The 144179-nt window shown below is 38.3% G+C and overlaps 3 protein-coding genes and 1 long non-coding RNA gene across 6 annotated transcripts in view; 3 read left to right on the plus strand and 1 right to left on the minus strand.

Annotated features, from left to right (window-relative positions):
- The first annotated feature begins 41335 nt into the window (after positions 1 to 41335).
- On the plus strand, positions 41336 to 108790 carry LOC118487950 (protein DETOXIFICATION 25-like). The gene is made up of 8 exons (XM_035984880.1): positions 41336 to 41584; positions 106796 to 107337; positions 107410 to 107496; positions 107579 to 107635; positions 107812 to 108050; positions 108243 to 108361; positions 108440 to 108526; positions 108630 to 108790. The coding sequence occupies exons 1-8, from the start codon at positions 41336 to 41338 to the stop codon at positions 108690 to 108692; spliced, it is 1443 nt and encodes a 480-aa protein (XP_035840773.1). The 3' UTR covers positions 108693 to 108790.
- Positions 108791 to 123212: 14422 nt separating this feature from the next.
- On the minus strand, positions 123213 to 126443 carry LOC110898054. 2 transcript variants are annotated; one of them, XR_002569206.2, is made up of 3 exons: positions 126298 to 126443; positions 124763 to 124847; positions 123213 to 123627 (listed from the first exon to the last, which is right to left on the minus strand). It is a non-coding gene; the product is annotated as an uncharacterized LOC110898054 (long non-coding RNA). The 2 variants fall into 2 exon arrangements; XR_004882963.1 differs by having other exon boundaries at positions 123213 to 124847.
- Positions 126444 to 129884: 3441 nt separating this feature from the next.
- LOC110898053 (protein DETOXIFICATION 24) lies at positions 129885 to 136449 on the plus strand. Of its 2 annotated transcripts, none has more exons than XM_022144791.2 (9): positions 129885 to 130071; positions 133612 to 133858; positions 133990 to 134531; positions 135076 to 135162; positions 135240 to 135296; positions 135471 to 135709; positions 135804 to 135922; positions 135991 to 136077; positions 136163 to 136449. In XM_022144791.2, the coding sequence occupies exons 2-9, from the start codon at positions 133613 to 133615 to the stop codon at positions 136226 to 136228; spliced, it is 1443 nt and encodes a 480-aa protein (XP_022000483.1). In that variant the 5' UTR covers positions 129885 to 130071; position 133612; the 3' UTR covers positions 136229 to 136449. The 2 variants fall into 2 exon arrangements, with proteins under 2 accessions (XP_022000483.1, XP_022000484.1); XM_022144792.2 differs by having other exon boundaries at positions 129885 to 130026.
- A 7499-nt stretch (positions 136450 to 143948) lies between these two features.
- The window catches only part of LOC110900999, a 2078-nt gene continuing 1847 nt past the window's right edge, over positions 143949 to 144179 (plus strand). Inside the window, exon 1 of the mRNA XM_022147854.1 lies at positions 143949 to 144179. This exon is cut by the window's right edge and continues 327 nt beyond it. Coding sequence (XP_022003546.1) covers positions 143949 to 144179 — 231 coding nt within the window.

Genomic DNA, 144179 nt, shown 5'->3' on the forward strand with positions numbered 1-144179 from the left:
TTATTAAATTCGTAAGTAGGTTACCATGTGTAGTTAAATGAAATACAATAACTAAGTTATTAAACTTTGTTAAATAACTAAGAAATAAGTGAAGGAATGAAATTTGTGGCAACTATGATGGTGTGTTAAACTTGAGGGACTTAGATTGGCAAAAAGGAAAGTGAAATTAATAAAAAGAAAAATAAAAACACACACTGTGTGTCTGGTCGATCGTTCAAGGCAGAGGAGAAAAAGGGTAAACCCTAATTCACCATAAATCTCTAAATTGATAAGGAAATTGAAGACTTTTAGCATGCATGTATCAAGATTATCGATCTCCTAAGTGTTCTTCACAATCAACGTAGGAGCCATGTCAACATGGACACGAGCATGGAAGGGAAATGGGTCAAAGGTAAATACGGAAGCTATGCACGAACTCGGACGCACGAGGTAAATGATTCCGATTCACTTCTTAGTATGTATGTAGAATTTGATATTTAGGAATGTGGAAAATTATGCAAGGACTATGTAATGAATGAGAGTATTAAGGTAAGCGTTATTTTAGTATATCGAAAGAGTTGTTTGTAACGAAGGTAAACTAGGAGGACTAAACGGGTCGAATAATGGTATAAAAGGGATTTATAAGTCGTTTGCTTATAAATTAGCTCTTGATGCGACCCGACGTGATAAATGGATTTACTAAGATAGGAATGAATATTTAGACTGAAAGTGGCTGGTTATGTTAGAAATAAAATGGTGAAATCAAACGGGTCGAATAATGGCTTGAAGGATGTATTAGCACGTATCTTATAATTCAGCTTTTGATGTGAGTTAGGATGGTAAACGGATCCGTAAATAAATTACGGACGCGTAGGAACAAGAATTACACAAAACGGATGTCTAGAACAAAAGTTATGCAAGTTATTAGTTTTAATAAGTGAGAAGGTTGGAGCTGGGAATCTGCAGCTCAAAATAACAAACTGTTTGTCGAAAACAGGGCTTGGCATCGCGCGACAGCCAAGGGGTATACCCGTCGTGCCGCGCGATGGGGTTAAATGCTGCAACTTTGTTGTTTGTTCAATGTTTGGCCTTAAGAACTTGAAGTTGTATATTATGAAACTATCAAAATTTATGTTTATGATGGTTTTTAAAACGTACTCGATGTTGTGAATGATTTTCATGTCTTTAAACTTATTTTTGAGCCAGTTTAGTATATAAGTAATGTTATGAGCCTCCGTATAGTGAAAGTATGAATTTTTGCCTTCGTGTTAGTGAAGTGAATCTATATGCAATCGAACTTAGGAACGAATGGGTATGCAAGATGTGAGTATAAAATTCTATGTTATGGAAAGTTGTGATTATAACAAGATGTATCGGTTTACGTGAATAAAAATGGTAAGCGCGAGAGCTTGTATGTATGTGTGCATGTATGAATGTATGCGTATATGTGTAGAGGTATATGATTGTATGCATGTGGGAATTTAGGAATGTGAACATGTGTGAATGCGAGATGTCATTTATGTATGAAGGAATGGTTCATTTTGTTTGGTTATTGACGAATACTAATGATTTGTCTTGAGATTGGAATGTAATATAGGTATGAGAACATCAGGTTCAAGAAGTATTGAGTCAAACACGGAACAAGAGATATGAAATGGATTAAGTTTATATTGTTGAATGTTATACGGATTTTTAATTGTATGATAATAATGTTATATGATGTTGACGATGATTAATGGTTAATTTGTGAATGATGTCCACAGGTTTTATACGGATTTCTTCTACCACGAATGAAGAGAAGCGGACATGGATCGAGTTGATAGCGAGGATTGTATGGGAAAGAACGGTCACCTAGCTTGGATTATGTAACACTTGTAGAATTATTTTACCATGAATGTTGTTGAATCAGTTAGTAAATGTTAAACGTTTTGTGACTGAGTCTATACGTAAGCAATGTATTTAGTAAAGTAAGAAAAATTTTAAGACTCGTTTTTTCGCTGCGTCGTTTTTTTAAGTTGTTACGTGTTAGGGTGTTTCAAGTTGGTATCAGAGCCCTGGTTTGAGGGAAATCAAGTGTGGGAAGGTAAATACTTGAACTCAAACCTGTGTGCTCTTGTGACAAGGAACCCGTACAGTCCGAGACTCGATCAAGATCTCAGGGTTGAAGCAAAGGTAAGTATGTATTTGAAGAAAACTAACAGTATGTTATGTGTAAGGTAAGCATAATTGCTTGGAGAGGATGATCCGTGAATGCGGTCTAGAACCGACACCAAGGCATGTGATAAGACAAATCGACCCCAGGTACGTAAATTTAACCTGTGGGTGCATGTAATGGTAAAATCCATCAAGTGAAGGAAAATTTTAAATGGAATATAATAATAGAATGGTAATGAAGTTTTGAAAATGTTACACGTGCCGAAACCTAATACTTCAGACATAAGGTGACGATTACACGAATACACGAAACTAGTATGTGGATTGTGTACCTGGCCAGTACACAAGAAACATATGACGTTCGTGAGACCGTGATAATTGTTACAGGTGTGTCCATTAGAATTAGGTAGTAGGTGGACGTGAGGGTGAAGGGAAATGTAAGACTTTCAGGGATTTGAAAGTACCAAATACACAATGAAAGATATGAATGATATGTTAGAATCCGCGAGACGGATTCGAAACATGAAAGGAATGAAAGATATGAATGATATGTTAGAACCCGCGAGACAGATTCGAAACATAGAAGGGAATGATTGATAGAATGAAAAAGTTTGAAATTCGTAAACTGGTACGAATCAAATAAGTAAGAATGAATGACAAGAATGAAAGGCTCAAAATTGTAAGTAGTTACAGATCAAACGAATAAATATTCTTTAAGAAGTGGATATTTTTCAAGTTATATTTTGAACTTATATATATATATATATATATATATGAATATAATTATGCTCATGTAATGTATGCAAGAATGGTTAAAAGGATAAATGGGTTATACGGGTCAGATGGTGATCGCCCTTTTGAACCCGAAATTTAATGTTTTCATTTGTTAAGTTTTATACTTATAGGTGAGCATAATGTATGGGCATGCGATGTCACAATTGGAAAGAAATAACCATCATAAATTGGATAACGAGTCAAAGGTTTTGATTCGCGCAAGGTATGTACAAAGGTTATGTTTTCTTTTAAGTAGGGGCTTATAGCGACTAGAGGGTGATATGCCAGAAATGGGTAGTTGGTAGACATATGGTCAGAATGTATTATACAATTGGATTCTGAACAGTTAAACAAAGTAAGTGATAGTTATTAAGCAAGTAATAGTAAAATTAGCATGAAGTATTTGATTTACTAAGGTAAAACCGATGAAAGCTATTGTAGTAGTAAGAAACCTTAGTTGAAAGAAATAAGCTTTGACGTGATAGATATATTACTAAATGACTCTTGCGGGTCAAAATGAATGACGGGCTACGACCCGAGCAATAACTTAAGTATGGACGGGAAAGGTAAGTTTTGCAAAAAAGTACTGAAAGGATGTATTAAAGTCTTTGTATGTAAGCATGAATGGAAAGGAGTACAATCGTGTACTTAATTACATCCGTGATAATTAAGAAACGGCAGTTTGACCTTGAAAAGTCAACTGCAAAGGGTCGGTGAAATAATTAACAAAATGAAAGAATCGTGGGTGTTTAAAACACTAAACAGAATAAATTGGAAAGGATGTACTAATGACAAGTACCGATGGAAAATTCTAACTTTGATGCTAGGCATGTTGGCTGTGTTTATTTAAACAAGATATTGTTGGAATGATGCCCATGAGCGGAAGCCCATTCATGAAAGGAAGGGATCGAACCGGCCTTGTCACGGACTCTTTCAGAAGCGGGCCAATCCGGTTTGCAGATCGTTAATCTACGCAATGAAATCGAGGTTAGTAAAATGATTAACCCTATGTTGGATAGGTAGGATATAGTAAGGAATGTTAATTTTAACAGTCGACATAGGAAGGAAAATTTTGTCGCTAAAAAGAAGTTTCGGGTAATGATTAAATTTTAGTATGATAAGCTTGCACAACACGTGTACTTATGTAGAATAAGTAATGCATGAAGTTAGAGAACTATAATAAAGTGATATGAATGAGCCTAATGTAAAGGTATATCTGGTAAAAGTAACTATAGAAAACGTAGAATAATGCTTAACCATGGAATTTAATACAAATGAGTGAGTATGAAGTAGTAGTTTCATTACATTTACGAGAAAGAACTGGTTATTGAATGTCTTTGGTAGAGTATGATGTTAACGACCCCCTCCCCCTATATGTAACTACGAAAGTAATTAGAATAAATGTCGATGAAAGAATGTTGTAATGAGATCAAAGCGAGATTTGAGAGTGACTAATGAAAGAGTAGAATGATATGTTTGATTCTTGAGTAAAAGAATAAATAATTCAGTAGTTATTACTAATAAAGGTATAAACTAAAGGAATGAATTTTAGGGGGTGTGCCCTAATGTGCCTACGGAAGAGTTAATAATAATAACCGAAAGGTGAAGGTGGACATTACCTAGTGGGAATGAACAAGGTTTCGAGGACAAAACCTTCTTTAAGGGGGGTAGATTTGTAACACCCCAAAACTCGAATTATTAAATTCGTTAGTAGGTTACCGTGTGTAGTTAAATGAAATACAATAACTAAGTTATTAAACTTAGTTAAATGACTAAGAAATAAGTGAAGGATGAAATTTGTGGCAACTATGATGGTGTGTTAAACTTGAGGGACTTAGATTGCCAAAAAGGAAACTGAAATTAATAAAAAGAAAAATAAAAACACACACTGGGTGTCTGGTCGATCGTTCAAGGCAGAGGAAAAAAAGGGTAAACCCTAATTCACCATAAATCTCTAAATTGATAAGGAAATTGAAGACTTTTAGCATGCATGTATCAAGATTATTGATCTCCTAAGTGTTCTTCACAATCAACGTAGGAGCCATGTCAACATGGACACGAGCATGGAAGGGCAATGGGTCAAAGGTAAATACGGAAGCTATGAACGAACTCGGACGCACGAGGTAAGTGATTCTGATTCACTTCTTAGTATGTATGTAGAATTTGATATTTAGGAATGTGGAAAATTATGCAAGGACTATGTAATGAATGAGAGTATTAAAGTAAGCGTTATTTTAGTATATCGAAAGAGTTGTTTATAACGAAGGTAAACTAGGAGGACTAAACGGGTCGAATAATGGTATAAAAGGGATTTATAAGCCGTTTGCTTATAAATTAGCTCTTGATGCGACCCGAGGTGATAAATGGATTTACTAAGATAGGAATGAATATTTAGACAGAAAGTGGCTGGTTATGTTAGAAATAAAATGGTGAAATCAAACGGGTCGAATAATGGCTTGAAGGATGTATAAGCCCGAATCTTATAATTCAGCTTTTGATGTGAGTTAGGATGGTAAACGGATCCGTAAATAAATTACGGACGCGTAGGAACAAGAATTACACAAAACAGATGTCTAGAACAAAAGTTATGCAAGTTATAAGTTTTAATAAGTGAGAAGGTTGGAGCTGGGAATCTGCAGCTCAAATTAACAAACTGTCTGTCGAAAACAGGGCTTGGCGTCCCGCGACAGCCAAGGGGTATACCCGTCGCGCCGCGCGACGGGGTTAAATGCTGCAACTTTGTTGTTTGTTCAATTTTTGGCCTTAAGAACTTGAAGTTGTATATTATGAAACCATCAAAATTTATGTTTATGATGGTTTTTAAAACGTACTCGATGTCGTGAATGATTTTCATGTCTTTAAACTTATTTTTGAGCCGGTTTAGTATATAAGTAATGTTATGAGCCTCCGGATAGTGAAAGTATGAATTTTTACCTTCGTGTTAGTGAAGGGAATCTATATGCAACCGAACTTAGGAACGAATGGGTATGCAAGATGTGAGTATAAAATTCTATGTTATGGAAAGTTGTGATTATAACAAGATACGTGAATAAAAATGCTAAGCGCGAGAGATTGTATGTATGTGTGCATGTATGATGTATGCGTATATGTGTAGAGGTATATGATTGTATGCATGTGGGAATTTAAGAATGTGAACATGTGTGAATGCGAGATGTCATTTATGTATGAAGGAATGGTTAATTATGTTTGGTTATTGACGAATACTAATGATTTGTCTTGAGATTGGAATGTAATACAGGTATGAGAACATCAGGTTCAAGAAGTATTGAAGTCAAATACGGAACAAGAGATATGAAATGGATTAAGCTTATATTGTTGAATGTTATACGGATTTTTAATTGTATGATAATAATGTTATATGATGTTGACGATGATTAATGGTTAAGTTGTGAATGATGTCCACAGGTTTTATACGAATTTCTTCTACCACGAATGAAGAGAAGCGGACATGGATCGAGTTGATAGCGAGGATTGTACGGGAAAGAACGGTCACCTAGCTTGGATTATATAACACTTGTAGAATTATTTTACCATGAATGTTGTTAAATCAGTTAGTAAATGTTAAACGTTTTGTGACTGAGTCTATACGTAAGCAAAGTATTTAGTAAAGTAAGAAAAATTTTAAGACTTGTTTTTCCGTTGCGTCGTTTTTTTAAGTTATTACGTGTTAGGGTGTTTCAGTATAATCTCAGAGGGTTATACTAACATGTAATATGGTCCTAAAGGAACCCTAAGGCATATCTAAACTAAGCTAAATCGGGTCAGAACTGAAAGTCAAAGCAAAAGTCTACTTTTGCGACTTTCGGTTGCGAACCAAGCCTAAACTCAGAATTGTCGGGTTGAACATGCCTAGACATGTTCTTTTATTATTTACCAAGTTATTTAAGTGTTAAAACATGTTCCATAACCTTTGCATTATCAGTTATAAATTATTTTGTAAAAACCTGACCCGTTTGACTTTTTGTTCATAACTTTGACCCGACAATTGACTGAGATAATGTGATAATTAGAAGGTGCCCTTTTAAGGGTTTAACACCTACATAATTACCAACACATAGCCACTTATAATTCGAATAATGGCTGGACCGTTAGTGATTAATCACAAAGTCAAAGCTTAATCACAATATCTTTGACTTTCGGTCATTAAGCTAATTAAACCTTAACTAAAGAAGCTAAGAACACTTACTATAGTCCTTAGCATGAATATTGAACTAGGGAAAGCTTCCTTGATCAGCAGGAGGCTTCAGAGAGTTGTTTGAGTGAAAATTTTGAAGTGTGAGTTCAAATGAAGCAAAAGAAGGCCCCTTATATAGTTTCTTGGATTGATTAAGATCAATGCAGGTGTCCCCCAGGTATAATCTGATGCATACAGGCATCTAGAGGTTTTACAAAACCGTTAACGTGCAGCTGGTTTCGAGAAAAGGGGTGTAGAAGGAGACAACCCGCAGCTGTCCATTTTCACAGCCCAGTTCTAGTCCTTACGGACCGTAAGCTTAGGCATTACGATCCGTAACCCCTTTTCAAATTTTATCGCCCAGTTAAGCTGCCTTACGGTCCGTAAGGAAGATGCTTTGTGGTCCGTAAGCCTCTGATCAGAAAACAAAATTTTGAGAACTTTAACATTTGACCATGCAACCTTTCATAACTCGAATCTAGGGTCACTTTCAGCAGATGGGTCCTCTTGTTCAGTTCTGAATTGCTATAGAAAGCATTGCTATGCATTGGTGTTGTCTTGGAGTTTTTTGAAAAGGCCATTGAATGAAGAATTGTCGTTTTAGCACATGTGATCCTAAGTTCTTAAATTTGAATTATTCCTCACAAGCTTGAGTTGGAATTTATAAATCTATTATCAGATATATAAGAGGGTTTAATAATGCATTACAAAGCTTTGGGCACGTTAAAAGGCCACTCAGAGGTAAAAATTAACATGTTGACACTTTTAACCCCTATGATTCATAACTTTTTATTTTTAAGCATAATGGCTTCCGGTGTCCGTCAATTTATTCAACCATGAATACGAACATCTTATGAGGTCATTTAGAGGCACGAGTTTGGCATGTTGACACTTTTAGTCCTTCCACACACGCATACTTTCTTCCTTTGACAACTTTAATCCCTCAAGTTATCAATTTAACATAATCGGGGTTATGACGCGTGTCTTTGTTATATTGGACATGATTTTGCGAGGTGTTACATCTTTCTTCATTAAATGCAGTTTGTTTGCATAAGTTGACCACGCCCCTGTGTCCGCTGGGCACGGCCCCGTGTGCAGAAGCGTATCTGTACTATCAAGATTTGATTGGATTCTGCGAATCTTAGCGTTGACCCCGACCGTGTGGAGCTGGGCACGCCCCCGTGTTGGGGAATAGAAGCTTCTACGCTTTTGTCTTTTCTGCAGATCACTTGGGCACGCCCCATGTCCGCTGGGAACGGGGCGTATTCAGCCTTCTGATATCTTGTTTTTTCTTGGGAAGATGTTGTCGAGGGGTGGGGCAAGCCACATTTATTCCTTTTCTTGTATTTATGTTAAATTTAGTTGTATTGTTGCTTCTTTTATTCATTTGCGCTCATTTAATCCTGAAAATACAAAAGGAAGACAAAAGCACACTTTTTCCAAGATTAGTACTAAAAAAGGGTTAGTTTTATGCCTCATTTGATGTAATTTATATGTTGCATTTTACACACATCAGCCTCTTAATGTTCCTTTCAAATTGTGTTTTCATAAATTTATAAAAAACTTATCAGACACCAACTTGCAGCACTTTTATTTTTGAGGAGAAAAACCCAAACCGTCCTACTATAATCATCTACTATTGTATGGAAATATCTAGCACGTGAAAGTGAGGGAGTATGATAAGGGACCCAAATGTCGCAATGCAATAATTCAAAACAAGCATGAGTTTTAATAAAACCAACGGGAAAAGGTGATCTCGTGTGCTTAGCTTTAGCACAAGAGTCACAAAACTAATCCTTATTCTTAATTGAATTGTTCTAAAGGAAATCAATATGAGAAATTTTTGTACTTGAAGCATGTCCCAAACGGTTATGCTAAATGTCGATACTTGCCATCACGGCTTTTCTTCTCTCTTCAACTATCCCCATTTGGTAGAGACCCTCTACAAATCTACATGCTCTGGTCGAAGTCCTCAAGCTCAAGCCCTACATAACAAAGAAATACGGGAAGAATGTTACAGCACAGTTAAGATCTTTCGATATTTTGCTAACGGACAACAAATTCAATTAAACTCAGAACATGTAAAACCCTTTTTATTTTCATTCCACCCTCCAAAGTATACCCTCCTCTTCATTCCACAGCTATTTTTTCGCCATTTGGTATGAAAACCGAGAGCTCATGAGCACTTTTAGTTTGGTTTTTAAGGATGGAAGTCATGTTTGTTATATGGTCTGTGGCTCCAGTATCCACCATCCAATTTTTCTCTCTACCAAGATTAGCTGTCATGTTTGTTGTGGGGGTACCTAACGCCACATTGGCTACGGGTGAGGCATCGACTTTTGCTTCTTTGTCTATAAAAAGATTAAGGAACTGTTGGTATTGTTCGCTGGTTAAACCCAGTATAGGGATGGTTTCGGTGTCCACCCATGCAGCCCTAAGCCTTGTCTTTTCGCATTTTTCTTCCTTTCCAAGCCACCATTCCGGATATCTAATGCACTTAAAACATCTATCTCGGTTATGACCCTCCTTGCCGCAAAATGTGCAGTGCTTGGTTTGATCTCCAAGGTTTAGTTTGCCTTCCCTTCGGTTGTTTTTATTGGTTTTCTGGTTGAAGTCCCATTTTGAGGGAACAAAGGCTTGAAAGGCAGCAACGTCAACACTTGTCTGTTTCCCTATTTTCGGATTTCTTTGTTGTTTATCTTCTAACACAAGGTGATAAGCCGTTCCAAGAGTCGGCATGGGGTTCATGGCCAGAATTTGAGTTCTTATGGTCGAGAACTCACCATCTAAACCGAGTAGAAACTCGTATAGTTTCTCTTTTTTCCTTCAGTTCTATCAGCTTCTTTCTGATCCAGCAAGAACAACCATCACACGAGCAATTATGGTTGAGCAAGACGGACTGCAATTCATCCCATAAAACACGAGCTTCGTGTAATATGTTGACATTGATCTTTCGTCTTGCCGTGTGGTTGTAAGAGTTTCTTGAGCTTGTACGCCCTAATGGCACTTTGTTTCCAGAATCTTTCTTTCTTTGAGGTCATTCCAAGTTTCTTCCACCGTGCTAGGGCTATTTTGTATCTTCTTCTCCCTGGTTGTGGTTAGCCAACCTTTATTCATCGCATCACATGTCATCCACCCCATGTATTCCGCAAGGGTCTGGTCCGGTTTCTTAATGGTCCTATCATTGAAAACCCATCATGTTCTTAGCATAAAGAAAATTGATCATCTGTTGACTCCAGTCAACATAATTGCCATCATTTAGTGCTTCGCTTACGTGCATTTTCCTAGGTAATCAGAGGGATAAACGTAATAAGGTGAATCATGGTCAAAGGTGGTTCCAGTTTTCTTATTGGTTTCGATAGATTTGTCGCCCATGACGAGGTGTCGAAGAAGGAGGCGGTAAGGAAAGGTTTTGGCTATTAGGGTTTCTTGGATAGCTATCTCTCTAATATCATGAACAAACTTGTAATCAAATGCATTCTATTCAACTGATTTACAAAGAAACAATACAAGGCTTTAAACAGCTAAAGTTTTACAACAAAAGCGGCGTAATTTACTCTACTAAATTAGGCTAACATCACAGAAGAAAAAAAAAGAAAGAATATGGTCAAAGGTCAAAACATATGAGATATGCTGCTCTATAGAGCAGAGCATCTTTTATCTTTTTAGGATAGTAGACAATCTTTTATATGCGCTTTAGCTGATCCTTCAATTCAAGGTCGATTGAACAAGGGGCTGAAATTCGACGAGGAATCAAGTGATTAGCCAGTTAAATCTTGAAACACGAGTAAATGTTGGTTTCCTACTTTCTTTTTGTTGGATAATCTTGATGGGCCAAAACTGGGTCAGCAGACATGGGTCAGAAAGTTAACGGGCCAGGCATCATGGGCCAGCATCTAGTTTATTTTAGCATGTTTATTTTATGTTTAATTGAGTCAAAGTAGTGGGCCTTAGTTGTGGGTTGTATTTATTTCCTGCAAGTTCTTGATTGTAATTAGCGTTTTTTTAATCGAAGAAAGAGTCATAACAATTGTTTGTTCAAATCTGCAGTGTTTTGTGTTTGTTTAATCTGGTATTGTGAGGGTTTCTTCCAACAGTTGGTATCAGAGCAAGGTGAGATTGGAGGGCCGTTTTGAGAGTCGGCGGCGAGAAAGAGAGCAGCTCTTTTGCTACAGGGTTGAAGAGGCAGTAGTAGCTGAAGACTGAAGAAAGAAAGACCGTCACTAGAAAAGAGATTCCAGCGAAGACCGAAGTCGGGGAAGCACCAGCAAGAAGAGAGAAGACCGATGCTACTGCAAGAAAGAAAGATTACCGGTGATGGTGGTGTTTTTTTGTCAACATGGAAAGAGGTGGTGATCAAAGACAGTTGTCTGGGATGTTGTTGATTAAGAATGTTCGACCGATTACATCCATAAAAGTAGAGCAAGTATCTGATTCCAGTTAGAAGCAAGAGCAAGATTCTAGTCGGATCTGTGTGAACCGATTAAAGCAAGAATAGCAAGATGATGAAGTTGAACCGAGCAAGAATGAAGGTTCGAAAGCAAGAAAAAATAGGTAGCAAGTAGCCTGTTCAGTAAAGCAAGTCAGCAAGCAACACGATTCGAAGTAAGAAAGCAAGAGTGGGTTCGAATCAAGCAAGAACGTAGCAAGATTAACAAGGACAGTAAGTAAGACGCAAGATCAGCAAGATTCAACGAAAGCACGTTGATTAGAAGCAAGAAGTAAGAAAGAACGCAAGCAAGTAGCAAAGAACCGACATCAAGATTATGGGGGTGAGTGTTGGATAATCTTGATGGGTCAAAACTGGGTCAGCAGATATGGGTCAGAAAGTTAACGGGTCAGGCATCATGGGCCAGCATCTAGTTTATTTTAGCATGTTTATTTTATGTTTAATTGAGTCAAAGTAGTGGGCCTTAGTTGTGGGTGGTGATTTCCTAATTGTAGGGCTAGTTTGCGTCAGTTTCTAATCACGTTCAAGTAGTGGATAACAGGTCTAGGGTGGTCTTTATTTCCTGCAAGTTCTTGATTGTAATTTGCGTTTTTTAATTGAAGAAAGAGTCAGAACAATTGTTTGTTCAAATCTGCAATGTATTATGTTTGTTTAATCTCAGATGGGGGGGGGGGGGAGTGTATGGCTGATTTATATAAAACCAGTAAAAGCTTTGGGGGAGGATAGGCTGACAAACATAAAAGAAAGGTGTAGAAGATAAAAGACTCAAGGGTTTGGACTCAGAAGGACTAGACTCAGATGAACTAAGAAGGACTCAAGACTCTGAACAAGACTCGATATTAAAAGTGAGAAGAGAAGATAGAGAGAATTATAGAAGAAGATTTTATTTCTTTCCAAGGATGATTTACAACTGAGGGGGAGCCTTCCTTATAGACCAAGGAGAGGCTTGATTACATCATCCATGATATCACACTTAATAATACATAGAGAAATCTAGAAAAACATGACATAAGCGCTTACGTCACTTTAAGAGTGACTAAAGCTTTTCCTAAGCACACCGTTTACCACTTTAAGAGTGATAAAACTTTATTTAGTCCTAAGCACACCATTAGCATAATTAATAGTATCCATAGCCCGTTTAATTTGGTCTTGCTGAGTCGCGAATCTCAATAGTAAACGGGAGCGTATCTTTGTTGTACGGTTTGTTGTCTTTGGCAGGATTTGGCACTGGGTCAGTTGGCTGAACGATCATGGGAGGATGCATAAATTCACGAATATTATTGAAATATTCTATGACCGTTTTTTCCCATTCAACTGTCTGAGGGTCTTCTTCTTTCCACGGGTATTCTCCATTCAGTATTTCTGGTGGCAGATCTTCAGTCTTTATCTGGTTCGTCTTTGCAAGATTGATGCGGGTTTCCATCCAAGCATCCTAGTAGTTAATCTTGTAGTAATATCCTGCAGGATTTATATCATACCACCCTGCCGGATTCATATCCCACTTGAGCCTGGGAGGTTCTCCAGGGTTTAGACCATAACTCTTCTTTTTGAAATGGCTTGGTTTGTGGAACAGAATCATGCAATGTTTTTTGCGAGAGTCCCTCATGAGTTGGTCCCATACATGGATTGGGAGGAACCATTCAAGGAACTTGGCAAAGTTCTCCTTTTCTCCTGATAAGCAGCCCAACTGATAGTCTAAAAGATAGGCTAACAGTTTGTTGGAGTTAAAGGCCATGGCTATGGCGAATGACTCTGTTAGGTACCACAGGAAGACAAGGCCTTCTTTTGATAACCTGTGCAAGTTTTTGAGCCTGAAAACATTCAGGAAGGGATAGTCTGGGAAGAACTTATCTCCATCCATTAATGGGCCTTGCGTTTTGAAAGTGAGAGTGAGGAGGTTTTTGTAGTTCAGGAGGGATTCATCGGTGATGGCGTGTTTATTGACCACCTCGATGATTTCTTCAGGGACCTCTTTCTTTTGGAGCTTCTGGATGAGAGGATTCATGACTGCTTCTTTTAGAATGGAGGTGTTTGGGTTGTGGGAGTTCTTAAATTTGCTTGCCTTTAAATAGGCAGTATCATCTGGGAGAGAATCTTTAAGGATCCTTTCTTCATCTTCTTGATCTGCTGTGCAGGATTCTTGAAGATTGGGTATCCCCTGTAATGATGATCTTCTGGGTTGCTTCTTCTGTTTACTCCCTGTTGCTGGCTTCGTGTGATTGGCTTCACGCCTTTCATGCCCTGATGGTTTTCCTGTTTCCTTTTTGACCCATATGACCTCTTTTGTCTTTTTGCCTTTCTTCCTTAGTAAGATTCCTTTGTGACCACTCGTTATTTCTTCACGTGGGCCTGACTCTTCACCTTTGCTTTTCTGACTGATTCCTTTTTCTGCGACAGGAATCTGCTTTTGCTTTTGCCTTGTAGCCTCTTTTGCTTTTTTGAGCTGAGCTGGAAGATTCCTTTTGGGTGATAGAGTACACTTTTCTTTGAACTGTTCGGACAGAGAATCTTCCACGTGATCCTTCAGGCTGGGGTACTGTTTGTTGTTTTGTGATTTTTGGATTTTCTGAAACATTGCCGCCGTTAGTGACTGGCCGCAGGGGTCACCGTAATCTTCTTGAGGACCTTCTTCCATCATGTAGATCTGTAGTGGCTCTTCTTCAGATTCAGATGTTTCACTTGTTTCTGATTCTTCATAGGAGCTATAGGAAATGGTGCATATCATCCTTTTCCCTGGCTCGTCATCTAAAGAGTATAAGGATTCGATATCAGAAACGTCTACCGGTTCTACTTTGTTGATGGCTTCAAGAAGGGCTTGGGTCTTTCTTGTGTTTTTGCAGTCCTTTGCAAAGTGACCTTCTTTGTTACAGACATAGCACCGATTAGTGTTCCGACCTCTTTTTGATTTTTTGTTGAGGAACTTCCATCTCCTTTGAGAGTTGTGTTTGCCTGACCTTGAATAGTAATCACCGGACTTCTTAAAATGGACAATCCTGGAATTCTTGTGAGGCTTTGAACAACTGCATGATGAATCATCTTTGCATTTTATCTTTAAGTGTTTATCATTGCACGCGGACCCGAGTCTTCTTCCGGTTTTTTCAAATTCAACCAAAAACTGTTTCTGGTTGCATAACTTTGTCAGAGCATTCTTGATGAGCTGGTAAAGGCCATCAAGGGAGGCTTGAGCAACTGTCATGCTCTTGGCTTCTAAGGCTCTGTAAGCTTCATTTGCGAGAGACTCTGGGAAGGAATTTAGAAACGGTTGTTTAAGATTTACATCATCAATGCCTTGGAGACAATAAAATCTCTCAGACATTCTGTTGTAATGCCTTTCGAGGTCTTTTGGACGGAAGGAACAACATTTCATTTTTAAGAACTCTTCTCGGGCTCGAATCGTATGATCTACAGGATTTCCAATGAATTCATAATAGATGTTGTTTATGAATTCTTCTGGAATTTTGTTGTTTAGAATATTCGTCTGTCTGTATTCACCAAGACTTACGTACCAATCCCGAAGTCGTCCTTGACATCTTGCCAAGAATCGTTTGATGACCATGTCGATGCTATAGTACTGGAGCTCTGTTGTGCACCAGGTCAGCATCTCAATGCTTCGGTCTCGCCATTTTGCTGGGAGGACGTCATCAAAGGTGAACTGTTGCTTTGAGTCTGTGTTTGGAGGAGCCTTTTCGTTTGTCTGAGGCGACGTTTGGGAGACTTCATCTTCAACGTCAGAAACATAGACCCTTTCAGTGGTGTCCTCATTCATGAACAGATGCTCAAATCCATCTGTTGGAGGTACCTCTTCATAGGATTGAGGGATGGAGCTTTCCTCAGAGACCGATGATGTGTCATCATGTGTTAGAGGAGCTATCACCGGAGCTACCATCGGTACGCTTTCTTTGCTTGTCTTGGTCAAGGCTTGCAAGAACGAGGTGATGCCATTTTCTCTGTTAGGCAATTTCTCCGGAGCTTTTGTGGAGGTCATCATCATGACATTATCACTCATGTCATGTTTGCTTCCTGATGGCTCTTTTCCTCTGCCTGAGGATGCTGCTTTGCTAGTACTTTCAGAGGATGTGCTTCGTGTTGACGAAGCTTTTCTAGCCTTGATCTTTGCTTGTTCCTTTGCCCAGAGGTTTAAGGATGGGGAGTTATGCAGGAATGAAGACGCTGGCAACGGTTGAGGATCAAAGAATGTTCGCACAAATGGCGTTGTTGGTAGTCTCCATGGATCATCAGCATAGGTGGAAACCCTTTGCTGCTTGTGTTGTCTCTCAAGATCTGCAAGTTGAGCCTTGAGAAATTTCATTTCGGCTTCCTTTTGCTGGAGACCTTGTGGAAGTTGTGGTCCTGAGGAGTTTTGAACTAGCTGGAGGAGTTCATGATGTAGCTCAAGTATTTTGGCTTTGACCTCATAGATGATCCCTTCTAGCTCTTGAACTCTGCTTGTTAGATTTTCAAGAGCCTTTGTGATATTGCTTTGTTGAGCTAAGATGGCGTTGAGAGCCTTGTTTTGGGCAACAGCATTTTCACTTTGCCAATTCAGAGTGGCTTCAGCAGCTGTTATTGACTCAGGAACACCAGTTGCACCAACGGTTGTTGGGTTCTTGATTTTCCAGCTATGTTTGGTTTTTTGTTGGGTGTCCTCGAAAGAGGTTAAGGGTGGAAACTCAACTTGGTACCCTGGGGAGGAAGGAAACGGAGGTGTTGTCCCGAGCATACAACACTCATCTACCTGGGTAGGTGGATGTCTCGGTCTGGAGGGTTGTTTCTGTTTGGGGTTTGGTTTTGAATCACCATACAGGACATAGTAGTCAAACTTTCCTGATGGTTCTCCAAGCAGACCAACATTTGGATCTCCAGCCTCGTATCTTTTCTTCAGGGCATTTTGGGATCCCTTTTTCTTTTTCCTTTTGGTTTCCTCTTTGTACTCAAGTTCGTATGCTTCATCCAGGCATTCCTGGCAGTCACATACATCGAACGGGAAGTGTGGTTCCTCTGCCGGTTGCAACATGCTTATCGTAGAGAAAATTTCTCTTCGATCTTGTCTTGCAAATCTGACCTCAACTTGTCCATCCTGGTGGCGGACAAAGTCAGGAGTTGTGGTTGTCTGAACCGGTGCTTGGTGGATCTGTTCATAATTAGTTATCCATTTTTCAGGTAGAAGCTTTGTGAGTTCTTCTCTGGATAACTGTTTTGGAACATATGTGCAGGTTGGTGTGGCATTGGAGTCGATGTCTATGAGTAGAGCATCGCCAGAGTTTTCCTGCGATCCGGGAACCATGATGTCCAAAGAGTGGTTTTGGACACGATATGCCATCTGGTAATGAAACGTGGCCTGAAAGGTATTGACCTGTAGCGTACCACCGATCCGGATCTGGGCTTTCAAGGCTGTGAGTAATGAAGGATCATTAAGTGGCATATTAAAATTGGGATAGAAGGTGACGAAGACTGTTCCGGCGTTTAACGTGGTCTGGATGGTACCTATGCAGGCATGCTGGTACTCCACGAATCTAGTATCTACTAGGGCGATACGAGAGAACGCAGGTAGTCCTTTCCTTCCGTGGAAAGTTAGGGCTAGTCTTATAGCACCAAAGTGGATATGTGTATATCCCTGGGATACACAGATCCTTGGAAGATCTGACGGGAGAGAGAGAGGGACGAGGTGTTCAGAGGTTGTTGCTGGGAGTTGGTGTGAATCAAACTTGGAAGTTTGCACGAACTCTTTTACAACTGGGTTTGACACAGAACCGAATAATTGTTTTACTTTTTTGGAGAGGGAATTTTGGGGTTTTTTGAACACACTATAAGGGTTGACTAAAGGTAGACTCGTAATAGGGACTTTAGATTCATCAGAGATATAAGAGATCTCATATAACTGATCAATCTTTGACGCAGACGACCGACGGAAACAGGAATTTGACAAGGAAAGACCCTGATCTGGATTCATATCTGGGTTTAGACTTCTAACACTTCTTATCTTTATCCTCAAGCCCGTACTTTGAGGAAATTACCGCGGACGCTTCCGACTTACGACTCACCTAACTAGCTTCTTTTGGACTCAAGATAAGAACTACAGCGTGTCGGACCAGGCTGACAAGACCTTGTAAGGTTAGTGTTCAGTTGTTGAGAGATCAGCGCAAAGTCTGCAGTCAACAGAGCTTACTAATCAAACCTTAGAAAGGGATGGCAGGAGCGCTATGGCTCTAATACCAGATGTGGGGGGAGTGTATGGCTGATTTATATAAAACCAGTAAAGCTTTGGGGGAGGATAGGCTGACAAACATAAAAGAAAGGTGTAGAAGATAAAAGACTCAAGGGTTTGGACTCAGAAGGACTAGACTCAGATGAACTAAGAAGAAGACTCAAGACTCTGAAAAGACTCGATATTAAAATGAGAAAGAGAAAAGAGAAGAGAGAAGATAGAGAGAATTATAGAAGAAGATTTTATTTCTTTCCAAGGATGATTTACAACTGAGGGGGAGCCTTCCTTTTATAGACCAAGGAGAGGCTTGATTACATCATCCATGACATCACACTTAATAATACATAGAGAAATCTAGAAAAACATGACATAAGCGCTTACGTCACTTTAAGAGTGACTAAAGCTTTTCCTAAGCACACCGTTTACCACTTTAAGAGTGATAAAACTTTATTTAGTCCTAAGCACACCATTAGCACACTTAATAGTATCCGTAGCCCGTTTAACTTGGTTTTGCGGAGTCGTGAATCTCGATAGTAAACGGGAGCGTATCTTTGTTGAACGGTTTGTTGTCTTGGGCAGGATCTGGCACTGGGTCAGTTGGTTGAACGATCATGGGAGGGTGCGTAAATGCACGAATATTATTGAAATATTCTATGACTGTTTTTTCCCATTCATCTGTCTGAGGGTCTTCTTCTTTCCATGGGTATTCTCCATTTAGTATTTCTGGTGGCAGATATTCAGTCTTTACCTGGTTCATCTTTGCAAGATTAATGCGGGTTTCCATCCAAGCATCCTGGTAGTTGATCTTGTAGTAATATCCTGCATGATTTATATCATACCATCCTGCAGGATTCATATCCCACTTGAACTTGGGAGGTTCTGCAGGGTTTAGACCATAACTCTTCTTTTTGAAATGACTCGGTTTGTGGAACAGAATCATGCAATGTTTTTTGGGAGAGTCCCTCATGAGTTGGTCCCATACATGGATTGGGAGGAACCATTCAAGGAACTTGGCAAAGTTCTCCTTTTCCCCTGATAAGCAGCCCAACTGATAGTCTAAAAGATAGGCTAACAGTTTGTTGGAGTTAAAGGCCATGGCTATGGCGAATGACTCTGTTAGGTACCACAGGAAGGCAAGGCCTTCTTTTGATATCCTGTGCAAGTTTTTGAGCCTGAAAACATTTAGGAAGGGATAGTCTTGGAAGAACTTATCTCCATCCATTAATGGGCCATGCGTTTTGAAACTGAGAGTGAGGAGGATTTTATAGTTCAGGAGGGATTCATCGGTGATGGCGTGTTTATTGACCACCTCGATGATTTCTTCAGGGACCTCTTCCTTTTGGAGCTTTTGGATGAGTGGATCCATGACTGCTTCTTTTGAGATGGAGGTGTTTGGGTTGTGGGAGTTATCTTTCTTGCTTGCCATTAAATAGGCAACATCATCTGGGGGAGAATCCTTAAGGATCTTTTCTTTATTTTCTTGAACTGTTGTGCAGGATTCTTGAAGACTGGGTATCTCCTGTGATGATAAGTTTCTGGTTGCTTCTTCTGTTTACTCCCTGTTGCTGGCCTCGTGTGATTGGTTTCACGTTTTTCACGCCCTGATGGTTTTCCTGTTTCCTTTTTGACCCATATGACCTCCTTTTTCTTTTTGCCTTTCTTCCTTAGTAAGCTTCCTTTGTGACCACTCGTTATTTCTTCACGTGGGCCTGATTCTTCATTTTTGCTTTTCTGACTGATTCCTTTGTCTGCGACAGGAATCTGCTTTTGCTTTTGCCTTGTAGCCTCTTTTGCTTTTTTGAGCTGAGCTGGAAGATTCTTTTTGGGTCATAGAGTACACTTTTCTTTGAACTGTTCGGACAGAGAATCTTCCACGTGATCCTTCAGGCTGGGGTACTGTTTGTTGTTTTGTGATTTTTGGATTTTCTGAAACATTGCCGCCGTTAGTGACTGGTCGCAGGGGTCACCGTAATCATCTTGAGGACCTTCTTCCATCATGTAGATCTGTAGTGGTTCTTCTTCAGATTCAGATGTTTCACTTGTTTCTGATTCTTCACAGGAGCTATAGGAAATGGTGCATATCATCCTTTTCCTGGCTCGTCATCTAAAGAGTATAAGGATTCGATATCAGAAACGTCTACCGGTTCTACTTTGTTGATGGCTTCAAGAAGGGCTTGGGTCTTTCTTGTGTTTTTGCAGTCCTTTGCAAAGTGACCTTCTTTGTTACAGACATAGCACCGATTAGTGTTCCGACCTCTTTTTGATTTTTTGTTGAGGAACTTCCATCTTCTTTGAGAGTTGTGTTTGCCTGACCTTGAATAGTAATTACCGGACTTCTTGAAATGGACAATCCTGGATTTCCTGTGAGGCTTCGAACAACTGCATGATGAATCATCTTTGCATTTTATCTTCAAGTGTTTATCATTGCACGCGGACCCGAGTCTTCTTCCGGTTTTTTCAAATTCAACCAAAAACTGTTTCTGGTTGCATAACTTTGTCAGAGCATTCTTGATGAGCTGGTAAAGGCCACCAAGGGAGGCTTGAGCAACCGTCATGCTCTTGGCTTCTAAGGCTCTGTAAGCTTCATTTGCGAGAGACTCTGGGAAGGAATTTAGAAACACTTGTTTAAGATTTACATCATCAATGCCTTGGAGACAGTAAAATCTCTCAGACATTCTGTTGTAATGCTTTTCGAGGTCTTTTGGACGGAAGGAACAACATTTCATTTTTAAGAACTCTTCTCGGGCTCGAATTGTATGATCAACAGGATTTCCAATGAATTCATAATAGATGTTGTTTATGAATTCTTCTGGAGTTTTGCTGTTTAGAATATTCGTCTGTCTGTATTCACCAAGGCTTGCGTACCAATCCCGAAGTCGTCCTTGACATCTTGCCAAGAACCTTTTGATGACCATGTCGATGCTATAGTACTGGAGCTCTGCTGTGCACCAGGTCAGCATCTCAATGCTTCGGTCTCGCCATTTTGCTGGGAGGACGTCATCAAAGGTGAACTGTTGCTTTGAGTCTGTGTTTTGAGGAGCCCTTTCGGTTGTTTGAGGCGACGTTTGGGAGGCTTCATCGTCAACGTCAGAAACATAGACTCTTTCAGTGTTGTCCTCATTCATGAACAGATGCTCAAATTCATCTGTTGGAGGTACCTCTTCATAGGATTGGGGGGTGGAGCTTTCCTCAGAGACTGATGATGCATCATCACGTGTCAGAGGAGCTATCACCGGAGCTACCATCGGTGCGCTTTCTTTGCTTGTCTTGGTCAAGGCTTGCAAGAACGAGGAGATGCCATTTTCTCTGTTAGGTAATTTCTCTAGAGCTTTTGTGGAGGTCATCATCATGACATTATCACTCATGTCATGTTTGCTTCCTGATGGCTCTTTTCCTCTGCCTGAGGATGTTGCTTTGCTAGTACTTTCAGAGGATGTGCTTCGTGTTGAGGAAGCTTTTCTAGCCTTGATCTTTGCTTGTTCCTTTGCCCAAAGGTTTAAGGATGGGGAGTTATGCAGGAATGAGGACGCTGGCAACGGTTGAGGATCAAAGGATGTTCGCACAAATGGCGTTGTTGGTAGTCTCCATGGATCATCAGCATAGGTGGAAACCCTTTGCTGCTTGTGTTGTCTTTCAAGATCTGCAAGTTGAGCCTTGAGGAATTTCATTTCGGCTTCCTTTTGCTGGAGACCTTGTGGAAGTTGTGGTCCTGAGGAGTTTTGAACTAGCTGGAGGAGTTCATGATGTAGCTCAAGTATTTTGGCTTTGACCTCATAGATGATACCTTCTAGCTCTTGAACTCTGCTTGTCAGATTTTCATGAGCCTTTGTGATATTGTTTTGTTGAGCTAAGATGGCGTTGAGAGCCTTGTTTTGGGCAACAGCATTTTCACTTTGCCAATTCAGAGTGGCTTCAGCAGCTGTTATTGACTCAGGAACTCCAGTTGCACCAACGGTTGTTGGGTTCTTGATTTTCCAGCTATGTTTGGTTTTTTGTTGGGTGTCCTCGAAAGAGGTTAAGGGTTGAAACTCAACTTGGTACTCTGGGGAGGAAGGAAACGGAGGTGTTGTCCCGAGCATACAACACTCATCTACCTGGGTAGGTGGATGTCTCGGTCTGGAGGGTTGTGTCTGTTTGGGTTTTGGTTTTGAATCACCATACAGGACATAGTAGTCAAACTTTCCTGATGGTTCTCCAAGCAGACCAACATTTGGATCTCCAGCCTCATATCCTTTCTTCAGGGCATTTTGGGATCCCTTTTTTCTTTTTCCTTTTGGTTTCCTCCTTGTACTCAAGTTCGTATGTTTCGTCCAGGCATTCCTGGCAGTCTCATACATCGAACGGGAAGTGTGGTTCCTCTGCCGGTTGCAACATGCTTATCGTAGAGAAAATTTCTCTTCGATCTTGTCTTGCAAATCTGACCTCAACTTGTCCATCCTGGTGGCGGACAAAGTCAGGGGTTGTGGTTGTCTGAACCGGTGCTTGGTGGATCTGTTCATAATTAGTTATCCATTTTTCAGGTAGAAGCTTTGTAAGTTCTTCTCTGGATAACTGTTTAGGAACATATGTGCAGGTTGGTGTGGCGTTGGAGTCGATGTCTATGAGTAGAGCATCGCCAGAGTTATCCTGCGATCCGGGAACCATGATGTCCAAAGAGTGGTTTTGGACACGATATGCCATCTGGTAATGAAACGTGGCCTGAAAGGTATTGACCTGTGGCGTACCACCGATCTGGATCTGGGCTTTCAAGGCTGTGAGTAAAGAAGGATCATTAAGTGGCATATTGAAGTTGGGATAGAAGGTGACGAAGACGGTTCCGGCGTTTAACGTGGTCTGGATGGTACCTATGCAGGCATGCTGGTACTCCACGAATCTAGTATCGACTAGGGCGATACGAGAGAACGCAGGTAGTCCTTTCCTTCCGTGGAAAGTTAGGGCTAGTCTTATAGCACCAAAGTGGATATGTGTATATCCCTGGGATACACAGATCCTTGGAAGATCTGAGGGGAGAGTGAGAGGGACGAGGTGTTCAGAGCTTGTTGCTGGGAGTTGGTGTGAATCAAACTTGGAGGTTTGCACAAACTCTTTTACAACTGGGTTTGACACAGAACCGACTAGTTGTTTTACTTTTTTGGAGAGGGAATTTTGGGGTTTTTTGAAGACACTATAAGGGTTAACTAAAGGTAGACTAGTGATAGGGATTTTAGATTCATCAGAGATATAAGAGATCTCATATAACTGATCAATCTTTGACGCAGACGACCGACGGAAACTGGAATTTGACCGGGAAAGACCCTGATCTGGATTCATATCTGGGTTTAGACTTCTAACACTTCTTATCTTTATCCTCAAGCCCGTACTTTGAGGAAATTACCGCGGACCCTTCCGACTTACGACTCACCTAACTAGCTTCTTTTGGACTCAAGATAAGAACTACAGCGTGTCGGACCAGACTGACAAGACCTTGTAAGGTTAGTGTTCAGTTGTTGAGAGATCAGCGCAAAGTCTGCAGTCAACAGAGCTTACTAATCAAACCTTAGAAAGGGATGGCAGGAGCGCTATGGCTCTGATACCAGATGTGGGGAGAGTGTATGGCTGATTTATATAAAACCGATGTGGCGGTAATTTCCTCAAAGTACGGGCTTGAGGATAAAGATAAGAAGTGTTAGAAGTCTAAACCCAGATATGAATCCAGATCAGGGTCTTTCCCGGTCAAATTCCAGTTTCCGTCGGTCGTCTGCGTCAAAGATTGATCAGTTATATGAGATCTCTTATATCTCTGATGAATCTAAAGTCCCTATCACTAGTCTACCCTTAGTTAACCCTTATAGTGTCTTTAAAAAACCCCAAAATTCCCTCTCCAAAAAAGTAAAACAACTAGTCGGTTCTGTGTCAAACCCAGTTGTAAAAGAGTTTGTGCAAACTTCCAAGTTTGATTCACACCAACTCCCAGCAACAACCTCTAAACACCTCGTCCCTCTCACTCTCCCCTCAGATCTTCCAAGGATCTGTGTATCCCAGGGATATACACATATCCACTTTGGTGCTATAAGACTAGCCCTAACTTTCCACGGAAGGAAAGGACTACCTGCGTTCTCTCGTATCGCCCTAGTCGATACTAGATTCGTGGAGTACCAGCATGCCTGCATAGGTACCATCCAGACCACGTTAAACGCCGGAACCGTCTTCGTCACCTTCTATCCCAACTTCAATATGCCACTTAATGATCCTTCTTTACTCACAGCCTTGAAAGCCCAGATCCAGATCGGTGGTACGCCACAGGTCAATACCTTTCAGGCCACGTTTCATTACCAGATGGCATATCGTGTCCAAAACCACTCTTTGGACATCATGGTTCCCGGATCGCAGGATAACTCTGGCGATGCTCTACTTATAGACATCGACTCCAACGCCACACCAACCTGCACATACGTTCCTAAACAGTTATCCAGAGAAGAACTTACAAAGCTTCTACCTGAAAAATGGATAACTAATTATGAACAGATCCACCAAGCACCGGTTCAGACAACCACAACACCTGACTTTGTCCGCCACCAGGATGGACAAGTTGAGGTCAGATTTGCAAGACAAGATCGAAGAGAAATTTTCTCTACGATAAGCATGTTGCAACCGGCAGAGGAACCACACTTCCCGTTCGATGTATGTGACTGCCAGGAATGCCTGGACGAAGCATATGAACTTGAGTACAAGGAGGAAACCAAAAGGAAAAAGAAAAAGGGATCCCAAAATGCCCTGAAGAAAAGATACGAGGCTGGAGATCCAAATGTTGGTATGCTTGGAGAACCATCAGGAAAGTTTGACTACTATGTCCTGTATGGTGATTCAAAACCAAAACCCAAACAGACACAACCCTCCAGACCGAGACATCCACCTACCCAGGTAAATGAGTGTTGTATGCTCGGGACAACACCTCCGTTTCCTTCCTCCCCAGGGTACCAAGTCGAATTTCCACCCTTAACCTCTTTCGAGGACACCCAACAAAAAACCAAACATAGCTGGAAAATCAAGAACCCAACAACCGTTGGTGCAACTGGTGTTCCTGAGTCAATAACAGCTGCTGAAGCCACCCTGAATTGGCAAAGTGAAAATGCTGTTGCCCAAAACAAGGCTCTCAACGCCATCTTAGCTCAACAAAACAATATCATAAAGGCTCATGAAAATCTGACAAGCAGAGTTCAAGAGCTAGAAGGTATCATCTATGAGGTCAAAGCCAAAATACTTGAGCTACATCATGAACTCCTCCAGCTAGTTCAAAACTCCTCAGGACCACAACTTCCACAAGGTCTCCAGCAAAAGGAAGCCGAAATGAAATTTCTCAAGGCTCAACTTGCAGATCTTGAGAGACAACACAAGCAGCAAAGGGTTTCCACCTATGCTGATGATCCATGGAGACTGCCAACAACGCCATTTGTGCGAACATCCTTTGATCCTCAACCACTGCCAACATCCTCATTCCTGCATAGCTCCCCATCCTTAAACCTGTAGGATCGTTTGCTGACCCGATGAGTCGATCAGAAGAGCACTTAGACTAGTTCAGAGGCGGAATTCATTGAATTAGTCTTCGTAAAGCTTGATTTCACACTTTAACGTCTCCTTTATTGATTCTATAACAGTTTACAAGCACATATACAATACGATCAACCCTGTCCTAAGACTCGAACTAAGATGTAGTCGACAGACAACTGCACCAACAGACTCCCCCTTGAATGTTGACGGAATCTTCAGTGAGAGTCTTCAATCATTTCCAGCTCTTCACTCTTGTTCGGTCTTCTTCAGGAACTCAGCCTGGAATCAAATCTTCTTCAAGAATTTCTTCTTGGTATCACATGCCTGGATCATTCTCTGGCTCTAACTTTCATCAGACTCCCCCTATCATCATGCTGGGATCTCTTGTCTGGAAATCGTTATAACCATTGAAATCAACTCCTGGCTTTCTCTGTTTAAGCTCTCCTCTGGTTCTGATGTATCTCCTGGCTATTCGTAGCAACAGGATCAGAAACCTGCAAAACTCAACCATACTATTACAAACTAATACAATTTGCAATTCAACTTAATGAATCAGCAAATCATATAAGAAAAATTATGAAGATCAAACTGTAGGTTACCATTCAACTTATTCATCAAGTTAATGAACCAAATTTGCATTTCAAATCTTCACAATTTAACACTCTCTCTCAAACCACAAGTTCAACATGTTTTACACTTAAAATGACAAAAATCAGTTCTTCACACTCTGTTGTCGAAAATCTTTTTGTAGTTTTCAAATATCAAACAAAAATACAATATTTTTTGGATTTTTGAATTTTGAACAATACAGAAATGAACACTATTTTTGAGAGATTGTGCAAGAGGATCATATCGGTTTTTGAGACATATCACCAACACCGTTGATCTTGATTAATCAGCAAATGTTAAAAACAAATTTACTTCTGATTGTCAGTATTGTTGTCCACTTAAACCTCTACACAAATTTTCAATTGATTCAAGATACGTATTTAATGTTTTAGAACTTAAACTTATTTGAGTGTCCCACCTCTTGAATATACTCCCGTATCCAGATCCCAATATTCTGATCTACAGGTAAGTATAACTACAAATGATATCTGTATATAAATTAGGGGAAAAATGCGAGAACTGAGGGATCTCAGGTCAGAACTTCCGTTCAGCAGAGAGATATCAGCTTCGACTTAGCAGTGGGTCCCCTTTAGAGGATCTTTTCAGCTACAACAACTGATCATCAATTTTATTGTCTAATCAGCTGAGGGCTTTATGCTATGTTTCAAGCATATGAAGAAAGTATTAGCCAGGGACTAGGTCAGAACTACCGTTCAGCAGAAGTCCCGGAATAATACCCCAGACATCAATTGAGTACAAGAACCTAGTATTCCAGAATAAGAAACCTTTCAAACGAGATTTCAGGGGTTACCTATATATCCAAGTAGTGTTCCCCACAAAATAAGTAAGTTTTGATTTTATGTTTATATCTCGAATACAATTTACTAACTGTGTAAAGCCTACTGACACATCATTAGTAAGACTTGTTTAAAAACAATTTTGTCTTTACAAATCTCTAGCATGTTGTGATAGTCCACCGATGTACTATCATCTCCTCTTTTTGCAACAAAACTCATTTTCATTTTTCAATTTTTTTAAATTTTTCAAAATTTTAATACTCCCCCTAAAATCAAAATATGTTTCAATTTTGATTTTCTGAAGAAAAAATTGAAAACAAACTATACAAGAAACTTGACAACATAATGTGAATTACCTCAATTCACCATTCTCGTGCAAAAACAATCAGAACTCCCCCTCACAACAAACTATTTTCCCATAATGATTTCAAAACACTTAAGTTTGTTTCAATTAAAATGGTTTTTCTGGAAAAATTAGTTTGTGTTCAAACCATTTGTAGATTTGGGGTTATCTCATCATCTTGTTTTCTTCAAACATTTCAAAGATATATCATTTCCAGTTTGATCATAAACCATCAGTAGAAAATCAAGTACAAATTAATGTCCCTGATTTACCACGTACGAGGCGAAAAATCACCAAAGTGAAATTTCTCAAGAAATGTGCCGATTCATGATCCACGATACCATCTTGGGATCTCCGGCAAGTCAGGTTTTTCTATTTAAACAATTTCACCCAAGCCTGACTGACCTTGGGTGATTTTGAATTCTTGCTCAACAATGGTGGAAAATTTGCATCATCCATTGCTAAACTAGAATTCTCAACTTTTACCTTAACCAATGGCTCCTCTGGTTTTACCATACCAGAATCATTGCCTGAAGGTGGCTTGTCCGACTTTGATCTGTCAGATTCATCGCCGACCTTCTCCTTTTTCTTCTCTCTCTGTTCTGTCCTCAGATTTGTATCTGATGAATTCGTCTTGCTTGCTTTTGCAACTGAAGGAGTTGATTCATCAGAACTTTTAATCTTTTTGTCCGGTGAACCCGAGGACAAAATCTTCTCGAGATATTCTCTCGCTTTCTTTCTCTTCTTCCTCAGTCGGTCTTTCTGCCCCTGAGAAAGTTTAACTTTCGTCTCTAGAACTTTCGGTTGTTGAACTTTTGGTTCTCGAACTTTTAGTTCTTCGGGCTTGACCTTGACTGGAATTCTTGCCACTTTCTGAGACATAACCCTTGATCTTCCCATAGATCTCCTCGGGCAATCTCGGGCAATATGACCTATGATGTTGCAGTTATAGCACCTCCTTGTCTCATATCTCCAGTACTGGCAATTAACAGCAATGTGTCCATGATAGCCGCAGCTGTAACACATTCTGTTATCGTACCAGTTATCACCGTTGTACCAAACACTCAAGTCGTAACACTGTTTGGCCTGGTGATATTCCTTCCTCAACTTTGCTGGATTTGACGCTTTAGCACTGTGGTCTGACCTGCACCACTTATTACCAACATTTTTTGAGTTTTCATTTTTTATTTTTTGTAAATTTTGTTTTTGATTGGATGATCGATCCGATGAACTTTTATTATCTTTTTGTTTCTGTTCTGCTTTCTTCTTCAAAGGCTTTTGCTTAGAACATTCACCTTTTTCGGTCGATTGCAAAATAGTTTTCTGAAATTTTTCTTTTAAAAACAATTTTTGTTTTTCTTTTTTAACATTTTCATCATCGGATGCATCATCACAATCTTCAACTTTGACGGAATCAAAGTTTGTGACACAGTCACTTATTGGAACTGAATTGATCGGTTTTGGACAAGGAATATTCAACTTGTCAGATTTAGTCGCAAAACTGATCAATTTCTTTTCAAGTTCATCAATCTTGATCCTTGAACTCTTAGCTTCGTCTTCAAGCTTAGATATTCTTTCAAGATGAGACTTGATTGAATTTTCATTTTCATTTTTCAAATTTTCAAGAACAGTCTTTTCATTTTCCAAAATTTTTATCTGTTCTTGAAATTTTGATTCACTGGCTTTCAGGTTTTTGTTTTCAAGCTTGATCCAGAAATCCTCATCTTCTGACGATTTCTGTTTGTTTTCAAAAACCTTTATATTTTCTTTCAACTTCCTGTTTTCAAATGTCAAACTGTCCAAACCACCCAACAGTTTGTCATTTTCTGCCTTCAACTTCTCACAACTTTCTTGAATCATAAGAATCTGTTTTTCATCAGCCTGCTTCTCTTCTCTCAACTTCTTGATTTCCAATGCCAAACTTTCCGCATCTTTGACAAGTTTGTCATTATCGGTCTTCAAGTTGTCACATTTTGAACATGCTGATGCTGAATTTGAAGATCCAAACTCTACAGATTCTTCATTCTTTGGAGTATCCTTTGTTTCCTTCTTGTATGTACCTGCACAAACAATTTTTACAAAATCAAGAGGTTTTAAATTTTCATCAATATAACATCCTCTTTTATAATCATATCTCATGTTATGTTTTGCACCATAACATATACAGATTCTCTTATCAATCTCAGTAATCACATCCAAATTGATTTCATCTAAATTTCCCAGATTCAGTTTTTCTAGATTCTCTTTTACTCTATTCATCAATATCTTCTTTTCATCGAGATTTTTATAATAACGTTTTTGAAGTTTATTGATGAACTCAGATGGATGCAATTTCGAGAATTTAGGTTTTTGTTTTAACTCCTTTAAAACATCATCCCATTCAGCAGGTAAAGCAGCCTCCAACTTCAATATCTGCTCAGTATCTGTCAAATTTATATCAAATGATTTTAACTTCTCTATCATGTAATCGAATCTTTTTTCCATCTCTTTCAAACTCTCATTCTGTTGACAAGAAAAATTTTCAAGTCGAAGAGTCCAAACATGTTTATCATCTTGATTGAAAATCCTCGTACGATATCTCCCAAAATCATTTATCTTTCCAACAAACTCATTCTCCTTTTCGTCAAATATCATCGTCATTTTTCAAAATATCCAACACGTATTAGTTGACTAATAAGCGAAACAACTGTTGATCAGATAAGCGGTTCAAATCACTAAACCAAATCAGCGGTCCAGCTACTATTCGTTCGAGCGAGTCAAAGATTATCCGTTCGGATTAACGATCCAAGACCTTGTTCCTGATTTGTACGAATAAGCGGTCCAGCAGTGTCCGAAAGAGCGGTTCAACTCCTGTTCGAACGAGCGGTTCCAACAGTTGATTTTGGAGCGATTCAAGAGTAATCCGACCGAATGAGCGGTTCTCAATTCGTCCGAATGAGCGGTTCAAGAGTAATCCGACCGAATGAGCGGTTCTCAATTCGTCCGGATGAGCGGTTCAAGTCAATTGATCGAAAAAGCGGTTCAAGCAATGTCCGTTCGAGCGGTTCCAGACCAAAATTTCGAGCGGTTCCAGACCAAATTTTCGAGCGGTTCCAACAATGTTCAGAAACGCGGTCCACTTTCAAACATCATTTTGACCCCTAAAAACTTTGAATTTTGATCTGAAACTTTCCAGGGTTTGTCACGGTACTATTTCGCACAATCCCTGAGATTTTGATCAAATTCCGACCGTGAAATCTTTCCGAATCAGAAAAAGAAGGTGTAGAAGTGAGAATTTCGAGCGAAAATCGAGCTAAACAGCAAGAACTCTTCCTCCTGAGCTCTGATACCACATGTAGGATCATTTGCTGACCCGATGAGTCGATCAGAAGAGCACTTAGACTAGTTCAGAGGTGGAATTCATTGAATTAGTCTTCGTAAAGCTTGATTTCACACTTTAACGTCTCCTTTATTGATTCTATAACAGTTTACAAGCACATATACAATACGATCAACCCTGTCCTAAGACTCGAACTAAGATGTAGTCGACAGACAACTGCACCAACAAAACCTCTGGGCAAAGGAACAAGCAAAGATCAAGGCTAGAAAAGCTTCGTTAACAAGAAGCACATCCTCTGAAAGTACTAGCAAAGCAGCATCCTCAGGCAGAGGAAAAGAGCCATCAGGAAGCAAACATGACATGAGGGATAATGTCATGATGATGACCTCCACAAAAGCTCCGGAGAAATTGCCTAACAGAGAAAATGGCATCTCCTCCTTCTTGCAAGCCTTGACCAAGACAAGCAAAGAAAGCGTACCGATGGTAGCTCCGGTTATAGCTCCTTTGACACGTGATGATGCATCATCAGTCTCTGAGGAAAGCTCCACCCCCCAATCCTATGAAGAGGTACCTCCAACAGATGAATTTGAGCATCTGTTCATGAATGAGGACAACACTGAAAGAGTCTATGTTTCTGACGTTGACGATGAAGCCTCCCAAACGTCGCCTCAAACAACCGAAAGGGCTCCTCAAAACACAGACTCAAAGCAACAGTTCACCTTTGATGACGTCCTCCCAGCAAAATGGCGAGACCGAAGCATTGAGATGCTGACCTGGTGCACAGCAGAGCTCTAGTACTATAGCATCGACATGGTCATCAAACGGTTCTTGGCAAGATGTCAAGGACGACTTCGGGATTGGTACGTAAGCCTTGGTGAATACAGACAGACGAATATTCTAAACAGCAAAACTCCAGAAGAATTCATAAACAATATCTATTATGAATTCATTGGAAATCCTGTTGATCATACAATTCGAGCCCGAGAAGAGTTCTTAAAAATGAAATGTTGTTCCTTCCGTCCAAAAGACCTCGAAAGGCATTACAACAGAATGTCTGAGAGATTTTACTGTCTCCAAGGCATTGATGATGTAAATCTTAAACAAGTGTTTCTAAATTCCTTCCCAGAGTCTCTCGCAAATGAAGCTTACAGAGCCTTAGAAGCCAAGAGCATGACGGTTGCTCAAGCCTCCCTTGGTGGCCTTTACCAGCTCATCAAGAATGCTCTGACAAAGTTATGCAACCAGAAACAATTTTTGGTTGAGTTTGAAAAAACCGGAAGAAGACTCGGGTCCGCGTGCAATGATAAACACTTAAAGATAAAATGCAAAGAGGATTCATCATGCAGTTGTTCGAAGCCTCACAAGAAATCCAGGATTGTCCCTTTCAAGAAGTCCGGTGATTACTATTCAAGGTCAGGCAAACACAACTCTCAAAGAAGATGGAAGTTCCTCAACAAAAAATCAAAAAGAGGTCGGAACACTAATCGGTGCTATGTCTGTAACAAAGAAGGTCACTTTGCAAAGGACTGCAAAAACACAAGAAAGACCCAAGCCCTTCTTGAAGCCATCAACAAAGTAGAACCGGTGGATGTTTCTGATATCGAATCCTTATACTCTTTAGATGACGAGCCAGGGAAAAGGATGATATGCACCATTTCCTATAGCTCCTGTGAAGAATCAGAAATAAGTGAAACCTCGGAATCTGAAGAAGAGCCACTACAGATCTACATGATGGAAGAAGGTCCTCAAGAAGATTACGGTGACCCCTGCGGCCAGTCACTAACGGCGGCAATGTTTCAGAAAATCCAAAAATCACAAAACAACAAACAGTACCCTAGCCTGAAAGATCACGTGGAAGATTCTCTGTCTGAACAGTTCAAAGAAAAGTGTACTCTATCACCCAAAAGGAATCTTCCAGCTCAGCTCAAAAAAGCAAAAGAGGCTACAAGGCAAAAGCAAAAGCAGATTCCTGTCGCAGACAAAGGAATCAGTCAGAAAAGCAAAGATGAAGAGTCAGGCTCACGTGAAGAAATAACGAGTGGTCACAAAGGAAGCTTACTAAGGAAGAAAGGCAAAACGACAAAAGAGGTCATATGGGTCAAAAAGGAAACAGGAAAACCATCAGGGCGTGAAAGGCGTGGAGCCAATCACACGAAGCCAGCAACAGGGAGTAAACAGAAGAAGCAACCCAGAAGTTCATCATCACAGGAGATACCCAGTCTTCAAGAATCCTGCACAGCAGTTCAAGAAGATAAAGAAAAGATCCTTAAAGATTCTCTCCCAGATGATGTTGCCTATTTAAAGGCAAGCAAATTTAAGAACTCCCACAACCCAAACACCTCCATTCCAAAAGAAACAGTCATGGATCCACTCATCCAAAAGCTCCAAAAGGAAGAGGTCCCTGAAGAAATCATCGAGGTGGTCAATAAATACGCCATCACCGATGAATCCCTCCTGAACTACAAAAACCTCCTCACTCTCACCTTTAAAACACAAGGCCCATTAATGGATGGAGATAAGTTCTTCCCAGACTATCCCTTCTTGAATGTTTTCAGGCTCAAAAACATGCACAGGTTATCAAAAGAAGGTCTTGCCTTCCTGTGGTACCTAACGGAGTCATTCGCCATAGCCATGGCCTTTAACTCTAACAAACTGTTAGCCTATCTTTTAGACTATCAGTTGGGCTGCTTATCAGGAGAAAAGGAGAACTTTGCCAAGTTCCTAGAATGGTTCCTCCCAATCCATGTATGGGACCAACTCATGAGGGACTCTCCCAAAAAACATTGCATGATTCTGTTCCACAAACCGAGCCATTTCAAAAAGAAGAGTTATGGTCTAAACCCTGCAGAACCTCCCAGGTTCAAGTGGGATATGAATCCTGCAGGGTGGTATGATATAAATCCTGCAGGATACTACTACAAGATCAACTACCAGGATGCTTGGATGGAAACCCGCATCAATCTTGCAAAGACGAACCAGATAAAGACTGAAGATCTGCCACCAGAAATACTGAATGGAGAATACCCATGGAAAGAAGAAGACCCTCAGACGATTGAATGGGAAAAAACGGTCATAGAATATTTCAATAATATTCGTGCATTTACGCATCCTCCCATGATCGTTCAGCCAACTGACCCAGTGCCAAATCCTGCCAAAGACAACAAACCGTACAACAAAGATACGCTCCCGTTTACTATTGAGATTCGCGACTCAGCAAGACCAAATTAAACGGGCTATGGATACTATTAATTATGCTAATGGTGTGCTTAGGATTAAATAAAGTTTTATCACTCTTAAAGTGGTAAACGGTGTGCTTAGGAAAAGCTTTAGTCACTCTTAAAGTGACGTAAGCGCTTATGTCATGTTTTTCTAGATTTCTCTATGTATTATTAAGAGTGATGTATGTATGATGTCATGGATGATGTAATCAAGCCTCTCCTTGGTCTATAAAAGGAAGGCTCCCCCTCAGTTGTAAATCATCCTTGGAAAGAAATAAAATCTTCTTCTATAATTCTCTCTATCTTCTCTCTTCTCTTTTCTCTTTCTCATTTTAATATCGAGTCTTGTTCAGAGTCTTGAGTCTTCTTCTTAGTTCATCTAAGTCTAGTCTTTCTGAGTCCAAACCCTTGAGTCTTTTATCTTCTACACCTTTCTTTTATGTTTGTCAGCCTATCCCCCCCCCAAAGCTTTTACTGGTTTTATATAAATCAGCCATACACTCCCCCCACATCTAATTTCATGAGTTCAAACATGGTTCAGCATCATCACTCCCACCACAAAGACGTCCTACCAGCAATCTTCATGATGGAAGCCGCAAACACTTGCACCCCAGAAGGAACCATTCCACTGGACCATGAATTCAAAGAAAGGGAGGTTCCAGAAGAAATCGTTGAGATAATAGCAGACCAAGCCCAGAAAGACCGGTCAGTCTTAAACTACAAGACTTTCCTCACTATCACTCTAAAACATCATGGCTTGTTTATGAAAGGTTTAGTTTTCCATCCAAATTATCCTTTCATGAATGTCTTCCACATACGAGACTTGTACAAGCTACCAAAAGAAGCACTATGTTTCTTCTGGTACTTATTTGAAGCCTTTACTATTGCCATGTCCTTCAACACTACCAAGCTTCTACAGTACCTGATTGACTGCCAGTTCGGTCAATTATCAAAGGAGCAAAAGCATACTCTCACCCTCCTTCAATGGTTTCTCCCGGCCCATCAATGGACGGGACAAATGGCTGCAGCTGCAGGAAGCAAAAGGTATTGCGTCGTTGTGTTCAGAAGACCCAGGTGTTATCTCACACCCACATCAATTCCCCAAGACGGAAAGGCGGCCATTTACCATTCCCCTTTGTCTTTTATCTATGCATGGGTCAAACATAAACCTGCAACCTTCTCATTCAAGCTCTTTCATGAACAAGAATGGATGAGCATCCGGAAATGCTTAGCTGCCGCAAACGGTTTCAAAATAGAAGAGATGCCTAAAGAAGTTGTTGAAGGTGTAAATGCATGGAAAAATAAAGATCCACACTCGGAAATATGGAATGATGCTCACAGGGAATATATCCGAACGCATATTACCAAAGGGATCACCATGCTCACAAGTGATGAATTAGCTGTGTGGGACTATGATAAGGAATCAAGCTTAGATCCAGCAGAAGATCCGGACGAAGAAGAAGAAGATTAATTAAGCTTTATAAATTATATGCTTAGGACTAAATAAAGTTTTATCACTCGTAAAGTGGTAAACGGTGTGCTTAGGAAAAACTTTAGTCACTCTTAAAGTGACGTAAGCGCTTATGTCATGTTTTTCTAGATTTCTCTATGTATTATTAAGTGTGATGTATGTATGATGTCATGGATGATGTAATCAAGCCTCTCCTTGGTCTATAAAAGGAAGGCTCCCCCTCAGTTGTAGATTATCCTTGGAAAGAAATAAAATCTTCTTCTATAATTCTCTCTATCTTCTCTCTTCTCTCTTCTCTCTTCTCTCCCTCATTTTAATATCGAGTCTTGTTCAGAGTTTTGAGTCTTCTTCTTAGTTCATCTGAGTCTAGTCCTTCTGAGTCCAAACCCCTTGAGTCTTTTACATTCAATACCTTTCTTTTATGTTTGTCAGCCTATCCTCCCCCAAAGCTTTTACTGGTTTTATATAAATCAGCCATACACTCCCCCACATCTGGTATCAGAGCCATAGCGCTCCTGCCATCCCTTTCTAAGGTTTGTTTAGTAAGCTCTGTTGTCTGCGGACTTTGCGCTGATCTCTCAACAACTGAAATTGAAATTAGATTTATTTATGTTTGAACTCATGTTTGTGAGGGTTTCTTCCAACACTTTTATTATTTTTTATTGTTCTTGAAGCTTGAAATTGAAATTAGATTTATTTATGTGATTGTACACTTAGTTGTAATTAGATATCTTTATGTGATTATTGTTGACTTGATTCAAATTATTGATTTTTCTTATTGTTGATGATTTAGATAATTGATTTTAATAAATTTTGATTTTGGTATTTAGCCTTTTATTGTATGACCTGATCTGAGACTGAGCACCGAAAAAAACCAATACCAATGAAAAAATTTATGATGCCACAACTAATTGATACTAATGTATGAATTTTTTAATTAAACCATGAGACTCGGTAGTTGAAACCACACTGCAGCCGAGAGAGGGACATGACAAATCTGACAACTCAAAACAGTGTGCCACTTCCATTTTTTTTAAAGGTGAACTGGTCACCATTTTCAGGGTATACGGGCACCATACGGGGAGTGGGGCGGTGACCCAAGTCCCCGAGCGGGAACATCGCCGCCATCCTTGCGGTGAGACAAATCGGGGAGGGGGATCGGGGAGGGTTCACCGATGAAGAATGAAGAGAGAGAGGGAGTTTGCATATGGGGTCCATTCATTCCCACCAATCAAATTATTTTCTTTTTTTTTCTTTTTAAATAAAAAAACAAGTCCCTTAAGAGAGGAGTGCCACCATCAAATTGAGGGTGTGAGGGGAGTTTAAGAGGGGAGTTGACGTGGCATAATCTGATTGGGTGTGTGTAAGAGAGGGGACTTCCCTAAGAGGGGAGTGCCCCTCTCACCCTCACATCCGGATCCTCTCCAAGAACGTGGGCCCAGATAATGGGGCCAGTGCTGGGTTAACCAGTCTTGGGTCGAAGGCTTTCCTCCGGAAACCGTACTGCCTCCACATGATTTTACTCGCTGGATTAACAGCCAGGGGCGATGCTTTGAAGGGGCGGGGAGGGGCGCCCGACCCCCCGAACTTTTCGGCCAGTAGTGTTATATATGTAGTTTTCATATAGAAATTTTTGGGTATATATGTTTTCGACCCCCCGGTTCTATAGAAATTTTTGGATATATACGTTTTCGACCCCCCGTAAAAAGTTTCAAGTTTCGCCACTGTTAACAGCTGGATGAAAACGGAGGGACGCTCAGGATCAAACCCTCCTCAGTGGGTTTTTCACCATCATAGCGCACATGTCACACCCATATGCCTTTGTCGGGAATCGAACCTAAGTCTCACAAGGAAACAACCTGGTCAAACTATAAATAAAATTAACTCTTTTGGTACAAAATATATTGTTTCATGCTCATTTCCAAAAAAATAAAGAGTTCCATGTTGCATATGATTTTATTTAACGGTTAAGGATTGTATATCTTTGTATTTATAGGTGAAATTAGAGTAGGGTTGAAAAATTAGTAAGGGTGGGCGGGGCGCCCACCGAAAACCCACGCGGGGACCCCTCTTGCCGATTAGGAGAGACACCGCCATCAAGGCGGTGAGGTAGAGAGAGGGAGGAAAGCGGTGGGGCTTTACCGAAGAGAGGGGGAGGAGAGAGGGAGGAGAGAGGATGAGTGGACCAATCAAAACTTTTCTTTTTTTTAAAAAAAAAAAAAAACCAAGTCACCTAAGAGGGGAGTGCCGCCATCAATTTAGGGTGTTAGAAGAGTTTAAGAGAGGAGTTGACGTGGCACACGAGGATTGTTTGGGCGTAAGAGAGGGGACTCACCTCTTAGGTGAGCACCCCTTACACCCTAACAATCATATTTCCTTTTTAGTGTGTATAAGTAGTTTGGAATGTCTATGGTAAATTGTGTAAAGTACGAGAGGATGTATATTAAGGGTGAATAGTATATTAATTAGCACTTTTCTTGGTTCTCAACAGGGTCGTTTTTGAAAATCTTTGAAAATATATAGGCTCTGTGCGAAGATAAAATACGGGCCCCTAAAATTTAAAATTCTTAAAATAAATATACAAAAAAGTTTTAAATATGTGAAAATGAATTAAAAATTTGTGGAATCACCTGCATGTTAAGGGGGGCTGCTTTTTTACGTAGAAACGTAGATAAGAAACACATCGCACGCGCATTTGGACAACGAAACATAGAAAGAAAACACGTTGCGAGGGTAAATTAAGAAAATGTGGAATAGTTACATGTAAAACCATCGTAACCTATCCAAATTTATTTAAAAAATACAAAGAGGTGAAAGAGAAAAAAAAACAGAATAAGACTTTTTTTAATAGAAACGGAACACAGGGTTAATTACCATTTTACCCCTAAATATGGCCTATACTGGGGGCTTTACAGGTGTAAAATGGTAATTATAGAAAAAGCTTAGACGGGTCGTCTAGCTCTATCTTTTTGGACCCTCCGATGAATTTAGACGGTGCAGCGATGCCATAGCCACCGCCACCTCCCGGGGCGCCTCAGTTTCCACGTCACGTTATTCCAGGTTATACCCCAGGAGCTGCAGTACATCCGGAGATACGAGCCAAGCTTGACAGGCTCAATGATTTGATAGGTTGGTTGGTTGGGGAGGCGCAGGATAGATGAGAGAGAGGGGTTACCCGCGATACCGCTCCCACCACCTCGAGCACCATATCAGCAGCAGCCGCAGCAGCCAGATCCAAATTCTGATCCTGATGCATAGACCAGTTGTAGTTTTTATTTTTGTTATGGATGTACAAAGTTATCTTATATATGTCATATTTACGTTTGTTTTTAGTTATTCGGTTACTTAATAATTGTTGCCTTCAATTGACATAATACGGAAACAATATATGTTTTGAATATAATACGGAAACAATATATCCCCTAAGGTAGAGGATCCTGTAAAAAAGGCCTAAAGTGTGAGAAGGGTAAGAAAGAATCTCAGCCATTAAATGGTTGAGATCAATAGGGACCAAATTTTAAAATATTTTCATTAATTTGGACTGATTTGAAATATCTGGGTACAATATAGTCTTTTAAACCCACTAGAAATTAGGTAATGCACATGTAACTTCCCCCGTCTTTTTTAAACGTCAATAACTTTTTGTACGTAACTTTTTTTTAAAAAAAAATTACACCATAATAACAACGAGCGTTTTTTTATCTTTAATATGAGTACCATATTGCTATACTTATATAGAGAAAAAAATATGTTTCGATCAGATGTTTAGTCAATGAATGGTGTTATATACTTGCTGAATGGTGTTATATACTTGCTGAATGGTTTATATACTTACTGAATGGTGTTATATACTTGCTGAATGGTGCTATATAGTTGCTGAATGGTATTATATACTTACTGAATGGTGCTATATACTTGCTGAATGCTGAATGGTGTTATATACTTGCTGAATGGTGTTATATACTTCCTATAATTAAGGTGGCGGTTATGGGAAGTTTTTAATTAATTGAATTAATGATAAAATTACTTGTTTACCCTTTTCAATTAATTTAGATCTAATGGCTGAGATTCTTTCTTACCTTTCTCACACTTTTGGTCTTTTTTACAATAACCTTACCCTATCCCCTAAATATAAGACGGAAACATTATTTAAACGAGATAAAATTTTAATCGAAAGAATAATATTTAAAAAAGTAATATGTTAAAAACATTATAATATTTAATCGATAGAACCTATTTAAAGAGCCGATAGAATCTTTATAGTGTAAAAAACAAAACTTTTTTTAAAACAAAAAAAAATCGCTAAAAAACCACATTCAAAAACTATCAAAATAACCACACCAAAACCCATCAAAACACTCCTTTCAACCAAAAAAAACACCCAATGTCTGGACGCCTCGTATAGGCCTGTACGACGCGTCTAGGGTTTCTTAAATTTTGTGCCTGACATCCCCTGAAACCCCCTTGAATTTAGTGCCTAGACGCCTCGTATAGCCCTATACGAGACGTCTAGGGCACCAAAAGTGTCCAAATAATGTCAAAGGGTGTGTGGATAAATCCAGCCAAAAATATTTATAAATTAATGGGCGAGTCAAAGCTCAAACTTGAAAATTTATCAAAGAGCTGACCTAATTAAAAACAAGCCGAGCTCGAGTTCAACTCTTCGTAAACTATATCAGTCAAGCTCGAGTTCATCGATGAAGTCGATAACACTATATATCATGAAGCTAGAGACAGATATTACTTAATGCCCATAGTAAAGACAGATACTGGAATCTTGCCACCATATTTTCCTGTTGCAGCCTCTTGATTCCATATGCCAGATATCCCCACGCCATCATATTCTCTGTAGCTCTTGCTTTAAAGTGTTTCAACTTTCAACAACTATTTCAAAAACTAGAACCACTCAGTTCTACTCACTTCGTGGCTTCTATTTCCAAATCATAGCTCCTCATACAGTAAGGATTCTCCCTCTCTCTCTCTCTCTCTCTCCCCCTCTATATACAAATATATAACATGCATGAACAATTTCATGAAGGATGTGTCCGGGTAGTCCAAAGTCTCGGTACTTAGCTCTCGTCCTTGTAGTTGAAAAACAATGTCGATGAAGCCGTGTAGGTGCACGATTCCAATGTGGGGAGGGTAACTTCCCATAAATTTCCATATTAAACTTTGTATATTTCCTTTTTTAGGGTCGATATACACACACAGAGACGGTCCGAGGATTCAGGTGTCCCAACCGAGACAGAAAAAAAAAATGCTCTTTGCCCTTAGGCCTTAAAAAGTTAAATAATGTAAAAAATATTTTTTTAAACAACCATTAAAGTTATAGTTTTTAAACAACCATTAAAGTTATAGTAATTGAGAGATTATTCACATATATAACCGAAAATTTTTATAATTTTTTTGTGTCCCGAGAAAAAATTTTGCCCTGGTCGGGTGCCCAATAAATCAATAATATATATGCATATGTACATACACGTACGTGTGTGTACATATATATTCATATTTGATTACAAATTACGATTTTAATCAGATTAACTAGTGGAATTGTGGAACTTTTGACTTGCTGAATACGACGTTTGTATCTTAAGCATATATGTCTTCTGACTTCCTCAATGTTATGACTGCTTTTGGTGAATTTTCATCAATCATCGCTTTTTGATGACAGGTTTCTTTGTCATTTGTATTTTTGCTTGGTCTAGTAGAATTAACTGAATAAAAACAAAATGAAAAATTTGACTATGACATGGAAATGGTTTTGAACTCGATACACCACATGGCCTGTGGGCCATGCATGGCCACGTTGCGTTTTACTTTAGAGTCCACGTGTTATATAAAACAGAAAGGAAAAAAAAGTAAAATATATATATCTTTGTTTTTTTTTTTTTTTGTATTTTTGTTCACTAAAACTCTAAAAGGGTTCCAGTTAATTTGGTGAAACATATCGGTTTCGATGGAGCCAAGACAAAATTTGTCAAATTCTATAGTACAATAAACTAATTTCGGTTTCGATGGAGCCAAAACAAAATTTGTCAAATTCTAAAGTTATTTGGTTTAACCTAAAACCTAAAATGCATATCCATACCAACCATGTCGCAAAAGTCGCTACACTTTAATCGGAGTTTAGAGTAATCGGCCTAGGTGGAGAGTACTCTGAACTCGACAGCCTACCTTGTAGCGATTGCTCGGGGAGTACTTAGCCTCTGAGACATTTTTTACCACAATATTAGCAACCACCTTTATATTGAGGAGTAACATGACTAGTATATTTGTGAATTCTTTGCTTTCAGGATGGATGATGGGATTGAGACAACGCTTCTTCTTCGACACGAAGAAGAGGAGGAAGGCGACCTAACACAAAGAATATGGGAAGAATCGAAAAAAATATGGAGGGTCGCGTTGCCGGCAGTCATATCAAGGGTTTGTGGATTCGGAACTATCATTGTCACCCAATCATTTGTTGGACATATTAGTGGCATAGATCTTGCTGGCTATTCACTTGTTCAAACGCTTAGTGTTCGATTTGTCAACGGGATACTTGTAAGTTTACTAGTTGTTTTGTTATAACTAACCAAAAAAATTTGAACTAAATATCACCTAACTTTACACTTGAAAAGATTTGAACACACTGCTTAATTTTGTGAGGGACAAGCAGTCAAGCACCATACCACTAGAACCGGGCACTAGAACACTGATCATATGTGAGTTACATTAGATTATCCATCCCCCATTAGTATCCCAATTAGAATCTAGACAACAAGCTTGTACTTTGTTGTTTGACTTTAAATTTGATTTATACAAAGTTGCAAAGGACGGCATCAAAATGCACACACCTACCACTAAAAGCAATCAATCCCATTTCTGCAAGTACTAACATTTCATTAACGAATTACAGCATATAAATATTACTAAGGGACCAAAATTTCTGACCCCCTGTTTCCGGTGCCCACCTAAAAACCTCGATATAACAAATAGTCAAGTAGTCAATTGTTATTAGGGCAGTGGGGGTGGATACGTTATATTCTGTGATAAAACAAATATCACGCGTGGAGAAGTTTCAAGACCACCGCCACCTTCATATGCAACGAGTGATGGAATGATGTGTATTGGAGTGTATATAGTTGGCTCATGATAGTCTGATATGGCAGTTGGTGGTGTAGGTTAGGTAGTTAGTGGGTGTAGGATTTTGCTTGTTGTGGTTATAAATACTGTATACATTGTACTCAAATAAGATAGAACAATACACAATATTTTCCTTCTTTCTCATTTTCTCTGAGTCTGATACATGAAAACTTTCATGGTATCAGAGCACTAAGCTAGGGTTTCTAGAATATTCTTTTCTTTTCCGGTAAACCTCCATAGTTTCCGGTAAGGAATTCCGGCGATACCTTATCTTTTCCGGCAATCCTATTTCATCTTCTGTTTTTCGATTTAATCTCTTTTCTTCTCACATCTCTAGATCTGATTCTTATCTTGAATCATGTCTGCTTCTTCTTCTACATCTGATATCTCACCAGTCTTTGTTCCTACCTCCTTTAATTCTCTACCAAATATAACAAATTTTCTACTCTAAAGCTAGATGACAGCAATTTCATAAACTGGAAACATCAAATACTTGTTGTTCTAAAGACACTCGGTTTGTTGCAATTTCTCAATCAAAATCATACTATACCTGAATCTGGATCTGATGCGAGAGATATTTGGGAGAAAACTGATGGATATGTGATGGCGCTGATTACAGCTACACTATCACCGTCGTTGATGCATTTGGCAAGAAATGCAAGCTCTGCATCTAGTCTTTGGAAAGTAATTGAGGACACATTCTTTCAACAGGTTTTTGTGAAACAGTCTCTGTATAGAACTCAGTTTCATAACCTAAAACAAAAAAAAAAAAAAAACAAATCGATAATTGAGTACTTGAATCAAGCTAAGGAGACTGTTGATGTGCTTAATGCGATCGGAGATCCGATCTCTGATCATATGCTCGTGTTGCAAATTATTCAAGGACTGTCTCCAGATTATAAGAATTTTGTGACTAATGTTGAAAATAGTGATAGTCTACTACATTTTGCTCAATTAAGGGCAAAATTGCTTACATTTGAGGCACGTATGAAACAAAGATAGTTGGCTTCAACAGTAACACTTGCAGCAATGAATGCTCAACTTCCACCTCATCAGAGTGCTTCTCAATTAGCGATTTCTTTTGTTCCGTGTCAGATCTGTGCAAAACCAGGTCACCGTGCTACTCATTGTTATTTTCGCTATACAGTGTCGTCTCAAGGGCAAGGTAATGGTGGTCGTGGAAATTGGAGAGGAAACGGTGGTCGTGGAAGGTTTAACGGTGGTCGGAACAGTGGTTCTAGAGGTGGTGGTCGTTGGAACTCTGGTGGTGGCAGGTTCTCTGCGAATGTTGCTGAATTTGGTGGACCAGGGTTTTCATCAGTTTATGTTCCTTTTCCTGTAAATGGAGCTGGTCAAGTTAATGGACACGGTTTTGTTAGTGGGCCAATCCATACTTCTAGACCGTAAGGTTTTAGGCCTTCCGTAAGGGTCTGCAACAGGCATCACAGTGGGCAGTGCAACAAGGGCCGTTACAACATGTCCAAGAAGCAGGACTTCACGAAGTTGACCGTAACGGCCTTTTTAAAATAAAAGATCAGGTCATATGAGCGAGTAATTAAATGAAATATGAGTCCTTTCCAGCTTCCGACGAAGATGATGACATGACAAGATTAGGTTCTTCATTTAAGTTGTTTTGTGCAGAACTTGATTTCAATCAAGAACAGCGAATTTTCCGAATTACCATGCTCAAGTCTCGAGCATTTATTAATAAATAGATAGTCAAGATTACTTTTGGCGTGTTTAAAATCATGCTGTTGGGGCATGTCCCAAACATGTAAAAGGTTTATTGGGCAGCGACCAAGGACCTTCAGATGCTTACCGTAAGAACCATGTTTGAAGCTTGAAAAAACAAAAAAAAGACTTTGAAAATTCAAAATAAGACACTTGCGTTGTCACTCTCGAAAAACATCCTCAAAACAAATGGTTTTGATACCCACGAGAATTTTAGCTACGAAAACATTTGCTATGGACTTTTAGCTAAAGGTGAAAAATGGACAAACCACAGGTACTATGTCAATTTTAAATGAATATCGGTACCACCATAGTAGGCCACTATCCTACCAGCGGAAATGCAAACGTGACCATGACGGAAATTTCGTCCCGAAATTTAATTCTAGAGGAACAACTGTTGAGGTAGTAGTGGTTGAGCTTTGACAAAAGTCCCAAGGCCCTTAAAAATAAGGTTAAGGGCATATTTCATTTCATCTTTCACTTTCTCAAATGCAGTAACTGCAAAAAGCAACATTTTGGAGAAGAACTACACGACACACGACTTGGAGTTGTCTTGGAGACGTCCTCATCCCGGACTCTCAGCTGATCTTCAGAATTACGTTTGCTAGGAATGATTAGTCAACAGGAGGGGATTGATTTTACAGAAGTCTACTTCAAAAGAGCATTCCAGTTGCAGTCAATATGGCAAGCATCAATGTCGTAACCTTAACAGGATCAACCTTAAAATGGCGTATGAGCATTGGGGATCTCGTCCGCACCTCTAGTACATGTTTCATGCCCTACGACGAACCAAAATACAGAGTGTGAACATTGAACCCTTTCTCCATGAATGCTTTCTCCCACATGATGAACATGAAGCTTAACAAGTTCAGAAGTAGAGAAAGAACTCCACGGTTTCGCATCTAACCCCTTTACAGATATTATTTGAGCGACTAGGGTTTCAGAAACCCAGTAGCCGCCGCCGTTATCGATCTACGATAATAAACAAAACAAGCTAGGCCGCATCGTTGTGGACGCTTCCGTGATCTTAAACTAATCGATGCAGCGCATCTGCATATACTTCTTACAGAAAAGTTACGCTGATCCAATATCATTTTCTGCTTGATATTCTGGACAATCAATATCATTTCACAATCATCAAGATAAAAAACAGTAAATTTATGATTTTAGCCCCTAATAGGCGAGAAGATGATGCACGCACACATATATATTCGAAAACGTGACGTTTAAAACGTTCAACGGTTGCTTCATCAGAAGGTATTTTGGGTTCTGGACCCCCTACTTCATACTTTGCTGGACCAACAGGTATGTTTGGATCCTCATCTAGTGTATTGGGCCAACATGGGTCATTTGGGCCGGTTTCTCATGTTGGGATGGTTGGTAGTAGTGCTAGTAGGCCACTTGGTCAGGCTGGGTCGTCTAGTCATGGGGTGACAGGTTATGGGCCTGAGCACTTTCACAGTTGGGCTGGACCCAGACGGCTTTCAGCGGGTCCCACTATGGTTTTCACGCAGATTTATCGAGTGCGTGCCAGCAGGTTGAGTCATGGCTTCTTGACTCTGGTGCTTCAGCTCACATGACTTCGAGTCCGTCTATGGTTTTTGGTGCTATACCGTATACCGGGACTGAGCGTGTTATTGTTGGTGATGGTACAGCTCTTTCTATTTCTCATATCGGTTTTTCTTACCTTCATTTATCTAGTTGTACACTGCTACTTCGTCATGTACCGGTAGCTCTTGGCCTTGCCAAGAACTTATTATCCATTACTCAGCTTGTGATTGATCATCCTATAGCTGTTGTATTGTCTCACTTTGGTTTGTCTTTTCAGACTCTCACGGGACAGCACTTCCACTACATGCGTCCTAGTTCGCATCAGCTTTACTCTCTTTCTGCTACTTTCTCTGCTTCTCGAGAGACGTGGCATTCTCGCTTGGGACACCCATCAGATTCTGTTTTGTCTAGACTATCTTTTCTTTCTTTGAGAAATAAATCTGGAAATAATGTTTGTAATTCTTGTTGTATTTCCAAGTCCAGTCGTTTGCCCTTTTATACGAGTGTTTCACATTCTAGTGATCCGTTGCATATTATACACTGTGATATATGGGGTCCTGCACCGGTCATGTCTAGAACCGGATATCGTTACTTTATTACATTCATTGATGATTACAGTAGATTTACATGGATGTATCCCTTGACATGTCGGTCTCAGACTATGATGCTTTTCTCCATTTTCGACCTTTTGTCGAAAATCTTTTTTCGTGCGCTATCAAGTCACTTCAGTGTGATGGTGCACCGGAGTTGATTCAGGGTGCTATGTCTCATTATCTATCTAAGGCCGGTATTGCTTATCGTATTTCTTGCCCTTACACACCCCAACAAAATGGGGCGGCTGAGCGCAAGAATAGACATCTTTCTGAGGTAGCTCGTTCTTTGTTGTTTCATGCACGCTTACCAAAGCGGTTTTGGTATGATGCTTATGCTATCGCGTCGTTCCTCATTAACCGGTTACCTACACCGGTGCTTCATCATTCGTCTCCATATGAGATCTTATTCGGTTCTCGACCGGATTACACGATTCTTCGTACGTTGGGGTGTTTATGTTATTCGTTTTTGGGTGATGCTCGTCCTGATAAACTATCACCCAAATCTACTCCATGCATTTTTGTGGGATATGCTCCTAGTCACAGTGGGTATTTGTGTTTTGATCCTTGCACGAGTAGGACTTACACATCTCGTCATGTTGTGTTTCATGAGGCTGTGTTTGATATTCCTGGTAGCTCATCTCCCTCTGATCCTCCTGTTTCAGATTCGCTTCCTATTTTCTTTGTTCCTCCTCCTTCTTATTCTATTTCTTCTCCGTCTTCATCTTCTTCTTCTCCTACTCCTCCTACTCCTCCTTCTCCTATCTTTTCTTCTACTTCTTCTTCCTCTTCTGCTTTTGCTTCTGCTACTGCTACTGCTCCTGCTACTGCTGCTGCTCCTGCTGCTGCTGCCGCTGCTGCCGCTGCTACTACCACTACCACTACCACTACCACTACCACTACCACTACCACTACCACTACCACTACCACTACCACTACCACTACCACTACCACTACCACTACCACTACCACTACCACTACGACTACTACTACGACTACGACTGCCACTACGACTACCACTGCCACTGCCACTGCCACTACCCTGCCGCTGCCGCTGCCGCTGCCGCTGCCGCTCCCGCTCCCGCTACCGCTACCGCTACCGCTACCCCTACCGCTACGACTACAGTTACGACTACCACTACCGCTACCACCACCACCACTACGACTACGACTACGACTACGACTACCACACCACCACTACTACCACTACGACTACGACTACCACTGCCACCGCCACCGCCACCGCCGCCACCGCCACCGCCACCGCCACTCCCACTCCCACCGCCACCGCCACCGCCATCGCCACTCCCACTCCCATCGCCACTGCCACTCCCACTCCCACCACCACTGCCACTCCCACTCCCACCGCCACTGCCACTGCCACCGCCACCGCCACCGCCACTGCCACTGCCCCTACCCCTACCGCCACTGCCACTGCCACTGCCCCTACCCCTACCCCTACCCACTACCCACTACCACTACCCACTACCCACTACCACTACCACTACCACTACCACTACTTCTTCTTCTTCTTCTTCTGCTTCTTCTTCTTCTCCTCCTCCTCCTCCTCCTTCTTCTTATCCTATGATTACTCACTCTCGTGATCATACTCGTCACCCTCGACAATTTCCAGATCATGTTGTGTTTCATGCTTCTACTGTTCCCACTACTGATGCTCCTACTACCGAGCCATCTACTTTTCATCAGGCTCAGAGATTTTATGTGTGGTGGGACGTTATGCGGGCTGAGATTGGTGCTTTACATGCCAATCAGACGTGGGATCTTGTTCCGTATCCTCTTGCAACTAACATTGTTGGTTGTAAGTGGGTGTACAAGATCAAACGTCATCCTGATGGGTTAGTGAGCCGTTACAAAGCCCGGCTTGTTGCCAAGGGCTTTCATGCTGGTGTTGATTACACTGAGACTTTTAGTCCTGTGGTCAAACCAGCAACTATTCGTCTTGTTTTGTCTGTTGCTTTTTCTAGAGGCAGGACTATTTGGCAGGTTGATGTCAACAATGCTTTTCTACATGAAGATTTGACTATCTCAGCCTCCTGGCTTTGTTGATCATGATCGTCCTAATCATGTGTGTCTACTGCAGAAGGCTCTCTATGGCCAGAAGCAGGCTCCACAGGCTTGGTTTTCAAAGCTCTCTTCTGCTCTTCTTCTAAGTGGTTTCACTCAGTGTCTCTCTGATACGTCTCTATTTGTTTATAGTCGAGAGTCTGTCATGTGTTATGTCTTGGTGTATGTTGATGACATCATCATTACTAGGAGTTCTTCATTTTTTGTGATGGATCTGATTGGGCGCTTACATTCTCAGTTTGCGCTCAAGTATTTGGGCACTCTTTCATATTTTCTAGGTATTCAGGCTACCTTTTTAGATGATGTACTATATTTTTTGCTTGATTTGCTGCATCGTACAGGACTTTCTGAGTGTCGACCACTATCTACTCCGGTTTCATCGGGTCGTCAGTTTTGACTAGACCTGAGATTGCTTATGCGGTTAGCAAAGTATCTTAGTTTTACAGACTCCTACTGACCGACACTGGGTTGCGGTCAAGCGTATATTGAGGTACTTACGTGGTACAGTTGACCATGGTTTGACTATTCGACAGTCTAATAGTGTTGACTGGGCTGGATGTCCTGATGATCGTCGTTTGACGACTGGATATTGTGTATTTCTTGGACCCAACTTAGTTAGTTGGAGTTCCAAGAAGCAGCATATTGTAGCACGCTCGAGTACAGAGGCTGCGTACCGTGCTTTGGCTCACACAGCAGCGGAGATTCGTTGGTTATTATCTCTTGTTCAAGAGCTGCATATTACTTTATCTTGTCCACCTACTGTTTGGTGTGACAACATCGGTGCTACGTATCTTGCGGTGAATCCAGTTTTTCACCAACGAACTGTCACACCCCAATATTCCACGTATTACCGGTGGGCCCGGCGGGGAGTATCGTGACGTAGTTGATATCATCATTGTCAACACACACAATAATATAGCACAGCGGAAGGCTGGGTAAATAAACTATTACAAACCATACTGTCTATCGCTGTTCGAGTACATGAATAATACAGACTGGAATGTAATAAGATCCACAGGCGGATCATAAAGTACAAAGAAACAAAAACTACAGACTTCGGGCATTGGATTTGCAAGATCCTCTATAACACCCTATAGCTCCAGCGTATTTCGTGAAGTACCTGTCAATCAGTCTTTAGGAAAATACGTCAGTATACACTGGTAAATACAATTTAACTGACACGTTTTGAAAACATTTAAGAAAATTGATTTAAGTGCTCATGGCACAAATCATTTATAACTTGGGACAATCTTTATTAAGATCTTCTATACAGTTTTACATGTTTGTCATACATGTGAGGCCGGTTTGGAAGCCGGACATGATTAACAGACTCACCACTTTAAAACCCACAAAGGAGTTATCCCCAACATGTGGGTTATTTAGCATTTGCGTCTGTCGGGTGTATCCCTACACCCCGTGCATAGGTCGTGGCCATTTTCAAATGAAATGAGCTGAGGATATCCAGGACACGGTCGTATTAACCCCCAATGCTTATGTTATCAAACAAAACAAATTAAAACGGGTTATGCAGATTTATTAAATCACAATCCGACAAAATGATCCCATACCGGACCAAGCGGTATTAATATACCGTATCCCAAGCCCGTATAGGGAAAATAAGTTAAAAGTATTTACCTGGTGGTAGCAGTAATTTCCTAAGGTTCTTGAAAGACACTTTTTACTGGAAGCTATTAATCTGTATAGAAGGTTTAATTAGCCTATTAGGATGCTAACGGGTCTTTAATTAAGTCAAGGACTTAGACCGGCTAGCTAGAAGGAAACCTTACGGATCTAAACGCTAGATTAAGCGGAGACCGGGATAGAATGTGATTTAGACCCGACAAGCTTGGATACTTGTATAATATGGGTAAACTAAACACACTCTGGAAAATGAGGATTTAATGATAAGGTTAAGCCTGTTTCGGCTATTTTATGTAAACTAGTCACGTAAACCGATCCGAACGCGTAAATGCGTAACGGGTAACCGAATAGATTATATACAGGTCTTAATCATTATTATGCTCAAAATATGCTAAAATATATCAATAATATATTAACATTTATGCCCAAAAAGCAATTTAAACCAAAATAAGTCCCATAAGGGCATTTTGGTAATTTTAATGCTCATAAAAGAGTTTACTTATAAAACTGAGTTCCGGGTCTGATTAGATTAGTAAAAACATGTATTTTAATTAGTTACATCAGTAGGATACTTAATATATGAAAAATATACCTTTTATAACCAACTATGCGCCGTAGGGGCATTTTTGGTAATTTTACATAGGCTTTTAAAGGTCAAAATAGGTTTCTGAGTTTAAAAACTTTAGCTTACTGTAATATTATATAGATTAGCTTAAAACATCAGTAGGTTATGAGTTTTATATGTCAAATCTAGTTTTGACCCATACTAGGTGCTAAAAACGCTTAAAATCCGATTAAAAGGGATATTATGGTAAAAATAAGAAATCTGAGATTTTGATCAGTTTATAAGGTTCAAAATATTATATTTATCAAATAAAATCCGTAACAAAAAGTTTGGCATTAAAATGTTATGTAAAACTCATTTTATGGATGAAAAGGGTAAAACCGGCAATTACCGAAATTAGGCTATAATTCTATGTTATGCTCAGCCTAAAAATAAATAAAAATCTTCAAAAATCCTAAAATATTATTTAACATCAGTAGGTAAAAAGTTTGGTGTCAAAAATCGGGTTTAGATAGGCTTTATGCTAATTACGCCTTTAAATACTAAAAAGTTCCTTAATTACGCTATTGGGCATAACTCCCATTCTAGACCTCAAACTAATGTCAAATTTTCGGGACATGTCTAAATATTAGTAGCAAAGGTTTTAGTTCATTCACATTGTTAAAAATCTCGGTTTTATGCAAAAAGTGCGTTTTAGGCATTTCTAAGCATAATCACGATCAAGAGCATATAAATCAAACTATTAGGCACCATGCAATATAACTCCATAGGGTTATACTACAATGTAATATGGTCCTAATGGAAGCTTAAAACATGGAAGAATTAAGCTTGAACGGGTCAGAACTGAAAGTCAAAGCAAAAGTCAAGCTTTTGTGACTTTCGGTTATAAACTGCCCTTGGACTATTAATTGTCGGATTAGGACTGATAAAACAAGATTAAATATTAATTACCAAGTCATTAGAATGTTATAATATAATTAGAACCTCTGGTTTATTAATTTTAATCAAATTTGTAATTTCAGTCCAGTTTGACTTTTTGTCAAACTACTTTGACCCGACAATTAACTGGTCAAACGAGATAATTAGGAGACACCCTTTTAAGGGTTAATCACCTATACTAATGTGGTTCTATAACCACTTTCAATTTGATAAGTGGTTAAGCCACATGTAAATAAAACGAAAGTCAAACTAATTTTACTAAAAGTTTGACTTTATAGTAATTAGGCTAAATTAAACAACTAAACAAGTAATTAGAAGCTTACTAATGGTCCTAGCAATCTTTTCTACACTTGTAATCCTCTTGTTACTGATGAGAGCTCCAGAGCAAGTCCCACAAGTGAAGTGTTTGTAAATGTGTCCAAGAACACAAGACTAGGTTCACTTATATAGTAAATTCCATGCTTCTTGATTAATTCCAGGTGTTTTTGGGGGCCCTAGGATCACCCCAAGTGTCCTAGCTAGTAAATTGAACCGACATATAACTCCAAAGGTCGTTACAACCTAGACTAAGGCGGTGGAACAGCCAAACCCGCACCTGTCAAGGAATTTCTGTTACTGGCACTCTCTGGCGGGCCGCGTAAGCCATAGAGATGGCTTACGCAGGCCGAGTGGACCGGCTGAACTGGCAAAACGATTTTAAATGTTGGCAGCTTTAGTCTCTGATGCTTTTTAACCCTTTTAACTTTGTTGTTGACATGTGAGGTCCTTGTAGTCAGTATATTAAGGCTCCATGATGAATAAACTAACTTCGTTAGGCTTGGGTTCGTTAAATTTCTTCATGAAAGCAAGTTTCATCAAGTTAACGCTTTTAACCCAAAGTTTGAAAAACATGCTTAACGATCTCGGAATCACGTGAAATTTTTACCACATATTCTCGAGAGCATATTTGAATATTTCGAAGCCTCGGTTTCATTAAAAGGTCACTCAGAGGTCAGAATTGACATATTGACACTTTTAACCCTTGCAATTTATAATCTCTTGATTATTTTCACAAACGGCTTCTTATATCTAATCAATCACCCATTTAAGAATATTTTCTTCACGTGTGGTCATTCAGAGGACCAAGTTTGGCATGTTGACACTTTTAGTCCTTTCGTTTGCATATTTTCACTCATTGTCAAATTTAGTCCCTTAAACTCAATCTTTTGCATAATCAGAGTTTAGGACACGTGTCTATGTATAATTGGACACGTTTTTACGTGGTGTTACATCCTCACCCCCTTAAAAGAAATATCGACCCCGAGATTTATTGGAATAAGCGAGGGTACTTCTGTCTCATAGTGGACTCAACTTCCCACGTATACTCGGGACCTCTACGAGCGTCCCATTTAACCTTTACTATAGGTACATACTTCTTCAAAGCTTTTTGACTTGATGATCTTCTATCGATATAGGTTTCTCAATGAACCTCAACCTTTTATCAACTTGTACGTCTTTATGAGACATAGCTAGCGATTCATCAGCTAAGCATTACTTGAGATTACAAAGGTGGAACACATCATGAATTCCACTCAGCTCCTCTGGAAAGTTTAGCTTATAAGCTACACTGCCTACACATTTGATGATCTCGAATGGTCCAATCTATCTAGGGCTCAACTTGCCCTTTTTACCAAAACGCATCACACCTTTCCAGGGTGACACTTTCAATAGAACTTTATCGCCTACTTCAAACTTTGGAGGTTTCCACCTCTTATCAGCATAACTTTTCTGCCTGTCCCTGGAAGCTTTTAGGCGATCGTGAATCTGGACAATCTTGTCCGTAGTCTCAAGGACTATATCAGGTCCTGATATCTGAGCTTCTCCCACTTCTGCCCAGCAGACAGGCGTTCTGCATTTCCGACCATATAATGCCTCAAAAGGCGCAGCCTGAATGCTGGTATGATAACTATTGTTATAGGAGAACTCAATCAATGGCAGGTGGTCATCCCAACTACCACCCAAATCAATAACATATGCACGAAGCATGTCTTCTAAAGTTTGAATAGTACACTCACTCTGACCATCAGTTTGAGGATGGTAAGCAGTACTAAAATTTAAACGTGTGCCCAAAGATTGTTGGAAACTTTTTCAAAAATGAGAGGTGTATCTAGTATCTCTGTCAGAGATAATAACCACCGGTACTCCATGAAGAGCTACAATCTTATCAACATACAACTAGGCTAACTTATCGGAGCTATGAGTCTCCTTGATGGGTAAGAAATGAGCTGACTTCGCCAGTCTATCAACTATAACCCATATAGTGTCATTTTTGTGCCTTGTTTTAGGTAACTTGGTTATAAAATCCAAGGTTACCATTTCCCATTTCCAAGTGGGAAGTTTCGGCTGTTGTAGAAGACCTGACGGCTTTTGATGTTCAGCCTTAATCTGGGCACGTGTCAGGCACTTGGCTACATGGGTGGCAATATATTTCTTCAAACCTATCCACCAATAATTTGCCTTTAAGTCTTGATACATCTTGTCACCTCCCGGGTGAACCGAATATTTAGAATTGTGAGCTTCCTGAAGGATTACATCCCGCAGTCCTCCTTGAATAGGAACCCAAATTCTACCGTTCATTCTAAGAATTCCATCCTTTCCAGGTGTTAACTGTTCAGCAGTTACACCTAACTTTTCATTTGGAAGATTAACTTCCAATACAGCATCTTTTTGTGCAGCCTTTCATTCAAATTATTCTTCAACTCAATGCTCTTGGCATTGATTCTAATCGGTTTAACTCTTTCCTTTCGGCTTAGAGCATCCGCAACCACATTTGCCTTACCTGGATGGTAGCGAATCTCGCGATCATAATCATTTAAGGTTTCCATCCAACGGCGTTGTCTCATATTGAGCTCTTTTTGACTGAACAGATGTTGGAGACTTTTGTGATCCGAATAGATCACACATTTAGTTCCATATAAATAATGTCTCCACAACTTTAGTCCGAATACTACAGCGCCCAATTCTAAATCATGGGTGGTGTAGTTCTTTTCATGAACCTTTAACTGTCGCGATGCGTAGGCAATTACATTGCCTCGCTGCATAAGTACACACCCCATGCCGGTGTGTGAAGAATCGCAGTAAACAACAAAATCTTCAACTCCATCTGGTAGAGACAGTACCGGAGCATTGCTCAACCTTTGTTTCAGGATCTTAAAAGATTCTTGCTGCTTTGGACCTCAGTCAAACTTCACATTCTTACGGGTCAAGGAGGTTAATGGTGCAGCTATTCTTGAGAAGTTCTCAATGAACCTTCTATAATATCCTGCTAAACCCAGAAAGCTGCGAATTTCTGTAGGTGTCTTAGGTATTTCCCAGTTCATAACAGCTTCCACTTTGGCAGGATCTACTTGGATACCTTGTTCACTGACAACATGTCCAAGGAATTGGACCTTACGCAGCCAAAATTCACACATGGAGAATTTGGCATACAACTTCTCTTGTCGAAGTAGTCCTAAGATACACCGAAGGTGCTTTTCATGTTCCACTTGGTTACGGGAGTAAATAAGTATGTCGTCTATAAAGACAATGACAAACTTATCCAAATACGGCTTGCAGACTCTATTCATGAGATCCATGAATGCTGCAGACGCATTAGTGAGCCCAAAAGGCATCACTAAGAACTCGAAATGTCCATACCTCGTTCTAAATGATGTCTTCAGAACATCTTCAGTTCGAACCTTGAGTTGATGATACTCAGATCTCAAATCAATCTTTGAGAAATAACTCGCTCCTTGGAGTTGATCAAACAAGTCATCGATCCTGGGTAAAGGATAACGATTCTTGATCGTTACCTTATTCAGTTCACGGTAATCAATGCATAAGCGCATTGATCCGTCCTTCTTTTTCACAAACAGAATTGGAGCTTCCCAAGGCGAAGAGCTGGGCTGAATGAAACCTTTTTCCAATAATTCATCCAGTTGAGTTCTGAGCTCTTTCATCTCGGTAGGCGCTAGAAGATACGGAGCTCGTGCAATAGGCGCAGATCCTGGAAGGATGTCTATCCTGAATTCTACTTGCCTCTTAGGAGGTAATCCAGGTAACTCGTCAGGAAAGACATCAGGATACTCTGAAATGATTGGAATGTCTTCAATCTTCAACTTTAGATCATTCACAGTCACTTGTGCCATGTAAATAACACATCCACCCTTCAAACACTGAGATACCTTAAGGATAGACATATTGCTGGGCAACCCATACTGTGTGTCTCCTTGGATAGTGACTGATTCACCGGAGGGAGTTTTGATAATGATAAGCTTTTTAGCACAGGCAATTTGGGCTTGGTTATGCGACAACCAATCCATGCCTAAAACTATATCAAAACCAGCCAATTTTATTGACAGGAGGGACAGCGGGATAGAATGGTTCTTAATGGATATGGAACATCCATCAAGAAGAGTTGATGCTGATTCTAAGGTACCATCAGCAAGTTCTACCTCATACTTTATGTCTAGAGTCTTAATAGGCAAATTCAACAACTTACAAAACTTATGATCTACAAAAGACTTATCAGCACCGGAATCAAATAAGACTCTAGCATAAATATTATTGATGAGGAAGGTACCTGTTATGACATTATCATCGGTCACCGCTTCCAGTGCCTGCATCTGAAACACCCTGGCATTGTTCTTCTTAGCCTCCTCAGGCTTCTTCGCATTCTTGGGGCAATTGGTCTTGATGTTCCCCTTTTCATTGCAACTGTAACAGGTTGCATCCTTAATGTTCCGGCACTCGACAGATTTGTGCCCCTTCTTCTTGCAGATCCCACACGGTTTGGCCTGTGGGTCTCGGTTGCACTTGCCAAAATGCCTTTTGTGGCAAGTCTTGCACCTGGGCCTATCACCTGTTTGCCCTTTCTTGGAACTAGAGTTCCCATTTCCCTTCTTATTCGACTGGGAGGACTGATCATCCTCTCTCTTCCTCTTTCCTTCATTTGTAGTCTTCTTTGCCCTACTCCTCACAATATCCAAAGTGAGGGATAAAGATAGATCCACAGCGGATCTATAGGTGGTTGGCTTTGAAGCCTTAACATTTCCCTTAATTTCAGGGGCCAAACCACTAATGAAACGCGCAATGCGTTTGGGCTCAGGAGTGACTAGATAGGGCACCAACCTTGACATGGAATTAAAACTAGTCACATAGGATCTACAGTCCAGATCCTTCATGTCACACCCCCAAAATCCACCTGCGGATAACGCCCGCTCCGAGGGCGTGACTGACCAGGATCCAGCCACCAATCATACTGAACAAGCATATAAGTAGTTATAAAAGTTTAACCATCACAATTGGTGTTTCAAAACAAACAAGTTAAGTTGCAAGCGGAAGCATAAGTTTAAAGTTATAACATAAGTTCCAAAAGTTTCAAGTTTAACATAGTCTTGTAGCAATCCCTGTCCCACAACGATCCTCCTCCATGCAAGCTCCCACTGAGTACCTATGGTCCTGCAAAGCATGTAGTAACGAGTCAACAACTAGTTGAGTGAGTTCACGGGTGGGCGTTCGTTTTAGTTGTTTCGAAAACAGTTTACTTTATCTGGCATCCTGCCATGGGGGTTACCCCATAGTTTAAAAACGTGACCAGTTCGTTCCCAGTTACTCCGGCACTCCGGCCGTGGGGGCTACCCCATGTAGTTATCAGGCATTTCGGCCGTGGGGGCTACCCCATGTACATCATCTGGCTCTCCAGCCGTGGGGGCTACCCCATGTGTATACTAGACTCGTTACCGTATCGATTGCTGACTGTAGTCATGTTTATGTGCCCTGAAAACATCAATGTCTATCATCATTGACGTGCCCCAGATCCATTAGTTCACGCCCGTCCTCTGCGGCACGGTGTGAGGCTTGTCAGACCTAAATAGCGCTATCTAACTAATGACCCGCTCGCCATTGGCCCGGCGATTAGTCGATACAAAAAGGAGGGACTTCGTGATAGAGTTTTAGTCTAGTACGTTTATCCGTCCATCCGGACGAGGAATCACATTCCTGAACCACTGACGTCCTACCCAAGGTAGACGAGGAACCACGTTCCTTAACCCCGTTCCCAACCCAGGGAATCCCATGCTTTGTAAAGGGTGTGAACTCACCTTGGTTTGCTCGGCAGTCAAACACAGAAAGTCAATCAAGTCGCAAGTAGTCAATAACGTCCTAACACGGATATCACGTATAATCAGATTCGAACCAAGTAGTGCACAAATGTTCAACATGTTTGGCAAGCACGTTTAGCAGTAACAGTTAACAGTCAACAGTAGCACATACGGTTCACAAGTTCAGCCCAACTACTTAGGCCCAAACACGTAAAAGCAGTTAACACAGAAGCCCATCAGTCTGGCCCATTAACTAAGGCCCAAAAAGTGTGGTCTCGAGTCGCAACCGGACTCGCAAGCATGGTCTCGAGTCATGCTGTGTGTTGATTATGGATGGTTGCGAGTCGCAACCGGTGTCGCAACCGTAGTCTCGGTTCATCATGCTGAGGTCTCGAGTCGCAACGGGACTCGTAACCTGTGGTTTCGGCTTGTCCTGCTATGGTTGCGAGTCGCAACCGCGTGGTCTCGAGTCATCACGCTGTGGTTGCGAGTCGCAACTGCGTGATTGCGAGTCGGTAGCAGTCGTTTTCAAGTTCACGTGTTGATGCAGATGGTCAGATTAATGGTACAGTATAATCAGGCCCAAATCCGGAAACTACCAATAGCATTCCACTAACAGTTTTCCTAATCAGGTTACTAGTCAAAGATGGATCAAAATCACAAGGGTTTTCACATTCTTAACTATCATTCAAAGTGTTCTTCACATATTCAAAGCATATATTCAAGTTCTTCATAACATAAACAACACTTATTCACCCAAAATCATGAACAATCATCAAGATACAATTTTCTAGCATGCATCCTACTTGACAACCATATTTATTAGCCGATTTTTCTTAGTATAAACACCCAAACTTTTCGGATCAAACCCAAATGCAACCAATATCATCATTCACCTTTTTGTCATACCATGAACCGATTTCTTTTTCAAAACATTATGTAAAACTTAACAACTTAACATATTGTCACATAATCTCATCATACATTTATTCAAGCACAAACACATCATGAACATATTTGACACTTATGCATTCAACAATATCCAACAAGAAATACTAACCGGTTGGTGAGGTGTGTGTGTGCCGATCCAAAGTTCCAAACCCGAGAGTCCTTGTGCTAACCGATTAGATCCGAGAGTCTTGGAGGTGTGTTTGTGTTCTTAAGGCTTAGAGAGAGAAGTAGGAGAGTGTGTGTGTTGTATTGTTCAACAAATGGCAAGAACTAACTAAGGGTAGTTTATATATAGGCTAGTTCCAAGTGTGCACCCTTAGTGGGTTTCGAGTGGGGTTTACGGCCCAAAGGCCCAACCGGCCAAAGGTTCTCGGCCCAAGGCCCAAAACCGATTACTAGTCACTCGAGACCTCATGGTCTCGAGTCGGGTTCCTTGTTGTTTCGTGTCGGGTTCTCGGTTCACATATAACACGTACACATATAAATACAATACACACGTAACAAAGCACTTATCACATAAAAAGGTTCACGTTATCATTTAAACTAGTCACATAACGTACAAGCAAGTTACAACGAAAGGTTCTAAATTTCGAGTTGTCACATCATCCCCAAGTTGAAAGAAATTTCGTCCCGAAATTTGATGGCACTCACTGAGGAAGCTAGTTAAGTTGCATGGTTTTCCCGGTTTTCCTGGGGTGTCACATCCACCCCCCGTTGATCTGGAATTTCGTCCCGAAATTCCGTAGCTTCAGCCTCAGTAGCGTTTGTACTGTTCTCAAACAGTTGGGGATACTTTTGTTTCATCCGATCTTCGCGCTCCCAGGTAAACTCTGGGCCGCGACGTGAGTTCCAACGAACTCGAACAAGAGGTATTCTAGTGCTCTTGAGGACCTTAACATCCCGGTCCGTGATCTCGACAGGTTCTTCGACGAATTTCAACTGTTCGTCGATCGTGAGTTCCTTCAGAGGAACTACGTGCGTCTCATCTGACAGACACTTCTTCAGATTCGACACATGGAAAACGTTGTGAACTGCACCGAGTTCTGCTGGTAATTTCAGTCTGTAAGCCACCTTGCCTATTTTCTCAAGGATTTCGAAAGGTCCAACGTATCGTGGGTTGAGTTTGCCGCGTTTACCAAAACGAACCACACCCTTCCAGGGTGAAACTTTGAGTAATACCCGCTCCCCAACCTGGAGCTCAAGTGGTTTCCTGCCCTTATCGGCGTAGGCCTTCTGACGGTCACGAGCGGCCGCCATGCGTTGTCGTATTTGAGCAATCCGCTCAGTAGTGTCTACCACATGTTCTGGACCAGTGATTTGACTATCCCCCACCTCTGCCCAACAGAGGGGTGACCGGCATTTACGTCCGTACAATGCCTCAAACGGAGCAGCTTTAATGCTGGTGTGGTAGCTGTTATTATACGAAAATTCTACAAGTGGCAGATGTCTTTCCCAGCTGTTGCCAAAGTCGATTACACAAGCGCGAAGCATGTCTTCTAAGGTCTGAATAGTTCGCTCGGACTGCCCGTCCGTCTGTGGGTGATACGCTGTGCTCATATCTAAACGTGAGCCAAAAGACTTGTGCATTGCCTGCCACAGTTCCGAAGTAAAACGTGCATCTCGATCAGAGATGATAGAAGTGGGCACCCCGTGCCTCGAAACAACTTCCTTGAGGTATATCTCCGCTAGAGTGGAGAACTTATCCGTTTCCTTGATTGCCAAAAAGTGTGCGGATTTCGTGAGTCGATCCACGATCACCCAGATAGTATCGTTTCCGCGCTGTGATCTAGGTAGGCCAGTAACGAAATCCATGGAAATTTGCTCCCATTTCCATTGTGGTATCTCTGGTTGCTGAAGTAGGCCTGAAGGTTTCTGATATTCCGTCTTAACTCTCGCACAAGTCAAACACTTGCTGACATAAGTTGCTATGTGGGCCTTCATGCTAGGCCACCAATACGTAGTTTTAATATCGTGGTACATCTTGTCCGAACCAGGGTGTACCGAGTAGCGAGATTTGTGCGCTTCATCCATCACAAGTTCTCGTAAATCGCCATAGAGTGGGACCCAAATGCGTCCTGTTACATAATAAGCACCGTCTTCCTTCTGTTCTAAGCGTTGCCTTGACCCGCGTAGAGCTTCAGCTCTAACGTTTTCTGGCTTCAGTGCTTCTATCTGAGCAGCTCGTATTTGCGAAGGTAGACTAGAATGGATCGTGAGTTGTAAAGCTCTTACACGCTTAGGCGTAGTGTCCTTTCGACTGAGGGCGTCTGCCACAACATTGGCCTTGCCCGGGTGATACCTGATAGAGCACTCGTAATCATTCAGCAGTTCGACCCATCGTCGTTGCCGCATATTCAGTTCCTTCTGCTTGAATATGTGTTCTAAACTTCTGTGGTCGGTGTAGATGGCGCACTTGGTTCCGTACAGGTAATGCCGCCATAGTTTAAGTGCGAAAACAACAGCTCCCAGTTCCAAATCATGTGTCGTGTAGTTCTTCTCGTGAACTTTGAGTTGTCGTGAGGCGTAGGCTATGACTTTATCTCGTTGCATCAATACACAACCAAGACCTTGAATTGATGCATCACAGTAAACCACAAAATCTTCTGTGCCCTCTGGCAATGAAAGGATAGGTGCACTACAAAGTCTATCCTTTAGATGCTGAAAAGCTAACTCTTGTGCGTTTCCCCCAATGATAAACAACGCCTTTCTGTGTTAACAACGTGAGAGGCTGCGCGATCTTAGAAAAATCCTTAATGAATCTCCTGTAGTAACCTGCCAATCCCAAAAATTGGCGAATTTCCTTTGGTGTGCGAGGCGCAGGCCAGTCCTTAATAGATTCCACTTTGGATGGATCAACGTGAATCCCATCCTTGTTCACCACATGCCCTAGGAAATGGACCTCTCGAAGCCAGAAGTCGCATTTCGAGAATTTCGCGTAAAGCTGTTCCTTCCGAAGGAGTTCCAAAATAAGTCGTAGATGTTGTTCGTGCTCTTCCTTGCTCTTAGAATAGATCAGGATGTCGTCGATAAAGACTATAACAAACTTATCCAGGTACGGCTTGCACACTCGATTCATCAAATCCATAAAAACTGCCGGTGCGTTCGTCAGCCCAAACGGCATGACCAGAAACTCATAGTGCCCATAACGAGTTCTAAAGGCCGTCTTAGAGACATCCTCTTCCCGAACTCTCAGCTGATGATATCCCGATCTCAGATCGATCTTTGAATAGTAGCTCGACCCCTGCAACTGGTCGAACAAGTCGTCAATACGCGGTAGAGGATAACGATTCTTCACAGTCACCTTGTTGAGTTCGCGATAGTCGATACACATTCTGAAGGTACCGTCCTTCTTCTTCACAAATAACACTGGAGCTCCCCAAGGCGATGAGCTAGGACGAATAAAACCCTTATCCAAGAGTTCTTGTAGTTGCGTGGAGAGTTCTTCCAACTCTGATGGCGCTAAACGATAAGGTGCACGGGCTACAGGCGCGGCTCCAGGAGCTAGATCAATCTGAAACTCGACTTGGCGATGGGGCGGAAGACCAGGTAATTCCTCAGGGAATACCTCAGGATAGTCGCGTACAACGGGAAAATCTTCTAACTTCTTCTCCTTCTCTGTGGTATCAGTAACTAGAGCCAAAATCGCAGTGTGGCCCTTTCGTAAGCACTTCTGAGCCTTAAGAAGAGAGATAATGTTCTCAACAGCACTTCTCTTGTCGCCACGAATCATGAGAGGTTCACTACCTAGACCAGGAATACGAACGATCTTCTCGTTGCAAAGAATCTCTGCTCGGTGTTGGGATAACCAATCCATCCCAATGACAACGTCGAAACTACCCAAGACAATAGGAATAAGATCGATAGAGAAGGTCTGGTTAGCGAGAATAAGCTGGCAACCCTTGACTACGTGTGAGGCTTCCAAACTCTTACCATTAGCTAGCTCTACGGTGTGCTTGTCGCTCAGGGGTGTAGGAATACGCTTAAGCATCTTACTAACTTCTAGTGACACATAGCTAGTATCGGCACCCGAATCAAATAAGACTGTAACATAAAAGTCGTCGAGAAGGAACTTACCCGTCACCACGTTGGGATCATTCCTTGCTTCACCTTGACCAATCACGAACACTCGTCCCCTAGCACCATTGTTGTTGTTTCCATTGTTACCACTCCCCTGGTTGTTGTTGTTGTTCTGGTTCAGTTGGGGACAATCTTTCTTGAAATGACCTTCAGCTCCACACTGAAAGCACCCTTTGTTGTTACCCTGCTGCTGTCGCTGATTCTGCTGAGGTTGCTGACGATTCTGGTTGACGGGGTATGCGCTTCTGCAATCCTTTGCAACATGACCAGGCTTGTTGCATCGATGACAGTTGCCCCTGGTGCATGGCCCACTGTGGTGTAGGCTGCAGCGATTGCACTTGGGGTGATTCCCCTTGTATCCACCATGACTTTGACCACCAGACGACTGCTGACTGGGGCTCTTGTGATCGTCCGTCTTTCTCTGCTGAGACTGAGTTTGCACTGAAGTTGAACCCCTGCTTGAAGTTCCATCCCATTTCCGTTTATCCCCACTAGAAGCACCAGAAGTAGTTGCAGTACCTATACGCTTCGGTAACTTGTTCTGCTCCACCGCTTGGTCAGTAAGACGGTGAGCCAACTGTACAACCTGCTGGATAGTAGTCAACCTTGCTGAAGTCACATGACTTTGGATCTCTGGCACCAAGCCCTTGAGATAGAGTTCAATTCGCTTGTAGGGAGGATCCACCATAGTAGGACACAACAAAGCAAGCTCATGCGATCTCTTAGTGTATGCCTCAATTTCTGACCCCGACATCTTAAGATTGTAGAACTCATCTTCCAGTTTGTGAATGTCGTCACGACTGCAGTATTCCTCCCTGATCATTTCCTTGAAAGTTTCCCATGGGGTGGCGTTGGCAGCAACCAACCCTAACATCTGCACTTGAGCATTCCACCACGTGAGGGCCAAACCCTCGAGAGTACCAGTAGCATACTTCACCCTGCGCGCTTCAGGGCATTCGCACATTTCGAACACAGACTCCAGTTTCTCAAACCAGTGTAGGAGACCTACTGCTCCTTCAGTGCCGCTAAAAGTCGTGGGTCGACAGTCCATAAAAGTCTTAAAAGTGCACACCGGTGCCTGACCTCCTGCGTGTGCAGCTGCGAGCGCTGCGGCAACTCGCTCGTTGATCAAAGCCGTCAACTGGGCTTGTGTCATGTTAACGCGTCCAGACATGGTTCTTCATAATAAAAGCAATACGTGTGAGAGAGGTTCGCGAAAGCACGATAGTAGGACAGAGTAAGTACACACGCGTTCAAACAACAGTAGCTATACTAATCAAGCATGCCATGAGCAATGTACTACGTAACTAACAAGTAGGCAATATACATACATCATATTACCTAGAACGTCGAGCCTTGCATGAGGAGCGAAGTGTCGTTGTGGACCGTTGAGCACTAAACCGGTTATAGTCTGGTTTTAACAAAAACGTTTCTCCTTTATTAAAACCAAGTTCACTATAACCAATGGCTCTGATACCAATCTGTCACACCCCCAAAATCCACCTGCGGATAACGCCCGCTCCGAGGGCGTGACTGACCAGGATCCAGCCACCAATCATACTGAACAAGCATATAAGTAGTTATAAAAGTTTAACCATCACAATTGGTGTTTCAAAACAAACAAGTTAAGTTGCAAGCGGAAGCATAAGTTTAAAGTTATAACATAAGTTCCAAAAGTTTCAAGTTTAACATAGTCTTGTAGCAATCCCTGTCCCACAACGATCCTCCTCCATGCAAGCTCCCACTGAGTACCTATGGTCCTGCAAAGCATGTAGTAACGAGTCAACAACTAGTTGAGTGAGTTCACGGGTGGGCGTTCGTTTTAGTTGTTTCGAAAACAGTTTACTTTATCTGGCATCCTGCCATGGGGGTTACCCCATAGTTTAAAAACGTGACCAGTTCGTTCCCAGTTACTCCGGCACTCCGGCCGTGGGGGCTACCCCATGTAGTTATCAGGCATTTCGGCCGTGGGGGCTACCCCATGTACATCATCTGGCTCTCCAGCCGTGGGGGCTACCCCATGTGTATACTAGACTCGTTACCGTATCGATTGCTGACTGTAGTCATGTTTATGTGCCCTGAAAACATCAATGTCTATCATCATTGACGTGCCCCAGATCCATTAGTTCACGCCCGTCCTCTGCGGCACGGTGTGAGGCTTGTCAGACCTAAATAGCGCTATCTAACTAATGACCCGCTCGCCATTGGCCCGGCGATTAGTCGATACAAAAAGGAGGGACTTCGTGATAGAGTTTTAGTCTAGTACGTTTATCCGTCCATCCGGACGAGGAATCACATTCCTGAACCACTGACGTCCTACCCAAGGTAGACGAGGAACCACGTTCCTTAACCCCGTTCCCAACCCAGGGAATCCCATGCTTTGTAAAGGGTGTGAACTCACCTTGGTTTGCTCGGCAGTCAAACACAGAAAGTCAATCAAGTCGCAAGTAGTCAATAACGTCCTAACACGGATATCACGTATAATCAGATTCGAACCAAGTAGTGCACAAATGTTCAACATGTTTGGCAAGCACGTTTAGCAGTAACAGTTAACAGTCAACAGTAGCACATACGGTTCACAAGTTCAGCCCAACTACTTAGGCCCAAACACGTAAAAGCAGTTAACACAGAAGCCCATCAGTCTGGCCCATTAACTAAGGCCCAAAAAGTGTGGTCTCGAGTCGCAACCGGACTCGCAAGCATGGTCTCGAGTCATGCTGTGTGTTGATTATGGATGGTTGCGAGTCGCAACCGGTGTCGCAACCGTAGTCTCGGTTCATCATGCTGAGGTCTCGAGTCGCAACGGGACTCGTAACCTGTGGTTTCGGCTTGTCCTGCTATGGTTGCGAGTCGCAACCGCGTGGTCTCGAGTCATCACGCTGTGGTTGCGAGTCGCAACTGCGTGATTGCGAGTCGGTAGCAGTCGTTTTCAAGTTCACGTGTTGATGCAGATGGTCAGATTAATGGTACAGTATAATCAGGCCCAAATCCGGAAACTACCAATAGCATTCCACTAACAGTTTTCCTAATCAGGTTACTAGTCAAAGATGGATCAAAATCACAAGGGTTTTCACATTCTTAACTATCATTCAAAGTGTTCTTCACATATTCAAAGCATATATTCAAGTTCTTCATAACATAAACAACACTTATTCACCCAAAATCATGAACAATCATCAAGATACAATTTTCTAGCATGCATCCTACTTGACAACCATATTTATTAGCCGATTTTTCTTAGTATAAACACCCAAACTTTTCGGATCAAACCCAAATGCAACCAATATCATCATTCACCTTTTTGTCATACCATGAACCGATTTCTTTTTCAAAACATTATGTAAAACTTAACAACTTAACATATTGTCACATAATCTCATCATACATTTATTCAAGCACAAACACATCATGAACATATTTGACACTTATGCATTCAACAATATCCAACAAGAAATACTAACCGGTTGGTGAGGTGTGTGTGTGCCGATCCAAAGTTCCAAACCCGAGAGTCCTTGTGCTAACCGATTAGATCCGAGAGTCTTGGAGGTGTGTTTGTGTTCTTAAGGCTTAGAGAGAGAAGTAGGAGAGTGTGTGTGTTGTATTGTTCAACAAATGGCAAGAACTAACTAAGGGTAGTTTATATATAGGCTAGTTCCAAGTGTGCACCCTTAGTGGGTTTCGAGTGGGGTTTACGGCCCAAAGGCCCAACCGGCCAAAGGTTCTCGGCCCAAGGCCCAAAACCGATTACTAGTCACTCGAGACCTCATGGTCTCGAGTCGGGTTCCTTGTTGTTTCGTGTCGGGTTCTCGGTTCACATATAACACGTACACATATAAATACAATACACACGTAACAAAGCACTTATCACATAAAAAGGTTCACGTTATCATTTAAACTAGTCACATAACGTACAAGCAAGTTACAACGAAAGGTTCTAAATTTCGAGTTGTCACACTTCATCACAAGGGTGAGGAAATCAGTTTCGACACGCTCGACTTCATGTTGAGGACAATAAGCATCCTTAACCAGATCAACAAACTTCTCCCACGAGAGATAATACAGATGAACTTTCCCGATGGACTGTACTAACGCTTTCCACCATGTAAGGGCATCGCCCTTAAAAGATTGAGAGACAAACATGACCACATCCTCTTTAGCACAATCGCTAATATCTATCACCATTTCCATCTCATCTAACCACTTCATACAGTCTATCGCCCCTTTTTCTCCTGTAAAGTCTCTTGGCTTACAGGAGACAAAATATTTGTAGGTGCAACCTTTGGTGTGCCTAAGGGTAGGCTCAAGAACAACCTGCTTCTTGGGTACACTACCCTGGTTAGACGAGTGCAGGGACTCACTTTTCCTGTGAGTATGTGGTTGAGAATGGGTTCTCGAAAGAGTTTGAGACCGAACAACACTCGACTCCTTAAACTTTGCCTCTAGCGCTTGAGAAACTGCAGCGGTGATTAAAGCTTGCAGTTCGGCACCAGTAATATTGATTCTGGTGTTGCCCTCTGCTGGATGACTATTTGCTTCGTCTGAGCCAGCCATTTCTGAATACTATAATATAGACAATAATAATATTTTAAATTACATATAGATTCATCGCATTGATGATCCAATGGTCATGGTATTATTGCACCATTTAGACCATTTCAAGTCATAATTAAAAATTAATAGAATACATTATTCTATACATTTTTAGGCAAGGGAAAAATAGAATTTTCATAACTGCCAATGTCATAAAAGACATTTTTATTTATCATTAAACTCGTTTCGAAGGACATTAAAATAGCTAAGAAAGCTTGTCATAATAACGAGTTAAGATCTAACTAACGATCTTAAAGATCAGTGATCTTTTAAGGTTTGAACGAAGTTCATCGCTGTCACGGCTCCCGACCCTACCCTGGACGGAGCCGGGGGCCGTGGCGCAGAGTTCAATGGTACCCGTGGTATTTACTTTATGCGACAGCGGAAGTCTTTTTATTTACAGGATCTTTTCACCGGAAAATACTCGTTTAATATATTACACAAAGTTTAAGGGATAAATCCCATAATTTACAATAAGTTGATTTCACACAGAAATCTTTATTTTCCAAAACATGTTTTATTGGTTTATTCACACTGAGCCACTTTTCTGAGCTTGATAGTGCTTTACAGCACTTTTCCTGGATCACACAGATCACCTGAAACATGTTTGAAAAAGGTTTTGTCAGCGGGGAAATACTGAGTGAATCATTCAGTTTTCTAAAACGACCCGTTAGTTATAAATTACAGTATTAAGGGGAATTACAATGTTTTTATCAACCAATTATCAAGAATGGGTATTTGTCACTCGACCGGATCTGTGACTGTGGTCATACCACTATTGGGTCCCGTCGCCCCAATAGTGACGATTATCAGGCTCACTCACCTAGAGTGATAAAAATAGTAATGTGCACAAAACCCCACATACCAGCCGTAATTTGGTGATTACAAAGACTTAATCCCTGTAATTATAACCTTGAAAATAATTTGGAGTTTTGTAATACTTATTCACAAACTGTGAGAAAACAGTTTAAAAAGAAGAATGACTCACATTGCAGATTAACGAGCAAATAGATAAGCCTACTGATTAGCCTTGATTACACCTAGTTTAACACAATGCACACACAGGCAGGTTAGTAACTAATACAACAGTTACGTCAATTCACGAGATTAAACCCTCACAACGATTAATCAGTGCAATACTCGATAATTCAATCGGATTCACAACGAATAACAGAGCATAGTCCGAATTCGAACAGCACTCAAATATTCAAGTCGAAATCACGACGAATAATCAAAGTACAAGCTCAATTGAGCAGCACCTGGATTATCGTTGGATAGTTATAATCGATCGGACGTTGAATCGTAATAGCGATCGAGTTATTACCCTGATTGCGGCAGTACCTCGTGTGTAGTGTGTGTTTAATTTGTAGTATAACGGCCTAATAACGACACACAGAAGGTTTCTGATTGACGTTTTAACATCAATGGTCGACTGCCAAGGTCGGCTATTTATAGCCCAAATTTCGACTCGCATACGGACCGTATGCCTGGACCCTTGCGGTCCGTAAGGGAGCCGGTTAGCTTACGGTCCGTAAGGACTTTCCTTTACGGTCCGTAAAGGGTGTGTTTTAGCTTGTAGACTAGCCTTCTCAGTGTTATAGGTCTGCTGAATCATTTACAATCGAATTTCCATAATTTACAACGCATAATTCGAGATAAATATCAATTAGGGTTTAACCCCCCTGAGTTTTAGGGGCCCTGATCCTGATTCCGATTATTCCAGAAATTTCAGAGTTTATGCCAAATTACTTGGGTGTCTTAATTAGGGTTTTCTTATTGAATAATTATTATCCTTCTTACGGGTTTTATTGACAGTTGTTACATCCTCCCTACCTTAAGAAAAATCTCGTCCTCGAGATTTACTGGAATAGATGACGATATTTTCGCTTCATTTCTGATTCCAGCTCCCAAATGTATTCTGGCCCTCTCTTTGAATTCCACTTGACTTTGACCAATACCAGTCTTTTATGCTTGAGGAATTTGACCTTTCGATCTTCGATCGCTAATGGTTTCTCTACGAATTTCAATTTTTCATTTACCTCTATATCTTGAAGAGGTACTACCAGGGATTCATCTGCTAAACATTTCTTGAGATTGGATACATGAAATACATCATGTACTCCAGCCAATTCTTCTGGTAGTTGTAAACGATAAGCAACTGATCCGATTCGTTGAATCACTGGGAATGGTCCAACGTACCTCGGACTTAGCTTTCCTTTCTTACCGAATCGTACTACTCCTTTCCAAGGAGAAACTTTTAAAAGTACTTTATCTCCGACTTGAAATTCTAAAGGTTTGCGACGATTATCTGCATAGCTCTTTTGACGATCTCGAGCTGTTTTCAGTCTTTCCTTGATCTGGGTTATCTTGTCGGTAGTTTCTTGTACAATTTCAGGACCTGATAATTGACTTTCTCCGATTTCTGCCCAACATACTGGAGTTCTGCATTTGCGTCCGTACAGTGCTTTGAATGGTGCAGCTTCGATGCTCAAATGATAACTATTATTATAGGAGAATTCTATTAATGGCAAATGGCTATCCCAATTACCACCAAAGTCAATTACACATGCTCGGAGCATGTCTTCTAACGTTTGTATTGTCCTTTCACTCTGTCCGTCTGTTTGTGGATGATATGCAGTACTTAGATTTAGTCGATTTCCCATTGCTTTCTGAAAACTTTTCCAGAAATGAGAAGTAAATCGACTATCTCTATCCGATACAATGGAGAGTGGGACTCCATGTAGGGATACTACTTCGTCCACGTACAGTTGTGCTAACCTTTCCATGTTAAAGGTTTCTTTCATTGGTAGGAAGTGAGCTGACTTGGTTAATCGGTCTACAATTACCCAAATCGCATCATTACCTCTTTTGGTTTTGGGTAACTTAGTAACAAAATCCATTGTTATGAGTTCCCATTTCCATACAGGCATTTCTAATTGTTGTAGTAATCCGGAAGGTTTCTGGTGTTCAGCCTTAACTTGTGAACAAGTTAAACACTTGGATACGTATTCGGCTATATCCTTTTTCATTCCTATCCACCAGAAATTATTTCTTAAATCTTGGTACATCTTACTGTTTCCTGGGTGCATGGTATACCTAGATTTATGAGCTTCTTCTAGAATCTTATTTCTTAACTCTCCTTGTTTAGGTACCCAAATTCGTTTCTTATGAAATTTCCAAATTCCATCATTTCCTTGCTCTAGTTCTTTTAGGTAACCTTTCATTCCTTCAGCATCATCTTTGATTGCTGTTTTCTGAACTTCTTTGATTTGTTCCATTAAATCTACTTGGAGATTTAATCTCAGAGCACGGACTCGCTTCTGTTTTTCATGGTACTTACGACTTAAGGCATCGGCAACTACATTTGCCTTTCCTTCGTGATATTGAATATCACAGTCGTAATCGCTCAGCATCTCCATCCATCTTCTTTGCCTCATGTTTAATTCTTTTTGCCCAAATATATATTTTAGATTTTATGATCTGTATAGACAGTAAACTTACTTCCGTACAGATAATGTCTCCAGATTTTAAGGGCAAAAATTATGGCTCCTAATTCTAGATCATGAATCGTATAATTCTCTTCGTGCCTTTTCAATTTTCTAGAAGCATATGCAATTACCTTCTTGTGTTGCATCAACACACATCCATAGCCTAATTTTGAAGCATCACAATATACTTCAAAGTCTTCTGTTCCCTCGGGTAAAGCTAAGATTGGTGCATTCGTCAATCTATGCTTTAAAATCTTAAAAGCTTCTTCTTGTCTAGGTCCCCATTCAAACTTAGTAGCTTTACAGGTTAACTTAGTTAAAGGGACGGCTATCTTAGAAAAATCTTTGATAAATCGTCTATAGTATCCAGCTAAGCCTAGAAAACTTCTTATTTCCATTGCTGTTTGTGGGACTTTCCATTTTGTAATTGCTTTTATCTTAGCAGGATCTACATGGATACCTTCGTGATTTACCACATGTCCTAAGAATTGAACTTCTTGCAGCCAAAATTCACATTTTGAGAATTTGGCATAAAGCCTTTCTTTTCTTAACAAAGTTAAGAGATCGTGTAAATGCTCACAATGTTCTTTTTGGCTTTTGGAATAAATAAGTATATCGTCGATGAAAACGATTACAAATTTATCCAAGTATGGCTTACAGATTCGATTCATCATGTCCATAAATGCTGCTGGGGCATTTGTTAACCTAAAGGGCATGACTGTAAACTCATAATGACCATACCTAGTTCTGAAAGCAGTTTTAGGTATGTCTTCTTCTTGTACTTTCAACTGATGGTATCCGGATCTTAAATCTATCTTTGAGAAGTACCTAGCTCCTTGTAATTGATCGAAAAGATCATCAATCCTAGGTAATGGGTATCGATTCTTAATCGTAACCTTATTCAACTCCCTATAATCGATACACATTCTCATCGATCCATCTTTCTTTTTCACAAACAACACTGGTGCACCCCAAGGGGATGAACTAGGTTGTACAAATCCTTTGCTTAACAATTCATCTAATTGCTTTTTCAATTCTAGCATTTCGGTAGGTGCTAATCTATATGGTGCTTTAGCTATTGGTGCAGTACCTGGAATTAAATGAATTCTAAACTCTACTTCTCTATCAGGTGGTAATCCAGGTAATTCTTCTGGAAAAACGTCTGGGTATTCTGACACTACCGGGATGTCCTGAAGTTCCTTATCTTTAGTGTTAATGATTACTGAAATCATATACACCATTTCCTGCTTTCTCGAATAACTAGCTAATTTCATTACGGAAATGAATTTTAGTGGCTTTCGGGGTTTATCTCCAGTAATTAAAATTACTTCTCCGGAAGGGGTTTGAATTTCTACAGCATTTTTATCACATAGGATTCGAGCATGATTGGCTATTAACCAATCCATTCCTAACACTACATCGAATCCGGCTAAATTCATTGGTAACAGGTTTGCAGAAAACTTATGGCCTAATAATTTTATTTTTCCTTCTTGCCAGACTTTATCTATTTTCACAGAATTTCCTTCTGCGGTTTCAACTGTGAAAATTTGCCTAAGAGTGGTTAAAGGTAACTTAAGATCTTGACAAAATGAAGTATTAATAAAACTTTGGTTCGCACCAGAGTCAAATAATACTTTTGCAAACACATCATGTACTAAGAACGTACCAGCTATCACATCCGGAATGAGTTCGGCCTCCTCGGTGGTTAGCTGGAATGCACGTGCATTTCTCTTAGTTGTTCCTTCAGTTGGTTTGGCTTGGTTGGCTACAGGTTTAGCTAATTTAGGACATTCAAATTGGAAATGACCTCTTTCTCTGCAATTATAACAAATTCTTGTTTTCTTCCTGCAGTCTTCTTCCCGATGTCCTTTTGTCTTGCAAAAATTGCAAACCATGTTGCATTGTCCATAATGCTTCTTTTTGCAAGTTTTGCAGAACGGGGATGATGAGGATTGCCCCGTTCCTCTTTTCTTAGTATTACCCACACGAAATCCTTGGGTAATCTTTTGTGCCAGTTCCTTCTTGCGATCTTCTTCTCTTGTGCGCACTAATTCATCTGTTAGGGTATTAGCTAATTCCACAGCATCGTCAATAGTACGAGGTCTCGTAGCTTTAACGATGTTTCGGATTTCACTAATTAACCCCCAGATGTAACGGGAAATAAGTACCGGTTCTGGCGAAGCCAGTGTTGGCACTACCCTTGCGTATTCAAAGAATGTCGAAGTATAGCCCCGACAATCTACCCCTGTCATGCGGTGACTTAGGAATTTGTTTGCTATTTGATCTTTTTCATATTCGGGACAGAATTTTCTTTCTACAAGACTCTTAAATTCTTCCCAACTCATGGCATAGGCTATCCTTCTTCCTTTTGCCTGGAGGACCGTATTCCACCATTCTAGCGCTCCTTCTTTGAACAGATTTGATGCATACATCACCTGATCCTCTTCAGCACATTTGCTTATTGCGATTACTGCTTCGGTTTTCTCTAACCAACGCAGTGTTGCAGTTGCCCCTTCGTTACCTGCAAATTCAGCGGGTTTGCAAGCAAGAAATTCTTTGTAAGTGCAACCAGATGTTGCAGCTTTTATTCTTTTTAGAAGTGGGACTTGTTGCGGATCATGACCGTTATGATTACCGCCTCCATTTATGCTGTTACTGCCGTTATCTTCCAGAGTACGTTTACTAGGATTTAATTGTTGTGGTTCGGCAGGTTTTTTGAACAGCAGCCACAATTGCTGGAATAGCATGGGCTATCCCTTGGGCGATAAAGTGCTCGATATCTTGTCGAGTTATATATTGATCTTCTTGTTCTTGCTCAGATTGATTTACTTCATTAATTGGTTCATTGTTAGCGTTTTCCATCTGCTAATTGGTAGGAATTATTAGTGTCTAACTTATTAATAACAAAATTCACACAGATGAACACATATTTTATCACAACATACAGATATAACCAAAATTGTCGATTTCTCGACTTTCATTTTGTTATTGTATATTGTATATGCATCCATACACACCGTATCTTACATGGTTTTATTGCCCATTTTACAAAGTTTTAAGTTACTTATTTACACTATTATACAATACGGCTTCCTGTGGTTTAACTGACATTTCTAGTAACGATGTTCCCTCTCATCGTACTTCCAAGTTAGATGCTCTCCCATTTCCCTGATCCTATTACCCGTACCTATCAGTTCTTCACCGAACTGACGGAGTTCAGCCAGGTTTTCATTACTCATGGGAGGATTCGGAATTGGTTTTGGGTCGAATTGTGGAAGAAAACTATAAGGACTGTTAACTATGTTTTGGAATTGCCAGTCGTTTGTCCACCATTCCTCTAGTTCGCCTAGTGGTCGGGTGTGGATTAAAGGTTCGGGAATAGCTGGTGCTACGTTTAAGGGAAATTGGACTGTAGCCGAGTAAGGATACAAATTAGTACGGATTGGGCTTATGACTTCACAGTTTCCTAATAGACGGTCTATTTCGTCTTGGAATGTGATTTCTTCTGGTTGTTTAGAACTTTCGCCAATCTCTATTCCCTTTTGCTTAAGATCTATTCCTATTTCCTTTTCTGGTGGTTTCGAACTTTCTCCAGTTTCTATTTCCTTTCCCTTGCTCACACTCACAGGATTTTCTATTTTGGGAAGTCTCCTAGTGGCTGGTTTCCTACGACGTACTTTCCTCCACCCTACGTATCTTCTCTTCTTTTTAGGTTTGGCTTTTTCCAGCGGTGGAGCATGGAATTCCACGGGTTCTTCTATGTCAGCAATGTAACCAGTAAAGTCGTGAGAGACTTCGATAGGCACTGGATATAAGTTGAGATTCTGAAAAGCTTCCGACATCTCATTCATGCTGCATAGTATATATGCAAAATACAAAATGTAATGTTAAAACTTTGGAACAAAGTTTAACAAACAAACACTGAAGTTTTATTGCATAATTTATACAGAGGACAACAGAAATAAACACACTGAGGTTTTATTTATTTACTGGATAGTAATTTTTCTATTAGACTCGATTACTTGGAAATTTAGAGGTTGATATTTTCTGCTACAGTAGCTAGCATATAGAGATTTGCCCATTTCCCGTCTATTTTATCTTCCCAAGGTGCACTATTACCAAATTCTTGGACTTCTGGGTTAAACCTAACTCTCTTGGTTCGGGGTTTCTTTGTCCCCTGACTCTTTTTAAGTATCGAATCCCTTTTCTCTGGGGAAAGAGGATTTTCATAGTTTGCCTTGCGGACAAAGATTCCTTCTTCTAGGTTTACTGGGTTTTTAGAAAAAGATGCAACATTTAGTTTGTGGTAGATAGCAGACAGCTTTTGTTTACCCATACTGTAACTAACAAATAATCAGTTAATAAAACATATAATCACAAAATAACAACTAATAAATTTAAGTATTCTGTCAAATACTTAATTTAGTATTAGGCTTAATCAGCGGCTCGATCAGTGGCTCAATATTTATTAATTCTTAGCTCTGATACCACCTTCTCTGTCACGGCTCCCGACCCTACCCTGGACGGAGCCGGGGGCCGTGGCGCAGAGTTCAATGGTACCCGTGGTATTTACTTTATGCGACAGCGGAAATCTTTTTATTTACAGGATCTTTTCACCGGAAAATACTCGTTTAATATATTACACAAAGTTTAAGGGATAAATCCCATAATTTACAATAAGTTGATTTCACACAGAAATCTTTATTTTCCAAAACATGTTTTATTGGTTTATTCACACTGAGCCACTTTTCTGAGCTTGATAGTGCTTTACAGCACTTTTCCTGGATCACACAGATCACCTGAAACATGTTTGAAAAAGGTTTTGTCAGCGGGGAAATACTGAGTGAATCATTCAGTTTTCTAAAACGACCCGTTAGTTATAAATTACAGTATTAAGGGGAATTACAATGTTTTTATCAACCAATTATCAAGAATGGGTATTTGTCACTCGACCGGATCTGTGACTGTGGTCATACCACTATTGGGTCCCGTCGCCCCAATAGTGACGATTATCAGGCTCACTCACCTAGAGTGATAAAAATAGTAATGTGCACAAAACCCCACATACCAGCTGTAATTTGGTGATTACAAAGACTTAATCCCTGTAATTATAACCTTGAAAATAATTTGGAGTTTTGTAATACTTATTCACAAACTGTGAGAAAACAGTTTAAAAAGAAGAATGACTCACATTGCAGATTAACGAGCAAATAGATAAGCCTACTGATTAGCCTTGATTACACCTAGTTTAACACAATGCACACACAGGCAGGTTAGTAACTAATACAGCAGTTACGTCAATTCACGAGATTAAACCCTCACAACGATTAATCAGTGCAATACTCGATAATTCAATCGGATTCACAACGAATAACAGAGCATAGTCCGAATTCGAACAGCACTCAAATATTCAAGTCGAAATCACGACGAATAATCAAAGTACAAGCTCAATTGAGCAGCACCTGGATTATCGTTGGATAGTTATAATCGATCGGACGTTGAATCGTAATAGCGATCGAGTTATTACCCTGATTGCGGCAGTACCTCGTGTGTAGTGTGTGTTTAATTTGTAGTATAACGGCCTAATAACGACGCACAGAAGGTTTCTGATTGACGTTTTAACATCAATGGTCGACTGCCAAGGTCGGCTATTTATAGCCCAAATTTCGACTCGCATACGGACCGTATGCCTGGACCCTTGCGGTCCGTAAGGGAGCCGGTTAGCTTACGGTCCGTAAGGACTTTCCTTTACGGTCCGTAAAGGGTGCGTTTTAGCTTGTAGACTAGCCTTCTCAGTGTTATAGGTCTGCTGAATCATTTACAATCGAATTTCCATAATTTACAACGCATAATTCGAGATAAATATCAATTAGGGTTTAACCCCCCTGAGTTTTAGGGGCCCTGATCCTGATTCCGATTATTCCGGAAATTTCAGGGTTTATGCCAAATTACTTGGGTGTCTTAATTAGGGTTTTCTTATTGAATAATTATTATCCTAATTACGGGTTTTATTGACAGTTGTTACAATCGCCTTTTTGACAAGAAGTTTATAGATTGTACTTTCATTGTCATTTTTTACACCTTTGCTTAAAAGCATGCATCTCAAATGGATGTCTTGGTGTATACATCATATTGATGTTTACTAGCCATGATTCGCATTGATCATTTTGGCTTTATGTGACTTGGGAAGATCCAAGTACCTTTTGGAAGCTTGTGTGGTTTCTCGTACCGCACAGCTGGGAGTGTTAACATTTTTTTCTGATGTTAACAGAGAGTTGCTATCTTAAAAAGGTTGTACCATCATAGCCAATTAAAACTTTGGCTAGGTTATACCTCTAAGAATTTCTTTGGCAGATCAATTATAAATTGAAAAGAGATAACAAGGTGTATTAAAATACACAATTAAAAACCAAAGTTGAAACTTCATTAAGAGAAAACAAATACAACTGCCCTAAACGGGACTTAGGAAAAGACAAACTACCCGCGCAGGGGCATACAGAAAGGAAAATAAGTCCACGAAGGGACTTGATACAAAAACTAAACAAATGTCCACGCAGGGACACGATTACAACAAACAAGAAAACAAAACAATCCTCTACTTCTTCTTCCCTTTGATAAGGTTCGCAAGACCTTTCATGAAGCTAGTATGCCTTTCCTTGTTCTTCCTAGCCTTTTTCTCAACCTTATCTAGCCTCTCCAGAATTTCTTGGGTTTGTTGCTGTTGCTGTAGCTACTGGGGAGGAGGTGGCTGGTACGGCGGGTACTGGTAACCCTGAACCGGGTATCCAGCTGGATGCATAGGAGGGTAAGTAGAAGGATAGAGGTGGTGATACTGCGCAGCCGTAAGGTACGGGTCTTGAGATACATAGTCCGAGGGGTACCCCGATGGGTTCTCATAAGGATTGTACCAGGAAGGACCTTGGTACGTTGGGATTGGGTTAGCAAAACCCACAGGCGGCTGAGGTGGTGCATAAGAAGCTTGCGGAGGATTAGCCTCCTGTGCCGCGTTTGAGGGCCCACCCAACTGGGGGTCCTCTGAAATAGGGGGATAGGAACTCGAACCATGAGGAGAACTGAAACGGTGTCCTCCTGTTACGGACATTCGTGCATTCCTCCTTCGCCTCGGAGGCTCGGGAGGTGCCTGCGGTGGCTCCTGCGATGGCTCCTCTACCGGGAGTGGTGGTGGTGAGACAGCTTGGAGTTGAGGTTCTTCCAAAGGTGGTTGGGTTGGAGAGCTATGGTAAGATGGGGTAAAGAACCAATCATAGGTACCCATCCTCTCCTGGAATGAGTCGGGCCCATGGTATGGGGATCCCTAAAACGGAGACCCACTAGATATGTTGATAGGGTGGCCCGTGGTTCCTGTTTGCATCTCTGGGTCGGGGTCATCACCCATCTCCATTTCCTGAGAGAAATGGTCCTCAGGGCCCAATGGGTTGTAGCCAAGAAAATCGTTAACATAATCGGCTGGGTTGAACTGTCCCGGGGAGTAGGGGAAGTCAGAATGATGAAACGAATGGGAATGCAAAGAGTTATGAGATGGGTAAGACTCATGCGAATGGTGAGATTGTTGAGAGTGGTGAGAGTGTTCGGGCTCGTCTGGAGCAAACGGCCCGAAAGACGGATGAAAAGAAGGCGAAGAGCTTAGCGAGACTGAGTGTCTTGCCGGCTCGTAAGGTTGACATCAGAGCCAACATTGAGTGAATTAAACACTAACCTTTTGTGTTTAATCTCAATGACACAATAAGCACATTCCTTAGACTCTCGAGTCTAGGCAAATGACCTAGGATATATCTTTACTTTTCCTTTGCTGTTATTATGTTTTGTTTTATTTTTGTTTTCTTGTTTCTACAAGAAATTTACCAACATGCCTCTAAGAGTAAGAGGACGAGGCAAGGGTCCCATGCGTGGGGTCAACCTTACGAGCCGGCAAGACACTCAGTCTCGCTAAGCTCTTCGCCTTCTTTTCATCCGTCTTTCGGGTCGTTTGCTCCAGACGAGCCCGAACACTCTCACCACTCTCAACAATCTCACCATTCGCATGAGTCTTACCCATCTCATAACTCTTTGCATTCCCATTCGTTTCATCATTCTGACTCCCCCTACTCCCCTGGACAGTTCAACCCAGCCGATTATGTTAATGATTTTCTTGGCTACAACCCATTGGGCCCTGAGGACTATTTTTCTCAGGAAATGGAGATGGATGATGACCCCGACCCGGAGATGCAAACAGGAACCCCGGGCCACCCTATCAGCATATCTAGTGGGTCTTCATTTTAGGGATCCCCATACCGTGGGCTCGACTCATTCCAGGAGATGATGGGTACCTATGATTGGTTCTTTACCCCATCTTACCATAGCTCTCCAGCTCAACCAACTTTGGAAGAACCTCAACTCCAAGCTGTCTCACCACCACTCCCGGTAGAGGAGCCACCGCAGGAGCCACCGCAGCCACCTCCCGAGCCTGTGAGGCGAAGGAGGAATGCACGCATGTCCGTAAGAGGAGGACCTCGTTTCAGTTCTCCTCATGGTTCGAGTTCCTATCCCCCTATTTCAGAGGACCCCCAGTTGGGTGGGCCCTCAAACGCGGCACCGGAGGCTAATCCTCCGCAAGCTTCTTATGCACCACCTCAGCCGCCTGTGGGTTTTGATAACCCAATCCGGACGTACCCAGGTCCTTCCAGGTACAATCCTTATGAGAACCCATCGGGGTACCCCTCGGACTATGTATCAAAAGACCCTTACCTTACGGCTGCGCAGTATCACCACCTCTATCCTTCTACTTACCCTCCTATGCATCCAGCTGGATACCCAGTTCAGGGTTACCAGTACCCGCCGTACCAGCCACCACCTCCCAGCAGCTACAGCAATAGCAACAAACCCAAGAAATTCTAGAGAGGCTAGATAAGGTTGAGAACAAGGCTAGGAAGAACAAGGAAAGGCATACTAGCTTCATGAAAGGTCTTGCGAACCTTATCAAAGGGAAGAAGAAGTAGAGGATTGTTTTGTTTTCTTGTTTGTTGTAATCGTGTCCCTGTGTGGACATTTGTTTAGTTTTTGTATCAAGTCCCTGCGTGGACTTATTTTCCTTTCTGTATGGCCCTGCGCGGGTAGTTTGTCTTTTCCTAAGTCCCGTTTAGGCCAGTTGTATTTGTTTTCTCTTAATGAAGTTTCAACTTTGGTTTTTAATTGTGTATTTTAATACACCCTGTTATCTCTTTTCAATTTATAATTGATCTGCCAAAGAAATTCTTAGAGGTATAACCTAGCCAAAGTTTTAATTGGCTATGATGGTACAACCTTTTTAAGATAGCAACTCTCTGTTAACATCTGAAAATATGTTAACACTCCCAGCTGTGCGGTACGAGAAACCACACAAGCTTCCAAAAGGTACTTGGATCTTCCCAAGTCACATAAAGCCAAAATGATCAATGCGAATCATGGCTAGTAAACATCAATATGATGTATACACCAAGACATCCATTTGAGATGCATGCTTTTAAGCAAAGGTGTAAAAAATGACAATGAAAGTACAATCCATAAACTTCTTGTCAAAAAGGCGATGAACTTCGTTCAAACCTTAAAAGATCACTGATCTTTAAGATCGTTAGTTAGATCTTAACTCTTTATTGTGACAACCTTTCTAAGCTATTTTAATGTCCTTCGAAACGAGTTTAATGATAAATAAAAATGTCTTTTATGACATTGGCAGTTATGAAAATTCTATTTTTCCCTTGCCTAAAAATGTAGAGAATAATGTATTCTATTAATTTTTAATTATGACTTGAAATGGTCTAAATGGTGCAATAATACCATGACCATTGGATCATCAATGCGATGAATCTATATGTAATTTAAAATATTATTATTGTCTATATTATAGCATTTAGAAATGGCTGGCTCAGACAAAGCAAATAGTCATCCAGCAGAGGGCAACACCAGAATCAATATTACTGGTGCCGAACTGCAAGCTTTAATCACCGCTGCAGTTTCTCGATCGGTAGAGGCAAAGTTTAAGGAGCCGAGTGTTGTTCGGTCTCAAACTCTTTCGAGAACCCATTCTCAACCACATACTCACAGGAAAAGTGAGTCCCTGCACTCGTCTAACCAGGGTAGTGTACCCAAGAAGCAGGTTGTTCTTGAGCCTACCCTTAGGCACATCAAAGGTTGTACCTTGTCTCCTGTAAGCCAAGAGATTTTACAGGAGAAAAAGGGGCGATGGACTGTATGAAGTGGTTAGATGAGATGGAAACGGTGATAGATATTAGCGGTTGTGCTAAAGAGGATGTGGTCATGTTTGTCTCTCAATCTTTTAAGGGTGATGCCCTTACATGGTGGAAAGCGTTAGTACAGTCCACCGGGAAAGTTCATCTGTATAATCTCTCGTGGGAGAAGTTTGTTGATCTGGTTAAGGATGCTTATTGTCCTCAACATGAAGTCGAGCGTGTAAAAACTGATTTCCTCACCCTTGTGATGAAGGATCTGGACTGTAGATCCTATGTGACTAGTTTTAATTCCATGTCAAGGCTGGTTCCCTATCTAGTCACTCCTGAGCCTAAACGCATTGCGCGTTTCATTAGTGGTTTGGCCCCTGAAATTAAGGGAAATGTTAAGGCTTCAAAGCCAACCACCTATAGATCCGCTGTGGATCTATCTTTATCCCTCACTTTGGATATTGTGAGGAGTAGGGAAAAGAAGACTACAGATTTAGGAAAGAGGAAGAGAGAGGATGATCAGTCTTCCCAGTCGAATAAGAAGGGAAAGGGGAACTCTGGTTCCAAGAAAGGGCAAACAGGCGATAGGCCCAGGTGCAAGACTTGCCACAAAAGGCATTTTGGCAAGTGCAACCGAGACCCACAGGCCAAACCGTGTGGGATCTGCAAGAAGAAGGGGCACAAATCTGTCGAGTGTCAGAACATTAAGGATGAAACCTGTTACGGTTGCAATGAAAAGGGGCACATCAAGACCAATTGCCCCAAGAATGCGAAGAAGCCTGAGGAGGCTAAGAAGAACAATGCCAGGGTGTTTCAGATGCAGGAACGGGAAGCGGTGACCGATGATAATGTCATAACAGGTACCTTCCTCATCAATAATATTTGTGTTAGAGTCTTATTTGATTCCGGTGCTGATAAGTCTTTTGTAGATCATAAGTTTTGTAAGTTGTTGAATTTGCCTATTAAGACACTAGACATAAAGTATGAGGTAGAACTTGTTGATGGTACCTTAGAATCAGCTTCAACTCTTCTTGATGGATGTTCCATATCCATTAAGAACCATTCTATCCCGCTGTCCCTCCTGTCAATCAAATTGGCTGGTTTTGATATAGTTTTAGGCATGGATTGGTTGTCGCATAACCAAGCCCAAATTTCCTGTGATAAAAAGCTTATCATTATCAAAACCCCCTCCGGTGAATCAGTCACTATCCAAGGAGACACACAGTATGGGTTGCCCAGCAATATGTCTATCCTTAAGGTATCTCAGTGTTTGAAGGGTGGATGTGTCATTTACATGGCACAAGTGACTGTGAATGATCTAAAGCCGAAGATTGAAGACATTCCAATCATTTCAGAGTATCCTGATGTCTTTCCTGACGAGTTACCTGGATTACCTCCTGAGAGGCAAGTAGAATTCATGATAGACATCCTTCCAGGATCTACGCCTATTGCACGAGCTCCGTATCGTCTAGCGCCTACCGAGATGAAAGAGCTCAGAACTCAACTGGATGGATTATTGGAAAAAGGTTTCATTCAGCCCAACTCTTCGCCTTGGGGAGCTCCAATTCTGTTTGTGAAAAGAAGGACGGATCAATGCGCTTATGCATTGATTACCGTGAACTGAATAAGGTAATGATCAAGAATCGTTATCCTTTACCCAGGATCGATGATTTGTTTGATCAACTCCAAGGAGCGAGTTATTTCTCAAAGGTTGATTTAAGATCTGGGTATCATCAACTCAAGGTTCAAACTGAAGATGTTCCGAAGACAGCATTTAGAACGAGGTATGGACATTTCGAGTTCTTAGTGATGCCTTTTGGGCTCACTAATGCGCCTGCAACATTCATGGATCTCATGAATAGAGTCTGCAAGCCGTATTTGGATAAGTTTGTCATTGTCTTTATAGACGACATACTTATTTACTCCCGTAACCAAGTGGAACATGAAAAGCACCTTCGGTGTATCTTAGGACTACTTCGACAAGAGAAGTTGTATGCCAAATTCTCCAAGTGTGAATTTTGGTTGCGTAAGGTCCAGTTCCTTGGACATGTTGTCAGTGAACAAGGTATCCAAGTAGATCCTGCCAAAGTGGAAGCTGTTATGAATTGGGAAATACCTAAGACACCTACAGAAATTCGCAGCTTTCTGGGTTTAGCAGGATATTATAGAAGGTTCATTGAGAATTTCTCAAGAATAGCTGCACCATTAACCTCCTTGACCCGTAAGAATGTGAAGTTTGACTGGGGTCCAAAGCAGAAGGAATCTTTTGATTCCCTGAAACAAAGGTTGAGCAATGCTCCGGTACTGTCTCTACCGGATGGAGTTGAAGATTTTGTTGTTTACTACGATGCTTCACACACCGGCATGGGGTGTGTACTTATGCAGCGAGGCAATGTAATTGCCTACGCATCGCGACAGTTAAAGGTGCATGAAAAGAACTACACCACCCATGATTTAGAATTGGGCGCTGTAGTATTCGCACTAAAGTTGTGGAGACATTATTTATATGGAACTAAATGTGTGATCTATTCGGATCACAAAAGTCTCCAACATCTGTTCAGTCAAAAAGAGCTCAATATGAGACAACGCCGTTGGATGGAAACCTTAAATGATTATGATTGCGAGATTCGCTACCATCCAGGTAAGGCAAATGTGGTTGCGGATGCTCTAAGCCGAAAGGAAAGAGTTAAACCGATTAGAATCAATGCCAAGAGCATTGAGTTAAAGAATAATTTGAATGAAAGGCTGTTGGCTGCACAAAAAGATGTTGTATTGGAAGTTAATCTTCCAAATGAAAAGTTAGGTGTAACTGCTGAATAGTTAACACCTGGAAAGGATGGAATTCTTAGAATGAACGGTAGAATTTGGGTTCCTATTCAACGAGGACTACGGGATGTGATCCTTCAGGAAGCCCACAATTCTAAATATTCGGTTCACCCGGGAGGTGACAAGATGTATCAAGACTTAAAGGCAAATTATTGGTGAATAGGTTTGAAGAAATCTATTGTCACCCATTAGCTAAGTGCCTGACATGTGCCCAGATTAAGGCTGAACATCAAAAGCCATCAGGTCTTCTACAACAGCCGGAACTTCCCACTTGGAAATGGGAAATGGTAACCATGGATTTTATAACCAAGTTACCTAAAACAAGGCATGGAAATGACACTATATGGGTTATAGTTGATAGACTAACGAAGTCAGCTCATTTCTTACCCATCAAGGAGACTCATAGCTCCGATAAGTTAGCCCAGTTGTATGTTGATAAGATTGTAGCTCTTCATGGAGTACCGGTGGCTATTATCTCTGATAGAAATACTAGATACACCTCTCATTTTTGGAAAATTTTCCAACAATCTTTGGGCACACGTTTGAATTTTAGTACTGCTTATCATCCTCAGACTGATGTTCAGAGTGAGCGTACTATTCAAACTTTAGAAGACATGCTTCGTGCATGTGTTATTGATTTGGGTGGTAGTTGGGATGACCACCTGCCATTGATTGAGTTCTCCTATAACAATAGTTATCATACCAGCATTCAGGCTGCGCCTTTTGAGGCATTATATGGTCAGAAATGCAGAACGCCTGTCTGTTGGGCAGAAGTGGGAGAAGCTCAGATATCAGGACCTGATATAGTCCTTGAGACTATGGACAAGATTGTCCAGATTCGCGATCGCCTAAAAGCTGCCAGGGACAGGCAGAAAAGTTATGCTGATAAGAGGCGGAAACCTCTAAAGTTTGAAGTAGGCGATAAAGTTCTATTGAAAGTGTCACCCTAGAAAGGTGTGATGCGTTTTGGTAAAAAAGGAAAGTTGAGCCCTAGATATATTAGACCATTCGAGATCATCGAATGTGTAGGCAGTGTAGCTTATAAGCTAAACTTGCCAAAGGAGCTGAGTGGAATTCATGATGTGTTCCACGTTTGTAATCTCAAGAAATGCTTAGCTGATGAATCGCTAGCTATGTCTCATAAAGATGTACAAGTTGATAAAAGCTTGAGGTTCATTGAGAAACCTATATCGATAGAAGACCCTCAAGTCAAAAAGCTTCGAAGGAAGTATGTACCTATAGTAAAGGTTAAATGAGACGCTCGTAGAGGTCCTGAGTATACGTGGGAAGTTGAGTCCACTATGAGACAGAAGTACCCTCACTTATTCCAATAAATCTCGGGGTCAAGATTTCTTTAAAGGGGGTGAGGATGTAACACCACGTAAAAACGTGTCCAATTATTCATAGACACGTGTCCTAAACTCTGATAATGCAAAAGAATAAGTTTAAGGGACTAAAGTTGACAACGAGTGAAAATATGCAAATGAAAGGACTAAAAGTGTCAACATGCCAAACTTGGGCCTCTTAATGACCACATGTGAAGAAAATTTCTTAAATGGGTGATCGATTGGATATAAGAAGCCGTTTGTGAAAGTAATCAAGAGATTATAAATTGCAAGGGTTGAAAGTGTCAATATGTCAATTCTGATCTCTGAGTGACCTTTTAACGAAACCGAGGCTTCGAAATATTCAAATGTGCTCCCGAGAATATGTGGTAAAAATTTCACGTGATTTCGAGATCGTTAAGCATGTTTTTCAAACTTTGGGTTAAAACCGTTAACTTGATGAAACTTGCTTTTATGAAGAAATTTAACGAACCCAAGCCTAACGAAGTTAGTTTATTCATCATGGAGCCTTAATATACTGACTACAAGGGCCTCACATATCAACAACAAAGTTAAAAGGGGTTAAAAAGCATCAGGGACTAAAGCTGCCAACATTTAAAATCGTTTTGCCAGTTCAGCCGGTCCACGCGGCCCGCGTAAGCCTTCTCTATTGCTTACACGGCCCGCCAGAGAGTGCCAGTAACAGAAATTCCTTGACAGGTGCGGGTTTGGCTGTTCCACCGCCTTAGTCTAGGTTGTAACGACCTTTGGAGCTATATGTCGGTTCAATTTACTAGCTAGGACACCTGGGGTGATCCTAGGGCCCCCAAAAACAACTAGAATTAATCAAGAAGCATGGAATTTACTATATAAGTGAACCTAGTCTTGTGTTCTTGAACACATTTACAAACACTTCACTTGTGGGACTTGCTCTGGAGCTCTCATTAGTAACAAGAGGATTACAAGTGTAGATTAAGCGGAGACCGGGATAGAATGTGATTTAGACCCGACAAGCTTGGATACTTGTATAATATGGGTAAATTAAACACATTCTGGAAAATGAGGATTTAATGATAAGGTTAAGCCCGTTTCGGCTATTTTACGTAAACTAGTCACGTAAACCGACCCGAACGCGTAAATGCGTAACGGGTAACCGAATATATTATATACAGGTCTTAATCATTATTATTCTCAAAATATGCTAATATATCAGTAATATATTAACATTTATGCCCAAAAAGCAATTTAAACCAAAATAAGTCCCATAAGGGCATTTTGGTAATTTTAATGCTCATAAAAGAGTTTACTTAAAAATCTGAGTTCCGGGTCTGATTAGATTAGTAAAAACATGTATTTTAATGAGTTACATCAGTTGGATACTTAATATATGAAAAATATACCTTTTATAACCAACTATGCACCGTAGGGGCATTTTTGGGTAATTTTACATAGGCTTTTAAAGGTTAAAATAGGTTTCTGAGTTTAAAAACTTTAGCTTACTGTAATATTATATAGATTAGCTTAAAACATCAGTAGGTTATGAGTTTTATATGTCAAATCTAGTTTTGACCCATACTAGGTGCTAAAAACGCTTAAAATCCGATTAAAAGGGATATTATGGTAAAAATAGGAAATCTGAGATTTTGATCAGTTTATAAGGTTCAAAATATTATATTTATCAAATAAAATCAGTAGCAAAAAGTTTGGCTTTAAAATGTTATGTAAAACTCATTTTATGGATGAAAAGGGTAAATCCGGCAATTACCGAAATTAGGCTATAATCCTATGTTATGCTCAGCCTAAAAATAAATAAAAATCTTCAAAAATCCTAAAATATTATTTAACATCAGTAGGTAAAAAGTTTGGTGTCAAAAATCGGGTTTAGATAGGCTTTATGCTAATTACGCCTTTAAATACTAAAAAGTTCCTTAATTACGCTATTGAGCATAACTCCCATTCTAGACCTCAAACTGATGTCAAATTTTCAGGACATGTCTAAATATCAGTAGCAAAGGTTTTAGTTCATTCACATTGTTAAAAATTTCGGTTTTATGCAAAAAGGGCGTTTTAGGCATTTCTAAGCATAATCACGATCAAGAGCATATAAATCAAACTATTAGGCACCATGCAATATAACTCCAGAGGGTTATACTACAATGTAATATGTCCTAATGGAAGCTTAAAACATGGAAGAATTAAGCTTGAACGGGTCAGAACTGAACGTCAAAGCAAAAGTCAAGCTTTTGTGACTTTCGATTATAAACTGCCCTTGGACTATTAATTGTCGGATTAGGACTGATAAAACACGATTAAATATTAATTACCAAGTCATTAGAATGTTATAATATAATTTAGAACCTCTGGTTTATTAATTTTAATCAAATTTGTAATTTCAGTCCAGTTTGACTTTTTGTCAAACTACTTTGACCCGACAATTAACTGGTCAAACGAGATAATTAGGAGACACCCTTTTAAGGATTAATCACCTATACTAATGTGGTTCTATAACCACTTTCAGTTTGATCAGTGGTTAAGCCACATGTAAATAAAACGAAAGTCAAACTGATTTTACTAAAAGTTTGACTTTATAGTAATTAGGCTAAATTAAACAACTAAACAAGTAACTAGAAGCTTACTAATGGTCCTAGCAATCTTTTCGACACTTGTAATCCTCTTGTTACTGATGAGAACTCCAGAGCAAGTCCCGCAAGTGAAGTATTTGTAAATGTGTTCAAGAACACAAGTCTAGGTTCACTTATATAGTAAATTCCATGCTTCTTGATTAATTCCAGGTGTTTTTGGGGGCCCTAGGATCACCCCAGGTGTCCTAGCTAGTAAATTGAACCGACATATAGCTCCAAAGGTCGTTATAACCTAGACTAAGGCGGTGGAACAGCCAAACCCGCACCTGTCAAGGAATTTCTGTTACTGGCACTCTCTGGCGGGCCGCATAAGCCATAGAGAAGGCTTACGCGGGCCGCGTGGACCGGCTGAACTGGCAAAACGATTTTAAATGTTGGCAACTTTAGTCCCTGATGCTTTTTAACCCCTTTTTACTTTGTTGTTGACATGTGAGGCCCTTGTAGTCAGTATATTAAGGCTCCATGATGAATAAACTAACTTCGTTAGGCTTGGGTTCGTTAAATTTCTTCATGAAAGCAAGTTTCATCAAGTTGACGCTTTTAACCCAAAGTTTGAAAAACATGCTTAACGATCTCGGAATCACGTGAAATTTTTACCACATATTCTCGGGAGCATATTTGAATATTTTGAAGCCTTGGTTTCGTTAAAAGGTCACTCAGAGATCAGAATTGACATATTGACACTTTCAACCCTTGCAATTTATAATCTCTTGATTATTTTCACAAACGGCTTCTTATATCCAATCAATCACCCATTTAAGAATATTTTCTTCACGTGTGGTCATTCAGAGGCCCAAGTTTGGCATGTTGACACTTTTAGTCCTTTCGTTTGCATATTTTCACTCGTTGTCAACTTTAGTCCCTTAAACTCAATCTTTTGCATAATCAGAGTTTAGGACACGTGTCTATGTATAATTGGACACGTTTTTACGTGGTGTTACACGAACGAAACATCTTGAGGTGGATTTGTATTTTATCCGAGATATGATTCTTTCTCGGACATTGTGTGTTTGTTATGTCCCTACGACTGTTCAGTTGGCGGATCTTTTGACCAAGGGCTTGTCAGCGACTCGTTTTGATAGTCTTCGGTCCAAGCTTCACGTGGGCACTTCCCGGTCAGCTTGAAGGGGCGTATTGGAGTGTATATAGTTGGCTCATGATAGTCTGATATTGTAAGACCCTAATACGTATTTGACTAAAAGTCGCAGCGGAAGTTCAAGCCATAAACTTTCTTTCATTATAAACACCTTAACTTATTTAAAAATTAACTTTAACATAACTCTTCCACATAAATCCATCAATCGACTTATTTACTAAGTAAAAACATAGCTTATGTTTACTACATTATATACATCAACGTTCCCGTACAATCTCACTAGTGACTCGATCCTCGATCTCTATCCCTTGATGATCCTCATGACTCGTGATTCGTACAACCTGCACTCACCACATACATTCATCACATTAGTATACAATACATAAACAAGACTCAATACATGTACACTTTCCATTCAACTTTCTCTCTAGTTTTAAGCACATCATTAGCGTATCCATTCCCTTGTGAGTCTTCAATAATGTGCCTGCATAAATCTTCGTTTTCCAGGTACATAATTAATATCATTAACACTTAACGTATCCAAAATCATACTTCATATACTCGTGCATACATCCATATCTCAATACATACATGCCTACACCCATACGTATCTTCATATATTCATAAATACACTTCTACATATGTACCTACATTTATACGTCTCTACCTTCATGCCTACGATCACACGTACTCGCATACATACACAAATACACATTTGCATACATACATACATATCTACGCCTTCACATATATACATACTATCATACGTATCTTCATATATACATAAATACGCTTCTACATACATAAAGGAAATTCTTAACTTAGAATCCCACATTTAGGTACCATATTACTACATATTCTTTAGGATCCCACCTTTAGGTACCATATTACTACATATTCTTTAGGATCCCACCTTTAGGTACCATATTACTACATATTCTTTAGGATCCCACATTCAGGTACCTTATTACTACATATTCTTTAGGATCCCACATTCAGGTACCTTATTACTACATATTCTTTAGGATCCCACCTTTAGGTACCATATTACTACATATTCTTTAGGATCCCACCTTTAGGTACCATATTACTACATATTCTTTAGGATCCCACCTTTAGGTACCCTACCCGTCGGCGACGCCCTCTAGTTTTTGCAGTTTTCTGCAGGTTCGTTTCGTCGTTCGTACGCACTAAAACGCACGTAACTTTTGAACCGTTTACCCGTTTGACCTCCCGTTTCTTCCTACATGCTTGTAAATTCACATTCTATCATATGAACTTAAAATCCCATATCCGGATTAAGGAAATTCTTAACTTACACGCTATCGCCTTATTATTAATTTATGATTTATTCGACCCGTTCATGCCTTCATCCACAAAACTAGTTTGTTTGACCAAGACTTCTTATGAACCTAATAATGTCCACATTGTATATCATACAAGATTAAGTTATCGGATGCCTTGCATCCTCTTGACCCATTTTCGCTCAAGAGCTTATTTTGACCCGTTAAGGGTATTTGCGCATTTTAAGGTCTTTAGCTTACGACAACCATACTTCTCGCTTTCTTGTTTTTTTAAAACATTCATTTAATCAAATAGCTTGTTTGTAATCAACTTTTAAGACCATTTGCTCGTTTTACCCATGAAGGGCGTTTTTGTCAACTTTGCTCTATCCTTAACAACAAAGGACTTCCTTGCATAAGTAACCAATCCTACTACTTAGCTACAGTTCTTAATCACATATACCTCGCTCGGAGATCCGTTTAATACTTCATCGGTCTCATACAATTCTTTCCTACTTGACCTCGATCATCATACTTAATTAAATTGCACATAACTTTCCATAAACAACTAAGAAGTGATTACAAAGAAATCACTTACCTCGTGCGTCCATGTTCATACTCGTTTCCTCGCCACTTTTGACCCGTTAGCCTTCCGTGCTTGATTCCGTCTCGACATGATTCCTATACTTCCATGTCATCGAAATCACATTCTTATTAGCATACATAATTGTACATGTTAACGATCATATCGATCGCACAATTCCTATTTGACTTTCATTAGTTACTTCTAGCAAGCATAATACATGTGACCAAATTCATATCATTTCAAACTCATGTAAACCATCATGTCATCGCATTAAACACACATTCGTCAAACGCGCTCCATATAACTTACCTTAATCTTACAATTAGGACAACCCGCCTAACCATCCTTCTTATACACGGTTGACTTTTAGAAGTCAACGGTTCATTTAGTTTATCTTTCGACTTATCATTATATACCCGCAACATCGTAATCGACTATACGGACGACAATACATACATTTTATCATACGATTGGGGTGCGTACCATCTTTTAAGCATAACGTACAACTAATTCATGCACAATCTTCTAAATTCATACATAGTTCATCAAATCCTTCTACTAATCAACATGTGGTATTTAAAATTAAACATCATACATATTATCATCACATTTTGTCCACTTCATCTAACAACAATTCACCATTTCTTATCCAATTTCTTTAAACACTCACACGCATGTATGATTCCAAACATTGTTAACATAAGTAAATCATCAATTTACATTACATCATTTAAAACCCACTTCATAACTACTTATTAATCACTTACAAGTGATCTAATCTTAATTTCTTCATAATTTCATCATGCTTTTGATATGTGTACTACCTTGTAAGCATAGTGTACAACTAGTTCATGCATATCCTTCTAATCTCATACATAATTCATCAATTTCTTCCTTCTAATCAACATGAATCATACATGCATAAACATCAAACATACTAGTATCACATTTCTTTCAATTCCCCTCATAAGAATCCATCTTACAAATCAAAATACATCAATTTTAAGCAAGAATTTAGACATAGATGATTTATCCATGTCATCATCTTCACCATAACAAACGGGTTTCACCCTTAAACATCAAATTAACCTAAACCATGCATAATCCATGTTCTATATGATGATTATAACACATACCAATGCTCAATTTCACTTGAACTCACGGATTAGAACATAACCCATTTTACACATGATCACCAATCTTAGATTTTCGACATACCTTATGATCCCCTCGTGTTGAAGATCATTAATCCATGCTCGGTTATGGATTTGAGCTTCATCTTGCCTTCCGATTTGAGCATAAAGATGGAACTAGGGTTTGAGGCTCCATGGGAGCCTCCTACTCTCTCTCTCGAACACACGTATGTGTGTGTTTGTGTGTGTTAGATATTTTATAACTTAACTTTCATTTGTTCCATTTTAGCCCCTTGGTTTACTTTTAAAACATAACTGACATTACCTTTATCATTTAAGACTTTTGACCATACCCTTAACTAGGTTAAATAGCCTAGTTATTTATTTCCTGACGTGTCACATAATAACATACAACAAACATTAACATTCAGATTTTGGGTCGTTACAAGTCTACCACCCTTAAACAAGGTTTCGTCCCCGAAACCTTTCTCACTTTCATCGAACACACATTATCTTTTCTTCCAGTCCATCCATACGACCACTAGCCCATACTTGCCTGATCATTCTTTCCTATTCCATTTGCATTTTCATTTACTTGACCTGTCAATAACTGGTCATTACACATACTCTTCCATCCTTTAATATGATCCATTCTTAATGGATCTAATTACTCCATCTCACTTCTAAAAATTTACATTCTCTACATACTCTGTATAACATTCAACTTTTGTTTTGTTACCACCACAAAACTTACTATTTCATAGTCACAACTACGTGCTTAACTCTAACGTTAATCTTACTCTACGTTTTCGACAGTTACGTATACCTTGCATACCTTTATATTATCTTTAAATCATTTCGTTCATTTTACATTACTATTACTTTCTCTTCATGCATTACTTAGTTCACGTATATAAATAGTTCATATCTCTCCAATCATGAGTTAAACATTTCACTAACCTCTTTTTCATTTCCTAAACCACGATCTGCAACCCAGATCGATCATCTTCTCCTCGAGTACTAACCGTTTAGGCCAACTTTCATTCCTTCGTGTAATGAGCTTCCGCTCGTGCACGTCCTTTCACCAATACGATTGGTTTCATCACATCACTAATCCAACATTATCACCAACAACATTAGCGGTTAGCATATATCATTCAATCATTCATTACACTAGGTGATTACCCATCTATAACTCTTCTACAATTTTCCTACGTACATGCTATAACACATTCCATACTTCATTCCTTACATACAATTCTTTTACTCTAGTTACTTATTTCGTCACCCTTGCGGTTTGACCCTTCAAGTCCCACTGACACCTCTTACTTATCATAGATGCATCGAGGTACACGTTCGTGCTTCTTTCCATTCATACTTACTTGAAAAGACATTCATTACATTATTCTGGTACTCGTGACCAAGCTTACCCTTCTTATTCATACTTAACTTATTGTCCGGGTGGTAGCTCGCCTTACATTATGACTCCCACGAGTCGATTACTAACACATCTAACTCATCCCGGTTTCAAAACTTCTTTCTTTCATTTTAAAATTAAAAATTTGGGTTTGCATGCCAATCCTAATCATTCTTTCATCCAGTTACCTTACACTTACTCACATGATTCGTTTGACACAACCACGGTCAAACTATTGACACATCGCGATGTGGGCTATTTTCATCATTTCTATATTTTAACTCGTCCTTCGGACGCAATCATAGCATCCATACCTTTCATTATTTCTATGTTTTGAATCCGTCTAGCGGTTTCGAACATTCTCTTCATGCATTTCATACCTTGAATCCGTCTCACGGATTTAAACATATCATTCATGCCTTTCATCCTTGAATCCGTCTCATGGATTCAAACATTGCATTCATAACTTTCATTCCTTGAATCCATCTCCCGGATTCAGACATATTATTCATATCTTTCCTTCCTTGAATCTGTCTCATGGATTCAAATCATTTCATTCATACATTGCATTCCTTGAATCCATCTCGTGGATTCAAACATTTCATTCATACATTGCATTCATATCTTGTTGATCCGTACCTTCTTACGGATTCAACATTCTTCATTTTTTTTTACCACTCATACTTTTCATTCCTACATAGTACTCTCAACTTCCCGAGAGTCTTAATTCCCATTTCCCCCACACGCCCGCCTGCTACCCAACTCTACCGGACATACCTGTAACAATTATCATAATCTCACGAACGTCATACGTTTCTCGTGTACTGGCCAGGTACGCAATCCACATAGTAGTTTCGTGCCTTCATGTAATTGTCACCATATGTCCGTAGACTTAGGTTTCGGCGCGTGTATCACTTTCAGTACCTCATTACATACAATCCTTGTCTTCCATTTAAAACTTTTCCTTCCTTTAATGAACTTTACCATTGCTTACATCCTTACATTAAATTCACATACCTGGGTTCATTTGCCTACTTGTCTTATTACCTCTTTGCCTACCTTAGTATTCATTCTAGGCTGCATTCACGGATCATCCTCTTCCAACACTTATGCTTACCTTGCACATACAAAACCGTCAGTTTTGTTATACGTATACATAAATGCATACTTTCATCAACCCTTTACCTTTGGATCTTGATCGAGTCTTGGATTGTACGGATTTCTTATCTCAAGAGCACACAAGTTTGAGTTCAAGTACTTACCTTCTCGTACTTGATTCCCTCAAACCAGGGCTCTGATACCAACTTGTAAGACCCTAATACGTATTTGACTAAAAGTCGCAGCGGAAGTTCAAGCCATAAACTTTCTTTCATTATAAACACCTTAACTTATTTAAAAATTAACTTTAACATAACTCTTCCACATAAATCCATCAATCGACTTATTTACTAAGTAAAAACATAGCTTATGTTTACTACATTATATACATCAACGTTCCCGTACAATCTCACTAGTGACTCGATCCTCGATCTCTATCCCTTGATGATCCTCATGACTCGTGATTCGTACAACCTGCACTCACCACATACATTCATCACATTAGTATACAATACATAAACAAGACTCAATACATGTACACTTTCCATTCACCTTTCTCTCTAGCTTTAAGCGTATCATTAGCGTATCCATTCCCTTGTGAGTCTTCAATAATGTGCCTGCATAAATCTTCGTTTTCCAGGTACATAATTAATATCATTAACACTTAACGTATCCAAAATCATACTTCATATACTCGTGCATACATCCATATCTCAATACATACATGCCTACACCCATACGTATCTTCATATATTCATAAATACACTTCTACATATGTACCTACATTTATACGTCTCTACCTTCATGCCTACGATCACACGTACTCGCATACATACACAAATACACATTTGCATACATACATACATATCTACGCCTTCACATATATACATACTATCATACGTATCTTCATATATACATAAATACGCTTCTACATACATAAAGGAAATTCTTAACTTAGAATCCCACATTTAGGTACCATATTACTACATATTCTTTAGGATCCCACCTTTAGGTACCATATTACTACATATTCTTTAGGATCCCACCTTTAGGTACCATATTACTACATATTCTTTAGGATCCCACATTCAGGTACCTTATTACTACATATTCTTTAGGATCCCACCTTTAGGTACCTTATTACTACATATTCTTTAGGATCCCACCTTTAGGTACCATATTACTACATATTCTTTAGGATCCCACCTTTAGGTACCGTATTACTACATATTCTTTAGGATCCCACCTTTAGGTACCATATTACTACATATTCTTTAGGATCCCACATTTAGGTACCTTATTACTACAAAATCTTTAGGATCCCACCTTTAGGTACCTTGTTACTACATATTCTTTAGGATCCCACCTTTAGGTACCATATTACTACATATCCTTTAGGATCCCACCTTTAGGTACCATATTACTACATATTCTTTAGGATCCCACCTTTAGGTACCATATTACTACATATTCTTTAGGATCCCACCTTTAGGTACCCTACCCGTCGGCGACGCCCTCTAGTTTTTGCAGTTTTCTGCAGGTTCGTTTCGTCGTTCGTACGCACTAAAACGCACGTAACTTTTGAACCGTTTACCCGTTTGACCTCCCGTTTCTTCCTACATGCTTGTAAATTCACATTCTATCATATGAACTTAAAATCCCATATCCGGATTAAGGAAATTCTTAACTTACACGCTATCGCCTTATTATTAATTTATGATTTATTCGACCCGTTCATGCCTTCATCCACAAAACTAGTTTGTTTGACCAAGACTTCTTATGAACCTAATAATGTCCACATTGTATATCATACAAGATTAAGTTATCGGATGCCTTGCATCCTCTTGACCCATTTTCGCTCAAGAGCTTATTTTGACCCGTTAAGGGTATTTGCGCATTTTAAGGTCTTTAGCTTACGACAACCATACTTCTCGCTTTCTTGTTTTTTTAAAACATTCATTTAATCAAATAGCTTGTTTGTAATCAACTTTTAAGACTATTTGCTCGTTTTACCCATCAAGGGCGTTTTTGTCAACTTTGCTCTATCCTTAACAACAAAGGACTCCCTTGCATAAGTAACCAATCCTACTACTTAGCTACAGTTCTTAATCACATATACCTCGCTCGGAGTTCCGTTTAATACTTCATCGGTCTCATACAATTCTTTCCTACTTGACCTCGATCATCATACTTAATTAAATTGCACATAACTTTCCATAAACAACTAAGAAGTGATTACAAAGAAATCACTTACCTCGTGCGTCCATGTTCATACTCGTTTCCTCGCCACTTTTGACCCGTTAGCCTTCCGTGCTTGATTCCGTCTCGACATGATTCCTATACTTCCATGTCATCGAAATCACATTCTTATTAGCATACATAATTGTACATGTTAACGATCATATCGATCGCACAATTCCTATTTGACTTTCATTAGTTACTTCTAGCAAGCATAATACATGTGACCAAATTCATATCATTTCAAACTCATGTAAACCATCATGTCATCGCATTAAACACACATTCGTCAAACGCGCTCCATATAACTTACCTTAATCTTACAATTAGGACAACCCGCCTAACCATCCTTCTTATACACGGTTGACTTTTAGAAGTCAACGGTTCATTTAGTTTATCTTTCGACTTATCATTATATACCCGCAACATCGTAATCGACTATACGGACGACAATACATACATTTTATCATACGATTGGGGTGCGTACCATCTTTTAAGCATAACGTACAACTAATTCATGCACAATCTTCTAAATTCATACATAGTTCATCAAATCCTTCTACTAATCAACATGTGGTATTTAAAATTAAACATCATACATATTATCATCACATTTTGTCCACTTCATCTAACAACAATTCACCATTTCTTATCCAATTTCTTTAAACACTCACACGCATGTATGATTCCAAACATTGTTAACATAAGTAAATCATCAATTTACATTACATCATTTAAAACCCACTTCATAACTACTTATTAATCACTTACAAGTGATCTAATCTTAATTTCTTCATAATTTCATCATGCTTTTGATATGTGTACTACCTTGTAAGCATAGTGTACAACTAGTTCATGCATATCCTTTTAATCTCATACATAATTCATCAATTTCTTCCTTCTAATCAACATGAATCATACATGCATAAACATCAAACATACTAGTATCACATTTCTTTCAATTCCCCTCATAAGAATCCATCTTACAAATCAAAATACATCAATTTTAAGCAAGAATTTAGACATAGATGATTTATCCATGTCATCATCTTCACCATAACAAACGGGTTTCACCCTTAAACATCAAATTAACCTAAACCATGCATAATCCATGTTCTATATGATGATTATAACACATACCAATGCTCAATTTCACTTGAACTCACGGATTAGAACATAACCCATTTTACACATGATCACCAATCTTAGATTTTCGACATACCTTATGATCCCCTCGTGTTGAAGATCATTAATCCATGCTCGGTTATGGATTTGAGCTTCATCTTGCCTTCCGATTTGAGCATAAAGATGGAACTAGGGTTTGAGGCTCCATGGGAGCCTCCTGCTCTCTCTCTCGAACACACGTATGTGTGTGTTTGTGTGTGTTAGATATTTTATAACTTAACTTTCATTTGTTCCATTTTAGCCCCTTGGTTTACTTTTAAAACATAACTGACATTACCTTTATCATTTAAGACTTTTGACCATACCCTTAACTAGGTTAAATAGCCTAGTTATTTATTTCCTGACGTGTCACATAATAACATACAACAAACATTAACATTCAGATTTTGGGTCGTTACAGATATGGCAGTTATTGGTGGTGTAGGTTAGGTAGTTAGTGGGTGTTGGATTAGCTTGTTGTGGTTATAAATATTATACATTGTACTCAAATAAGATAGAACAATACACAATATTTTCCTTCTTTCTCATTTTCTCTGAGTCTGATACATGAAATCTTTCAATCTGCGTGATATATTTCACGCGTTATGGATTGTGAGTGATGGAACATGTGAGGGGGTGTGTGTCACACCCCGATATTCACACGTTTCACCGGTGGGCCCGGTGGGGGAGTATCGTGACGTAGTTGGTAACATTACAGTCAAACAACATAAATGCACAGCGGAAGTAAAAGATAGATATATTTCAACCGAATATTATTGTAATATCATGTATCACAGACAGTTGAAATTAATCCACAGGGGGATCAAAAATAAATAGGAAATATTGTTCAACAGTTGACATCCAAGCTTGCGAGACTTATTGTGGACGCTAGGAGAAAGCCAGCCTAGTTCGCATAGTACCTGCACTTAACCTTTTTGGGAAAATACATCAGTTTACACTGGTAAATACATTCAACCGACACTTTTGAAAAAGGTTTAATAAAATTAATTTGAATGCACGTGGCACAAACTTTTATAACTTGGGATAATTATTTTAATATAATACTTGTAAACGAATTACATGTTTCTTATGCGTTCAGTAGCCCGTTCCGTAGTCCGGGTTAAAGATCAATAGACACACCAGATCATTTATTTATTCATTTATGCACAGACGGGTGTACGCCTACACCCCGTGCTCAAGTCGTGGCCATCTCGTAAGATGATGCCAAGGATATCCGGGACATGGTCATTAACCCCCCAAAGGCTTTAAGCAAACAAAACATTTCAAAACAAGCATATCAATGATTTAATCTCTATTCGATCAAAGATTCAATGCTGGACCAAGCGGTATTCTATATACCGTACCCCAAGCCCGTATAAGGGAAATTAAGTTAAAAGTATTTACCTTTGCAAAGTATATTTCACAAACAGCAATTGCAAGTAGCTTTAACCGGGTCTCCTATTCTGGAACGAAGGTTTATAATAACCTATTAGAATCCTAACGGGTCTTTAATTAAGCCTAAACTTAGACCGATTAGTTTTAACGAAAGATACGGTTCGAACGCACGAATAAGCGAAGACCGGAATAGAATGTGATTTAGACCCGACAAGTTTGAAGACTTGTATAATATGGGTAATCCAACCACATTCTGGATTTTGAGATAAAAACGACAAGGTTTGACCCATTTCGGCTGATTTATGTAAACTAGTTACATAAACCGAACCGAACGCGTAAATGGCGCAACGGGTAACCGTAAGAGTCCTATATAGGTTTCCTAAGTCAATATGCTCTAAATATGTTGTGATATCAGTAGGATACCTTCCATTATGCCCATAACGAGTTTAATCCCATAATACGCCTCGTAGGGGTATTTTGGTTATTTTAAAGATTATAAAAGAGATTATTTATACTTCTGATGTTCGGGTCTGAAGTAATCAGTAAAACCACTTATTTTAACAAGTTGCATCAGTAGGTAATAAGTATTTATGACAAAAAATGGTTTTAAACCCAAACTATGTGTTTAATACGCGTATAAAGTCGTTTTAAGCGATTTCCGGGTTATACAGGAAATCTGAGTTTTCTGATCAGGTTATATAGTTCAAAATACTTTATTTATTATTTAAAATCAGTAGCAATTGGATTGGCGTCAAAATACTATGTAGAACTCGTTTTATGTCCGAAAAGGGTATATTCGGTATTTACCGAATCAAGGTCATAACCTTAGGTTATGAGCAGGTTAAAAATAATTAAAAATCTTTAAAAATACCAAAATATTATATTACATCAGTGTGTAAAAGGTTTGGTGTTGAAATTTGGGTTTAGATAGGCCTTATGCTAAGTGCGCCGTTTAATTAACAAAAGTTTTCTTAATTGCGCTACTTAGCATAACTCCTATTCTAGACCTCGAATTGTTATGAAACTTTAGAGACAAGTTTATAAATCAGTAGCTAAGGTTATTGTCCTTTCACATATCCAAAATTCTCGTTTTAAGGTCAAAAGGGCATTATGGTCAACTTTTAAGCATATAACGGAAATGTGCAAATGACTCGGACAAACAACGAACCAGTCACAGAGGGTCATACCATCATGTCACCTGGTCCTAAGGAAGTCCTAAGGCATATCCAAGTCATACTAAAACGGGTCAGAACTGAAGTCAAAGCAAAGGTCAAAGTTTTGCGACTTTCGGTTCCGAACCGGGTCAAAACAGTAAATGGTCGGATCAAACATGCTTAGACCAGTTCTTATACTTATTATCAAGTTATATGAGTGATAAAATATGTTACATGCCTTCTACATTGTTAATTATGCGTTAATCCGAAAATTAGCATTCTGTTGACTTTTTCTAAGCAACTTTGACCCGATATTTGAACTAGTTAGAGTGGGAATCAGAGGGTGCCCTTTTAAGGGTTTAATGCCCACATAATTACCATCATATAACTACCTTTGATTCGACTAATCATTGGACCATTAGTGATTAATCGTTAAGTCAACCGTTAATTACGACGGTTTGACTTTTAAGCTAAAACTAAGCAAAAAACTTAACTAAGAGAGGTTAAGCATACTTACTGAAGTCCTATGCACGATTAGGAAGGCTTAGGGAAGACACTTGTGCTCCAGAAAGCTCCACAAATGCAGAAGGAAGGAATGAACACAATGTTGCAACAATGTGGCTTTATATAGTATTTTAAACACCTTAGATCTTTGCCAAACAAGTCTACTACTGATCATGGATCATCCACAAGTGTCCCTAAGGCCTAAAAAGCAAGTAGGGGTCGCCCATGCTGGTGAAAAGATCATTCTAAGTCGGTTACAAGGCTGAACAGTGCTGCTGACACACTTTTCTGTATCTGGGCGTCTCACGCGGCCCGCGTAAGACCTTAACAAGGCTTACGCGGCCCGCCTGAATCTTCCTGACAGATTTCAAATCTTTCAATTATTACACGTTGGCTCTTGGCTTTTCGGAAGGGTAACTTTGCGTTATGAGCCCTTTTTAATTACGTATAAGGGCCTCGAGACTTTTACCCACGTTGTTAAGTCCTCGGTTACTTTGTTACTACTCGAAAAGTCATAACTTTCAATGTTGACGCTTTCAACCCCTCATGTACGAATTCAATCATAACTTTCTCATTTAATACGAAACTTTATGAAATTCATATCGTGCATTCTAGTGAGCATAATTTACCGTTACAAAGCCTCGGGTTTGCTAAAGGGTCACTCAGAGGTATAACTTAAACATGTTGACGCATTTAACCCATGTAGTTTGTAATCTCTCACTTTCTTCCACATTTAGTTCCGTTGATCCATGATTCATTCGTTTGAAGGTACGAGCATCATGTAGGGTTACTGTAAAGTATATTTATCCCTTTTTGACATTTTGAACCCGTGAATTCACATACTTTCTATGTCTGTCAACTTTAGTCCCTCTATAGTATTCTTTAACACGTTCAAGCTTATGACACGTGTCAATACATTATAGGACGTAAATTTTTGAGGTGTTACAGTGTTAGGGTTTATTGTTGGGTGTTGTGAGTGATGACCATTGCCACTAAAAAGGATGTGAGTGATGGAAAAATGGTTGATGATATGGCGGAACTTGATTTGGTGTTGTGAGTGATGAGTGATGACCACCCCCACCCCTTATCTATGAACCATGCATGCATACATGTGGAAACCAATTTAACACAGTATGGGCACATATGTAGAAGTCTTGGCCAAAACCGAGAAGCGCCAAACAAACTCATTCCAATCACATTTAATTATGATACCATCAATTACAACAAACTAATTATCATTTATCACCAAACAAAAAGTATCGAACGGAATATTAATTTGAATACCATTGATGTTTTATTACCGTTTATAGTAGCTTTTGCTGATGAAGCACCGACTAAACCCTCTGTCGCAAAATGAGTCTCACCAATAAGCGTATGAAAAGAGTTAGCGGGAGGCTTATTCAAAAACTTTATCTTTAAAATTTGTGATAGATTACATAGGGAAATTCCGTCCGAAAACTCTTCCCATCGATAAATAATCATCTGGTTATAAATCTTATCTGATACCTTATCTTTAGTATTAGCGACTAAATGCCGATGGAACGTTCGTCAAGTTTGTTAGGAATTGGTTCCCAATGACAAAGTCTGCCGAAAGGACTTACCTGCGCCGGTGGTACCTCTAGGTAATTTGTCTTAAAAGGTGTCATTTTTTTCTAGTTTGTTCTATCTTTGGTAACTACCGAGGGAATACCTGCGGATGGTTATAGTTTTTTATATTTTTATTTCTTTTCTATGGGATCTGAAAGAAACTTTAATTGTGTCCGGGATAGGATCAATATCTTGGACACGAATCATGTAATAGTCGTGTTAACATTTTCAACTAATTAATCCGCAAACCAGAAATCTTTCAACGCTCCATCCTGAACACCTTTAACCCGCCAACCCGACACGATTAACATCGCTAATTTTAGGACCGTGTTTCAGGACCGAAACCGTGATTAGTGTGAGATTAGTTCAAGACGGGAGAGATTAGATATGGATAAACACAACTTCTTTGTATTAATCTGTAATATAACATTACAAATCGGCCCGATTACAAGATAACCGAACTAATACCAAAGGAGTATACATTTGGGGAGAGACCAAGTGGTGATCTCTTCCCAAACACTAAAGTTCACAGTGAACACTCTCAAATGAGTTCACCCTCTTTCACTCTCTCTAGTTTGCAAATGAACAAGGGGTTGGTATTTATACCCCACCCACTTGTCTAGCAAACACACACGGTCAAACACATAACCCTCTCGTTGACCACTTCAAACGAGCGGGTCAATACACATTCGTTTGACCGTTTCACTAACTATTACAAATTCAGTATAAAATAAATCTAATCTATTCGACAAGCATCGGACACAAAATTTGCATCAACAAATTCCCCCTTGTCCGTTGCTGTCGAATGCTGAAAATGCAACTGCAATCGATCTTTAGTCAAGTATTCATCTTCTCCGTGTTAACAAATTCCCCCTTGACCTATGATCCAGGTAAGTAGTATCTTGACGCTCCTTATATAATATTTCCCCTTTAAAGTACGCGTATCCGTGTTGGGTGTTGTGCAACGTCCTCACAAGGCTCAATTGACCGATCTTCCGCTGATCTTCCAATAATCCAACCAGCATTTGATAAGGGTTCCATTCTTTAAGAACTGCATCAAGTCTTGATCTGTCATAAGAACTCTATTTCATTCAAGCATACTACATTGATAGTGATTTCTGGTGAACTGTCTTCTGTAAACCGTCTTTGTGGAATCGACCAAGTAATGCACTTTAATCTTCAGCATCAACACTCAGGAAAGACAGCTAGACTAAGTGTATCCCTTGCAAGCTCAACCAAACAGCACGCTTAGTTAAACTACATCCAGATCTCATTGTCTCGCCTTTGTGAAGTTGACCACATAATGCACTACAGATCTTCAGCATCAGTACTCAGGAAGTCAGCTTGACCAAGTACATCGTTTGCAAACTCAACGAATTGAGTTACCCCCAGATCCCTGTAAAATCCTAAAGATACATCAAACCCAAAACCGAATCCTATAGGTCTTCAGCCTTGAACTATCAGCTTTCATAAAGATTCCCCCAGGTCTTCAGTGAACAGCGCTTTGAAACTACTGTCGACTTTAGATACATGTATGTTTCCGTGCAAAACCCTTCACGCTGGCTGGAGAATTAATTAAAATCCTCAAATATGTGTCTGTGCAAAACATTCCACGCTGAACCGTTAGTATCACCAGAAAATCACAAACTCTACCACCTGCGATTGCGTTTAGAAATTTACCGAAGAAATTCAACATATGAAAATTTGTATCCCCCCATTTCTTTGGTAAGATCTCTAAACCTTAACAGATTCTCTCCACTTCAAAGAAACCGTCGTCAATTTCACAGAACAAATTCTTTCCACTGAGTAGAATTTCTCTTCAAATGTTCACCAATTCCCTCCACTGAGCGGAACTATCGTCAATCTTCACTGAATGTTCTCGGTTGTTCGAAAAATCACGAAAACGACTTTCTTCTTTGCATATTCTAGTTGAATAAGAACGTCCCCTAGTACCCCGTAGAATCCGACTTGTATCCCTCCTAAGACTTTGTGAACTCGTTAGGACCGGTATGGACATTCTAGGTTCATTCATTCGTTACCAAATGCGAGAATATGACAATAAACAAAAAGCTTTCTTCTTTGCATATTCTAGTTGATAAAGAAATTTCGCCTAGTACCCCATAGGATCCGACTTGTATCCCTCCAAAGACTTTGTGAACTCGTTAGAACCGGTATTGACATTCCAGGTTCATACGTTCGTTTTAAAATGCGAGAATATGACAATAAACAAAATGCATTTGAACATTTACGAATAACCGATAACAATCATAAACATTGACGTGCGGAAGTGAACATACCATTTTTGGTTTTTGGCCCATTGTAGTGAAGTCACCAAATTTTTACGTTTGCGTCGGTAACCGTGACTACCCCACATTTTTCAAAAATCAACATCTGTTTTCATCATGCGTCATCACCCCGCGCGCTCTTGAACCTGTACGAAATTGACGTTAACATTTAGAAGCACGGTTCAAATAAACTTCGCGAACACCCGACCAAAACTTATCAACATTCCATCACCACTAATTTTTTTTCTTAAATAATAATACCCGGCCCAAGTAGCATTCCTTACAATACGTCCAACACTCATTCAGTCATTTCATTGGCCCATAAAATAATCTTGTATGAGTTTGAATTTTTCACAATAATCACCCAGCTACTTAATCTTTCACATACTCCCAACCTTTTTTTTTTAAAACTCAACTAGCAGCTCAAATAAATTAAATACCTTGGCTTGATCGAAATGTGCCCACATTCAACCCGGTCTTCATAAATCAGGTGGACCAAAATTTAATTGTATACCAGTTGACAACAAACAAACAAACAAAGAGCTTGGATATTTGCTAGTGGGCCCAAGTTAAATTATCTTGCTGGTTCAAGAACTCAATGCATGGCCCACTAAAGTTGCAAATTAAAATAGCCCAAAAATGGAGCCCAACATCTCTGCGGTCATATAATTGCAAGTCAATTCCAATCTCAAGTCTAGTGGGCCCAAATATGATAACCTAGCTGCCAAACAAATGACTTCAGCCGACATCAGTTATGTATAGCCACCATTCTTCAACTTTGTCTTCTTCTTCTTCGATATATAAACAACAGCAGCAACATTCATCTTTTGTTTTCATCGATAAACAATAAGCAGCAGCTCTTTCTCTCTCTGCTAAGAGATAAACTCAAATCAAAACCCTTAAATATTCCAGCCGACAGTCTCTTTGTCTTCTTCATTCTCAGCGATACCCACCTCCTCCGGCAGCTCTTTCTCTCTCTCTTCGATACACACTCAGCTCGCACCAAAGAGAGACAGAGATTTCCGGCGACACGAAACCACGCGCCACCACACGCTGCTTCTTACACATCTGATCTCAATCCTCTGCGATTAACTCCAGCGAAAGATCAGGGACGACGAAACATGCAGGTCCTCGACGAAATTCCAAAGCCGACGAAAGAACATGCCTGACGAAACAAGGGGTTTCGTCATCTAGGGGGAGTTTCATCAGGAGTTATTATGTGCAGGGGTTTTGTCATGTGCAGGGATTTCGTGGGCTAGGGAGAGTTTCGTCAGACCTAATATGAGGAAACCCTAAAATTTCTTAACAGCCGCCACACCTCCTTCAAGAACACAGCCACTGTTCATTCCCAGATTTGACGAAAATCACTTCAAAAGTGATATTTGATGATGAAAACTTGTTGATTTAGCTGTGAAACATAAAACTCAACACTCGTATATGTTCTATTTCATCTAGACCCGAGAATTTCAGTCCAGATCTGGTTTTTTTTTTCTTATTTTCACCTTTTTACATCTTGAACAAAAACCACAAAAATCACAGATTTAGAGCACATGTGACTTAGCAAACTATTAGGTTCACTAAATCGGGCACCATGGCTCTGATACCAATTGTAGGACCGTGTTTCGGGACCGAAACCGTGATTAGTGTGAGATTAGTTCAAGACGGGAGAGATCAGAGATGGATAAACACAAGTTCTTTGTATTAATCGGTAATATAACATTACAAATTGGCCCGATTACAAGATAACCGAACTAATACCAAAGGAGTATACATCCGGGGAGAGACCAAGTGGTGATCTCTCCCCCAAACACTAAAGTTCACAGTGAACACTCTCAAATGAGTTCACCCTCTTTCACTCTCTCTAGTTTGCAAATGAACAAAGGGTTGGTATTTATACCCACACCCACTTGTCTAGCAAACACACACGGTCAAACACATAACCCTCTCGTTGACCACTTCAAACGAGCGGGTCAATACACATTCGTTTGACCGTTTCAGTAACTATTACAAATTCAGCATAAAATAAATCTAATCTATTCGACAAGCATCGGACACAAAATCTGCATCAACACTAATATTATATAATAGTTAGACTTAGATTTACGGAAAGACCGGTAGGTTATGACTAATCTACTAATTTTAGTTTTTGGAGGTCAAACTGTATTTTTTTAAAGTAATATGTCAAATTCGGACGGAATAGAATCCATCAAGAGGATGATCTAACATTCTCACCCTTAGAATCTAGATTGCGCTTTGAATTAGAACAGATGATATCATGATAAATATTGCAACACATCAACTGTGATGGATATAGGTTAACTGACCATTTTCCTTATATTTCAAATGTATCAACAGTTGGGAATGTCGAGTGCAACGGAAACCCTTTGCGGACAAGCATTTGGGGCTGGACAACACCACATGATGGGCATTTACTTGCAACGATCATGGCTCGTAGATTTCATTACTTTGACAATCTTGATCCCAATCTTCATCTGTGGTACACAAATTTTCAAACTTTTTGGGGAGGAAGAATCAATAGCAAACAGTGCTGGATACCTATCACTATGGTTCATTCCTTTCGTATATAACTTCGTTTTTAGCTTGACAATGCAAACGTATCTACAAGCGCAGTCAAAGAACATGATTATTGCATGGATTTCGGCTTTTCAATTTGCTATCCATATACCTTTGTCACTGCTTCTCATTTATACGCTGAACATGGGGATCCCAGGTGCGATGATTGCAATGTCGATGTCATCGTGGTTAGTTGTGATTGGAGAATTGGTATATATTTTTGGAGGATGGTGTCCGCATTCATGGAAAGGATTTACAGTTGCTGCTTTTAAGGATTTGTTGTCTGTCGTGAAGCTCTCAATATCCTCAGGTGTTATGATCTGGTAAGATTTTGATATTTTCAATATTGAAAGCCAAATTATGGCAGTATTTTTTATATTAATTAATACATGTAGCCTGGAGTTATGGTACAATGCTTTTCTAGTCTTACTTGCTGGATACATGGAAGACGCAGAGGTCGCGATATGCGCATTCTCCATTTGGTATTAAACTAGCTCGTGTTCAAATTTTTTAAATTTGATTCATTTTGAAGAACCTAAATCTCATTTTTATGCATTTTGGCAGCCTGAGCCTTAATATATGGGAGTGTATGATATGCATTGGTTTATTAGGTGCTGCATGGTACGTGATAAAGGATTTGATACGCTTTTTGAAATTAATCACGACACTATAAAAGCACAAATAATTCTGTTACCAATACCTGGCATGCCATCTTTTTCGAGGAATTTGATGCTATTCTCTTCATGTGTGACTGATACACTATGTAATATATTTTTAACATGTATATATGTTTATAGTGTTCGAGTGGCAAATGAATTAGGGAGTGGAAACGCTAAAGCTGCAAAGTTCTCAGTAAAAGTTGTAGTCTGGACTTCGATAATGATAGGCGTGTTCTTCTTTGTTCTTTGTTTGGTTTTTGGGGAAAAGGTTGCATGCTTGTTTACAGATGATGATAGAGTTGCAAATGAAGTATCCGATCTTTCTTTGCTTCTTTCTTTATCAATTTTGTTCAATAGCATTGGTCCAGTACTCTCAGGTAACTCCTGTTTTGGTCTTGTTCACATATGCATATGCACTTTCAAATTTTGTGTTTTATCTATTTTCTGAAAAGTTTAGTATGTAAAATGCATAATCACTTTATAACATAAAGTAAGTCTTGTCACTATTTCAAGAAAGATCTTCTTAATTTCTATTTGCTCAAAGTTAGGAAAAATCCTATTGTTTCCAGGGGTGGCAGTTGGAGCTGGAATGCAGGGAGTCGTAGCAATCGTTAACCTAGTTTGCTTCTATTTGATTGGTATTCCATTGGGAGTTTTGCTTGGATATTTTACGACTCTTGGAGTTAAGGTATGTATAAATAGTGTTTAGCAAACTAAATTCGTTCATGGTGAAGCTAGATCTCTATGATAAATTCGTACTTGATAGGGTATATGGATCGGTATGATTGGTGGTGTTCTAGTGCAGACACTTGCACTTCTATTTATGACTTGGAGAACAAATTGGGACGACCAGGTAAATTAAAAAAAAATGGATCTCACTTCTATTTAAATTAGATTTTTTTATGCTTCTTGATATTACGTATAAACTATACGGAAAAACGCTTTTATTACTGTAGGTGAAGAAGGCTTCAGAGCGACTCAATCGATTTTACTTGGAGTCGAATGAACATCCGGAGTAAAATACCAGTTGCGAATCATTTCCATTAGTATTAGGCTAACTTTTAATTAGGTTGTGTGCTTAATAAATCCTAATGTTCGTTGTCTCTGTTGCTTTGTGTGCTATATAAAACCGTGTTCCTCATTTAACTCTTGTTTTGGCTTTTATTTTTCACATAAGCATAGCCCATAGAGATACTTTTGTACAGCATGATGAAAGCTAACGATGATGCAGTGGGAAATGATGTCATTAATGTTGACAAGATTATAAGAATTTTATAAAAGGATAGAATGCTATGAATATCACAAGGCAGAGCATTTTCAATGGGAATTTTAAACTAAGAGGTATAATATGGGTCAGTCAAAGAGGACCAGATGAGTGTCGTGAAGATATAAGACAGATTAGACTATTTTGTGTGGAGGAGGGTGGTCCTTCAATGATGATCCACCACGTAGGCAGCCATGTCATCGGGTGTGGGGGATAAGCACCAAGGGATGGGCGAAGGATGTGGAGGATGAGCCCCTTTATATATACAAGATGTATGTATGTATATGTGTGTGTTGGATAAGAAAGAGGTGGGTCCGTTGCGAGCGGCAATGGTCAATGGAGGGATGATGGGGATGGGGATGGACCAAAGGGGGGCGGTGTGGATGACCCTCGACGACCCTGGCAGGGTCGTCCCCCACACCCTTTAGTCTTATAATTACTAGAAAATAACATATCAGTTAATTATATCGTGCCTAAATTAGTGTTCAATAGAAAGTAAAAACTACTTGATTTGCGTTTAAACGATATTATTACTGGGTATAAACAAGCTGAACCGCTGGTTAGTTATAGCTTGGCTCCCTAAAAGTTCAAATCGAGCAAGGATTAAACGAGCAAAAACCTCTATTATTAGTGCTTATTTTATAGTTGGCCCAAGCTCCACTTATTAACCTCAAAGAGACACCTAATCCTAAATCAGTCTATTTTTATGTGAACTCTATATCTAATATATATTTACATAATAGTTATTATTACATGTAAAATTTAAGATGCAAAGAACTAAGTAATAATAACGATCAACAAACTCTATATCCCATTCAAAAGATCCTTGCAAAGGATTAAAGAAACAAATTGTTCAACAAACATGATAACCGTACAATCCAAATTAAAGTTTCTCTAGGCCCAAAGTTTCCTATGTGACTCAACGCTTGATAAACTTCATGTATCATTCCCTGAAATATGTTTAAGATAAAAGTCAAACTATAAATCAGGGCTGATCCTATTTATTAAGTGTTTTCTTTAGGCTGCACGGTATGGCATCCCGTCCTTCATCAGCGCCGGCGTCGGTCTCATCCCGCCCCCCATGTCCTCCGTCCTGTCCCGTCTTCAACGTCCAATTTCAGACGGTGGCGACGGTCTGAAATGGTGGGCCCCCTTTGTTTTGTTTGTTTGTTTGGTTGTGTTAGGGACTTGTACATTAGGCTTCAATACTTGTACATAGGGCATAGAAATTAAAAAAAATAAAAAAAGTGGTGGGGTAGGATCATCCTCCCATACCCTCTAGTGACCATCCTTGGGAGGACTATGACGTGGCGCCTACGTGGCGGATGGTCCTCCAATGATGGGATGTCACCAAACCCTCTAGCCTTATACTATACTCGTTAGGCTCAAAGTTTAGGCCCGAACTTTGTAAAACATTGTAAATTATAATGTTAAGTCGAAGCACTCAAAACCACGTCGAAAATCGATATTTTGACGTGTATTTCGTAGATTGCGCCATAACGCGTAAATGCCCCGTTTGGCGTTTCTGATGCGTTTTTGATCCGTTTTCAACTACGGATAATATAATTTAAAAACAAAACTAAATATGTCATAGTATTTCAGTTTTGAAAGCCACATGCTAGTCCGATGCTTCCGCTTCGTTGTCGGTGCGTTCCTACAGTCGCGTTTTCGTTCACGTTTGCGCTTTGTGATGTTTGAAAGCGTGTTATTTCCGCAAAGCCGCATTCATATGTATAAGTTATATGTATAAGCTTCGTATTTGTCGGCGTTGTCAGTGTTTTGTCCGGTGTCAGTTCGTTACCGCTTATCGTTCCGTTGTTTTTCCGTAAATCACCATACGTGCACTGTAAGGGCACTATTTGGGCGTGAAGAAGCTTGATAACACCCCAACACTATCCTCTTGTGCTTTATAAAGCCATTTATATTATGATGCCAAATGAGGAGCAAATGAATTGGATAGTAATGATTGAAATGGCATTAAAAGATGTATTGTAATAATAAAATATGGGTAATAATAAAACTAGTTAAATATTTAAATATGGTAATAATTTTTCCATCACAAATGCATAGCAAGTTGCTACACATTTCCTACGCAATAAATTTTCCATCACAAATGCGCAGCAAGTTGCTACACATTTCCTACGCAATAATTAATAATAATGCTGATTAAACATTAAAATATAATCTAAGTATAATAATAAATATTTCGTCATAAATGCGTAGCAAATTGCTACGCATTTCCTACGCAATAATTAATAATAATGCAGATTAAACATTAAAATATAATCTAAGTATAATGATAAATATTTCGTCATAAATGCGTAGCAAGTTGCTACGCATTTCTGACGCAACAATTTTCCATCACAAATGCGTAGCAAGTTGCTACGCAATTCCGACACAGTACTTAGAATTAGTATTTTTGTCACTATTGTGTCGCAAATTGCCCAAAAAAATCAAGGTCTTTTTTCCGTAGGAAATGCGTAGTAAATGTGTCAGAATTTGCGACACATTTTTTTGCGTAGGAAATTTCCGTAGCAAAATGACCACTTTTCTAGTAGTGCATTAAAGAAACGTTGGTCGCTGGAACAGTGAAATTTGATACCATCTGAATTTTGAACTAGCGGCGCTAAAACAGATCTCCAGAACCATGCATGCGACTATTGCTAGTTCCAAGAATTGATGATTGGCATCGGTTTAGTAAACGATATGGGTCATAATCGCAAATTAGGGATTGGGATTGGGGTAATCATCACAATCCGATATTTCAATTGAAGATTACAGCCTACAACAGGTAACAAAACTACAAACGACTATTTTTAGTTTTACTGCCTAATCTTCATTTTTCAATCTTGTGGAAAATACATTCAGTATTTCAGTTTTGCTCAGCCTCAAACATAACATACATTCAGTAATCAGTTTTGTGATTGGTATTGCAGTTTATCAACCTCAAATATAACATACATTCAATAATCAGTTTTGTGATTGGTATTGCAGTTTATCAACCTCAAATATAACATACATTCAATCTTCAATCTTGGAATTGTAGTTTGGTAATTTGGTATTGCAGTTTGAGTTTACATACTAAGCTTCAATCTTAGAAGACATCTTTGCTAAATCGTTGGCTTGGAACTCAGGTTGGATACTTTCATATCCAAAAATAATTATTCAGTAATTTTAATTTGTTGGTTGGGGTTTATTTGTTGATTTCATTTTGTTGTTTAGGGCTTATGCTTGTTGTTTGGGGTTTATTTAAACATATACTTAATGTGTACAAAACATATAACTTTCACAAAAAAAAGCAAAGAAACTTGTAACTTCGCCAACTATAAGCATTTAAGTTTATAATTGTCGGTCCGCCCGAGTAAAAGAGGAGGTTTTGTTACTAAATATGTTAAAAAGATAATTTTGCAAAAGGTCTTCCACTTTGTAGTTTGCTTAGGGTCTCCAAAAACGTGGGAACGACCCTGCTATAAATAGTTGGTGAGCATACATAGGTTTGATGCGGTATATGATATAAAAGTTGTGTTTAACAATTAGCATGTCAATGGTTTATCAAAAGCAATCTTGTGAATACAACACACTGGGAATAAGGTGTACAATTAACCCTTGTGTTAGAAGGTTTAACTCTACGAGTTAACCTTTGTTAAAGTTGTTGTCACAATCATCCCCACTCCCCTTGAAAAAGGTCATTGAATAGGATGGGATTGTCAAGCCTATAATGTTATAATCTACTACTATAGTCGGCTTAACTAAAGTTAATGATTTTACTAGTTCAATTGTTAGTTCACCAAGTAAGTTTAAGACAAGATACATAGAGATAACAGGCAAAGACATAGGTAACTGTTGTAGTTCAAATAGTTGTAGCTTAACTAGATACATGTTTCGCCTCAAAATACCTAAAATGAAAAAAAAAGGCTATGTAAACTCACCTTGATAAGCTTAGCTACTAATCACATAATGTAGTTGCTGATGTTGTTGGGAGAATTCCAAGGAATCATCCTAAATTGTTCAATAGATTTGACTAAGACTAAAGTCTGGGAAATTCTACGACTATAGGCAATTAAGGATTCTAGATTTAATTTGGAAATAACCAGGGTTTTCGATTAAAGGACTAACATATAAATAAATAATTTATAGTTACTAGTTATTAGTTACATGTTAGAATTGCCAATGAGGTAGTGGTGGAGTGGTTGGGGAAAGACTTGGTGTTTCTTGTGACCCAGGTTCGACTCCCACTCCCCCGTTATTTTCTGCGGCATCCAGGTGAAGGGCGAATACGGGTGGCGCCGGTTCGTTTTGGATGGGAGGAGAGGTTTTACCGATTATTACACTGTCGTGCCTTCGGGCGGGTGTAGGTCGGGTTTCCGCGCATCTGGGATAGCCATGGGACTGGCGGCGATCGAGTAATGGACCTTGACCACAACGCCCGGTGTCATGGTGATTGACACATCGTTCCTTGCCATTCAAAAAACAAGTTACACGATTTACAAGTTAATTGGTTATTTGATTATAAACAATTTTTATGTGTAATTATTGAAATAAATATATAATTATTTGTTTAGGTTAAATAGCAGAAATAATTTACTAATTTAATTATTTAAGGATTTTAGAATTTGTTTTATTTAAAATATTTAAATAAAATAAGTTAAATAAGTAAACTTTGTAAATTTATCTAATTAAACTAATTGGATAAAAATTAATTATAAAATAAGTTTAATAAAAAATTGTTAAAGCTTATAAAAATTACTTTGATAGAATAGTTTTTTTCAAATTAGATCTTATATTTCGGTTTTACTTTTTTATAAATTAAAACAGATTTATTGTTTTATAAAGTTGTTTTTAAATAAATTTAGATAAAATGAGTTTTATAAAATAATTGTTACAACTTTATAAAAATTGATTTAAATAATTTCTAATGAGCTGCTTTTTTTGTTTTGTGTTGTTTTATTCTTTTATACAGAATTTTTAAAGTTTATGCAACCGATATTTTTTTTGAATTATATGAATAACTTGTTTAAATAATTGTATAAAGATTTAAGGTTATTTTTTTATTATTTTTTTAAAACAAGATTTAGTATTTTTATTTCATTCCAATCATCAGGGCAAATTACATAAGGATAGCGGGTAGATGAACAACAAATGCGCTGTCATCCCTTTCTGAATAGAAAACCCTAATCTACTAAAAACAAAGCCTCGCCCCTGACGTTATTAGATTTTAGATAATTAATTTCAAAAAAAAATTAGATTTTTGGATTCTGATTAAATATTAATTAAAACAGTTTATATGTTTTATAAAAATGTTTTTTTATAAAATTCCAGAATTAAAAAGGTTGAAAATAACACAACTACCGGGCTACCAGTCTCGTTTGTAGTCTAGTGGTTACGTGTTTCTTTTATTTTCAAACTCAAGTGGGTTTGAGTTCGATTTTAACAATACTGAAAACGCCATATTCAAATTATAAAATTATAAAAACCCAAATCTGAAAAGCCTAAACCTCTAATCAAAAACCCAAACTTGAGAGATAGAAGGAACATATCTATAGAGAGAGTGAGATAGAGAGAAAGAGAGTAGAGCAGCGGATTTGTTTAGTTACACCGTCATCGTCGATGCTCGTTACCAGATCTGTATAGTTACACCGTCATCGCCAACATCAGAGACATGGTAGTGGCATTGCGGTGGAGAATTCAGACCAGATCTTCATTGGTTGTGTGGTGGCAACCGAAGTATTGAGTTGGGTGAGTAGATAGTGCAAGATCCCTAACATTATTGCTTTCGTAGTCACGGATCTTTGGGAGTTTCACAATGTCATTGCCGCGGGAGAGAACAAGAGGAGTGTTGTGAACGATATAATAAAAATTGTTGGTTGGTGCATTTGGAAGGCGAGGTGTGACAAGGTTTTCTCGAACAAGGATTAGAAAGTCGAAGATATAGATATATATATATATATATATATATATATATATATATATATATATATATATATATATATATATATATAGGGGAGGGTTTAAATGAGAACGCTAAATATTGTGAGAACCGTGAGAACGAATGAAAAAACCGCGAGAACTTGGTCAAAAACAATTCAAATTCAAAATTTTTTTCTACACTTATCATTATTATTGGAATACAATGTTAGCAATTTAATTTACACGTTTAAATTTACGTGAATTCGTAAATAAAAAAATTTACACATGTGTAAGTTTGCCATTTACACATGTGTAAATCTGTTATATTTACACATGTGTAAAAAAATCTAAAAAGAGTGATTTTGAAAGGAGAAATGAATTATTTGATGTTGTAAATTCGTTTTTTAATGTTGTATCTTAATTACAAAGAGGTTTGTATTAAAAAAATTGGTTTTGATTGGTTTTTTCATTCGTTCTCACGGTTCTCACAATATTTAGCGTTCTCAAGATAACCCTCCCCTATATATATATAGGATAAGGATCATTACAGAACACTAACTATTGCGAGAACAAAAAGAACAACTCTAGAATACTAAATTTTGGGATTTAACTTTCATTTTTAAAATTTTTATGTTCCTTACATTCACATGTGTATTATATAAACCTAAGAAACCATATTTTTTTACTTACACGTAGCTTACATAGATGTTGGTAATTTAACCTACACATAACCTACAAATGTGTAGGTTATACAAAAAGTGAAAATTTTCTATATTTTGTTTTGAATTCCAGTGTAAGAAACAATAAATCTTACACTTGCAACATTTTCATTTTTTAGCTTTTTAGGATTGAAAAAATAGGTGATTCATTGTGTTCTGCATGTTCTCGCAATATTTTGTGTTCTGCATAGAACCTTCCCCTATATATATATATATATATATATATATATGATTAGGTTCAAACGTGAACATTTTCTCCAGCGTGAACTGCGTGAACTGATCTGGGCCCTTGATTTTTATGATCTTGAGATTTTAAGTGAATGGCATGATGGTAATTATTTGGTTATTTATTACTATTTAATTAAGGGAATAAGGGTATATGTGTAATTTCCATATCATCTTGATTGCATAAATCCCGTTTATATCTACAATTAGGTTTCAAAATCCCATACATCTTTCTCTCTCACGTATCACAGCCGACATCAACTAAAATCGCCGGAACTGCATCGCCACCCACACATACCACACCACACAGTTCTGTCGCCGGAACTGCATCGCCACCCAGATCGTCGCAGACATCGACCTGACCCCCATCTCTTCTCCCGCTGCTTTATCTCTCTCTCTGTGCCTCTAGATGACCGCCACCCACTACTTTTGGTATCGGCGTCCGACGAAACAGCGGGGACAATGACGGACTTCTCAATTAAAAACCCTAGAATCATCTGTTATCTCTTTCAATTGATCTGTAACTTTCTACAATTCCCGATTCCTTTCGATTATGATTAGCAATTGTTTATTGTAGATTTCAGTTGTGATGTAGGAGGATGTTTGTAATCAATTCGCTGGACTTCGCCGGACTTCTCACCGCCCAAAATGTTGTTGGCTAGGGCTAGGCCTAGGCTTTCATTCGCCGTCGATTACAAGTAGGAGGATGTTTGTAATCGAAAGCAATCAGATAAGGTATTCTTATTCAATTATTGTTATTTATACGTAATTGTTATTATCTAGCTATTTAGTTTTATTCAGTTGGATTTTATTAATTTTGGAACAATGGTGTCGTTTAAGTTGTTTCTCAAAAGAAAAAGTTGTTTTTCGTTGTTTGATTTAAGCCTGCCTAGATGATAAAGGTTGCATACGAACACAAAAGATTATACCAATTTGCTACACCATATCAGTGTTCCCACAGGAAGAATTAAGTTTCATTTTCAAAGATTATATCAATTTGGCGCTGTACACATGTGTATTCTCATTTTACTATGATTTTAAGGCGCTGTACACATGTGTATTTTCATTTTGCTCTGTTTTTAAGGCGCTGTACACATGTGTATTTTCATTTTGCTCTGTTTTTAAGGCGTTGTACACATGTGTATTCTGATTTTGCTCTGTTTTTAATGCGATGTACACATGTGTACAGTGTCTATTTTTTGTGGTATCTCATATTTTTTTGTCTATTGAATGTGTAAAGTTGTTGATGTACGCTTGTGAATTATGCAAACTACTAATTGCTGAGTTTTTTTTGTGTTATTATAGGAGACGTCGTAAACGAGAAAAGTGGAGATGGAAGGTCGATAAGGATGATTCACGTATGAGGTCGATAAGAATGATTCACGTATGTTTGTTTGCTTGGTCGATAAGGATGATTCAGCATACAACGCAGTGAATAGTTGTAAAAGACTATGTCTTTTTTATTTTTCCGATTATGATGCGTTTATTGTTTTCACGAAACTGGAACTTGTAATTGTATGTTTTTTTTTTGATTTGGCAAACATTATGTAACTTGTTATTTGCTTAATATAAACTAGTTTTACAGGTTTTTTTTGTTTATATGTATGTATTATGTAGCTAATTACACATATGTACCATGCTGAGTACACATGTGTACTGTTCAAAATCCCAAGTACACATGTGTACACCGTTGAAATATGAAGGTTACGTGGATCTTAAAAATCATAATTCGAATTCTGGTGGTGAAATCTGAAAAAATAAAAATGAAATAAAAGATATTGTGGATAATGAATTTAAAATAGGAAAGATGTAACTTAATTCAATTATTAAAATAATGATTTAAATCTAATTTTTTTATATAATTACAATCATACCCTTAACAACTAAAAAGGAAATCAATGGTCCAGATCAGTTCACACAGTTCACGCTTGGGAGGTTGTTCATGCTGGAACCCTACCCTATATATATATATATATATAAATTAGATTGTAATTATATAAAAAAAATTAGATTGTAATTATATATATATATATATATATATAAAAATTAGTTGTTAAGGGTATGATTGTAATTATATAAAAAAATTAGTATAAAAGCGTATGCTTTTCTTTGGTTTAAAAATAGATCTAGGTTCAAGTCCATCTCATAGACGAATTGGTGTAACTGAATTTCTTGTAGTCGATGTAGTTGGTTTACTGAAGCCTAGTTCTTGAATGAAATTGATCTTTAGAAAAAAAAAATGCTTACAACATCTTTTAAGGTGACTAATTGTATCTTAGTTGTTGATGTTATTTTTTTAGCTCTGAGGAGATTTTATATTTTTAGTTTTTATAGATCGTTTAATGAGATGTAATATTTTATTATTTTTAGCTATTATATACGGAAATTCTATTAGCACATCGGCCCTGTCTATCCACATGCTTTTACAATTCAATATGCATCGTATAGGCCTGTACGATGCGTATTGAATAAAGTAAAAGACATGGCAGACTGACAGGTGCAGGTGTTGTCTGGCGGCTGGCTTAATACGCATCGTATAGGCCTATACGATACGTATTAAGGCACTGAAGTTTTGAAGTTTATTTTTTGGTGTGTTGTGTTTGGTTTTTGGTGTCTTGGGTTTGTTATTGGTGTTTATTATTGCTTATTTTTGTTTTAATGAGTTTTAAAATCTTTATTATTTTTTTATCGTTAAGTATCATATTATAGCGTATCATGGCGTATCATGTTATTTTTAAAATTTTTGAAGTTTATTTTTTGGTGTGTGTTGTGTCTAATGCAAGGATCTTCGAATGCGGGCCCAAGAAACAAAAGGGATTTCGAGCAGTTGGTCGATGACATGACAGATAAAGATCTTGCAATGAAAGCCAGTGCAAAAAATGCGGAAATGTTGCATAATTCATTTAGTTTCTATTCGGTCATATTTCCAAACTGTAACACACGAATATGTGGTTTCAACGAATTGGTGTGATTCGGTAGTTACCTTAATCACATCTTCCATAGAGTCACAGATCCGACAAATAGCCGATATCTCATCCTTCAAATCTATTTCACAATCAAATCAACTCATCCTTCGATTTAAGCTGCGTGTTCCGATCAACGTGTATCGACATTGTTACAGGTGATGAAGAAACCCTAAAACGGAACATAATCTAGAGAAGCGTTTTTATCATGTGTCATATGGTAACAACTACCAAGGGGATATGGAAGTTATTGATACAGACTCTTGATAATATCACTATATCAACAAAAGTCAACACGTTTCCATTCATTACAAACCAAATTTCAGTACATTATAGCTACAAAACATAGTTTACAACAGCATATTCGTTGACTGAATACAAATACATAGACAACAAACAAGATCCAATTGCAAATCAGGTAATACTTCCAAGTTCTTTCTTTTTCTTTAAGTGTTCTTTGTTCTTGACTTTTCTTTAACTTATCTTCATACTTGTTCTTGCACTTCAACAGAAACTTATCGCGATAGTTGATATGATTAGACACAACGGTTCTCCAATTCCATAAACTAAATGATTTATGCAACATTTCCGCATTTTATATATCATATCAGAACATTGTTTAAGCAAGAAGTTGTTATCAAGTTTACAAATGCAAAAGCTGGTTTCAGTTTTCTTTTACAATTAGTTAATTGTAAGTATTGCATTTGCGTTAGTGAGATGTTAAATGTTTTACTTGCAAATATAAATGTTTTACTTCAAATTTTCAACCTCAGTTTCCAACATAATACGCCTCATTTCATATTTTTTTATTCTTTTCTTAGATTTCAACAAATCTTTTCAACAATCAGTAAAGTACTTGGTTTCAAGTGCAATCTTGGATTAATCATTGACGTAGTAAAATATGAGGTTTTATAGCAACCATATCGATATTCTATTTCTCATTTTCCTTCAGTTTACAAAACCTTCATTGTCAACTTGAGAACAGGAAGCTCAACAAAAGATATTGGTGGTTGTAATGAGGGGACCCTTGATTTGAAACGCATAATGTGCGATGATTGGATTGTAGATATTCTAGAGAAAGCAAACCGGGTATAGAAAATTGACAATAGTTATGGTGATCCGCAAACTTGTATGGAATTCAATGCGAGTTGTTTGTTTTCTTTGAGTGCTAAAGACATTCAACTGTACTCTGGATTACACGTTCTCCGAAATCGATTTGGGTCACGCGTTGAATGTGTGGTTTCAACGAATTGGTGTGACTCGGTAGTTAGAATAGATTCATAGTTTGATTGTATGGTAATTGAAAATTTCAGATGAATAGATTCATAAGCCCATACGATACGTATTGAAGGTGCCGATTTAATCTTCCAAAGTGTGCCTATAATACGACCCATTATATAACCGATAGTTAAAGAAACACGAATTATGGTGGCGACAGAAATAGTAAATTATGTACATTTAAATATTAAAAAATGGATTATAAACATCTTAGATTTACATGGGTTAACAACAATGTTTAAATTTTAAATGAATATAAATACAAGTTTTGGAAACCGTGCTATTTGTCATACGTATAGATATTGTTATTTAAATTCAACCTTAAACTATAAATATAAATTCCATTCCAATGTATTACATTTTCATCCCTTGTCTTTAATAAAGTTATACATCTTATAAAATGCTAATTACATCCACGATTTTTAAACAATCATAACTTTTTTGTACCTTAATATTTTTTCTTAAATACACCATAAAAACAAGTATTTTACTTTTTAATTCGGGTATAGTATTGCTACAGTTTTTTTAATTAAAAAATTGATATCTTACGTGATTAACAATGCCTAAGGGTAAACAATAATTGAATTGTTAACCGAAACCGAACCGAAATCAACCAAAAACTTAATTAATTGAAACCCAAATGAACCAAAACCAATTACCGATTTTTTTGTACCATCGTTTAACAAAATTTAACAGAATCGAACCATTCATATTTTCGTATATTTTTAGCATTTATACCTTAGTTCATGTATTTCATATTTATACCTCCATTTTATGTGTTTATTCCTCCATTACATGTATTTATATAATTCATTTCATGTATTTTTAAGCAAAAGTTTTAACCAAGTTTGGTTTGACTATTAACCGAAATTGGAATTAAACGAATCAATTCATAAATTGTAAATCTAACCAAAGTAACAAAAACAATTAACCGAAAACTGATTGTTTAATAAAATAGACTAATCCATTACTTAGGTTTCGGTTGAGGATAATAACTAAACAAACTGAAATATGCACACCCTGACTAGGGGTGTTATTCGGGTTTTTTTCTCGGTTTCGGGTTTTTCGGGTCGGGTTGTTCGGGTTTTTAGCTAAGAAAAAGTGACCCGATAACCAAACCATTTAAAGGTCAGGTTGGTCGAGTTCGGTTTAGTTTGGGTCTGGTTGTTCGGTTTTCAACATGTGGTCCACAACAACTTTTCGACCCCTCAGGGGCAATGCTTTATTTTTAGTAGATTAGAGTTTTCTATTCAGAAGGGGATGGCGGCACAGTTCGTTGCTTGTCTACCTGCTATCCTTATGTAATTAGTCCTGGTGATTGGAATGAAAATGTAAAGATCTAGAATTGTATGTTTCATTTATAAATAATCAACATTGAATGCGCTTCAGATTTCACGTGAAAAAAAATAATTAAAATTCATCCTTCTACTTAAAAAATATTATCAAAATTAAAACAGTATTTGACAATATGATATGATAATGTTCATATGTCCTAAAACATACTGTTTTAGAAACCAAAAACTCTAAACCAAAACACATCTACCAAAAAAAGACATTAAATGTTCGGGTTTTTTTTTTTCGGGTTTTGGATTTCGGGTTTTTCTGGTCGGCTCATTCGGGTTTTTGGTTGGGGAAAAAATGACCCGATAACCGACCCATTTAAGGTTCCGGTTGGTCGGGTTCGTGTTTTTCGGGTATTCTCTAATTTGGGTTCGGGTGACTTCGCCTTCGGGTCGGGTTTCGGGTTTCGGATAAAAATGAACAGCCCTTACCCTGACAATATATGTGTTTTCCGTCTTATCGTACGGACATCTTTCGGATAAATAGAAGTAGTTTATGTTGATTAATATCTATACTATATTATAATACATGAGGGAAAGATTCCCAAAAGTTAAGAACTTCTTCCCCCATTATTTATAAATAAACCCCTAGAACGAGGGTAAAGTGGTCTTTTAAACCATAATTATTTTTTAGTCCCTCAATCTATTACATTTAAATCCTTGACATTTAACATAATTATGGGTAATTAGTTACACTCCCCCCTCTTTAATTCTTTAATGTATTCCTGCGATATCTTACAACCCGTAATGTTTTAAAAAAATCCGAAGGTACCATGACGATCGGCACATTTTTTTAAACGTTTCGATAGTTGTCTTTTTTAGTTTCGCCGTGCGTTCATAAAGTACAAATAGCCGATGCGTAAATGTACAATTGATTAAAGCCAACATTTGTTTTTTACCCAAGCCAGCTTTGACCATTACATAGCTACCGTACATTAACATTTGTTTTTTACCCAAGTTTTTTATTTTGAACGGCATTAATAAGCTAAAATATTCCCTAATTTTACTTGTTCAGAGTCAGTTTGTTGTGGCATGTTTAATATAGTAAGTATAGATAAAACTCACAACAAACTTCCTATTAAACATGCCACAACAAACTAAACAGGATATGTGCATCTTATTTTAAAAACTTAAAACTCACAACAAACTTCCTAAGTAAATGGATGACCAATCTAAAACTAAACCCTAATGGACTACTATAAATACATAGCAAACACTCACAATTCTACATTTCTATTGCTAAACAGATTTAAAATATGGAGCCAGTTCTGAATTCACTTGATGCGAAAAAACAAGCATGCGATATTGAAAAATCTAAGGTCGGTTCTATGATAAGTTTTGTTATATCGCAATAATGAATAATTGTTTTCTTTTATTTACTTTTATGTGAATACTAACTTATTTGATTTTTTCAGATTCAACACACCAATTCAAACACCCAGTTGTCGAACAAGCTTTTGTTAGTTTTTAAGTAATATTTTCGCTTATAATCTTTCATATTAACAAGTTCGTTATGTTATTATTTGGTGTTTTATTGTAGGATGATGGTGATAATAGTGTTGAAATTATTTCTTATGGCGCAATGTTCAGTCCATACAAGTCTAAGCTTCAACGTCAATTTAGTGAAGAGGTAATTTTAGAATTTATTTAATCTTTTTTAATTTTTTTTATTCAATATTTGTTCTTTTTTTAAATTTATTTAATCATTTTTTAACTTTTTTATTAAATTTTTGTTTTTTAAGGATCAGAAGTATGAGAATCAAAAGAAAAGATCTAAGAGACTCTCTGAATGGAAACGTGTTACGCCCTAACTTGTAATCACTTTAAAACGACGCAGCGGAAATACGAGCCTTGAAATTTCTTTCTTTATTAGACACATTACTTACATAAAAGCTCAAATACGAAAATGTTAAGCATTTACTGGAAGAGGTTTACAATATTTACATTAAATTAACGCTTCAAAGCATTACGTATTTCAAACTATGTAGCCGTTCTTTCCGTACAATCCTTGCTCTTCGACTCGATCCACGCCCGCTTATCATCCTTAAAGGTAGAAGAAGTCCGAGTAGTACATGTGAGCATCACATACAACTTAACCATTAGTCATTGACATCATCGTACAACTAAATTCACATATAATTAAATAGTATAACATTCGACAACGTAAACTTTGATTTATCCGACTATTCTCTCGGATTCTCTTGTTCCGAGTTCAGCTTCCATTCCACGAGAATCCGTCGTTCTCATTCCTGCATTACCTACCAATCTCAAGCACATTGTTAGTGAGATCCTTACCCAAACATATTGAAACCAAGCATACCTGCATACGTACTTACATATTCGTGCCTACGCATATTTTACTTACATCCAATTCTTGTTTAACTTGTTCGTATTCACTTATCATATTCGTACATTATTTATACGGTGCTTATTCTTGGGTTTAGAACCCAAAAACATCAAGAGAACACCCAAAATTTGGTTTAGAAGGCTTACCATAGACCAAGGTTGATATACCAAAGCTTACGATACATTAAACAACTTAGTTAACAAATTTCAGCATCCTAAACATGGGGAGGCCGTCGGCGACGGCTTTTAGTTTTTCCCCGTAGCTTAGAAACCCTACAGGGCGTCGGCGACGGCTTTTAGTTTTTCCCCGTAGCTTAGAAACCCCGTAGACAGGAAAATAGGGCGTCGGAGCAAACTGAAAAAGCACGAGGCGTCGGCGACGGCCCATAGGGGCGTCGGCGACGGCCTCTGCTTTTGCCATTTTTCTGCTGTGTTGTTTTCGTCGTTCGAACGCACTAAAACTCGCATAACTTTTAAACCGTTTACCCGTTTAACCTCCCGTTTCTTCCTACATGCTTGTAAATTCACATTCTTTCATATGAACTTAAAATCCTACATCCGGATTAAGGAAATTCTTAACTTACATGCATTCGACTTATAATCATTTTCTAACTATTTGACCCGTTCGAGCGTATATCATCATAATCCGATTATTTGACCTCAATCTCATATGAACTTAATAATTTCGTTGACGTCTATCATAAAAGATTAAATTCTCGGATGTCTTGCATCCTCTTAACCCATTTTCGCTCAAATGCTTATTTTCGACCCGTTATAGTTATTTACGCATTAAGTGGTTTATGACATACAAGACCATACTCCACATTATCACACTAGACCATAACCATTACACTAATCGAATAGCTTCCTTATAATCTACTTTAAGATTGTTCGCCCAACATACCCATCAAGGGCGTTTTAATCAACTTTATTCCCATTATGCACAATGAAAGACTTCAACGTATAATTGACATCAAACATTATGTCTAATTAAATAAAGCGTTGTATTACTTAAACAACTAAGAAGTGACTACGGAGATCACTTACCTTGAGTACTCCAATAAGTGTATTTGTCACCTTGCCTTATCTTGACCCGTTATCCTCCTGTGCTTGAGCTCTCCTTGACACGTTCCTATTATCTCATTCCATTACACCCATTCAATAGTTAGTATACGTAATCATACGCATCACTAATCACACTTCTATTCACGTGTCAATCGCTTAACGAGTTCAACATGTATCATAATACTACAATGCTAATCAATCTAACAATTTATCATTCCATCATCACAAAAGTCATACATGAGCTTCTAGCATACATAATTATGTATTTACATCATGTTCATTATTCTTTCAAAATTCCATACTTAGAATGATAACATTTTCTAAGTTAGGCAACTTGTTTCATATGTTAAACATTTCATACCATTTCTTAACACCTTGGTTATTTTTTTACACATCCATTCTACTATTTTCTATCAACAACCCGTTTCGACCCATTGGTGAAATCATATGCATAAACTAGTTGGTAAGTGTTTTAGACACTTAAAACATTCAAATAACTTACTAATAATTTATTAAAATCAGTAGTTCATGATTCATACAAGTGTGCATAACAATACAACTATTTTTTACTTAATATTTATACTAAAAATGTGCAGCAACTTTCTGCGCAGCAGCTGTTCACGACACATTTTAACCCATTTATCTTCTGATTCAGTTCTTCATGTTCAAATATGAAATGATCTACACTCAGAGACCTTTCTAAGCATATAAAGATCGTAACAATCGGACGTTCCTATGATTTTATATGATTTTTACAAAATCAGCACAGAAGCTGAAATGCTTCCAAACAGCTTGCTGTCAAAACAGTATTGCCGACTTTGGGCACTGTTTTGGCCTGTTTAACATCCGAATTCAACAAACATGTTTAAACACAAAACGTAATATGTTTAAATAGCTTTTTGAGCATATAAGGCTCGACCTCACAGGTCCTTCCTATGATTTTATATGATTTATACAAAATTGTTGCGCAACAAATTTTAATTCTAATCAGCTTTGTTACTCGATACACGTAGCATGTCATTTTGTACACAACATCATAACTAAGCACTTTTCATACTTATAATACGTAATCGCCTTCATTACTATTTAATTAACATTCCATACAAGTGATAACACATACTAACCTATACTAGGCATTTCATCAAACACTTGGTGTGCGATCTACTTTCCAAGCATAGTGTACAAGTGGTTTAAGCATGTTCTTCCCAAATTCATCTCATGAACCATTACATTCAAACAAAATCATATTGTCACCTACATCATTTTACTATCAAAACCTAATACATAACACATGCATCAACATAATCAAAATCATCATTAAACACATGTTCATCATAGTTTTTCTCATACTCATAAACATTGTTTCCTTCTAAATCCCTAAGATTACTAAAATTCAGCCATGATTCGATTTAAACATGATAACATTAGCAAGTATTCATGCCAATTTTTGATCGAATTCATACATTCCTCAAAACCCACTTCACGGTTGTTCTCCAAAACTGAGAATCGAGACATACCTTGGTTACATCTTGCTTAGATTATCACTATTAAGGTTCATGCAGGTTCGATTTCGGCCAGAATCCTTCCAATTTGTTGCTTAGGGTTTGAGAAGGGCTCCCCTTTCCTTTCTTCTCCTCTGCTCGTACACACACACATGCGCCCAGAAATGGGTTGTGTGATTTTCAATTTTGTTTTATATTTTGCCTTTCTCTTTACCCATTTTCAACCCCTCATGTTTCTCCCTTGTTCATACTTAACCCAAATTTATATCCTTATTCCTTTTATCAAAGCATTTAATTAGGTTTAATAATCTAGTTACCACATCTTTTTCTTTTAATGTGATAACATATTAACAACTAGGTAATTCGAGTTTTGGGGTGTTACAAAACGGGTCGAGGTTATAAATTTAGATGATTCTGAGGACGATGAGAAAGAAGATGAATTAGATGATACTGCTGATTCGAGCACAAACAAGAAAAACGGATCAAAAAAGTAGAGATTTTAGATGAAATATATCAAGTGTTTTTATGTTTTTTTCATTTTCAGTTGTTTTTGTTTGATATAGACTATCCCATGAATAATAAAGTTTATTTTATATTTGAAGTTTATGTTTTGTGTTATTTTATTGCACTTATAATTTACATCTCGATTGAACTAATATACTTTAGTACTTAATCATGTTCGTATTATATAATTTACATGTTCGTACATGATCATTTCCAAAGAGATAAATTCGATTACAAAGAATGGCCAAAACATGAAAACTACCTCTTGGTTTGGAGTAAATTCAAGATTGTATTTACAAAGCACACTAAACTTATTCAATTTAACAGTCATGTTTCACGAGGATTTCCTATATATCCATTAGTGCCTTCTATAAAAAAAAACTGTTGGACGACACGAGATATGAAAAAATAATTATATAATATTATAGATTTTTTCGAATAATTTGTATTTCTTAAATAAAAAGATAAAGTTAATAAAGATATAAATTTTTACATCCTATTTTTTTTATAAAAACTGTTTTATAAAAATATGATTTTTTAAATATTTATAAAAATGAAATTTAACATTAGTTAAAGGTGTTTAAAACGTACCTACAAGTCACCTACTATTTTTTACTTTTTCAAAAACGAAAATTTTAAAATTAAAGTTTATTGGATGAGTATGATGTGGATATTTAAAAAAGTTATGGACTTTAAACAATAAAATTATAAACTTTATCATTTCACCAACAAAATAAACTTTAATTTATAACGATAGCAACTTATTTTTTATTTTTTGTCATTTGTTTAGTATTTTTTATTAACAAACGAATCTTTACATGTTTAAAACAGTTTTTCTATACTTTATTTATTATTAATTTTTATAACAAAACAAAACTTTGATATTTAGTAGATAGAAGATAAACTATGTCCCAAAATTTTAGGAATTATTTAATACTAATTTACGGATTAGTAGATAGATAGTAAACTATATCCCAAAATTTTAGGAATTATTTAATACAAATTTACGATATTTAGTAGATAAATAGTAAACTATGTCCCAAAATTTTAGGAATTATAAGTCAACTAATAAAAAAAAATAATTATTGCAGTTATTCTTGGATATTAATCTAATAATTTGCATTTTTTAATTAAAAAGTAATAAAGTAATAAATTTTAAAGCTAAACTAAAAAACTGAATTTACTATGATATAAAGTTAATAAAAAAATAATTATTTTATAAACATTTTTATAACAAGTAATATAAATAAAATACTCCAGAAATTTACAATCTTTACTTGATAAATTCTAAACTGGGTTCCAAACTTTTAGGAATTATAAGTTCAACTATATTGTTATAGATAATATTAGTAAGTTCTAAAATAATTATTTACCAACTTGACTAGATACATAGTAGTAGATTGTGTTGCATATTTTTAGGGATTATTAGTTAAAAGTAGACTCATATAGATAAGATTAGTTAGGAACTAAAAATTTGAACTTAGTATGATATAAAGTTAATAAAGATATAAACTCTTATCATCCTATTTTTTATAAAAACTGTTTATGAAATCTTATAAAAATATAAATTTTTTATATTTGTAAAAACCCGAAATTTAACAATTTATGTTAAAGCTCTAAAACGTACTTACGAGTCAAATACTATTTTTTATTTTTATAAAAACGAAAATTTTAAACTTAAAGTTTATTGGATGAGTACTATGTGGATATTTATAAAAAGTTATGAACTTTAAAGAATAAAATTATACTTTATAATTTAACCAATAAAATAAACAAACTTTACAATTATAACAACTTATCTTTTATTTTTTGTCTTATGATTATTAATTTTTATACAAAAAAAAACAATATTTTTTGTCTTTTGGTTATTATTTTTTATAAAAGAACAAAACTTTTATATATGTGTAAACTTATGACATATATCCACCACAATAATGTTATCATAAATATTATACGAATAAGAAAACTACCAGAAACGAGTTTTGCAATGCAAAGTGTCGCCCCCGCCGCATCGCGTAGTTTTTAAATAAAAAGAAAAATTTTCGTGAATTATCTTGATATGGTAGTCAAATATGGCAATTAAGATATCCTCGTAACTTATTGCCAAATTTTAGCAAACAATCTTTGACCAATTAACATGGGTTTTTATTTTCTCACAGATATATCTAGTGTTACTTGGTGCATAATTTGATTTATCTATTACGCATATTATAATTAACATACTTAAAAATTTACTCTTTAAAATAATTTATCTATCCACTCAAAATCAATCTTGATAAAACATACACATGTATAAAAAATTTTATTTATGAATACATGTAAATTTAAACGTGTAAATTTCACATAGATCTAAAAATTCAACAAAGTGTGTTCGTAAACCTTTGAAATTGATTTAGCCGTCGAGCAGTTCGGTCGGCTTTAGATTTGTACTGTTTGGTTAATGGTTTACAATTATAAAATGCATTGACATTTTACTTCACTGTTTGAAAAGTTGCAATCAATCGTGTAAAAAAATCAACCGATTAAAAATATAAGCGGTTTTGCATGTCTACGTGAGTGTCCCCTCTTGTTGGGCTCAGGGATAATGGGTTTGTTGCTGGCCAGGCTGCATTGAAGGCGGAATCAAGCAAGGTCCCTAAACATGAGAAGGCTTGTTTAGAGAATCAACATGTGTTTATCCCATTCGCCTTTGATACATTTGGTTCCCTAGCCCCTGAGGCTATGGAATTCTTAAACAGGGTTCAACGGGTTGTGAATAGTAATCTCTCAACCTTTAAGGGTCGTTTCGTCTTTAGCAGAATTGGTTTTGCAATTCAAAAGGGGTTGCGGCGCAGCTTGTTGCCCGTTTACCTGCCACTTGTTTGTAATTTGTTACTTTGGCATTTTAATGAAAATTTCAGTATTTAAAAAAAAAAGTGATATATATCAACCGATTGAAAAATCAGTTTAAACTGTTGAACAAACTCGTCCATCCAACTTGTTTGGTTTGCTATTTTTCACAACCATTAGTCACAATCTCACTATAATTTTCATCTATATTTGACTTGAGAGAGAGAGAAATTGAGAGGGGGAGAGAGAGAGAGGCCCAACTTTGAGCAAAGGCGGCCCAATAATGAGCAAAAGCCCATAGTAGTCCATAAAGTGGGATTCCACTTTCCAATTACAAATATTTCCACACATCTCCTTCTCCACGCTTTTCGTTGAAACCTGAAAGCATTTCAACAGACTATTTCTAAAACTGTAAGCACTCGCTTCTTCTGCTCACTTTGTGTATTATTTTTCCAGGTAAGACTCTCTCTCTCTCTCTCTCTCTCTCTCTATATATATATATATATATATATATATATATATATATATATATATATATATATATATATATATATCTGTGTGTATGTATATATACACACGTATGTATTTATAAATTTGATTTTAATCAACTTTTTTTTATCAAGTTAAAAGTGGAACTTGTTACTTTCTTAATACGACTTAGAATTGCATCGTGAGCTTATGTGTATTGCTTATAAACATATAGTGAAAATATTTAAAAAAAAAAAAAAAAAAAACTAATACCATTATATAACCCTACAAAAAGTAACTTGGGGTATGTCCTATTTTGTTTAAAAGTCATACCCTTTAGATTATTTTACTCATATCCTTTCATTTTATTCTTTTTAATTCATTTGTTTAAAAGTCACAACTTTTGTTCTTTTTACTCACACCCTTTATTTTTTTTTTTTCATTTTAATTCAAGAAACCAAAAATACAAAAAAATCAACGTACCCCCATAAGGTTATTCAATGTTATTAAAAGGGAATAGCAACAAGTTCAATCTGAAAAGAAACGAAATGGTTGCTTTCTTTAACCGACGTACCCACAATAATGTATTTAAATACGAGTTCAATCCAAAAGGCAACGGTTGATTTCTCTATTTGTTTAACCGACGTATCGCATTATAACCTTTATAAGAAACAGGTCTTTCATTATAACCCATTCACGACAATTCTGTAAATGACACAATGCTTCGGCTAGATCATACAAGAATCTTATCAAGGTGTTCATACACACAAATAAAGGAGGCACAATCTTTGAACCAGAAACAACATGAACAATTGTTTTCTTATCAAGGAAACATGTGTGTTTCTCTCGCACCATCAATCTCGCCGGAATCCATTGGTCACCGGATCCGTGACAACGAACCTCTCCAGACGCCGATGGTTTCCCTTCAGTCCTCATCTGTGGCTTTTAATCATCACCGATGCCACCGTAAATCCACCCATGATACAACCGTTGTCAACATGAACCAGGGACATCTCCATCTTCGAACCCATGGCTGGCCTCTTCATGGTTTTTCTCCCTCTCTTCCGGTTCTCTCTGTAGGTGCTGATGATTGTCATTCTTTGTATAAATTTTATGTATTTAGAAAGTGTATATGTTTGTTTAAGAGAGAAGAAAGTGAGAAAGAAAATTGTGTGTACGTATGTGCAACAGTGCAAGAGTGTAGTGTGTTTTGTCAAGAGATCGGTGAAACCATGTGTTGGAAGGTGACGGTGACATGTGTGCCCAATATTGAGTAATCAGAATTTAAGTGTAGTAATATACATGTCACGCTATTTAAATACACTGTATTACTAGATGAGGGAAACAGTCAATTGGTTGATTGTCTGAAAACCACCCAAGGTAGGTTGCTTATATGTTGGATTACACCGTTCATGTTATAAACGCCCATAGGTAGCGACCTTAAAAGTTAAAAACCACCCGTTTCATTACTTGAATCTCTGTGTTCTAATCGGTTTCTATACTATGTAAGTATGTATTAAATACCAACCAGTTTTTGAATGGTGCTTGGTATCTTGGTATACTATGGTAAACTCCTCAAATCTTAAAATGTTTTTAAGATTTCACTTTCATGCATAATATTATAGATTTTCTGTTTGAAATCCTTTTATGTTTTTAAATGTGTATTTAAACCTACACTATTTGCATATATAGTTTTTTCTACTTGCAAAAAATTGACCCCAAATACGTGGATTTTTGTTCATCCATCAAGTACAAACATTTTCAATCCACAAATTAGTTGGAACTTTTTAGTTTTTTAAATGTTTCTTGAGTTTAAATTAAGTTTTTATACTTATATTTCCATTTCGTATGCTTCTTCTGTGAGACCTATTTCTTTCCGAAACTTTAACATAATGTTCAAATAATCTGCAAAATTAATGAGACTTTTATAGATTTAAAAAAAAAAATATTGGCAAGAAATAAATGAATAAAGCCACACTTAAAGATTTTTATGCATATAATTAGTTAAATAATTTTTTACGCAAAAACATATAATTGTAAAATCTATATTATCACTATAATTTTTACATCTCATATAATGATACGAAACTTAGATAATTATCATCCCGCCGCAACGCGCGGGGTGGCATTAACTTGTTAAAGAACAAACAATAAAACATGTGTTTTGTTATAGTTAGGGTCCGATATTCATAACTTTTTGACGTTTCTTTTGTTTAATATATTGCGAAGTTGGTAATTATATGTACCATGGTTTGTGAAGTGTATAATGATTATGCAGAGCGTAAAGGTTTCTTTGTTATTTGTTTGGTCTAGAATTAACTGGATTGTGCGTAGAGATAAAACGGAAAATAAAAATGGACAATGACGTGGGAGTGCAAGTGTGTTGGAACTCTATTTGCACCACATGGTACTACCTGTGGGCCATATCATGCCTACGTTGCGTTTCAAATAAATTGAATATATAAATAGAAAAATAGATATAACATGGGCCGTTAATCTATTACAGTTGTTCTATGGGCTGCTATAATTTATATCAAGTTGATTATTAGGACGATTGAAATCAACGAAAAAAATATTTGTCATGTGTCAACGTTATATGCTTGTTCATATTCAATAGAGCCAAAACCATTCTTTTTGAAACCCGAGAACCCAAACCCGAAAAGCTGATCCCAAAATGGGAACCCAAACCCAGTATTGACTAGAATATATAGTCAAATCTGATTATAAATTATATTGTGGTGATAGATTAGAAGTTTGTTTTTTTATTTAATAATTGTTCGGAGGTTTAGTCTGCTATTGCTATTGCATATATAGTCAAATCTGATTATAATGTCCAGGTAGAAGCTGCATTGCAATGGCCCATAAAAAAATTAAATGCAATCTGATTTCACTTAAATTGCCTCTAACCCTGCTTTGCTAGGTTTTAATTTAGCCATAACATACATGTAAATTCCATTTACTCTTGCTGATAAAGCATTCCACACATTTTCTCTCTTTTTTAAACAAATAATATTTTTGTTTACAATTCTAATAAAAAAATATTTATGTTATGATGACCTTAAAATGCCCGTCCACCGGACGGGTATAGAACTAGTTGACTATTGACCTGACCAGTAATTGGATTGGGCAGTTTACTGTTCGATCCGAATAATTCATATCATTCCAATCACCATTTTCCGTCATATTACCCACCTTTCCTCCCCCTAACATCAACCTTGTTATCACTATTATACTAAACTTTAACGTTCAAAGACGGCTTAATCTTTCCTGAAGCCTAAAACGGAATTCGAATCTAAGGCTTTTCTTATAGAAAAACCTTTTAGCTAGCCTACGCATTTATCCCTACCTTAGACAGGCAACAATAGACTAAAATAATTATATCCTGAATATAATATATATGATATATACAAAGATAAAATAATGTATAATAAATAATATGAATAAAAAGTTATTTAGAAATGAAAATTTTGTGACCCTAACAATTTGGGGTCAATATCACTAATATGCTTGTGAATTGTTTGTTTTTAGGATGGACGATGGGATCGACACAAAGCTTCTTCGACACGAAGAAGAAGAGGAAGGTGACCTAAAACAAAGAATATGGGTAGAATCGAAAAAGATATGGAGGGTTGCGTTGCCAGGTGTCATATCAAGGGTTTGTGCATTCGGAACTATTGTTGTCACTCAGTCATTTATTGGACATATTAGTGACATAGATCTTGCTGGCTACGCACTTGTTCAAACACTTAGTGTCCGATTTGTCAACGGAATACTTGTAAGCTAACCATACTTGTCTAGTTATAACTAATAAAATGGTCATTAAAAGCCATCTATCCAGACCAATATAGACTTTATCCATTAAAATTGACCACTTTCCTTATTACTATTATTCGAATGTATCATCAGTTGGGAATGTCAAGTGCAACCGAAACCCTTTGTGGACAAGCATTTGGGGCCGGACAACACCATATGATGGGTATTTACTTGCAACGATCATGGATCGTTGACTTGATCACTTTGACCGTTTTGCTCCCAGTTTTCATCTTTGGTACCCAAATCTATAAACTTGTTGGTGAGGAAGAAGCGATAGCAAACAGTGGCGGATACATATCATTATGGTTCATTCCTTTTGTCTATAACTTTGTTTTTAGCTTGACTATACAAATGTATCTACAAGCACAGTTAAAGAACATGGTTATTGCATGGCTTTCGGTTTTCCAATTCGGTATCCATATACCTTTGTCACTGCTTTTCGTGTATAAGCTGAACATGGGGATCGCGGGTGCCATGATTGCACTCTCGATGTCTTCGTGGTTTCTTGTGATTGGGGAATTCATATACATTTTTGGAGGATGGTGTCCTAATTCATGGAAAGGGTTTACGGTAGCTGCCTTTAAGGATCTTGTTCCTGTTGTGAAGCTCTCATTATCATCTGGTGTGATGGTCTGGTAAGTATCTAGTGTAACATTTTTTGTAGCAAAAGGGTGAATCTTGACTTTCAGATCTGTGTGCTACCTTCATTTACAATTTTGACTATACAATGTCAAACTGAATGTTTTCAATTTAAAAAATGATATGTAGTCTTTCACAGGAACACTTCATATCTTTTCTGACTATTGTGATTTTTCCAGTACTATAAATGTGGTTATCTGTATGTTCTGACTGACATATAAAATTCACATGATTTATAAACATTTGAATTTACATCAAGATAGATGGTAAACGGGCAACAAGTTGTGCTTCTACTCATTTTTGAATAGCAAAACTAAGTCTTCTAAAAACTACGTCCATAGATCTCAGGGTCATAACATTGCTATGTATAACCCTTTGAACTCGAGTAAGTAGGTCAACAGCTTCTGACGTCAAGAGACGAAAAGTATCAAAAGCAAATGAGATAAACATGTGCTGGTTGTCAATATTCAATAAGTTAAGAAACCATTTGTTTGACTTTTAATGTCAATCTGTGGTCTGATTTTTGTTTTTATTGTCTAGCTTGGAGTTATGGTACAATGCTGTTCTGGTCTTACTTGCCGGATACATGCAAGATGCCGAAGTTGCAATATCCGCCTTCTCGATTTGGTATAAACTTGTGCTACGATTTATCGTGTTTTGATTAATTTCAGAAGATAAAACTCATGTTTGCAACTTTATTGCAGCCTGAACGTTAACGCATGGGAATTCATGATAAGCCTTGGTTTCTTAGGTGCTGCATGGTGAGTGATTGATGGTTCTTTGAGAATTTTTCAGTAGTTACATTTCTATATGCTTTGACCTGTTTCCCAACCCATTGTTTTGCGAACACCATGTTTTTGTCCTTAAACATATTTTCTTTTTTCTTTATGTAAGTGACTGATACGACTACAATTGTAACTTGAACATGTATAAAGCGTTCGGGTGGCGAATGAATTAGGGAGGGGAAATGCGAAAGCAGTAAGGTTTTCTATACAAGTCTTGTTGGGGACTTCCATTGCTATCGGGGTGTTCTTCTTTGTTCTTTGTTTGGCCTTTGGCAAAAAACTCGCGTACATGTTCACAGATGATGAAAGAGTTGCAGATACCGTATCAGATCTTTCTTTGCTTCTCTCTTTCTCGGTTTTGTTGAACAGCATTTACCCTGTACTCTCTGGTAACTCCTTCGGTTTCATAAAACACCTATATTCGGAAATGTTTACAAAGCTAGCGGTAAATACTAAATAGAGATAGATATTGTTATCGATCAGGGGTGGCGGTTGGAGCGGGTTTGCAGTCAGCTGTAGCAATCGTTAACCTCGTTTGCTTTTACCTCATTGGTATTCCATTGGGAGCTTTGCTCGGATATCTAACGAGTCTTGAAGTTAAGGTACATTTCCAAGAAAGTACTCTTATATAGTCGTTTTTTCTATGATTAATCGTATAATTACTTAATAGGGTATATGGATCGGAATGATTGGTGGTGTTTTAACACAAACGATTACGCTTGTATACATGACTTGGAGAACAGACTGGGATGATCAGGTAACATCGCAAAAAAATGAATTATATTTTTATATATGGGCGCGTTTATCTCATATGTACATGGATTGTTCTTCGTCTCGTGCAGGTCAAAAAGGCTTCAGAACGCCTCACGCGATTTTACTTAAACTCGGACGGGCAAGTTTCTAACTAGTTGCGGTCTTAGTCCATCTGCATATATCTTTTCTATTTTTATCTGTATTTTTTTTTTTTTTTTTGAATTTCAGACCATTAATTCTTTTATACCAACTGTTTTAGTAGAAACAATAATGATAAAATTTATAATAATGCATTAGAGAAAATTAACAACATGAATGTTGACAATTGTATACTATTGAGAATGAGAATGAGAATGAGAATGAGAATGAGAATGAACTCATTGTTTTAATTTTACATATTAGTAACTCATATCATTATTATGCCTCGCCATTTTCTAAGGCAGCCTCAAGGGTCAAGACGTAGCAAAAGTATATATTTTTCAATTTTGACACAAGGTATTTATTAGCTTGAATGTACTTCCGAATAGATCGATTTTGCCGTATCCAAACTAATAGCAATCCAACCCATTTTATGAGTAAAATGTGATAGTTATCCAACCAACAAAACTACTTGTTACAAATAGCATCTCGCTGTTGCATCAAAACATAAAAATGTTGATTAATCTCGCTAACATTAAACTTGGTAAAATAAATGATTCAATAATTGAAAAATAGTTTAATCAACAATGTAAATAATAGCCTTCTAACAAGTTTCATGTGTAGTTATATGATTTTTTTTTTTGTTATAAAAACTAGTTTTAGTAAATTGTTTTTTACTAACTAGTATTGTACCCTGCGCTTGCAGCAGTATTGGTACAGCACTGACACACGGTGTAGTTGTTAAAGAAGTGATGTAGACTAGGAAATGGGATATGAAATTAGACCTGTTGATTCACACAGAATACCAGGAACGATTCTTCCAAAATTCGTTGATTCTCGTAGAATACCGAAAATTGGGGTTTCACACTCAAAACACTCACAAGTGAATTGGGAGAGAAAAACGACTTTTCATAAACTTCAAAACTGATTATCTTCCTCCCTTTACATCTATATAAATAATAACGTAAATTGAAAACGGGCCTCAAAACACACTTGGGCCAAAAGCTAGAACGAAATAAAAGTCCACGAAAAGCACTAAAAACATAAAAATATAAATAACTCATAGAAATAAGCGTTTTTGGGCACGAACAATGACCCAAACCACCTACGGTGTTTGTAGAAAGATGGGCTTCGTTCTCACGATCGTTTCGCCTGGTCGCACGCCCAAAACGGACACCTGTAGCCCAAGTTAGAGCCATTTTAGTGAAGCCCATTTTGTCACGCGATCTTGGGCCTCCAAATACAAGATGACCTGCTCCTCCACACTCGGACCCGCATCAAGAAGATAAAAGGGAAATTTTATTGAAGTTTAGGGACTATAAGATAGCTTCAGTATTTTGCCTCGCGCGTTGCGACAATATCAGTACACAATACTGACACACGGTATAGTTGTCCAAAAAAATAAATAAATAACTTTATTAAAGTTTAGAGACGGTGTAGTCGTCAAAAAAAGAAAAAAAAATAATTTTATTAAAATTCAGAGTTTGTATGATAACTTTATTAAACTTTAGAGAGTTAAATGTCTGGTCGGTCCCTACGGTTTGCAGATTTGGTCCCAAGACTTAAGAATTACAGAGTTGATCCTAGTGGTTGTAATTTTTGCACTCAGATGATCCTTATCACTAACCCATGTTAAGTGTATGTTGAATGATCAAAATACCCTTAATGTCACACCCCAACTGATGGCGGAAACATCGGAGTGAGACGAAGAAAGATTGCTCATTACACATAACGCTATTTGTGACAATAGAAATAAAAATAAATTGATTTCATTCATAACAAAATGTTACAATACATGGAACTTGAAATACAACATGTTCAATACAAGAAAACAATACAACAAAAAGGTACGAAAAATTTATACAACATATTAAAGCCTAAAACGTCTATATGTGTATCTAGGCATCATAATTACTTCAGTTTCATAGCATCGTCATTATCAACCTGTAACATGTTAAAAAGTATAGTTCAATACAAATATGTATTGGCGAGTATACAGGTTTCCATACATAGCATAAAAAGATAAGTTTTAAACAATTCCACATGGCAAGCTATTGATACAATATAAACAGTAAAATCGGCATGTGTTTAACTAATCAAACCAATGATGAAACGCAATAAGCTCATGACATAACCCAAAGTCTACAGGCGGTGCGTTAATCCTATAACGCTATATATGTCAAGGATAGGCTCGTACGAAGTTAATGATAAGTCTAACACAAGATGAAATAAACCCAAATTTAAAGTATCAAGTAATCAAGTATGCATGCATGTATCGGGAATGTTTGTGCATTACAAAATAAGTTTTTAGATAACATGTTACACCCCAAAAGTATTAAAACGAAAAAGGGGTTCAAGTATACTCACATTGGTTGCGTGTAAGAATTCTTGTAAAGTATCGTACGAGTAAAAGATAGGGAAAAGATTCCGTACGTTTGAAGCAATTAAGCTAGAATATAAAATAGAATAAATTAAATGTGAGAAGTCTAATTAATTAAATTAACTTGATAAGACCAATCGTATAAATTAGATTGAATAACAATTGTAAAAAGGGGTGTGGTTTACTTTTCTGTTTTAAACATTTTTAATTTACTAAAGCATGTTTTTTTTAAGTAAAACGTTTAAATGAGTTTAACTAAATTAAATTTAATCAATTGATTAGCTTTAAAACATAAACTGATTTATTATTGAATTTATGCACTTTTATTGTATAAAAGAAAAATAGTTTTAGTTTTCTCTACAAGAGATCACAACTTATAATGTATAGTTTATAAAATATAAGAGCAATAATATGTCCCAGCACACATTAAATAGTTTAAAGTTACCACTTCTTGTAGTCAAAATTAGCTAGGATTATTAGTGTTTAGAGTATCAGGCTTTATATTAAAAAAATTCCAGATGAACTAATTGTTTTTAGAAAAAACAGTTCACTGTTTTTAGAAAACCAAGTGCAACGCCATAACAGTTTAAAAAAAAGGCTTTTTAATAAAGTTGAACTGAACCCGGATCTCTCCAAATCTGACGATCAAAACCCAACTGATTGACCACCTGGGCTACAATAACAGTTTTGAAATTTATTTAGCTTTTAAACCATTTGAATACTCTTAGCCATTTGTCTTCTTTAATCCCATAACCAGCCGAACAGAAACAAGAACACCAAAAACCATTGTTACTATGTTGGTTTAATTATCCCACAGTTCATTATACGAAATTTAATAAGAAAGGAGTTGAATCGAAGTAAAGGAAAGGATCGATACCGAATGTTGATTTGAAGGTTCCGTCAAAACTCCGATGAGTTACGTTAACTCCGACGGCTTCGGGGTTTCTACGGTAAACTCCAATGGGTTGTCTTTATATGAAAAACGAGAAGAACCGTGTCCGACGTAAACTCGAAAAATAAAGAAATAGAATGAAATGATAAGTAGAAGGTATACCGAAAGCAAGATGATTCTCGTTGCGAACTTGGGTGTCTCCAGTCGTCTTCTCGATCTCCGGCGATGCCTCCGATTTCCGGCGATGACCCGACTTCTTGTAACACCTCGTAAAATCATGTCCAATATAATATCGACACGTGTCATGGACTTTAAACATGTAAGGAATTATTTCAGAAGGACTAAAGTTGACAAACAAAGAAAGTATGTGTGTAAAAGGATTCAAAGTGTCAACATTTGATAATTATACCTTTCAACAACCCTACATGATGTTTATACCCTTAAACGAATGAATTATGAATCATATGAAGCCGTTTGTGGAAGAAAGTGAAAGTTTACAAACCACAAGGGTTAAATGTGTCAACATGTTTAAATTATACCTCTGAGTGACCTTCTAACGAACCCGAAGCTTTGTAACGATTAATTATGCTTCCGAGAATAAGTGATAAAAATTTCACAAGGTTTCGATATCGTATGAGGAAAATACGTTAACATTCGTAAGTAAGGGGTTAAAAGCGTCAACGTTGAAATTCAGGACTTTTCGATGATCGTAAAACTAACCGGGAGCTTAACGAAGTTTGTTTATGACTTAGAGTCCTTAAAAGTCAAGTTTGGGGGTTAAATTAAAAGTGCAATAAAAACAAGTTAAAATCAAGTTTAGAAGGACCAGGGACCAAATGTGCAAAGCTGACAAACTTGTGACCGGAGCCTGACCCCCATACCGGCCGCGTAGGCCTTGGCCATTCCCTACGCGGGCCGCATAGGACCTGCAGATGCAGAAAATCTGCACAGTTGTTTGTTACAGCAGGTTGCACCGCCTTAAAGGCCTGGTTTTTGAATTCAGGAGCTGCACCAGTGGTTTTTCATGCATAGAGGACACTTGGATTCATCAGGGATCAATGGTAGACTCATGTGGAATGATCTTGTGCAATTAAATTTCCTATATAAGGAGCCTTTGTTGCAGCATTGTTCTTGCACACTTAAAAATTATTCACAACACTCTCTCTAGAGTTTCCTGGAGCTTAAGCTATTTTTCTTAAGTTCCAAATTCGTGTTAAGGACCATTGTAAGTGTTATTAACCCCCTAAGTTCAAGTTTTATTAGTCTAATGACCAAAAGTCAAAGCCGTCGTAATTAAGCTTTGACTTAATGATTAATCACTAATGGTCCAGTCATTTTTCGAATTGAAAGTGGCTATGAGTTGGTAATTATGTGGGTAATAAACCCTTAAAAGGGCACCCTCTGATTTCCACTCTAACTTGGTCAATTGTCGGGTCAAACTTAATATTAAAAAGTCAACAGAAACCTATTTTGCAAATAAATTAATAATTAGCAATGTAGAAGCTATGGAACCTGTTTTAACACTAAAATAACTTGGTAATAAATGTAAGAACATGTCTAAGCATGTTCAACCCGACAATTCTGAGTTTAGGCTCGGTTCGGAACCGAAAGTCGCAAAAGAAGACTTTTACTTTGACTTTCAGTTCTGACCCGATTTAACTTAGTTTATATATGCCTTAGAGTTCCATTAGGACTAGGTTATAGGATAGTATAACCCTCTGAGGTTATACAACTTGGTTCCTAATTAATCCGATTCATTTGCATGTTTCCGTTAATTGCTTAAATGTTGACCATTATGCCCTTTTGACCTTAAAACGAGATTTTTGAAAATGTGAGAGGACAAAAACCTTTATTACTGTTTTATAAACATGTCCTAAAAATTTGACATCAGTTTGAGGTCTAAATTAGGAGTTATGCTCAATATCGCAATTAGAAAGCTTTTTATTAATTAAACGGCATTATTAGCATAAAGCCTATCTAAACCCTAATATTGACACCAAACTTTTTACCTACTGATGTAATATAATATTTTGGGATTTTTGAAGATTTTTATTTATTTTTAAACTGATCATAACATAGGATTCTTGCTTTAATTCGGTAATTGTCGGTTATACCCTTTATGCTAATAAAATGAGTTTTACATAACATTTTGATACCAAACTTTTTACTACTGATTTTATATGATAAATAAAATATTTTGAATTTTATAAACTGATCAAAAACTCAGATTTCCTATTATAACCCGAAAATCGCTTAAAACCGATTTTTACGCGTTTTAAACGCGTAGTATGGATTAAAACTATTTTGACATATGAGACTTAATACCTACTGATGTTTTAAGTAAATTTTTATACTTTAATAGTAAGCAAAACTTTTGAACTCAGATTTCCAAATTTGACCTTTAAAGCTTATGTGAAATTACCAAAATGCCCCTTTAGTGCATAGTTTGGTTATAAATGATAAATTTCACATATATGCAATACCCTGCTGATATAACTTGTTAAATTAAATAATTAAATATTTTTACTGATCATTTCAGACCTGAACCTCAGATTAATATTTAATCTCTTTTATAACCTTTAAAATGACCAAAATACCCCTACGGGGCTTAATTTGAGTTTAAATTCGTTTTGGGCATAATGGAAGGTATCCTACTGATATCACAATATGTTTAAGGCATATTAACTTAGGAAACCTGTTCATGACTCATTTATTTACACGTTATGCATTTTTCGCGTTCGGTGCGGTTTATGTAACTAGTTTGCATAAATTAACCGAAACGGGTCAAACCTTATCATTTTTATCTCAAAATCCAGAATGTGTTTAGTTTACCCATATTATACAAGTCTTCAAACTTGTTGGGTCTAAATCACATTCTAATCCGGTCTTCACTTAATCTTGCGTTTTGAACCGTATACCTTTCTTTAAAACTAACCGGTCTAAGTTTAAACTTAAGTAAGACCCGTTAGGAATCTAATAGGTTATTAAAACCTTCGTTCCAAATTTAGGAGCCCAGTAAAAGATACTTTGCACTTGCTGATTTGTATACGGCTGGGATAAATTTGTATAATTTGCTCAGGTAAATACTTTTAACTTATTTTCCGTTATACGGGCTTGGGATACGGTATTATAATAATACCGATTGGTCGGGTGTGTAATTGTTTAAATCGGATTGTGATTAATATAATTGCATAACCCGTTTTAATCTGTTTTGTTTGGTATATGGCCTTTGGGGGGTTAATGACCATGTCCTGGATATCCTCGACTCATTCATTGAAATGACTACGACTTAAGCACGGGGTGTAGGCATACACCTGACAGTTGCGTATGTATAAATGATAATCCACAATAAGGAGTTCTCCTTGTGGGCATTATACCTGTGGTGTGTCAGTTAATCTTGTCCGGCTCTTCTAACCGGCCCTGACGGACGGCAAACATATAAATCTGTATACAATATTATTTCTTTAAAAATAATTGTCCCAAGTTATAAAAGGTTATTTGTGCCTTGTGCATTTAAATCAATTTTCTTAAATGTTTTTAAAAGAGTCGGTTAATTGTATTTACCAGTGTAAACTGTCGTATTTTCCAAAAGGCTAAAGTGCAGGTACTAGGCGGAATAGGCTGGCTACTCCTGAGTGAATAAATAAGAGTCTTGCAAGCTTCTCACTTCAAATCTGTTGAACAATTATTTTCTTTTATTTTGATCCGCCTGTGGATCCTTTACATTCCGTTTGTAAAACTTTTTTACTTTCAATTCGGTTTGTAATATTTTACTTTTGGACTTCCGCTGTGCATTAAACTGTGATTATTGACTATGATGATATCAACTACGTCACGATACTCCCCACCGGGCCCACCGGTAATACGTGGAAATATCGGGGTGTGACAGGTTGGTATCAGAGCCAACATTGAGTGAATCAAACACTAGCCTTTTGTGTTTAATCTCAATGACACAGTTGCACATTCCTTGACTTCCGAGTCTAGGCAAAGGACTTAGGACTAATCCTAATCTTTTATTTGTCCTTTATTGTTTTTCTTGGTTGTTTCCTTTGTTGTTTGACAGGAACAGAAGATGCCACCACGTGTTCGAGGACGAGGAAGAGGCGGCAAGGCCCCAATCTTCACCAGCCATGACCATGAAGCCGGACCATCTCACCGGTGAACTCCATCAGTGACGATGAGCACGAGTCCCCAAGAGAATTGGAGGACATACTTGGAGCCTGCGAGGCGTTCTGTCTCGCTCAGCTCCTCGCCTTCGTACCATGACTCCTTCGGGCTCCATCAAGGCAACAAGTCCGACCATTCTCGTCACTCCTACCTTCCACTGTAGCGGTTGGGCTCGCACCGCGCCTTTGAAGACCCGACCCCATTTTTACAGAGCCGGTTCAACCCGGCAAACCAGGTGCAAGAATCGGTGGGTTTTAACCCATTGGGACCAGAAGATCACTTCTCCGGTGACCATGCTATGGATATGGATGATGACCCCGATCCGGAGATGCCATCGAGTGGGACGCCGATGCATCCCATCGAAATTTCAGATGGATCGTCCTTTCACGGTTCACCTTACCGAGGCCCAGACAGCTATGAAGCAAGGTTTGCCTCGTATCCTTGGGAGTTCACTCCCCCTTTTCAGCCACAGTTTCAACATCAGCAACAGGATCCCTCTGAGGATTCTCGTTTTCAGGCGGTCACTCCA

Source organism: Helianthus annuus, chromosome 16 (genome assembly GCF_002127325.2).
Source record: "Helianthus annuus cultivar XRQ/B chromosome 16, HanXRQr2.0-SUNRISE, whole genome shotgun sequence".
Lineage (NCBI taxonomy): Eukaryota > Viridiplantae > Streptophyta > Magnoliopsida > Asterales > Asteraceae > Helianthus > Helianthus annuus.

Excerpts from the sequence above, each read along its gene's own strand:
- LOC118487950 (XM_035984880.1), top strand. The coding sequence starts at position 41,336 with ATGGATGATGGGATTGAGACAACGCTTCTTCTTCGACACGAAGAAGAG. Across the intron at positions 107,338-107,409 it reads TCCTCAGGTGTTATGATCTG|CCTGGAGTTATGGTACAATG; the intron begins GTAAGATTTTGA and ends TAATACATGTAG. Across the intron at positions 108,362-108,439 it reads TTACGACTCTTGGAGTTAAG|GGTATATGGATCGGTATGAT; the intron begins GTATGTATAAAT and ends CGTACTTGATAG.
- LOC110898053 (XM_022144791.2), top strand. The coding sequence starts at position 133,613 with ATGGACGATGGGATCGACACAAAGCTTCTTCGACACGAAGAAGAAGAG. Across the intron at positions 133,859-133,989 it reads GATTTGTCAACGGAATACTT|TTGGGAATGTCAAGTGCAAC; the intron begins GTAAGCTAACCA and ends ATGTATCATCAG. Across the intron at positions 135,923-135,990 it reads TAACGAGTCTTGAAGTTAAG|GGTATATGGATCGGAATGAT; the intron begins GTACATTTCCAA and ends ATTACTTAATAG.